Source organism: Malus sylvestris, chromosome 4 (genome assembly GCF_916048215.2).
Source record: "Malus sylvestris chromosome 4, drMalSylv7.2, whole genome shotgun sequence".
Lineage (NCBI taxonomy): Eukaryota > Viridiplantae > Streptophyta > Magnoliopsida > Rosales > Rosaceae > Malus > Malus sylvestris.
In genome coordinates, this window is record NC_062263.1 from 30,191,000 (window position 1) to 30,331,738 (window position 140,739).

General features: G+C 38.0%; 15 protein-coding genes and 1 pseudogene across 19 annotated transcripts in view; 12 read left to right on the forward strand and 4 right to left on the reverse strand.

Moving 5' to 3' along the window:
- LOC126618572 (GDSL esterase/lipase LTL1-like) overlaps positions 1 to 321 on the forward strand; it is a 1,982-nt gene extending 1,661 nt beyond the window's left edge. The window contains exon 5 of the mRNA XM_050286677.1: positions 1 to 321. This exon is cut by the window's left edge and continues 169 nt beyond it. Coding sequence (XP_050142634.1) covers positions 1 to 64 — 64 coding nt within the window. The 3' untranslated portion in view covers positions 65 to 321.
- LOC126618573 (GDSL esterase/lipase LTL1-like) overlaps positions 1 to 11,816 on the forward strand; it is a 13,557-nt gene extending 1,741 nt beyond the window's left edge. Inside the window, exons 2-6 of one of the 2 annotated variants that reach the window (XM_050286679.1) lie at positions 9,823 to 10,081; positions 10,188 to 10,315; positions 10,485 to 10,727; positions 10,846 to 11,098; positions 11,308 to 11,816. In XM_050286679.1, coding sequence (XP_050142636.1) covers positions 9,853 to 10,081; positions 10,188 to 10,315; positions 10,485 to 10,727; positions 10,846 to 11,098; positions 11,308 to 11,540 — 1,086 coding nt within the window. In that variant the 5' untranslated portion in view covers positions 9,823 to 9,852 and the 3' untranslated portion in view covers positions 11,541 to 11,816. Of the gene's footprint in view, positions 1 to 9,744; positions 10,082 to 10,187; positions 10,316 to 10,484; positions 10,728 to 10,845; positions 11,099 to 11,307 lie in introns of those variants that run through there. The other variant, XM_050286680.1, reaches the window with a different exon arrangement.
- Positions 11,817 to 23,435: 11,619 nt separating this feature from the next.
- On the forward strand, positions 23,436 to 25,749 carry LOC126618575 (GDSL esterase/lipase At5g18430-like). The gene is made up of 5 exons (XM_050286681.1): positions 23,436 to 23,732; positions 23,893 to 24,023; positions 24,174 to 24,416; positions 24,603 to 24,855; positions 25,341 to 25,749. The coding sequence occupies exons 1-5, from the start codon at positions 23,456 to 23,458 to the stop codon at positions 25,571 to 25,573; spliced, it is 1,137 nt and encodes a 378-aa protein (XP_050142638.1). The 5' UTR covers positions 23,436 to 23,455; the 3' UTR covers positions 25,574 to 25,749.
- Positions 25,750 to 27,449: 1,700 nt separating this feature from the next.
- LOC126618577 (uncharacterized) lies at positions 27,450 to 33,388 on the forward strand. Its single transcript, XM_050286683.1, has 13 exons — positions 27,450 to 27,932; positions 28,035 to 28,206; positions 28,551 to 28,768; positions 28,985 to 29,045; positions 29,334 to 29,406; positions 29,783 to 29,860; positions 30,000 to 30,157; positions 30,686 to 30,854; positions 31,092 to 31,557; positions 31,695 to 32,129; positions 32,478 to 32,681; positions 32,856 to 32,989; positions 33,119 to 33,388. Exons 1-13 carry the CDS (start codon positions 27,558 to 27,560, stop codon positions 33,264 to 33,266), a joined length of 2,691 nt encoding a protein of 896 aa, XP_050142640.1. The 5' UTR covers positions 27,450 to 27,557; the 3' UTR covers positions 33,267 to 33,388.
- Positions 33,389 to 37,773: 4,385 nt separating this feature from the next.
- On the forward strand, positions 37,774 to 42,080 carry LOC126618576 (probable leucine-rich repeat receptor-like protein kinase At5g63930). The gene is made up of 2 exons (XM_050286682.1): positions 37,774 to 41,316; positions 41,447 to 42,080. The coding sequence occupies exons 1-2, from the start codon at positions 38,388 to 38,390 to the stop codon at positions 41,830 to 41,832; spliced, it is 3,315 nt and encodes a 1,104-aa protein (XP_050142639.1). The 5' UTR covers positions 37,774 to 38,387; the 3' UTR covers positions 41,833 to 42,080.
- A 129-nt stretch (positions 42,081 to 42,209) lies between these two features.
- Positions 42,210 to 45,315, forward strand: LOC126618578 (uncharacterized). The gene has a single exon (XM_050286684.1). The coding sequence runs from the start codon at positions 44,020 to 44,022 to the stop codon at positions 45,229 to 45,231; it is 1,212 nt and encodes a 403-aa protein (XP_050142641.1). The 5' UTR covers positions 42,210 to 44,019; the 3' UTR covers positions 45,232 to 45,315.
- Positions 45,316 to 47,726: 2,411 nt separating this feature from the next.
- On the forward strand, positions 47,727 to 48,515 carry LOC126618322 (ankyrin repeat-containing protein BDA1-like). Its single transcript, XM_050286356.1, has one exon. It carries the CDS (start codon positions 47,727 to 47,729, stop codon positions 48,513 to 48,515), a length of 789 nt encoding a protein of 262 aa, XP_050142313.1.
- A 2,606-nt stretch (positions 48,516 to 51,121) lies between these two features.
- Positions 51,122 to 59,673, forward strand: LOC126618579 (probable UDP-N-acetylglucosamine--peptide N-acetylglucosaminyltransferase SEC). The gene is made up of 28 exons (XM_050286685.1): positions 51,122 to 51,506; positions 51,808 to 51,953; positions 52,068 to 52,166; positions 52,259 to 52,309; positions 52,566 to 52,682; positions 52,816 to 52,872; positions 53,374 to 53,493; positions 53,640 to 53,702; positions 53,798 to 53,876; positions 54,368 to 54,477; positions 54,572 to 54,625; positions 54,713 to 54,780; positions 54,875 to 54,977; positions 55,411 to 55,613; positions 55,775 to 55,871; positions 56,243 to 56,314; positions 56,441 to 56,517; positions 56,616 to 56,732; positions 56,826 to 56,910; positions 56,993 to 57,160; positions 57,435 to 57,545; positions 57,628 to 57,714; positions 57,823 to 57,950; positions 58,072 to 58,154; positions 58,377 to 58,482; positions 58,589 to 58,735; positions 58,952 to 59,072; positions 59,191 to 59,673. The coding sequence occupies exons 1-28, from the start codon at positions 51,350 to 51,352 to the stop codon at positions 59,302 to 59,304; spliced, it is 2,940 nt and encodes a 979-aa protein (XP_050142642.1). The 5' UTR covers positions 51,122 to 51,349; the 3' UTR covers positions 59,305 to 59,673.
- A 65-nt stretch (positions 59,674 to 59,738) lies between these two features.
- LOC126618581 (pentatricopeptide repeat-containing protein At5g18390, mitochondrial) lies at positions 59,739 to 61,525 on the reverse strand. Its single transcript, XM_050286691.1, has one exon. The coding sequence runs from the start codon at positions 61,491 to 61,493 to the stop codon at positions 60,120 to 60,122; it is 1,374 nt and encodes a 457-aa protein (XP_050142648.1). The 5' UTR covers positions 61,494 to 61,525; the 3' UTR covers positions 59,739 to 60,119.
- LOC126618580 (U11/U12 small nuclear ribonucleoprotein 48 kDa protein) lies at positions 61,523 to 67,524 on the forward strand. 3 transcript variants are annotated; one of them, XM_050286688.1, is made up of 6 exons: positions 61,523 to 61,824; positions 62,309 to 63,716; positions 64,137 to 64,251; positions 64,553 to 64,660; positions 65,246 to 65,981; positions 66,084 to 67,524. In XM_050286688.1, exons 2-5 carry the CDS (start codon positions 62,368 to 62,370, stop codon positions 65,960 to 65,962), a joined length of 2,289 nt encoding a protein of 762 aa, XP_050142645.1. In that variant the 5' UTR covers positions 61,523 to 61,824; positions 62,309 to 62,367; the 3' UTR covers positions 65,963 to 65,981; positions 66,084 to 67,524. The 3 variants fall into 3 exon arrangements, with proteins under 3 accessions (XP_050142645.1, XP_050142646.1, XP_050142647.1); XM_050286689.1 differs by having other exon boundaries at positions 67,137 to 67,524; XM_050286690.1 differs by having other exon boundaries at positions 62,321 to 63,716.
- A 531-nt stretch (positions 67,525 to 68,055) lies between these two features.
- On the forward strand, positions 68,056 to 70,948 carry LOC126618582 (U-box domain-containing protein 9-like). The gene is made up of 2 exons (XM_050286692.1): positions 68,056 to 68,624; positions 69,468 to 70,948. Exons 1-2 carry the CDS (start codon positions 68,289 to 68,291, stop codon positions 70,545 to 70,547), a joined length of 1,416 nt encoding a protein of 471 aa, XP_050142649.1. The 5' UTR covers positions 68,056 to 68,288; the 3' UTR covers positions 70,548 to 70,948.
- A 2,437-nt stretch (positions 70,949 to 73,385) lies between these two features.
- LOC126618586 (uncharacterized) lies at positions 73,386 to 76,290 on the reverse strand. Its single transcript, XM_050286696.1, has 4 exons — positions 75,737 to 76,290; positions 75,411 to 75,638; positions 74,220 to 74,507; positions 73,386 to 73,715 (listed from the first exon to the last, which is right to left on the reverse strand). Exons 1-4 carry the CDS (start codon positions 75,740 to 75,742, stop codon positions 73,665 to 73,667), a joined length of 573 nt encoding a protein of 190 aa, XP_050142653.1. The 5' UTR covers positions 75,743 to 76,290; the 3' UTR covers positions 73,386 to 73,664.
- A 25,352-nt stretch (positions 76,291 to 101,642) lies between these two features.
- LOC126618584 (transcription factor MYB1-like) lies at positions 101,643 to 104,074 on the forward strand. Of its 2 annotated transcripts, XM_050286695.1 has the most exons (4): positions 101,643 to 101,863; positions 103,196 to 103,325; positions 103,406 to 103,512; positions 103,603 to 104,074. In XM_050286695.1, exons 1-4 carry the CDS (start codon positions 101,764 to 101,766, stop codon positions 103,932 to 103,934), a joined length of 669 nt encoding a protein of 222 aa, XP_050142652.1. In that variant the 5' UTR covers positions 101,643 to 101,763; the 3' UTR covers positions 103,935 to 104,074. The 2 variants fall into 2 exon arrangements, with proteins under 2 accessions (XP_050142652.1, XP_050142651.1); XM_050286694.1 differs by having other exon boundaries at positions 101,645 to 101,863; positions 103,406 to 104,074.
- Positions 104,075 to 113,046: 8,972 nt separating this feature from the next.
- On the forward strand, positions 113,047 to 119,189 carry LOC126618587 (uncharacterized; annotated as a pseudogene).
- A 941-nt stretch (positions 119,190 to 120,130) lies between these two features.
- LOC126618583 (bidirectional sugar transporter NEC1-like) lies at positions 120,131 to 121,969 on the reverse strand. Its single transcript, XM_050286693.1, has 6 exons — positions 121,789 to 121,969; positions 121,536 to 121,572; positions 121,193 to 121,403; positions 120,901 to 121,062; positions 120,686 to 120,805; positions 120,131 to 120,590 (listed from the first exon to the last, which is right to left on the reverse strand). The coding sequence occupies exons 1-6, from the start codon at positions 121,835 to 121,837 to the stop codon at positions 120,366 to 120,368; spliced, it is 804 nt and encodes a 267-aa protein (XP_050142650.1). The 5' UTR covers positions 121,838 to 121,969; the 3' UTR covers positions 120,131 to 120,365.
- Positions 121,970 to 132,589: 10,620 nt separating this feature from the next.
- Positions 132,590 to 136,059, reverse strand: LOC126618324 (putative leucine-rich repeat receptor-like serine/threonine-protein kinase At2g19230). The gene is made up of 8 exons (XM_050286357.1): positions 135,957 to 136,059; positions 134,798 to 135,427; positions 134,649 to 134,672; positions 134,117 to 134,548; positions 133,895 to 134,010; positions 133,395 to 133,655; positions 133,109 to 133,309; positions 132,590 to 133,032 (listed from the first exon to the last, which is right to left on the reverse strand). The coding sequence occupies exons 1-8, from the start codon at positions 136,057 to 136,059 to the stop codon at positions 132,958 to 132,960; spliced, it is 1,842 nt and encodes a 613-aa protein (XP_050142314.1). The 3' UTR covers positions 132,590 to 132,957.
- Positions 136,060 to 140,739: the final 4,680 nt, after the last annotated feature.

Genomic DNA, 140,739 nt, shown 5'->3' on the forward strand with positions numbered 1-140,739 from the left:
GGATGAAAAGTACATGTACCCTATGAATCTCAGCACCATCTTGGCTTTGGATTCCAGGACCTAAGACATATTTCCATGTGAAACTAATATTTATGTGTACTATTTCCATTTGAAACTATATTTATGTGTACTAGATTATGATCTGTGTTGAATGCCAGTACTATCTGCCATTTATGTTTGTGCGTCGCTGGGATGTCTAGTGATTAAAAACTCATTGGCTTCCCAATTGCTTTCTAGTTTTTGTAATGGTTTGATTTGCAAGATTTCCCCCAAGGTGATAATGTAAAACTTACCAACTTAAGTACAATCATCTTTAATTTACACTCAGTCGTTTTGTTCACTGCTTGTGGAATTTATTATCACTTGCTTAATCTATCAGGTGTGAAGTTTTATTACAAAATGTCTTGTTATTAGATAGTGGGTAATCAAATTTATAATCTTCTTGGTATAATCCAAGTGGTAGTGTGGGTAATCAAACTTATATTCTTCTTGGTATAATCCAAGTGGTATTACGAACCTACCTGCCATTGGCTCTAATACCATATGAAATTTTCAGAGAGACAGGCCGAGGACCCTGCGTCCAATGATATTGTTCCCAATTTGATAATTATCACTCGTTCAATATAATTTAGAGTAATAGTTAAAGTAGAGTAATCATATGTAAACTTTATTTCTTCTTCCCTCTGGCTGATGTGGGATAGCCAACATTGCTTGATCAAATTTGCTGATGTTGGTTTATTTGTAGCTATTGAACATAACCTTTTGCCGCAACCATTTCTTCGTGTTACATGGGTGCGTGATTTGTCTAATCTCTTCCTAAACTATTCAAAAGTTCCTTTTTTGTAACCAAAAGGAGTTAATAGTAGTTATTTATGCGCTAGAAGTTTAGTGTTTGATCTCCCTTCTCCAATATTGCTTATACCAATGGCTTCCGGAAACCTGGATTACGCTGGCAGGCCTAGACCATAGAGACAAATCGAAACTAGACCTTACTAAGATGTAAAAAATTCGAAGGACACCTAGGTTCAAGCCAAAAATATTGGGAGCATGAATTTTTAAAATTTTTGGTAACATGAGACGAAGATTTTAATAAGAATCCAATGAGTATTGTCCAATATGTAAATTTACTCAAGCCAAAAAAAAAAAAAAAAAGGGCTGAAAATAGAGAAAAAAAGGGTCACAATGCGTGCTGGCTCATGATTGTAAGGGTATTTGAATGCATGCTAAGCTAGTAAGCTTCATACAAATAAGTGTGGGAATTTTGTGTTGAATTGAAACCAGTGCTGGTAATTTGGTATTGAAATAATGCAAGCTTACGAAGAAAGTTGGAGTTTCACCGTAAATTTAATTGGCAATATGAGAGTAGTTCAATCTCTCATAAGCACATGCAAGATCCCTCATTTCCCCAATGTGTGATTTACTCTCAACAAGCTCCCTCATATGTGGCGGATTTTCAAGCCTAACATGTGGATAACAAAAATCGAGTGACGTGGAGCATATGTTACCGTTAGGCTTCACATAGGATAACATGCTCTGATACCAATTGACAATATATAAAGTAGCCTAATCTTTTATAAACACATGCAAACTTCTCCAATGAGATTCGCTCAACAACAGCGTTACGTAAAAACAACTTCTGATGTGGGCACAAGTTTTAAATATACCAAATGTTGTATAACAGAAACAACTCTTGAATTATCTTTGTGTGTAGTGACCATGGTTGTCCCAAAATCTTTCAAGAAAAAAACAAAACAAAACAAACAAAACTGTAAATGAATTGATAGAAAAACAGTCTCTTTGGAAACAAAGTAAGAGTAATTAGTATGCAATCAATAGACATTCCCTCCTCGATTGTTGTAAAGTAGGGAGCCTTGTTGGCTTGAGTTTTCCCTCACTGCATGCATCTCCTTTGCATTGGAAACGCATACAACAGAGCAATCCTCTACCAATTCATTAGCAATATATTGTTCTTTTCTCTCAGGATTACTAGAAAGCCTTTAACTTCTGCAAATAGGGAATGCTCTATCGTCGGCGTCTCCGCTGCAAAAGAGATGAATTCAGTGAGGAAGATAAAAAAAATCAAAGAAAAAATGACACAGTTATGTCATATTAGTGCATGACATTGATAAGAAAACTTAAAATAGGAATAAGAAGCCGATTCAATCGGCGTTATAATTCTTAATTACAAAGAAGGGAGTGGATTCGACAAAGCAGAAGGAATAGTACTGGATCTCCGGTGCAAAGGGAAGGGGAAGGGGAGGATCGAAATTGTTCTCCACAATTGCCAATCTTTCTTAAGCCAGTCTCTTTTCCAACCTAAGATGTCCACAATTGCCAATCTTTCTCAGGTGCGGTTTATTTTTTCTTGAGTTATTTATAGGCATATGGCTTTTGAATAGTATCATTAAATTTCTTAATGATATTTTTCCATCCAAATTTACCAACATGACCAATTTTTCGATTTCCGGATAATGTTTCATCTACACAAGTCCTTATAAATGCCTCAACAGTTGCATTATCCCATATTGCCTTACTCTTCTTTTCGTTATCATCCCCGTGTTCAAATTCTGTGAACTTATTTTGTGTGGTCTCTGTGTAACATTTTATTATTGATTGATACATATTAAGTTTATGACAACAGAGTTAAGAAGTAAGTTTACAGATATATGTCAATCAATAATAAAAATCACAGAAAACCCACACACTAAATAAGTGTAGAAAATTTGAATTCATTATCCCCATATGCATCTTGTGAATCCTTAACTATATTCTTAGATATTTATATCCCGAGTAAGAGAAAGAGAAAAAAAAAGCATAGAACATAATAACAACATACAACACTGCATTATGAATTAATTATGTCCTCGTTTACTAGGCATAGACCCAAAATTACAAGCTTAAAATTTCAAAATAGGAGCAGTCATAGAAAGCTAGCAGACACAAAGAACAAATGAGAAGTATTTTTAGGCCTTATGACACGGTGACACCTCATCTGTCAATCATAAGTCTCAATTACTAACGTGGGTTTAGAGTTTTCAAGTCAAATTCAATCAATGCATGAAGTCTGGACCACTCCATTTACCAGTTACGGGCAATAGACATTTGAAATAAAACTGGCATTTACAAAATAGTTAAATTCAAATGTATGTGCATGAAGATGGAGAGAGGCTTGGGAAAGATGCCGCCCAAGAGGTGACTGCTTCAGTCTTCAGCACGATATGAAAACCTCGTGGGTTTTTTTTATGTAGCAGCGTTAAATCTAGAAAAAATTGGTAAATAGTACAATTTTGATATTTTCTTAAAGTCTAAAGGCATTTTAGACTGTCTAAATTAAAAATAGGAATAGTTTAGAAAGGTTTTTTTTACCCTACATTAAAATGTTGATATTTTCTTAAAGTCTAAAGGCATTTTAGACTGTCTATATTAGCATCCCATAAAATGTTGAATACACCCCACATTAAAAATTAATATTAAATGACTTATTTACCCTACTATATATGCAATGACAATTTTGACCTTATTAGGTTTTAAAAAAAATTATAAATACACCTCAAATCATATTTAGCGTATTATTTATCTTCTCAACTATCAAAACACTTCCACCCTCCATTGTTGAACAAAATTCTAACCAATGAAACTACAAACATGTTGATTGAGAAAAATTGCTTTTGACGAATGGTCTGTTGAAGACTCTCTGAGTCGATCCCGACTTGAAGAAGAAGAAAAAAAACAAGGGCTGTTAAAGACACTCTGAGTCAACTCCAACTTGAAGAAGAAAAAAAGGTTGTTGAAGACTCTCCGACTTTCGTCTACAAGTATAATTGCATTTTTTGTGGGACTCAGAAATGCGGCCATGATTATAATGTTTGTCCAGTCTGCTGTAATGGTCGCCACCCTCGTGGACTTTGCCCATACAGGAGGTTTGTCCCGAAAAAGTTTCATTGAAGGGAGTCAAATACTTCCCGTGTTTTCACCTGGCAGCACATTTAGGAGGAGGTGTTTCTTTAAACCCCACTCCAAGTGCTTCTATTTAACTAAAAACACAAGTAAATTTTTGGCCAAACAACCGTTTCCAAAATGAAAGCGTTTTTATAACTCATTTGTAAGTGTTTTTAAACTGACTGAAACCATTTTTAGAGAAAATGATTTTGTGTCTAAAAGCACTTCAAGTACTTTTACAAGATTCACTTGCATTTTTACCAAAGATTGACTCTAAAAACGTTTTTACGAAAATCGCTTTCAGCCAGCTAAAAAACATTTTAAAAAAAAATTGTAGTCATTAAAAAGCACTTATAAGTTTTAACCATCCAAAAGCACATGCCAGCAAACCCTACATTTTTAACCCCTATAGATTGACCAACTAGGGTAACTTCCCATCCTTTGGAAAAGGATGGGATCCCGTGATCTGACCGTTTATCGTATATCATGCGATCAGAAATCATTTAAAATTTAAAATTAAATATAAATAGTACTTAACTAAAACTGACTGCACGATATACGATGAACGATCATAATCACAAGATTCCCAGAATCTCCAGGAAAATGATCCTTTTGTCATCCCAATTGCCGCTTCACCCTTTTCACCCTCCCACATCGCTTCTTTCTCCTCACGGTCCCCGCAGTTTACTCTTGAGGTAATAAAATAATTATCCATTTTATTTTATTATTTATCCTCTTTCAACTCTTGTCGCACAAACCGCAGCACTAGAAGCAGCTCGTTAATAAAAAGTAAATTTAAATAATTAAATAAACACTAGTAGAAAAAGAAGCCCCGACCTTCTCTACTTTCTAGTTTCTAGAACCTTCTTTTGTTCGTGTGTTCTTTCCAGACCGTTAAACCCTAACCCTAGAGATATTTTAGGTTTCAGATCTAGGGTTTTTGAGGTTTGGTGGTGACTGGAGCTTGGATTTTAGTTTCATTTTTTCACTAATCCTTCTTCTTTTCTTTCTTTTTTTTTGTCAATGAACTGCCATTAACGATTTTATCCTGTTCTGTTTCAGATTCTTGACTTTTTTGGATGAACATGGCAAAGAGGTCATTTTTCTTCAAATTTAAATTTTCTTTTTTATTTTGTTTTATCATTGAATGTTTTTGTTTTAGTATATGATTGTTTTGAACTTGTGATGTTACTCTGCATTTTTTTTGCCATTTAAGTCAATGTGTTCTTTGAAAAAAAATAGTGGATTAGGCGAGATTAGTTTTCCAGTGTTAGTCTAAAAGACGTTGGAACTTCACGTATTAGATTATGATTGTCGTAAACTAGTGATGCTACTCTTTTTTTTTTTTTTGGTCCCTTTGAGTATATGCGTTCTTCGAAAATAGAAGATTAGGAAGGATTAGTTCTTCAGTGTTAGTCTAAAGGACGCCGGAGCGCCACGTTTTAATTATACGTGTTGTGAAACTTGAGATGCTACTTTGCATGTCATTTAAGTATATGCATTGTTTGAAAAATAGAGGATTAGGCGAGATTAGTTGTTAGAGTTAGAAATAAATGCTATTGGCCTTTAACTTCTGCTTTGGTTGGCTTGGGTCGCAGGGGCAGAAGGCTGACCGGCAAACCAGGGTATGTTCTTTGCCAGGTTTAGATGCAACTGGTTTTATTGTTGAATGCTATTGATTTAGATTATGAGTGTTGTGAACTCGCGATGTTCCTCTGGTTTTTTTGCCAACGAAGTATGTATTGTTCGAAAAAGTTTACGATTTGCATGTTTGTGTTCTTGTTTTCCCAAAGTAAATGAGGATTTGGTGAGGTTAGTTCTTTTGTGTTAGTCCAAAAGAATCCGGAACACACCACAGTTTTATATTCTCATTTAACTTGTGATGTTCCTCTGTTATAGCATATATTTGATGAGATTATGTTTTTAAGTAAATTTTATGTTCTTTACTAGGCTGTTTGGATGAAATTTGATTACATTTTCCGTTCGATCTGCAACTGATTTTCCTATGCCTATTGCAGCAATGATACCAACCCCATGGCGCTAGAGGCAGAGGAGAATGCAAGTCTGCAGCGCGAGATGAAGTTGTTTATGGCTATACACTAATTGCCATGGCAACCTTCTATGCTGGACTTTACCCTTCACACGCTCTTGTTAAGAACCAGTTCCTTTTCCAACTCTTTGAAGTCTTCAACGCCGCAGGGTTTTTCATCTCCATTTGGATAATGAAAATCCTCAGCAGGGGTTCCCCAATCGAGTTTACATTGAAGCCGCTCCTCTCTTTACTGTGCCTTTTTAACAAACTAGGCGTTGCGAATATGTTTTCTTGCCCCAGCTGCACCTGCAGGTTATGAATGTGATGATGTAATTCGGTCGGAAACATGGTAACTCTGTTGTCTAACTGGTGTTTTCGGTCACCCGAAGTTTATGAATGTGATGTAATTGTGTAGAAACGTGGTACCTTGTTGTGTAACTGGTGTTTTCAAACACCCGAAGTTTATGATGTTAATTAACTGGTGTTTTTGGGCACCTGAAGTTTATGTAGTGGATTTGCAAGATTTGTGACTACTTGTTTAACTGCTGTATTTGAATACAGTTTCATCAATAGCGCAGATGTGATTTAGTTCCTTTCGTGAATGAAAAGTTTTGATGTAACAGGTTTGATAGGGGGGATGCACATATATCCCTCCATTTACGAATAACATATCTTGATCATATAAATTAAATGATTGGGAAACATATTAGATAAATGAACGGTTTATTATGAATATGTTACTTGGTACTTACACCGTTGATTTATTTTATACATTTGAATGACTAAGTTGTGAACTTGTGATGCTACTCTTCTCTTTTTGTTTTTACCATTTAAGTATATGTGTTTTTCAAGAAATAGAGAATTTGGACAGATTAGTTCTTCAATGTTATTCTAAAGGACGCCGGAATGCCACATATTTAGATTATGATTGTTGTGAACTTGTGATGTTCTACTGCATTTTTGTTCCATTTGAGTATACGCATTATGCATTCTCTGAAGTATAGAGGATTAGGCGAGATTAGTTCTTCGGTGTTGGAATAAAAGGTCGTGGAACGCCACTAGGTTTATATTCTTATGATACCGTTGCCATGGCATTGGCATCTGAGACAAAATAGGCGGAAGCGCATTCAACTGAGCAAGTCGGGACGGTGAGCATTATGCAGCACTAATTGCCTCGGCAACCCTCTATGCTGCACTTCACTCCTTCAAAAACTCTTGTCGAGAACCAGTTCCTTTTCCGACTCTTTGAAGCGACCAACACCGTTGTGTTTTTCATCTCCATCTGATGAAGAAAACCCTCAATAAGGGTTTCTCGATCGAGCTTTGCATGAACCTGATCCTCTTTTTACTGTGCGTTATCTACATGTTAGGTCTTGCAATGGTGTTTTATTGCACCTGAAGTTTATGAATGTGATGTTGTAACTCTGTAGGAAGCATGGTGACTTTGTTGTGTAACTGGTGTTTTCTGGCACCTGAAGTTGGTTGAGAGAAAAAGAGTTGAATAAAACTTGCAACCCTCGGGAAAGCTAGGGCTTTTCTTTTTGTTAGTTGAACCGTTCCCAGCAAAGTTATTTCGTACGAAGATGTTGTGTAGTAGTTGGTATTATGAAGGCTCCCTCAGCTCTATTATTACTTCATGCATGTTACTCTAGACGTACTAATAATTTTGAGGAGTAAATTCTGGGGCCCCAAATGCAATTCTATTAAGTAGTAGAACGCGCTTGCGTTATAAAGTATCTTTTCACCAAGAGAAACTTGCATACATCGTGACATATGCATGACAAGATCGAGAAATATACATTGCTTCATGCAAGTTCTTCGCCTTCTCAACTCAACTAGATGCAGTGAAAGGCCAAACTCCTACATCAAGAAAGGACCAAGCCTTTTGAGGACATATAAGGAGTTTGACTACTCCCATATTATTAATAGTATTATAGTGGAACCTCAACTTCTTCCATGTATCTCAGAACAAGTTGGTCCATGTGTGAAGCTCAACAACACATGTGATCTACGTCCTTCAATTTGTGATGTTTACATGTTAGATTTGAACACTCGTTATACGTGAGAGGGTGTGTGGCAATATGAATAAATATCTTATATAAGAAGTTTACTAAAGCTTGTATGTCCTTATAGCTAGAGAGTTGGACTACTCTCAATCCCCATATTGCGAACTGATTTTATGGTAAAACTTCAATTTCATTCGTAGACAAATTTGTTAAGGCACATTTGAATTATCATTATATATAGCGATGTTGGTATGGTAATTGTCACAAGCAAAGTTTTAAGAAGAAATGTCATTCAAGAGCGTGGAAATTTCTTCACAAATAATTGACCACCACCTGTCCCGTTTACTTGCATGTGAAATTGCTGTCATATTAATTTGATGTTTTCTCATCGGTCAAACTAGAAATTTTGCAAGGGTTTATAAGAGGTTGAGTTATTCTTCATATTGCCAAATTGATTTTATGATGAAACCCCAACTTTCTTCCTAGTACTAGAGTAGGTTGGCCCACGTGTAAAGCCCAAAGACCACACTTGCTCCACGTCACTCAATTTGTGTTGCCAAGCATTTGGCTTGAAAATGTTGCCACATGCGAGGGAGCATGTGAGGATGCGGAGGTAAAAAAGTCTTACATCGGTAAAGGGAGAAACCTTGCAAGGGTTTACAAGAAGTTGAGCTACTCGCAACATTGCCAATTGGTTTAAGGTGAAACCCTATCTTTCCTTCGGGTATCAGAGCAGGTTGGTCCACGTGTGAAGCCTAACGGTCACACTTGCTCCACATCACCCAATTCCTGTTGTTCATGTGTTTGGCTTGAAAATTTGTTACACGTGAGAGGACGTGTGAGGATTTAAAGGTAAAAGAGTCTCACATTGGTGAAAGGAGAAACCTTGTAAGGAGTTATAAGAGGTTGAACTACTCCTCATATTTCCAATGAGTTTTATTATGGAACCCAACTTTCTTCATGGAATACTAGTGTTTTCAAATAAGAACAATTTCTCTGCAGCAGGTTAATTTGATCCCTTCCAACACTACTAGACCTTTAGCACACAAGGTTTGAAAAGCAAAAACTGTAAAAATGAGGTTGAAGGTGAGCTAGAGAACAAACTTGAACAGCGTATATGCAAGTTTAATTGAAGTTGTTTTAACTATTATACATCTGATAGATTTGATGCAAGCGTGCTCTAGCTTGTCTAGAAAATCTGTTGTGTCATTGGGTATATGGTCGTGTCGAAAACACTCGTCAGGCTATGGACATAATAGTGTGTATTTATCCTTAGTTGTAGGAGCATGACTTTTCTACACTAGCTACTGTGCAAGATTCTAAATCAATAACGCATTGTAGTGAATTTTTAACTTTCTATATGTACGCACCAATGCATTGATGGTTTTGAATATCTTTATAGTAACGGATCGTGCAGGTAGTCTCTCTCGGATTCGAGTACATACTTTGATGAGCCTGACCCAACTGACAATTACACCAAATTTTTCTCATTTCTGAGTTGACTTGGTAGTAGATTAACCTAAAGCCAAAATAATACTGACCAAATTTATGAAATCTTGGTCGAAAAGCCACTTCAATTGATCACTAGAACAGGAAGCAGAAATTTCAAACTTAGCTTTTATTTTTCTTTTGCATTGCCAACCATACAAGGTATTGCCATAAAAACAAACTACAATATAGCTTTGCTTTTGTACAAGTGGGCCTAAGATTTTGCTCCAATTGTCAAACACCCCTACCTCTATATAACCTCCCTCTCATCTATTCAAATTTCCTCACAAACACTGTGATCTTTGTCCGATCATAAGAAAAGATCTAGTCCAAACTCCTTTCTATTTTCTTCGTCAGGTTACTCCCAAGAAGTCAAAAGCCAATTCCATGGCTAGCTCATTGGCCATTTTTTGTGTGGTCATGGCGTTGGGAATGTTGAGTTGTGGTGCTGAGGCTCGTGCCTTTTTTGTGTTTGGAGACTCACTGGTCGACGCTGGCAACAACAACTACTTAGCCACCAGTGCTCGTGCCGACTCTCCTCCCTACGGCATTGACTATCCCACCCGTCGACCCACCGGTCGTTTCTCCAATGGCCTCACCATTCCTGACTATATCAGTTAGGTTTTCTTCCATTCTCTTTTTCTTTACGATTTTTCGAGTTATTTTCTTGTTATTCACATGTACTGAATTGACCTAATATGTTTGTGCGTGTGTGTATATAGGTCAGAAGCTTGGTGCAGAACCTACATTGCCATACTTGAGTCCACAGCTCACAGGGCAAAAGCTACTAGTTGGTGCAAACTTTGCCTCTGCTGGCATTGGAATTCTTAATGACACTGGGGTTCAATTTGTAAGTTTTCTTTTAAACCAAATAGAGGATCATGCGAGAGATTAGCTCTTTAGTGCCCGTCATGGGCACAAAAGTGCTACATGCTAGTAAATTAATTACCTTGGTAAAGTTGTCAACCAACAATTTTTTTTTTGAACTAGTAATGGATGGATATGTGTGAAATTTTCAGGCAAATATAATCAGAATGCCAGCGCAATTGCTAAACTTCCAACAATACCAGCGAAGGTTGTCTGCCCAAATCGGACCTCAACGGACCAAACAGCTTGTAAATCAAGCACTCGTCCTCCTCACCGTCGGCGGCAACGATTTTGTGAACAACTACTACCTAGTGCCTTTCTCCGCAAGATCTCGCCAGTTTGCTCTGCCAGACTATGTCAGATACCTCATTTCTGAGCTCCGAAAAATTCTCTTGGTAACCAACTCCTAATTTGGCTAAGTTCGAAAAGAACTTGCTAGCTAAGCGACAATGTAACTGTTAATGACTTACAATTATGTGTAGTTTGATCATTCTTTGTGTCATAACTTTACAGAAAATGTATGATCTCGGAGCACGAAGGGTTTTGGTGACGGGGACAGGACCGCTAGGCTGCGCGCCTGCTGAATTGGCCATGAGAAGCAGGAACGGAGAATGTGCAGCGGAGCTGCAACGAGCGGCGGCTCTGTACAACCCCCAACTCATTCAGATGCTGAGATCAGTCAACAGCCAACTCGGTTCTGATGTCTTCGTTGCTGCCAACGTACAGGAGACCCGCAATGACTTCATCAAGAACCCTCAAGCATTTGGTAAATTAATTATACAATATACATTTATATCAATTTTATGTTCATGACCTAATATTATGATCATGGATTAAGTTTTGTTCGAAAGATTAACCTATTCAGGAATCTCCTAATCTACGCTTATTTTCAACCCCACCAATCATTTTGTCGCTTACTATGCATTTTTGTTGTGTTGGTGACATAAAGTTGTTTGTTTAATTTTTGTTGTCCAGGATTTACTACATCAAAGGTTGCATGCTGTGGGCAAGGACCTTACCATGGCTTGGGGCTGTGCACAAGAGCTTCCAATTTGTGCCCAAACCGCGACCTATACGCTTTCTGGGATGCATTTCATCCGTCCGAAAAGGGGAACAGACTGATCGTTGAGAATATTATGACAGGGGATGAAAAGTACATGTACCCCATGAATCTCAGCACCATCTTGGCTTTGGATTCCAGGACCTAAGACATATTTCCATGTGAAACTAATATTTATGTGTACTATTTCCATTTGAAACTATATTTATGTGTACTAGATTATGATCTGTGTTGAATGCCAGTACTATCTGCCATTTATGTTTGTGCGTCGCTGGGATGTCTAGTGATTAAAAACTCATTGGCTTCCCAATTGCTTTCTAGTTTTTGTAATGGTTTGATTTGCAAGATTTCCCCCAGGGTGATAATGTCAAACTTACCAACTTAAGTACAATCATCTTTAATTTACATTCAGTCTTTTTGTTCATTGCTTGTGGAATTTATCATCACTTGCTCAATCCATTAGGTGGGGTTTTATTATAAAATGTCTCGTTATTAGATAGTGGGTAATCATATTTATACTCTTCTTGGTATTATCCAAGTGGTTGTACGAACTTACCTGCCCTAGGCTCTAATACCATGTGAAATTTTCAAAAATACAGACCGAGAACCCCTCTTCCAACAATACTATCCCCAATTTGGAAATTATCACTTGTCCAATATTATTTAGAGTAATGGTTAAAGTAGAGTAATCATATTTAAACTCTTATTTCTTCTTCCCTCTGGCCGATTTGGGACAGCCAACATTGCTTGATCATATTTGCTGATCTTGGTTTATTTGTAGCTATTGAACATACCACGACCATTTCTTCGTGTTACATGGGTGCGTGATTTGTCTAATCTCTTCCTAAACTATTCAAAAGTTCCTTTTTTTTTTGTAACCAAAAGGAGTTAATAGTAGTTATTTATGCGCTCGAAGTTTAGTGTTTAATCTCCCTTCTCCAATATTGCTTATATCAATAGCTTCCGGAACCCGGATTAGGCTGGCAGGCCTAGACCATAGAGACAAATAGAAACTAGACCTTACTAAGATGTAAAAAATTGGAAGGACACCTAGGTTCAAGCCGAAAATATTGGGAGCATGAATTTTTAAAATTTTTGGTAACATGAGACGAAAAGTTTAATAAGAATACTTAAGCCAAAAAAAAAGGCTGAAAATGATGGAAAAAAGGGTCACAATGCATGCTGGCTCATGATTGTAAGGGTATTTGAATGCATGCTAAGCTAGTAAGCTTCATACAATTATGTGTGGGAATTTTTTGTTGAATTGAAACCAGTGTTGGTAATTTGGTATTGAAATAAGGCAAGTTTATGAAGAAGATTGGAGTTTCATCATAAATTTAATTGGTAATATGGGAGTAGTTCAATCTCTCATAAGCATATGTAAGATCTATCATTTTCCCAATGTGGGATTCACTCTCAACACGCTCCCTCACATGTGACGGATTTTCAAGCCTAACATGTGGACAAAAATCGAGTGACGTGAAGCACGTGTGACCATTAGGTTTCATATAGGACAACATACTCTGATACCATGAAGAAGGTTGTAGTTCCACCACAAAATCAATTGACAATATATAAAGTAGTCCAATCTCTTATAAGCACATACAAACTCCCTCTTTTCTCCAATGAGATTCACTCAACATCAGCGTTAGGTAAAAACAGCTTTTGATGTGGGCACAAGTTTTAAATAGACCAAATGTTCTATAACAGAAAAACTAACAACTCTTGAATTATCTTTGTGTGTAGTGACCATGGTTGTCCCAAAGTCTTTCAAGAAGAAAAAAACAAAACTGCAAATGAATTGATAGAAAAACAGTCTCTTTGGAAACAAAGTAAGAGTAAGTCTGCAATCAATAGACATTCCCTCCTCGATTCTTGTAAAGCATGGAGTTTTGTTGGCTTGGGCTCGCCCTCACAACATGCATCTCCTTTGCGTTGAAAACGCAGACAATAGAGCAATCCTCTACCAATTCATTAGCAATATATTGTTCTTTTCCCTCAGGGTTACTAGAAAGGCCTTAACTTTTGCAAATAAGGAATGCTCTATCGTCAACGTGTCACATCCCGGCCCGGGGCGGATCACTTCCCAGGCCCGCTCCACCATCGTAGCATGATATTGTCCGCTTTGGGCCCCGACCACACCCTCACAGTTTTGTTTCTGGGAACTCACGTGCAACTTCTCAGTGGGTCACCCATCCTGGGAGTGCTCTGGCGTCCTTTTCGCTTAACTTCGGAGTTCCGATGGAACCCGAAGCCAGTGAGCTCCCAAAAGGCCTCATGCTAGGTAGGGATGGGAATATACATTTAAGGATCACTCCCCTGGGCGATGTGGAATGTTACAATCCACCCCCCTTAGGGGCCCGACGTCCTCGTCGGCACACCACGGCTAGGGTTAGGCTCTGATACCAATTGTCACATCCCGGCCCAGGGCGGATCACATCCCGGGCCCGCTCCACCACCGTAACATGATATTGTCCGCTTTGGGCCCCGACCACGCCCTCACGGTTTTGTTTCTGGGAACTCACGAGCAACTTCCCAGTAGGTCACCCATCTTGGGAGTGCTCTGGCCTCCTTCTCGCTTAACTTCGGAGTTCCGACAGAACCCGAAGCCAGTGAGCTCCCAAAAGGCCTCGTGCTAGGTAGGGATGAGAATATACATTTAAGGATCCCTCCCCTGGGCGATGTGGGATGTTACACGGCGTCTCCGTTGCAAAAGAGATGGATTCATTGAGGAAGATTAAAAAAATAAAAGAAGAATTGACACAATTATGTCATATTAGTGCATGATATTGATAAAAAAACTTAAAATAGGAATAAGAAGCCGATTGAATCGGTGTTATAATTCTTAATTAAAGGCGGTGTAGTCAAACTCGGATTTGGAAGGATTTTAAACTCTTTCAAAATCCTAGTATAGTCAACCAAATGATTTTAAAGGATTTTTAGAATCCATGCAAATCTAGGTTTGGATGAAGAGATTTATGATTACTAAGAAATTTTAAAATGACAGAAATTGAAATGATAGGATTTTATTTTCTATAATTTGTGAATTTTCTTGTTTGGTTAACCTAAAAGAACAATGGAATTGAATACGGAATTTGTTATTTTTAAACTCTAAATCATAGAAATTGGGAAATAACACTTATTTACATGGAATTTAAACTTGGGAATTGGAAATCCTAAATTCCAAGTTCTTTTTCCATGCAGAAATTCTAAATTTTTATGTTTATGAATCCAAACAAGAGAATTGATGTATGTCAATTTATAATTTCTTACTTTTATCTAAATTCCAAGTTTATTTTCCTCATCCAAACATAGTGTGCAGTCAATCAAGATTTTAATAGTCATTTTTAAAGCCCATCCAAATTCAGGTGTATTGAAAACTTAAAGATTTTGTAGGATTTCATTAAGTTGTGGATTTTGTGGGATTTGAGAGCAAGAAATATATATAATCAAAGACCAAATAGAATCCTACCTCACACCTTAGGATTTCAAATCCAAAAATCTCTCTCTTTTCCTCTCACACCTTGTCTTCTTCCTTCATCTTTGCAATTTTTCTACATTCTTTCTGCAATTTTGTGCAATTTTTTTTTCATGGCAGAGAAGGGGAATTAGAATTGGGTTATGAAGGAAGAGGAGTAAGAGAGAGTTGCGGAAAACAAGATTAGAGCAGTATTGACAAAAAAAAAAACAAAAATGAAGAAGATTAAAAGGAGAGAGGTTAGCTGGGACGGGAAAGAAAGAAGAATAAAGTGGGAGTGGGGGGAAATAGGATTGTAAGGGTGCAGCGGGAGACTTTCGAATAGTTGGGTTTATGTGATAATCTTGATTTTTTATTTCGGCTCAAAGGGATGCATCTTCAGAGCATGAATAAAATGTAGCTTCATTTTTTTAGATTTATGATCTAGATACATTTTTAACTATTTGATTTATTTGGCGGTTAAAATTCAACGCTTCAAAATCTATCAAAATCCACATAAATCTGTTATATGAATATTCTCAAATCTTCCAAAATCAATATGGATTCATAATCCTATAAAATTCATCACTTAACAAAATCTATTAAAATCCTTCCAAATCCTAAGTTGACTACACCTCCCTTAATTATAAAGAAGGGAGTGGATTCGACAAAGAAGAAGGAATAGATCCAAAATTACAAGCTTAAAAATAAAAAATAGGAGCAGTCATAGAAAGCTAGCAGACACAAAGAACAAATGAGAAAGAAGAGTATTTTTAGGCCTTATGACACCTCATCTGTCAATCATAAGTCTCAGTTACTAACGTGGGTTTAGAGTTTTCAAGTCAAATTCAATCAATGCATGAAGACTGGACCACTCAATTTACCAGTTGCGGGCAATAGACATTTGAAATAAAACTAGCATTTACAAAATAGTTAAATTCAAATGTATGTGCATGAAGATGGAGAGAGGCTTGGGGAAGATGCAGACCAAGAGACTGACTGCTTCAGTCTTCAGCACGATCTGAAAAACTCGGGTTTTTTATATGGCAGCGTTAAACCTAGAAAAAATTGGTAAAGACAATTTTGATATTTTCTTAAAGTCTAAAGGCATTTTAGACTGTCTAAATAAAAAAGAAATTGTTATTAGCACTCCAAAAATCTTATTTGGCACTCCAAATTATCTATAATTAGAAGAAAAAAATACACTTGTGAGGAATGTATAATGAGATTTTTAGAATGCTAATAACAATTCCCTATAGAAAAATAAAAATAGTTTAGAAATTGAAAAATTTTCATTAAAGGGAGCCAAATACTTCCCGTGTTTTCACCTGGTAGCACATTTAGGAGGAGGTGTTTCTTTAAAACCCACTCCAAGTGCTTCTATTTTTAACTAAAAACACTTGTAAAGTTTTGGCCAAACAACCGTTTTCCAAAATGAAAGCGCTTTTATGACTCATTTAAAGGTGTTCTTAAACTGACTGAAATCGCTTTTAGAGAAAATATTTTTGTATCCAAAAGCACTTGAAATGCTTTTACAAGATTCACTTGCATTTTTACCAAAGATTGATTCTAAAAACGTTTTTACGAAAATTGCTTTCAGCCAGCTAAAAAACACTTTAAAAAAAAGTCTTCAGTCATTAAAAAGCACTTTTAGGTTTGAACTATCCAAAGCGCATGCTAGCAAACCCTAAATTTTTAATCTGAGTTGTGATTAGGACCTGCTCCCAATTCTTAGCCGTGCTTTGGAGGTTGGGAGGAGTTTTCAATCATGCTCCTGGTTGTGGGTTCCACGGTCAGCAAATAGGGCGGCGGATTTCGTTGCCAGGAATATATCTTCAGAGATGTGCGGCTTCGGCTGGGTTGTAAGACCTCCATCTTCGCTCGTGGGTGTTTTGAATGAGGACGATCTTCCGTGTCCTCCAATGTAATGGGTGGGGGTTTTTTGCATGGGTAGATGGGATGATGCTGGGATCCTGTATGTTGGCGTCTCATTGTGTCCTGTTTATCTTGGTTTCTGCTCCCTGGGTTTGTGAGGATACTCTCTGCTTGTTGTTTGGCCTTGTGCCTTTCTGTTTCTATGAATAGTTCTTTCGACCCAAAAAAAAAAAAAAGATTGACCAACTAGGGTAACTTCCCATCCTTTGTCATCCCAATTGCCACTGCGCCCTTTTCACCCTCCTACATCGCTTCTTTCTCCTCACGGTTCCTGCAGTTTTTTATTTTATTATTTATCCTGTTTCAACTCTTGTCACACAAACCATAGCACTAGAAGCAGCTCGTTAATAAAAAGTAAATTTAAATAATTAAATAAACACTAGTAGAAAAAGAAGCCCTGACCTTCTCTACTTTCTAGTTTCTAGAACCTTCTTTTGTTCGTGTGTTCTTTCCAGACCGTTAAACCCTAACCCTAGAGATATTTTATGTTTCGGATCTAGGGTTTTTGAGGTTTGGTGGTGACTGGAGCTTGGATTTTAGTTTCATTTTTTTTACTAATCCTTTTTTTTTTTTTTTTTGTCAATGAATTGCCATTAACGATTTTAAACTTTTCTGTTTCAGATTCTTGACTTTTTTGGATGAACATGCCAAAGAGGTCATTTTTCTTCAAATTTAATTTTACTTTTTTATTTTGTTTTATCATTGAATGTTGTTGTTTTAGTATATGATTGTTTTGAGCTTGTGATGTCCAGTGTTAATCTAAAAAACGTTGGAACTTCACGTATGAGATTAGTTCTTCAGTGTTAGTATAAAGGATGCCGGAGCACCACATTTTGATTATACTTGTTGTGAAACTTGAGATGCTACTCTGCATGCCATTTAAGTATATGCATTGTTGGAAAAATAGAGGATTAGGCGAGATTAGTTCTTCAAAGTTAGAAGTAAATGCTATTGGCCTTAACTTCTGCTTTGGTTGGCTTGGGTCGCAGGGGTAGAAGGCTGACCGGCAAACCAGGGTATGTTCTTTGCCAGGTTTAGATGCAACTGGTTTTATTGTTGAATGCTATTGATTTAGATTATGAGTGTTGTGAACTCGCGATGTTCCTCTGGTTTTTTTTGCCATGTATTTTTCGAAAAAAGTTTACGATTTACAGGTTTGTATTCTTGTTTTCCCAAAGTAAATGAGGAATCGGTGAGGTTAATTCTTTTGTGTTAGTCGAAAAGAATCGGGAACACACCACAGTTTTATATTCTCATTTAACTTGTGATGTTCCTCTGTTATAGCATATATTTGTTGAGATTATGCTTTTAAGTAAATTTTCTGTTCTTTACTAGGCTGTTTGGATGCAATTTGATTACATTTTCCGAGATTTTCCTATGCCTATTGCCGCAATGATACCAACCCCTTGGCGCTGGAGGCAGAGGAGAATGCAAGTCTGCAACGCGAGATGAATTTGTTTATGGCTACACTAATTGCCGTGGCAACCTTCTATGCTGGACTTTACCCTTCACGCGCTCTTGTTAAGAACCAGCTCCTTTTCCAATTCTTTGAAGTCTTCAACGCCGCAGGGTTTTTCATCTTCATTTGGATGATGAAAATCCTCAGCAGGGGTTCCCCGTTCGAGTTTACATTGAAGCCGTTCCTCCCTTTACTGTGCCTTGTTTACATACTAGGCGTTGCGAAAATGTTTTCTTGCTCCTGCTGCACCTGGAGGTTATGAATGTGCTGATGTAATTCGATCAGAAACATGGTAACTCTGTTGTCTAACTGGTGTTTTCGTGAATGAAAAGTTTTGATGTAACAGGTTTGATAGGGGGGATGCACATATATCCCTCCATTTACGAATAACATATCTTGAGCATATAAATTAAATGATCGGGAAATGTATCAAGTAAATGAACGGTTTATTATGAATATGTTACTTGGTACTTTACACTGTTGATTTATTCTATACATTTGAATGACTAAGTTGTGAACTTGTGATGCTACTATTCTCTTTTTGTTTTTGCCATTTAAGTATATGTGTTTTTAAAGAAATAGAGAATTAGGACAAATTAGTTCTTCAATGTTAAGGACGCCGGAACGCCACATATTTAGATTATGATTGTTGTGAACTTGTGATGCTCTTCTGCATTTTTGTTCCATTTGAGTATATGCATTATGCATTCTTCGAAGTATAGAGGATTAGGCGAGATTAGTTGTTCGGTGTTAGAATAAAAGGACGCGGAACACCACTAGGTTTATTTTCTGATGATACCGTTGCCATGGCATTGGCACCTGAGACAAAAGAGGCTGAAGCGCATTCAACTGAGCAAGGCGGGACGGTGAGCATTATGCAGCACTAATTGCCTCGGCAACCCTATATGCTGGAATTCACTCCTTCAAAAACTCTTGTCGAGAAACAGTTCCTTTTCCGACTCTTTGAAGCGACCAACACCGTTGTGTTTTTCATCTCCATTTGGATGAAGAAAACCCTCAACAAGGGTTCCTCGATCGAGCTTTGCATGAACCTGATCCTCTTTTTACTGTGCGTTATCTGCATGTTAGGTCTTGCAATGGTGTTTTATTGCACCTGAAGTTTATGAATGTGATGTTGTAACTCTGTAGGAAGCATGGTGACTTTGTTGTGTAACTTGGTGTTTTCTGGCACCTGAAGTTTCTGAGTGAAGATGTACTTCTGTAGGAAGCATGTAACTGGTGTTTTCAGGCAGCCGAAGTTGATGAATGCGATGACGTAATTCTGTAGGAAGCATGGTGATTTTTGTTGTATAACTGGTGTTTTCGAGCACCCAAAGTTTAGGAATGTTAACTGGTGTTTTCTTGAACCGTAAGTATATGAGTGCTTGTTTAACTGCTATATTTGAACCAATTTTTTAAAAGACGCGACCCGAGGCGCGCCTAGACGGCTTTGGAGGAGGGGCGGGAGTGATAACACCTCTGCCCAGTGGGAGTGGGCGAAAACTCGTCGAGGCGTGGTCGAGGCGAGACTAGGCGGCTGAGGCGCGCCTAAAGGCGGTTGGAGGGCGTTCCCAGATCCATCCCCGACCCAAAATCGAAGTTGAATGCTCTGTTTTCAAGCTTTGCCATCTGGGTTTAGGGTTGCAGGTGTGCGGCGTCTTCACGAGGAAGACGACCGCGGAGAAGAAGGAGGGTTTTTTTTGTTTTTTAAAGACTTGGTCCAAAACGACGTCGTTTTGGCCAAGTCTTTAATTTTTTTTAAATGACTTGGCCCAAAACGACGTCGTTTTGGCCAAGTCTGTTACTCTTATATCTAAAACCCTGCTGTTTCCTCTGTTTTTCTCACCTCTTTCCTCTGTTTTTCTCAACAATTCCCTATTATTTAAGGTCCCGTAAGGCTTCGCCTCACGCCTAGGCTGGGCTATCCCTCAGACGCCTCGCCCACGCCTCACGCTTTTAATACATTGATTTGAATACAGTTTCCACCTGCTTTCTGTGAATTGGTATTTTATTTTATTTTTTTAGAGAGATTAATATTCTGTTTTGAATGTGTATCTCTTACAACTTTAGGGGAATAATTTCCCTTTTTTTTCCCTTTTCGGTTCTCTCTTTTGATCCTTCAATCAGAAAGCCAAGAATGAACATGAGGTTATAGAGTGAGAAAAATAAAAAATAGTGTGCGGAAATCTCTTCCTCAAATTCACTATGAGTCTCAAACTTTGTGCATAAGTGGAAAATACTTTCTTCTGATATGTTCAAGCGATATTCTAATTAGCGTAATCTAAATTATGAAAAAATGAGAAGCAAATTGTTGTCACTAATTTGAGTATTTGACTACGCAAAAGTATCCGTCGGTGAATAATTTTAGCAAGGTTACACTTTTTTCTCTTCCAAGTTGCAAGACTTTCTCAGTTTTCCCGAGAAATTTGTGCCTGCTTGCTGTAGCTAGCTGTTTTGGTCACGTTGCTCTATTTCCATCCAGTTTAAGAATGCATGTCACATACTTCTTGTTGGTGCGCCAAGTTTCGAGCGTTTCATATCTTTATTATATCCTATCTATATACAATAAAATACCCGAGCAAATTAACAATCCTCTTATAAATATAGATATTTTACAACAAAATTATGATGTTTGTGAATGCATTTTTATTATACATGGTCCATGAAATTGACCCTCACTTTTAAGATGGTTTCTAAAATTAAAAAGCAATCAATGTAGTCATTGAAAATAGGTGTTTTCTTAAACCTTAAGTATATATGAGTGCTTGTTTAACTGCTGTATTTGAATATAGTTTCCACCTGCTTTCTATGAATTGGTACTTTATTTTATTTTTTGAGAGAGATTAATATTCCGTCTTGAATGTGTATCTCTTACAACTTCAAGGGAATAATTTCCCTTTTTTTTTTCTTTTCGGTTCTCTTTTGATCCTTCAATTCGAAAGTCAAAAATGAACATGAGGTTATAGAGTGAGAATAATAAAAAATAGTGTGTGGAAATCACTTCCTCAAATTCATTACGAGTCTCAAACTTTGTGCATAAATGAAAAATACTTTTTTTCTGATATGTACAAGTGATATTCTAATTAACGTAATCTAAATTATGAAAAAATGAGGAGCAAATTGTTGTCACCAATTTGAGTAGTTGACTACGCAAAAGTATCCGTCGGTGAATAATTTTAGCAAGTTACACTTTTTTCTCTTCCAAGTTGCAAGGCTTTCTCAGTTTTCCCGAGAAATTTGTGCCTGCTTGCTGTAGCTAGCTGTTTTGGTCAAGTTACTCTATTTCCATCTAGTTTAATAATGCATGTCACATACTTCTTGTTGGTGCGCCAAGTTTCGAGCGTTTCATATCTTTATTATATCCTACCTATATACAATAAAATACCCGAGCAAATTAACAATCCTCTAATAAATATAGATAGTTTACAACAAAATTGTGATGTTTGTGAATACATTTTTATTATAAATGGTCCATGAAATTGACCTTTATTATTAAGATGGTTTCTAAAATTAAAAAGTAATCAATGTAGTCCTTGAAAATATGGTCGCAAATCAATGTGGTCATTCTGTCACAATTTTGTTAAAAATTCAATTAAGTACTGATGTGGCACATAAATGGGCCCCACAAGATTTACGGGTTTTTATCCCAAATAGTCCCTGAAATTGACCCACATCATCAAGATGGTCCCTGAAATTGAAAAACGATCAATGTAGTCCTTGAAAATAGGTGTCGCAAATCAATATGATTCTTCTGCTACAATTATGTAAAAAAATTATTATGTGCTAATATGGGCTTAATAATTAATTAAAAAATTGTCTAAAAGCGTTTTTGCACTATGGATTTTTTTTCTTCTTATAGTAGGGCATACTCCGAAGAGAGATCCCTTCCATAAATTCTAGGCACAAGGCTTAACCAAGGCCTAAGAGGGGGTGTGGAAATAGTTTTCAACCAACAATAGACGCACCTTGTTTGTAACCTCATTATCTCAAGGCAGACCTCGTCGTTCTTTGCATTACCAGACCACCCGGGAACCGCCGAACAACCTCTCCAAGATTAAGGTTGTGAGGATGTTGATCACCTAAATGTTAATGGTGATGTCCCATAAGTCGTGACCAATCGGCCAAGCCATCACCAAAGGTGATCTCGATCCAAGTTCAATTCAGTGAAGGGTGTCGAATGTATAAAGATGGGTGTATTGAGATTTTTTTTAGAGACTAGAGAGTGAATGAGGTAGAGAAATGTGGACTGTGATCGGAGGTGATTGTAGGACTGGGTTTTTGGGTTGACAATTTTTTTTATTAACTATTAAACTATTAAGCCTATTTATAATTTTTTTAAATTTAATTAGACTTGTGTGACCCATTTATGTGTCAGATCAACACATAACAGAATTTTTGACAGAATTGTGACGGAATGACTACATTGATTTGAGACTTTACTTGCGGAACTACATTGATCAATCTTCAATTTCAGAGACTATTTTGATGTCGCAAGTCAATTTCCGGGACCATTTTGATGTCGCGAGTCATTAATTTCAAAGATCATTTGTGAGAAAAATAACTCATAGGGCCCATTTATGTAACACATCAACACTTAACAAAATTGTGACGAAAGAACCACATTGATTTGCGACATCTATTTTCAGGGAATACATTGATTGATTTTCAATTTCATGGACTATCTTGATGGTGAGGGTCAATTTCACGGACCATCTTTTAAGCAGAACTATCAAGTGATTTATAAAGACTAGAGTATATTTCTAATGTTTGTGCCTACATTTCTCTTCTAGGTTGGAAGAACGATATCGATCGACCTACAGTACTATTCTCAATTTCTTCGACGTCAAGGCACCTCCTTCACAGAGGATAAACTTCGATATTGATGATGATGTCTTTCATGTAATACGCCTCTCTAAACTCCTTAATTAGTTTCTCTCTACATCCCTCATTACGTGAGAAATGGTGTGACAAGATACTTATTTCCCCTCCTCGACGTCACCACGTACCTCCCCCTTAAACCTAACCACTACAAAGACGCTCAAGGGTTAATACAATTCTTGCTAACAATATTAACTCCATGCACGTACTACGCGTGCCCTACATAGTTTGCTTTATATGAATTCTCAGCTGTCAATTCATTACTTCCAACCAACCCAATCTTTACACTGCAATATATATCGATCCTGACCAAACCACAGAGTTAAGCGTATCAATGGCTGCAGCCTCTTCATCGTCGATGATTTTTACATGCCGACTGATGATTTACTTGATTGTTATTGTTAGTAATTACAGTATTGGTCCTCAAATGGTTCAAGTAGCAGAGGGTAGTCGAGCATTCTTTGTTTTCGGCGATTCACTGGTCGACAATGGCAACAACAACTATCTGATATCGATTGCTCGAGCCGACTCTTACCCTTATGGAATCGATTTTCCAACTCACCGTCCCACCGGCCGTTTCTCTAATGGCCTCATCATCCCGGACCTTATCAGTTAAGTATATACAGTTATTAACTCTGCATGCATGCAGATATGTATGCTTAATTTGGCCTCAATTAATTTATGTGTACGTACCATGTTAACGTGATCACTTAATTCATCTATTATTTTTTAATTAACAGCTAATTAGTTAACATGATCATGATAATTAAGGTCAGAAAATTGGCTCAAGAGAACCCCCAATGCCATACTTGAGTCCACAGCTTAACGGACGAAGGCTACTTGTTGGTGCAAACTTCGCTTCCGCGGGAGTTGGAATTCTCAATGAAACTGGCGCTCAGTTTGTAAGTCACTACACACTAATAGTAGTATTAACTCGTACTATAACATATGAACTAGTTATGTCATGTAGCCCTATTACAGTACCGCAAAATAACTACTCAAAAATGATAAGCTCATTGAGATAATTTGATTGCTCTGCACTGCCCATGCAGCTAGATATACTCAGAATGTTTAGGCAACTGAACTACTTCAAAGAATACCAGCAAAGAGTGCAAGCCCTGGTCGGAAAGCAGCAGACCAGAAGACTCATAAGCCAATCACTTGTCCTCATCACCGTCGGCGGCAACGATTTCGTCAACAACTACTACTCAGCCTCTTCCATTTCTCAATCTCGCAACCTCCCCCTCCCTACTTACGTCAAGCTTCTCATCTCTGAGTACCGAAAAATTCTCATGGTAATTAATATTAATCATTGCACCAATACACGATAAATTTGTTTGTGTGACTGTTGTACTGTCACATAATCTTATTAATGCTTGTATTATAATATACGGATGCATTGACGTAACACCACACGACTAGTGACAATCACACAGAAAAATTACTCAATATAAGAGAAGTTTAATTAGTTAACTTGGCAGAATTTATATCAACTCGGAGCACGTAGAGTTCTGGTTACTGGTACAGGACCGATGGGGTGTGCTCCGGCAGAGTTGGCGGCTAGAAGCACGAATGGAGGATGCTCGGCTGAACTTCTACGAGCTGCTGCCCTGTACAACCCACAACTCACTCAAATGTTGGCCGGACTCAACAAGAAACTTGGCAAAGATGTATTCATATCTGCCAACACTAGGCAAATGCATGCAGATTTCATCAATAACCCCCAAGCATTTGGTACCAATTCATGAATTTAATTGGTTTTCGTCTTTAAATTATGATATATTGACTGCTTTTGAAATGACTAGAAGTACCTTATGATAACTAAAAGCACGTCTGACTGCAAAAGTTGAAAATGCTCATGGAGAAACACATGTCAGGTGCTTCTTTATGAAGCATGTGCCAGATGTTTCTTAAGGAAGCACTTTTGAAGTTCTTTTTTTAGGCAACACTAGGATTTTAACAAAAATATCAACATGTTTCTAATAAAGCACTTCTAGCAAAAGAACTTTTGCGCATAAATGAATTTCTACATAAGCAATCTCACATGAAAAAAGCAAGCTCAAACAAGTGCTTAATAAAAAGCAACAGTAGAGACTGATACTAACCTAGTCATATTATTCCACATATATCTATTTATAACTACAAGCCTCCTTACATTCGAGGCATATTAATTATGTCATTCACTCATATTATAACGCACGGTTGTGTGCTCACCGCAGGCTTTACCATATCGAAGGTAGCATGTTGTGGGCAAGGACCCTACAATGGACAAGGTCTCTGCACATTTCTGTCCAATTTGTGCCCAAACAGAAACCTGTATGTGTTTTGGGATGCCTTTCATCCATCTGAAAAGGCTAATAGAATGTATGCAGAGATGATCACCACAGGCTCAACTGACTATATGAGCCCCATGAACCTCAGTACTATCCTGGCCTTGGACTCCACCACCTGACCTGAAAGAATTAATATGTTTTTCTAATTTTCTTTGGACAATTTAAGTCATTGTTTAGTTTAATAATTATACTTACAATAATTCAGGTTGCTTTGTTCTCTTTGGTCAAATGTCTCAATTTCAATATTTCGTAATAATTCAGATGGTGCCCTACATACAAGAAGTTCAATTTAGAATCGTTCATTTGTACATTTTACAATTTAATCCGATTCGTTAGGATCAAATTGTAAGACCATGTTGGGAAGAACTTAGAGTACACAACTCTAACACAAGTGTTGGAGAGACAACACAAGTAAACAAATTACTTATATTACACACACAAAATATTACAACATTCACAAGCTATCAAGGACACACTTGAGAAGCTATGACACTCACTCACTTTCTAGAGACACACTCTAGACCACTCACACTCTTACAAGACTACTCTTACCTCTCACTCTCACTTGGTTGCCTACTACTTCTTGGTTTGTTGGTTACTTGGTTGATACAAATGGTGTGGATGCCTTCTCCTTTTATAGGCATGGATGGAACCTTGGAGAAGCATGGAAACATCATGCTAGAGTTATCTAGATAATTCTACTAACTTCCCAAGCTAGAATTATCTACACTAATCTTGCATGTTGGTGGAAACCTCACCATTCTTCTAGAATCTTCCACCAACTTAAGGAACAACCTTCTTTGCTAGAGTTTTCTAGCATATTCCCATTATAGAATCTTCTTGAGAAAACCATGCATGTTTGAACTAGACCAATCTAGTTCCTTTGTACCGACTGATCTTAATGGGCTGGTGTTGATCTTTAACAGACCAATGAAGGAATTTTGCTTCCATCAAACCCAATCCAGTGATAAATTTTGGTAGAAATGAATGTAATACCGCAATGAAAAGATTTAAAATAAGCAAATCAGAGTTATGTCAATTAATTAAAATAATGTGCCTTTCTTTTGCATGTTGCATGCATTTGAGTTATAATCTCTCTTCCTTGTTTTAGAACAGTTAACTTGGGTTTGGGACATAAAGATTTAGAACATAGAAGATTAGAAAATATATCAAACAAATTCAAATGATTTTTGTTGTTTGAACAAGTGTTTGTCTCCACTTGAATGTGGTCTAATAATTTGGGTTCAAAATTCATCCTCTCCTAAATTATTGTAAAATTTCTAACCCTCATCTTATCCTTCTTAATAATAATAATAATATATGATTATCTTTGCTAAATTGATATAATTAAATTGATCTAAAAAATAGAAAGGATGTCAAATTATAATGCTATCCACAAACTTCTTTTTACCTTCCACACACTTTCTTAATTTTTGACTTCTGAATCGAATAAATGGAAGATGATCAAATAACAGGGTCAACAGAAGTGGTGTGAAAGGTAAGAATAAGTGTATGATAGCACCACATATTATAAATGTTCGACATATAATAACACAATTCGTAGACCTTATTTAGATTTGTAATTGTAAATTAAGTCAATTGGTGAAGATAGTGTACCCATCTCTTTCTTTTTTCCTTTTTTTTTTTTTAAAGGGGGACACTTCGTGACAAACCACGGTTATCCACTCATTTTGGGGACCGTAAAGACTCACCTATTTCTGACCACAAGTTTGACTTCCACACCATCTGCAGGTTTTGAACTCGAAATCTCTAATTTTTAGTTTGAATAAAGTTTCGCAATCCATCATTTACTACTAAATCACCAGTTCGTGATTAGTGTACCCATTTCATTCGAATTCCCGTTTCGTTAACTAAAGTCTAGAATAAAAAACTTTAGCAAGAAAAATAAAATAAAAAGAGCTGATAAAAAAATAGAAAATAAAATTCGAAGGACAAAAAACTAGAAAACAGTTAAACCCCTGGAAAAAAGGAAATAAAAAAACAGTTAAACCCCTCCCGCTCAGCCGCTCGTCACTCCCTCACTAAGTGTCAGAAACAAAAGCACCCGCCTTTACATCTTATCCACTGCCGTATGCCCTCCAAATGTCCGCCTTCCTCCTCCCCTCCTCCGTCACTTCCTTCCCCGCCTTCCCCCGCAACTTCAAATGCCCCAACGACGCCGTTTCCCTCGTCGTACGCGCCTCGGCGGTCTCCGCCCCCGAGAAGCGAGTTAGAAGGAAGCGGAGGCAGACCAAGGGCGACGACGACTCCTCTTCTCCTTCCCCTTCCTCCTCCGCCGCCGAGAAGAACCTCCGCTTCGCTTTCATGGAGGAGCTCATGGTCCGGGCTCGCAATCGCGACGCCAATGGAGTCTCTGATGTCATTTACGACATGGTCGCCGCCGGCCTCTCCCCCGGCCCTCGCTCCTTCCACGGCTTGATCGTAGCTCACGCTCTCAACGGAGACGCCGAGGGGGCGGTATGTACATTACTTGTTCTTCAAAATTTGATTTTTCAATTTTAATTTCCATTACTTTGTTGAGATAATGTTGTTTCCATTGTCGCTTGATGTGAATTTTAGATGCAATCACTGAGAAGGGAATTGAGTACGGGGCTTCGGCCTCTCCATGAAACGTTCATTGCGCTGATTCGTCTGTTTGGATCAAAAGGTCGAGCTATAAGGGGATTAGAAATTCTTGCTGCCATGGAGAAATTGCAATACGACATTCGCCAAGCTTGGCTTCTTCTTGTTGGTAAACTAATGAATTGCACATTATTTAGGGGTTGGGATTGCTTCTGGAAGGGATAAAAGTGCTTTGTGATAATTAAAAACGCTTTTGAGTCTCTGAATACGTTTGGTTAGAAAACTTTTGGGTCGTAGAAGCACTTTCTGAGGAAGCTTGTGGTTTAGAAAGTACTTCTTCAAAAGCACTTCCAAGTGTTTTCCACAGAGCACGTAAATTTTTAATAAGAATTTCTACACTTTTATCATAAAATCACTTCTAGCAGAAGCGCTTATGACCAGAAGCAGTCCCGAAGAGGCCGTTAATATCTGTTCCTTAAAATGTGGAGATTTCTTATCTATGTATGTGAACAGAGGAGCTCGTTCGGACCCGCCATTTAGAAGATGCCAACAAAGTGTTCTTGAAGGGTGCCAAAGGTGGGCTCAGAGCAACTGATGAGGTCTACGATCTTCTTATTGTGGAGGATTGTAAAGCTGGGGATCATTCTAATGCATTGGATATTGCCTATGAAATGGAGGCTGCAGGGCGGATGGCAACAACCTTTCATTTCAATTGTCTTCTTAGTGTGCAGGTGACTTTTTTTTCTGGATTGTGTTATCTTCGGTGTTGTATTTCTACGTTATACAGTTCCAGGCAAGATTTGAAATTACAATAGGGATAGCAGTTGATTAAAGTGTCCACATTTTGCTAGTGAATTACTGCGAGCATCTTATGACCTATTTGTTTATAATTATAGTTCCTTTTCCAGTCTTATTCATGTAATTTTTTTCCTTTTGAATGTATATAGGCTACTTGCGGAATTCCTGAAATAGCGTTTGCTACGTTTGAGAACATGGAGTATGGAGATGGTTTGTTTCTTTATGTTTTGAAATCTCTTGTTTGTGATTTATGAATCTTGCTTTTGATTTTGGTAATACCTTATGGCCTTTCTCGAATCGGTGATCACTTCAGCTAAATGTCTTTTAGTATTTCTGGTTTCAGCGGAACATGTGGTTTAATATATTTGTGGATTGTGAAATTGAGTTGTACATTTCTGGACGCAGAGTTATAATTGTTTGTTCAAGTTTAATACTTCTCGGAAGCCTTTGTTTTTCGGTTTTTCAGGGTTTAATCTTATAGTTTTCTTTACAAAACAGAACACATGAAACCTGATACAGAGACATATAATTGGGTGATTCAAGCATATACCAGAGCTGAATCTTATGACAGGTAGCGTCTGTAGCCATAATAATTCCTGCTACGTTTCTTTAAGAATTATGAATATTTTTTGCCTAGCTTATGTAGTGAACGTAAAAAAACTTTAGATATGATGAATATGAATATGATAAGTATAAGAACGAGCTCGGCCCTCTTTACTATGTATTAGTGCTTAGATGTCAATGTGCTGATTCATAGCATATAGTTCTCTATGCGAAGTGCATTATTTGAGAGATTTAATTTTTACTTTTAAAATCAATTCTATGTTTTTATAATACTTTTATATAATTTTATGGAATTTTGACAACTTTGGAGCTCAAGGTTTTAATTCAATATGTTCTTTACAATGGTATTCGTCATTACCTTGGGGTTTTAATATGATATGTAGAGTACAAGATGTTGCTGAGTTACTTGGCATGATGGTTGAAGACCACAAGCGTTTGCAGCCTAATATGAAAACCCATGCGTAAGCATTTTCTTTTTGAAGTATATTGTTATGCCTTGATGGTCAGATTAAACCAGCATCTTATGTTTACATTGAATCTTACTTCTATCATTTTTGCTTTCTTTTCTTTCGAAATGTATTTTTGTACCTTGATGTTCAGGTTGTTAGTTGAGTGCTTTACAAAGTATTGTGTGGTTCGAGAGGCAATACGGCATTTTCGTGCCCTCATAAGATTTGAAGGAGGAACAAAAGCTTTACATAATGAAGGAAACTTTGGGGACCCCCTGTCTTTGTATCTTCGAGCTTTATGTCGAGAAGGTATACCTATTTTTCATTTTGTAGTCTGAACAAGAGTAATCTCATTTCTTCTCGCTCTGTGTACCTAATACTTAGAGATATAAGTCACTGCAACCATTTATCACTGTATTCACTGTATACTTAGAGATACTTAGAGATATAGTTTCTTTTCAGCTCTTTCGTTTGTATATCAAACAAGTTAAGGGCAATATATTAACAGAAGCAATCAATTTCTTTATGGTTCATGTGACGTTAAGGAATTGCGGAAGTACAAGAATTATGAAAGCTGAAGCTTTTACTCCGAATATTGGATTCTATATTTTCTGAAATTTAGGCAAACAAATAAATAATGAAGCTTTTCTGAGATTCACTCTCTTGACTTGCGGTGTCAGTAACCTATCATATATTGTAGCATGTTGGCATTGACGTCTTGGTCCACCTGTTAGGTTCTATCAACATTTTGTAATTTTTTGGAACACTGTATGGATCTTTCATTATTAGTATTGAATATAACTTATTGCCTTGATTGATGATTCTGTTTGTCTTCAGGAAGAATGGTCGAGTTGCTAGAAGCTTTAGAAGCCATGGCCGCGGACGACCAAACAATTCCACCACGAGCTATGATTTTGAGTAGAAAGTACCGGACACTGGTGAGCTCATGGATTGAACCTTTGCAAGAGGAAGCTGAACTTGGACATGAGATAGATTACATGGCCAGGTTGGTGGCTCCATATGTGTTAATAGTTACAATGGTTGTTATGTGCAAGATTAATTTAGTTTTGCACTTTACAAGTTAACGCATAAATAAACAATAAAGATGGATACGGCCCCCTTTTTATACGAGAATCGGGAGCTACAACCAAGCTTGACTTATACCAGACTCCCAAAGCTTAAATTCTTGGGCATGTATATCAAGTTAACAAACACATCACATGATGTTAAATTGTTGTATCAGGTACATTGCAGAGGGTGGGCTTACCGGTGAGCGCAAGCGATGGGTGCCTCGAAGAGGGAAAACTCCACTAGATCCTGATGTTGATGGGTTTATATATTCAAACCCTATTGAAACCTCATTCAAGCAAAGATGTCTTGAGGAGTGGAAGATACACCACAGAAAGCTTTTGAGAACGCTACGAAATGAAGGAGTTGCAGCTTTAGGAGATGACGCCTCTGAGTCAGATTATGTTAGAGTTGAGATGAGGTTAAGGAAAATTATAAAGGGCCCTGACACGAATGTTTTAAAGCCCAAAGCTGCTAGTAAGATGGTTGTATCTGAATTGAAAGAAGAACTAGAAGCACAAGGTCTGCCAACTGATGGTACCAGAAATGTTCTCTACCAGCGTGTCCAAAAAGCAAGGAGAATAAACCGCTCTCGTGGTCGACCCCTCTGGGTTCCTCCTGTGGAGGAGGAAGAAGAAGAGGTCTAACTAATTTTTTATTCTTCTTGCTTCTTATGTTGGGGGGTTGCATACTCTGAAAGCAATGCTTCCCCATTTTGGCTGCACTTGAAACTTCACTCTATACTGATCAAATCTGAATGTGTTTCATCATCTTACAGGTTGATGAAGAGCTTGATGAACTAATCTCACGTATCAAGCTAGAAGAAGGAAATACAGAGTTCTGGAAGCGCCGTTTCATGGGAGAAGGCTTGGGTACTGATCAAGAAAAGGCTCTAGATGTTTCGGATAGTGCCACTGTTGATGATGTTGCAAAAGATGTGGAGAATGACGAAGCTGACGATGATGATGACGAAGACGATGATAATGAGGATGATGATGATGATGACGACGATGAGGAGGAGGAGGAAGAAGAGGAGGTAGAGGCAGAGGTAGAGGTAGAACAAGCTGAGAGACAGGATGTAGAAAGAGTTAAGGAAAAAGAAATTGAAGCCAAGAAACCTCTTCAAATGATTGGAGTGCAGTTGTTGAAAGATTCTGATCAAACAAGTACGACATCTAAAAAAGCAAGGAGAAGATCTCGAATGTCAGCTGAGGTACGACATTGTAGTTTTACTTGTGTTTCACATAATTTTGTCATCGGGATATGAAGGATATGGGCAACTCATCAACTTATTTTTTCTAAATCTTTGAATTTCCTTTTGGTTTTTGATACGAAAATGGAAAGTTTAATGACTGTTCTGGACTATCAGTTCATTTTGCATTTACAATATCAGTTTTAGTCAGCCCTCACGTAATATACATACGATGCACATTGCTTATGGACGTGTATGCAAGTATAAAATATCTGACGAGTGCACCATAATTTAATTTTAGGGCTCAAAGTTCTACCTTAGAAAGGTAATCTAAAGATATATCTAAACACGTTTTGTGTACGGATGCAGGATGATAATGACGATGACTGGTTTCCTGAGGACATATTCGAGGCATTTAAGGAGCTGAGGAAAAGGAAAGTTTTTGACGAATCTGACATGTACACGCTAGCTGATGCTTGGGGTTGGACGTGGGAAAAAGAATTGAAGAACAGAGCTCCTAGAAGATGGTCACAGGAATGGGAAGTTGAGCTGGCGATTAAAATTATGATGAAGGCAAGTTCTTATATTCATACTCCACTCTTCACCTGCAATGCTGTTTTTCGTTTTCTCCCAACGTTCTCATTAACTGTCACTCGATCCCCTCATAACACTTATAACTTAAGCAAAAGCATAAACAGGCGGTTATTTCCTTCTGCTATCTGAAATAGGTACTGCATTTCATTTCAGGTGATGGAATTGGGTGGAACACCCACCATTGGTGATTGTGCCATGATTTTGCGTGCAGCGGTAAGGGCTCCTTTGCCGTCAGCTTTCTTGAAGATCTTACAGACGACGCATAGTCTTGGTTACGTATTCGGCAGGTAAGACCATGTATCGTAATTTGAGTAAGACACATCCATCTGCACAAATGGTAGCTTTGTCAAAGCTGATTTGATCTCATGTATTCGAGCTTTCGTGTTTACATCATGTTTTCTTCTCTTCCATGGCAGTCCTCTTTACGATGAAATCATCTCGCTGTGTCTTGATCTCGGGGAGCTAGATGCAGCCGTTGCAATTGTTGCAGACATGGAGACGACCGGAATCACAGTCCCAGACGAGACATTGGACAGGGTGATTTCTGCTAAGCGGACAACCTGATAGCACTGTCAACGGTAGTTGCAATGCAAGGGTTAAAATTTGTCAACAGTTCTCCCTTGCTGTGTAACTAGAACTAAATTTTGCCCTTGTTTAAATGTTTTTAAAAGCAGCTTCTTACAAAAGTTGGGGCCCCACTTGTGTTTGGTAAATGAAAAAAAAAAAAAAAAACGCTGTTTTTCAAAATCATGGGTTCAAAACAGCAAAAAGTAGAAACAGCTCAACACATGTTTCTAAAAAAAAACGTTTTTTTTTTAAATTGGAGGCAAGAAAACAATACCAATTAATAAAACATTCTTTAATCGCATAAAATCATACATTCTCTGATTTGTATGAGGCACCCTTTGGTGGTGTATCCATGTCGGGTGCCTTGCTCCCAAGTTCCAAGTTCGAATCTCTATTCTAATAGGGAGGAGGATTATCTACTCTCCTATTCTCATTCTTTCATCTCACATATTACTTTTTATCTCATTATCTCTGTAAAAAAAATAATATAAAATGTTGATATGGTTTAACAGTGACCCTTCAAATAGAAGGGGATGAAAGGATAGAGAGATTAGGAGGGTAGAGAATTTTGATCTATTATAATAGATTATAATAGTTAAGAATATCGTATTGTTAAAAAAAATAGCAGAGTACTTTAAAAAAATGACAGACCCAAACCCCGTCCGACGGGTTCGGGCCGCCCCTCTTGGGGCTGAAGACCAAACGATGATCCCTAACAGACTCTACCATCACGCGACCCTCAAAAAATGTAACAGTTGGAAGCTGAGAGTATTCATACCTGATAAATTCTTGCGCACCATATGCGGCAATTTCCATACAAAATAATTTCAAACAGTAACGTGGGACAGTGTGAAGGGTGATCGTCAGCAATGACGTATATATATCGTGAGCTACTATGTCCAACTCATATAAACGGTCAAATGTGACGGTTTATTTTCAAAATTTTGCTACCTTTTTAATTTATTGTCTGCGAATCTCTATTAATTAATAAAATATTCATTATCAATCAAATCTTATGAAATTATCAGTTTAACATTCTAATTAAAATAGAACATGAATAAAAAATATGAGACATAAATGTAATTTCACACAACCAAATTTTGATGTTTTTTTTCTTAAAAACCTCACCTACGTGTAATCATAACATATCTATAATTATTTTCAACCCGCCTGCCTCTAACCCACCTACAAATTATGTAAAAAAATATAAAAAAAACTTCTCACTCCCACATTCTCTATCACTCTCTCCTTCTATTTCAAAAAAATATATATATATATTTCATACACTTTATGTGTGCCCATATACTAGTTCTTAATAAAATAAACCAAAATAATTAAAAAGAAAAGTCGGTGATCCAGCCAAGCCAAACCCAAATATAACTTGGATAGGCTTAAAAGTAAATACCTAATGTTAGGTAAAGATAGACATCACTGTTAAAGCCGTTACATAGAGAAGTGCTATGTTGTACTGTTGTTCTATTACTTGTACTATATTTTTTATTAAAGGTAAGGTCGCCAACGCATATAAGTTTCATCTTTATTAGAAAAATAGTACAAATAAATAGTAAGAATAATATTTTTACGTTATAAAAATTTTTTCTTAAACATTTTTTTTTACAAGTGGACTGTTGAAAAATCTCAACCATTCTTTTTCGTTCCTTGATGTGTAGCTACAATGTCTTCATGTTTTTTTTATTTTTTTATTTTTAGCTAAGTTAAAGTTAAAGAATAATTTTTTAGCATTGGTGAATCATACAATAGTGATCAGAAGAAGATTGAAAGTCTGTGCGAGCCTTTTTGGCATCCAGAAGGTTGGACTTCTGTGATCAATCCACCAATTAGTCCTTTTTTTATTTGTGAAAAAAAGGTTAAGAAGATTAATAGTTAAATAAACTTATTTATTAAATTTGAGAATAATTATCGTCGCATCGTGTTTATATTCTTCCTCCTTCACACTCATTTTATTCTTTACTTTTTTAGGGAGTCAACCCTAGATATACATATATGTATCGGTCCATCCATGTTATTGTTATTATTTTAAGAAATATAATTTTTAACCTAAACTAAAAATTACAAATAGGTGAATTCAAACTTTAATATAGAAGAGAGAGCAATTTCATAAATAGGTCCACCGTTACATAGCGTCACAATTCAATAACGAAGTCGTCTCTAAGATTTCAGGGTTGTCTAAATCATCACTTATCATTAAATTAGACGATGTATTGATGTTAGAAAATAATCTCTTAAATCAAAATAAACTTTAGCACTCACCGATTACAAGTTTACAAATGCCATTAATTATAAGTAAAAAAGCTACAAACATAACATTCACTAGATAATAAAAAAACAGTTCAATCTAAAACAACTAAACATGAAAAAAAAAAAAAAACCCTTCAAAACTCTAACTTTAAAGTTCACTTGAATGATAACCTTATTATATAATAAAATTGGAAAACTATCGTTTTTAGGGTGTTATTATTGACAATCAGAATATATCATTGCACTAGAAATTTTTATATTAAGTGATGCTAATTGTCACATCCCGGCCCGGGAGGGACCACTTCCCCAGCCCGCTCCACCACCGTAGCACGATATTGTCTGCTTTGGGCTTACCATTCCTTCACGGTTTTGTTTTTGGGAACTCACGAGCAACTTCCCAGTGGGTCACCCATCCTGGGAATGACCTGTCTTCCTTCTCGCTTAACTTCGGAGTTCCTACGGAACCCGAAGCCAGTGAGCTCTCAAAATGCCTCGTGCTAGGTAAGGATGCAAATATACATTTAAGGATTACTCCCCTCGGCGATGTAGGATGTCACAATCCACCCCCCTTAGGGGCCCGACGTCCTCGTCGGCACACTTCCGGCCAGGGATTGGCTCTAATACCATTTGTCACATCCCCGCCCGGGAGGGATCACTTCCCCGGCCCGCTCCACCATCGTAGCACGATATTATCCGCTTTGGGCTTACCATTCCCTCACGATTTTATTTTTGGGAACTCACGAGCAACTTCCCAATGGGTCACCCATCCTAGGAATGCTCTGGCTTCCTTCTCGCTTAACTTCGGAGTTCCTACGGAACCCGAAGCCAGTGAGCTCCTAAAAGGCCTCGTACTAGGTAAGGATGAGAATATACATTTAAGGATCACTCCCCTGGACGATGTGGGATGTCACACTAATGATACTAAATTTGTAGACACAATTTTGTAAATTAAATGACATGTCAGTTGATGATTGTATTATAACTTAAGCATTGATGAACGTGATCATTTCCTATTAGTGACTCATCATTAAGTTCACAAATTTAGTCTCCCTAACATTGCCCTTTTATATTTAAAAATGAAAAATTTTACTCTGATAAGGAATGCATAATAAGATTTTAAAGTACTAACAAAAACAAATTTCTAAATATATAACATTATTACATAACATTAGATGGCAAAAATTTTGAGGACCCCTTCAAATTTGGGGCCTGTGTGACAGTACATTTCACTCCCTCCCAACGCCCTCTGAGTCTCTGTCCAATATAACATCATATCATGATATTCTGTTAGTGGAGGACTCACTTCACGTTGACATCCGCAGTCTTGATGACTCATAGCAAAAGAAAAACAAACAAATTGCTTAATCATCTTCAAAAATATAAAAGCACATACACTTTCCAACCCAAAACAAGTACGGAAAAACTACGTGGTAGCCCAAACAAAAATACAGAAACAAAGCAAAAGTTATGGTGGAAAAGGCGTTCGAAGACCGAAAGGGGTAGTGCTGTATATGTTGAGGTGGCTCTCAATCATATCATCATATATATAATTAGAAGTTTAATTAGAGCTTAATTATCTTAAGCAAGCTATGAAGATGAGGTCAAGTTTGACTTGCTCAAAACTAGATCATGGCAACTAACCATTTACTAATAAGACTCAAGAGTCTCGTATGTTTTTTTTTTCAAATATATTGATTCTGGAAATGCTTTTATTAGAAGCACATTAATTTTTTTAATAAAGGATAAAGTGTTTATTAAAAGAAGCAAAAAAGAAGCATAATTTCCTAACTTATAACTCATTTGAAAGTGTTTTTAAAATAATTAAAATTGTTTTGAAAATGATTGAAAGTGCTTTTAGAAGGCACATAACTGATGATTCTCGCACGAAACACTTCAAGTGTTTTTGCAAGATGCACTTGCATTTTTACTAATGCTTAGCTCCAAAAATAGTTTCACAAAAAAACTTCCAATTATTTTTAAAACAATTTCTAAAAGCCATTATCCTGTTAAACGCTATCGAAAGCATCTTTAGTTATCTAATTAGGCAGCCCATTGTGTAGCTTAATTGAAGTTCCCTCTTCTAGTGTAAAAATATCGATGTACACAAAAAAAAAAAAAAAAAAAAAAAACAATTCATGTATTTTATGATAGTACAATAGCAGCAGAGAAATACAAAACTGAAACAATCTCAGTTGGCTTTCGTGAAGCACTAAAATATTATGGAAGAAGAGTGAGAGAGTAGAAAGCTTATGCATGCTTTGTCGGCCATTTCTGCATCTCACTCTCTCTCTCTTTCTCTCTTTATCTCTCTTCCGCATTCACACAAGTGGATCTTCTGAATCATTCTGTAGGGTGACAAAACGAATGAACACTTGGCTTTTTATCTTCTTTTAGATTATCTTTAGATAGAAAGTTGGCAATTCACTGCACCTGATTACTTATTATTTACTCAAAGAAAAATAGAGAAGTCAAGTTCAACCTTTCCAACCATACACATCCAATGAATTTTCCCAGAAAATTTTATTTTCTTGGGAAAGTGGAGAGCATTTCTTGCTGCTTTCTTGAGTTTTCATTGCTTCTCTTTGATGGGATTCCTTTTTTTTTTTCCTCTATTGGTCATCAACTCCAGGTATGTAAAATCATTGTCCCTATCTAGTTCCCTGCATGTTATCAAAACCCTTGTATCCTTCTCAAACCTGAATCCTTTCTTTTGTGATCACCCTTCATTTTTGTTGAGTTAACTTCTCGAATTCTAGTTTTCGTCGAAAAAAATCATGGAATTGTTGATAAGAAAGTGATGTTGTGAGTGCTGAAACCCTGCAAACTTAGGGTTATTGTTTTCAATTCCATTTGGTGGTGATGGTGAATATGTCATATGGTTTGTTGATTACTATAACTGTTCTTGTTGTTGCCCTTATGGTTTTCGAATCCGAGGGGATCAACGATGAGGGTCAATATCTTCTAGAAGTAAAGAGCAGATTAGTTGATCGGTTTGATCATCTTGGTAGCTGGAATCCCAATGATTTCACACCTTGTGGATGGAGAGGTGTGAATTGCAGCAACGGATACAATCCGGTGGTGGTGTCTCTTGACTTGAACTCCATGAATCTTTCAGGTTATTTGTCTCCGAGCATTGGTGGATTGGTTCACCTGAACTATCTTAATCTTTCTTTCAATGAACTGACTCGGACTTTACCTAAAGACATCGGAAATTGCTCGAGTTTGGAGGTTCTAGCTTTGAATAACAATAAGTTTATAGGTCAAATTCCGAAGGCAATAGCTAGACTTTCAAGTTTACGAGTACTGAATATCTGCAACAATAGATTATCAGGGCCTCTCCATGAAGAGATTGGAAATCTTTCATCCCTGTCCCAGCTGATTGCGTACTCTAACAATCTTAGCGGAATTCTGCCGCTCTCTCTTGGAAATCTCAAAAGATTGACGACTTTCAGGGCGGGGGAGAACTTGATATCCGGAAGCTTGCCTGCAGAGATAGGTGGATGTGCGAGCTTGCAGTATCTTGGTCTAGCGGAAAATCAGTTAACCGGAGAAATGCCTAAGGAGCTCGGGATGCTTGAGAAACTGAGAACATTAATTCTTTGGAGTAACCATCTTTCCGGGGTTATTCCAAAGGAGCTTGGCAATTGTACAAATTTGGAAATTCTTGCCCTGTATCAGAACAAGCTTGTGGGAGAGATTCCAAAGGAGCTTGGAAACATTGTGTATCTGGAGAAGTTGTATATTTACAGAAATATGTTGAATGGGACAGTTCCAAGAGAGATTGGCAATCTTTCTCTAGCAACAGAGATTGATTTTTCGGAGAACTTATTGTCAGGAGAGATCCCAGTTGAGCTCAGCAAGATAGAGGGATTGCAATTGCTTTATCTTTTCCAGAACCAATTCACAGGAGTTATTCCAGATGAGTTCACAGGTCTTACAAACCTGACTAAGCTCGACCTCTCTATTAATTTTTTAACAGGTTCAATTCCTACCGGATTCCAGTACTTGACTGAACTGATCATGCTGCAATTGTTCAACAATTCGCTGAGTGGCGTAATCCCTCAAGGCCTTGGAGTGTATAGCCGGCTTTGGGTGGTTGACTTATCCGAAAACTTCCTAACAGGGGAAGTTCCTCGTCATCTCTGCAGAAATTCTAACATGATATTGTTAAATTTGGGGTTTAACAGGCTCACTGGGAATATACCAAATGGAATCACAAGCTGCAAGTCATTGGTGCAGCTTCGTCTAGTTGGAAACAACCTCACGGGGACTTTTCCATCCGAAATGTGCAAACTGGTTAACCTTTCTACAGTGGAGTTGAATCAGAACAAGTTCAGCGGCGCCATTCCTCCGGAAATTGGTAACTGCAGAACTTTGCAAACGTTGCACCTTTCGGACAACTACTTCACATCAGAGTTGCCTAGAGAGATTGGTAGCCTCCCACAGTTGGTGATCTTTAATGTCTCATCAAATTCTCTTTCTGGAAGGATACCGCCCGAAATTTTCAATTGTAAAACACTTCAACGGCTTGATCTTAGAAATAACAACTTTTCAGATGCATTGCCAAGTGAGATAGGAACACTTTCTCAATTGGAGCTTCTCAAGCTTTCTGAAAACAATCTTTCTGGGAACATACCAGTTGCGCTGGGAAACCTCGTGCGTTTGACTGAGTTACAAATGGGTGGCAACTCATTTTCTGGTAGCATCCCAGCTGAGTTGGGTGCCCTTTCGAGCCTGCAGATTGCGTTAAATCTCAGTTTTAACAACCTCTCTGGCGAGATACCTCCTCAACTTGGGAATCTTATCTTACTGGAATTCCTTCTACTCAATAACAACAATTTGACCGGTGAAATTCCAGGTTCTTTCGAGAATCTTTTGAGTCTACTTGGCTGCAACTTGTCGTACAATGCCTTGACGGGGCCTATTCCTCTGTTACGGCTCTTTCAGAATACGACTGTTGACAGCTTTGTTGGGAATAAAGAACTCTGTGGCGGTCCTCTTGGTGAATGCAAAACACCACCATCTTCACTCTCTTTTACTCCGGATATGGTGAAGAAAAACCCCCGCTTGGGTAAAATCATCGCTATCATTGCAGCAGCTATTGGTGGTGTTTCTCTCATGTTGATTGCAATCCTTGTATATGTCATGAGGCGTCCCACAAGCGTAGTTGCTTCATTGCAAGAAAAATCACTCTCTTCGCCGGTTCTGGATATGTACTTTTGCCCAAAGGCTGCAGGGTTCACTTTCCAAGACTTGGTTGCAGCGACTGAAAATTTTGATGAGAGCTATGCAATTGGAAGAGGAGCTTGTGGGACCGTGTACAAAGCAGTCTTACCGAGGGGTCATATAGTTGCTGTTAAGAAGGTAGTATCCAACAGGGAGGGGAGCAATGTGGATAACAGTTTCCATGCTGAAATTTTAACTTTAGGAAAAATCAGGCATCGAAATATTGTAAAGCTATACGGCTTCTGCTACCACCAGGGTTCCAATCTTCTGCTTTACGAGTACATGGCAAGAGGCAGCTTGGGAGAATTGCTTCATGGAACATCTTGTAGTCTTGATTGGATAACGAGGTTCATGATTGCTCTTGGGGCTGCTCAGGGTCTCTCTTACTTGCATCATGATTGCAAACCGAAGATCTTTCACCGTGATATAAAGTCCAATAACATTCTTCTTGATGATAAGTTTGAAGCTCGTGTTGGGGATTTCGGGTTGGCAAAAGTGATCGACATGCCACACTCTGAGACTATGTCTGCAGTTGCAGGTTCTTATGGATATATTGCCCCTGGTAAGCTATCTTTTAACTAATCTTAATACAATACCGCTCAGAAGATCAATTGATATAACCCCCGAACGCTATCTGTTATAGTACGGATGATTAATGCTATAGATACTGATACATAATCTTTTGATTCCAGAGTATGCATACACTTTGAAAGTCACAGAAAAATGTGACATCTACAGCTACGGAGTAGTCCTTCTGGAGCTGCTGACTGGAAGAACGCCTGTTCAGTCGATAGAGGAAGGCGGTGACCTGGTAACGTGGGTAAGAAACTATTTTCTGCACCATTCTTTGTCTTCAGGAGTACTCGATGCTCGATTAGATTTACAAGATGAAGGTACTGTCTCTCACATGATTAATGTCTTGAAAATTGCTTTGATGTGCACAAGTACGTCCCCTTTCGACCGCCCGACCATGAGACAAGTTGTTTCCATGCTTATTGGGTCAAATGAGTGGGAAGGACACTTTGAAAGTGATTCATCAAATCATGATACCAATTCCATGGATAATACTGAACCTTAATTCCAATTAATCCTAAGTTTTCTGGTGATTTTGGTTTAGCCAGGGTGAGTTTTTCACTTTTAATTGCCAATTATATATCCCTGTATTATTTAAACAAATACAATAAGCTTCTCCCTGTGCATACACCCTATGGCTTCTCTTCTCGATCCATTTACGTGGATAACATGTTCCGTTTTTCATACAGGAAGCAGTCTATATCTGTTATGATCTATATTTGATGAACTTTATACAGTTTTTGATTCATTGTTTGCTCTGTTATTCAAGTACAATACATACTGTTTCTCCAACGCCCGAAAATGTCGTTGACAACTATCAAGCATCTCTTCTCTTGCTGGATCTAATAAACCCGCCTTGCAGCTCAGTGTACGGCAGTGCTCTGCCACTAACTCCCTCATATCTTGTTCCAATCCAGTAGTATCCTCCCTAAACCTTGACAATATCCCCACCTCGGATCAACAAGCGCTCTTTTGTCGAAATCAGGGTTCCATACTCCTTGACTCTGCCTAATACGCCTGTCATTAAGGTGATCGGAGGTGGTTTGATCATGATGAACATGCTTAGCATTGTCATCAGTGCCACTGTTCGTCGAAAAAACACAACTTTTGAGCCTATTTACTAGGCCTTTCATATTCGCATTCGCTTTGATCTGCATCCGCCTAATTGATCGGGATTGCATGATGTATATCCGAGGCTTAGCTGCCTTGATTGAAAGGGTTAATTTCTCTCTTCTACTACTAGCTAGATAGGGTTAAGATTTGTCTGAAACAATAGATAGCTAGGCTTCATGTATATATATTCCCAATTGATGACTAGCTTGGCGGCCAAGTTACTTCCTCTTTGGGGTACTTCTTTTTGCTCACTTGTCTTGATTAGCGGTTTTTGGTGGTTGATCTGGAGAGGATGTTCAGTGTGTCGGGAACACGGTCAGTACACCAAGTTTCATAATACAAGTAGTTGGATATTTGGAGAAAAAAAATATTCAACCACTTATATTGTAACACTTGGTACACCGGACCGTATTCCTGGCGTATTGAAAAATTTTCTCGTTGATTTGGTATTACTCACTTTAGTTTAATTTTACCATAATCATCATTACTAATTTACTACATCTAAAGATATTAATTAACTATTAATTATAGTTTAGTCTGATCATCATTAATTCATTATATCCAATATTAAGTGGTAGTTCTCAATTAATTGTTAATTTTACCATAATCATCATAACAAAAAATTGGAATAGACAAGAAGCACATTCAACAATAAGACAAAATATAAAAGGAAAATCATAACCCACCCTATCAAGCAGAATGCCGCCACCGCCGCAACCACTTCGTCAGCAGCTACAAGTGCAGCCGCCCTAAGAACACCAACTCTGTGTTGAATTCAACGAAGGTTTCATATCACAAAAGTCTTCAACCCACAACAAGAAAGTATCCCCGGCCCAACCATATTTCGCCACCAAAATCGTCACACAGGAGGGGAGAAGAGTCACTGGATCTGAACCACCATCACCTATCTCTGCAAATAAAACCAAAAGGAAAAAGAAAAGAAATAACTAAAGGAGCATCTAGAACACCATGGTTTTGGGCAAAGCCGCAGCACGCTCCAACTAGAACCAAATCCAGGATAATTGTTGCGCCAAGCATCTAAACCGTATATTAATTAAGGGAACTTTAATGAAAAACTACCGGTACTATTCACTTTAATAAAAAATCATATTTTTACACTAAAAAGTCAATCCTGATACTATTCACATTACCCTTTATTTTGTCCTTATCGTTAAAACTCAACGTTTTCAAGCCATTTTCATTAGTTTTCCTATTAATTAAAGGTAACAGACATTGCCAACATGTTTTAGGAAAAGAGAGTAGAAAATCCCAATTATCAAATTTTAAATGAATCCTTATCGGAGATTAGGAAGTTATTTTAATTAATTAATCCAGGTGAATTAAGGATCAAACTAAAATTAATATTGTCCTTGTAGGTTTAGGAAATAGTTGGAGCTTCTTCCTTGATCGATAAGGAAGGGGTCTTATTTCCTTTTAAAAACCCTAAACCACACTACTTCTGTTACTTGCGCCCCAAATATTCAAGTAGCATTCGTCTCTGCTATCTCCATTCCATCGTCTCTCACAAACCCTAATCCCAATTAAGAAGTGGTGATCTTTTGAGTTCCAAGAAACCGAAATGGCGACGAAGATTACGTTGGATTATGTGCGAAAGCTTCAAGTTGAGTCTTTTACAAAGATGTTGGCGGAGGTGAAAGCGGTTGCGAAAAACCGAGACGAAGAACTTTCTATGCTCGAACAGAAAGTTTTGCTTGATCTCTTTCAAAACAAAGGCAAGAAATCCACAGAATCGAAGAAGCGGAAAGCTGCTTCTGCTTCTAACAACCAGAAAATCAAGAAGCATAATTTCGGAAGCAGCAGCCGAAGCATGCAAGATGAGTACGTATATTATAAGGATTGTGATGAAGAAGATCATGAAAAGAAAGCGAGGACGAAGAAGCAGAAGACGGCCAAGAAAGCGGAGAACGTGAAACTATCAGCTCCTTCAATTCCTCTTCCACCGCCGGAGTTGCCTAAAGAATTCAAGGAAAAGATTGAAACAATGCATGGTTTCCAAGTGCAATTGATGATCCAGAAGCAACTTTTCAAGACTGATTTGAGCTATGGTCACGACCGTCTCTCGATGCCAAGGAATCAAGTGGTTAATAAGCACTTTCTCGGCGAACACGAGAAAAGATTGGAGAACGGCGGAGTGGTGGAAGTGAAAGTAATAGATTCAGGCTTAAAGGAGCGTAAATTATGGTTGGCCAAGTGGTTTACTCATACCCAAAGCAGCTTTTCGTATGTCCTAGGCAGGGGGTGGAGAACAATTTTGAAGGATGAGGAGGTTGGGCTTAATGAAAACGATGTAATTCAGGTGTGGTCGTTTAGATATATCGATCCCAATCCTGATATCAAAAAAGAAGGTCTCGGATTCGCACTTGTTAAGATTAGAGGTGATGTGAAAAAAGACTTCAATGCTAGTACTAGTATTGAGAGGCAGCAAGTAATTGAATCTGCAATTACCAAGAAAGATGTTAATGGTAGTACAAGTACTGATAGGCAGGAAGCTATCGTATCGCAAGTGATCAAGAGTGATGAGATGGAAACAGATGCCAATGTTAGTACGGGTACCGAGATGCCGGAACCGGTTGACTTGGCGATGATCAAGAAAGAAGAGAGGAAAAAAGATAGCATTTGCAGTACCGCCACTGAGGAGGCTATTGAATCATCTAAGGCCAATAACAAGAGTCTGCAGGCAGCGGTTAAAGCCATGAAGCATGTCAGCCTAAACCTCAAGTTTAGAAATGTAACTTTTAGACAAATTAAGACTTATGTTTCTGTTGTGTAAAACGATCCTTAGTCTTCATTGAGGGTTACTTTTGTTCATATTTTTATGGAAGAGATTAGATGGTTTATGTTATTATTCTTATGTATTTTTCCACAGTAAGTGATTCTTAACATTTGAAGAGTATATATGTTTCAATTACGGGCTAGTTTCATTTAAGGTCATGTTAACAGCAACTAAACCTCCTGTGCATATATTAATGTGTGCTGTAATGCAATCTTCGGAGACGGAAAAAAGAATGTAGCTAGGTTAGTAGGATCACTTGTATTCAAATGTACAATGACCTTTTCTCTAGTACTTGTATGGCCATCTACTCCATTGATTCTTGGCATCTCCCGAAAGCAGTGAGATCCTATATGCCGCGTGATCAAGTGATCAATAAGAACTTTCTGGGCCAAGACGATGAAAGGTTGAACAACAGAGTAATACATGTGAGAGTGGTAGATCCATGCTTAATGGTGCATGACGATTTATGGTTGACCAAGTGGGTTACTCAAACCAAAAGCAGCTTTAGCTTTGCCTTAAATAAGGGTTGGAACTCAATTTCTACGAATAAGAAGGTTTTTTTGAGTTAACAATCCCGATCTTGGCAACCAAGAATCTCTGGGCTTGGCAGTGGTTAAGCTTAAAAAAAATGTTAATGGTGGTGCTAGTACTACTGATATGCAAGAAGCTGCTGAATCGTCGATGATGAAGAAAGATGAGGAGGGGAAAAAAGATACAAACGGTTGTAGTAGTAGTCGTGGTGCTAGTGCCAGCGAGGAAGTAATCGAATCATCCACGACCAAGAAGTAGAAACGCAACACTTGTGAAAACTGAGACTGCTGTTTCAGTTTTGTAGATACTTTAACTTTTAATGAAGGAATTTTTTTTTTGTTCACATTTTTATAGAAGATTATATTTGACGGTTCAATATGTGATTCTTAAGTACTTTTTTGTTGTATGTTATATTCTCAATTTATTGATGGATAGATGATTTTCTGGATGTGTTTATGATGTAACGATGAATTTCATATTTTAAGGATTGATTTTGTATTAGTTTTTCTGTAGATTAAAACATACCATGTTGGTAAGTTCTTAGTCTCATGTTATTTTCATGGAGATCGATATCCATTTTCCAATATATGGATGGAAAATGAAAGCGTTTGATGGAAAATGAAAGCGTTTGACGTTAGCTCTCTACAAACCACAAAGTGAGCTCTCCTCTACCTCTAGTAGTCCCTGAAGTGGTGCTGCTGCTATGTCCATACATTATACTGCAATGATTCTTGGCTCGGCATGGCCGATAGCAGTTAGTTTCTGCCACTTCCTAGCGATTTCGACGGGCTTCTTTGCTCCGATTGTGAGTCGAGGGAATGTGGTAACTCTGGTTGTGAGACGATGGAATGTGGTGATTGTGTGCTTGCTATAGTTATGGCTATTGTTGGTTATGTATCCATAAAGGCTTGCTGTGGAGACACAATCAGCAGATTAAGGGATAATATTACATTAGGGGTGATATATCTTTTATTTTTCTGCTAATTAATGTGGATTTACACGTTAATCCTTGCTACTTTCATGGAGAACCATGTGAGCAGTTACTAGATCACTAGTTAATCAATAAGAACACTAAAATTAGATGAACGCTCTGTATTCAGGTTCACCAAAATGGATCCGTATGAGACGCGAATTTAGGGTGTTTTAACCAAAATACAAAACAATTAGTACAGTGTATTCTCAATCTCTATCTCAATTACAAAATCTAACTCACAGCAGTTTGGTTAATTACTTGGCAGTCAAGTTACTTGCTTTTTGGCTTCTCTTACTTGTTTGTGCTTAGATACTAATTAACATTGCTGTCAGTCAGTTAGTCAAAATTAACCGACTTCAAAATATTCACTCCTCCTAGTTGTAATAGGCAAGTAAAAATCCCACACCATTTAGGACATTGTGAACCACAAAGTAAAGATTAATTAAAATTACATCTAATTTATAATATACTAATTGGATATATGGATTTTGTTTATTTGAGAAATGGATCAACGCTTTGCATTCGGGTTCATCAAAAATTCAAAATGGACCCATGTGAGACTCAAAATGAAAATTTTCATTATCTTGCACGAGCAGATGACATGAGACGAATAATTATACCCAAGAATTTTATTTATTTATTTATTATGTGTAAGTATTTAACATAAAATCAGAAAATTGTATGGTGCATTCTACATCTTAGATGATCAACAGCACGTATATTAATCACTTGGAAGTCAAGTTACTATTTTTTTCCCCATCTCTCGTACTTGCTTTTGCTCAGTTACTAATTTACGTTGCAGTGAGTCAAAATTAAACTGACTCCAAAACACCCACTCCTTGAAGGAAAAGGACAGAAAAAATTTTGACTCCTCGTAGTTGCAATAGGACATGAAAAATCCGACACCATTTAGGAAATTACAGCCACCCCTTACATTACTTAATAGATGGTTCAGTTTTGTACACAATAATTTGGCAAGAATTTACCAATGGATCAAACACTGTACGAGGCTTCTCAAGCAGGAAACATGCTACTGCTCTTGCGCCGAAACACCAATGGCGGTGGCGGCCAGCGTGACGTTTGCTTCCTTAACAAGACCTGTTTCGCCGAATTAAGAAACCAGGGCGGCTTCACTCCGATGCACATAGCGTCTGCGAACGGATACTTGGACATTGTGAAGGAGAATCTTTGCCGCTTCGGAGCGACAGTCTGCCATCTCAGAGGAGGAAAACGTGACTTGACTCCTCTCCATTGCGCTGCCATCTGCGGCCGCGTTGAAATACTGAAAGAAATCATCTCCGCTTGTCCTGAGAGCCTTGAAGACGTAACCTTAAGCGGAGAGACCGCCTTTCACCTTGCTGCTAAAAACAACCGAGTCGAAGCGATTCATGTTTTGGTGGAACTGACGGTCGACTCACCAATGATCACGGTAGACATGAAGAGGAAGATCCTTAACATGAAGAACGTAACGGGGAATTCAGCTCTTCACGTTGCCATCACTGAACGGCGGCACGAGGTGGTGAGATGCTTGGTTGGGAGTGGAGTTACGGAATTAAATGATGTGAACGAGTGTGGTCTCACGGCTCTTGATCTGGTGCTGCGTCTCCCCAAGATTAGTAAATCATCGTACGCCGAGGATAAGAAAGCGGAGGGTGTTCTTCGCAGCGGCGGAGCTTTGAGAGGGCGAGACTTGGCGGCAGTTAACTGGCTTTACATGCCATCAAAGGCAGAGGCCCGCCGTTCCGGGCTGCGAAAAAGAGTGACACGGCTGGGTTAACTCTCGATCGTTTATTGATTAAGAATGCTAATGAGCTCGACTTGCTAATTGAACTAGTTTAAGGATATTATGATTTGTCTAATACACTACTGCTTTTTAATTAACTTATCCTTTTCATGATTAATGTAATGGGTAATGCTAGGGGAAAAAAATTTAAACTAAATTTGGTAAACCAAATGATGTGATTATTGATGATTAAATTGTTATTAAGTGTTGATTAACGTGTTTATTCTCTATTTGTGACATATTATTTGGTTCGCAAATTTGGTTTAGAAATCTGATCTTCCTATCATTATCCTAATGTAATTATTTAGAATATCCACATGGCAGCTGCACCCACTCAAATAAGTGACTAGATTTCTATGTGACGTTAGTCGTGGGGAGACAAGTATTATCCTAAGAAGATTTATAAATCTAGTCAAATAATTGACTAGATTTTGATGATCAAACGATCTCTGATTCAATTTTTTTATTTATATAGAAATGATTTTCAAATGAAGGTTTCTAAAGGGTAGTGTTATCCACACAACTTTTTTTTACCTCTCATACACCACATATTGATTTATGTCATTTGATTTTTTTCAATTCATTCGATCTGACGACCGTAAATTGAAATGAATGAATGGATCATCCGTTATAAATTGAACAATTCAGATTATGAAGTTTATATGGTGAAGATAAATTAATCAAAATGATAGAATATGTGGATTCCTCCAAGCCGGGAACACAAGTACTATCCTAAGAAGAAAATGATATAAAATTAGAGTTTATATGTATATGTGTGTATGAATAAATTAATAATACTTGTAACTACCGATCAAGTGGATGCACATAATCACCCCGTGCAAATAACGTATGATTTTCACAAATTTCATATAATTTTCATTTGAAAATCATTTATACAAGAAATTATCGAATATCGCTTAGTTATCCACATGTATAAAAAAATTGAGGGTGTATATGCCAAAAAACGTACTCATGCTTTTATTTGATATACATTTGGAAGCATATCTCCAATTCAAACTATTTTTTATAAAAATGATACTGAAATGATTAAGAAATTAAACAATCCATATTATGAAATTCGAACAATGAAAATCCTTTTGGTTTGCAAATGATGAGTGGATGCATTTACTAAAAAGAAACAGGACAATCATTGGCAACAAGAGTAACCAAAGCGCGTCCATGCAAACATCTTAACAATAGAATTAAGTGCAACTAGAGCGCCCTACCAAATAGGTACATTGTCATCTAGACGTTATGTGGCCCTTATACAATATAATGGGGAGAAAAATCGATGTATAACATTGTAACATTGGTACAAGACGCTACGATTGTAGTGTAGGGGTGGGGTAACGAGTCATTGGATTGCAGTTTACTAGGAGTTCCCTCCCTTCTGTTCCTAACTTGATAGATGTTGGGCCTGACCCGACTATACTTTGCTTGTTATTGGTCCAATAGACTCCGGCTGAATCGGATTCAAATGACCCAATGACTAATGTTGAAAAAGCCCAATGGAGGCTTGTCAGCAACTTTTTATTTCTCTCTCTTTTTTATGAGAAAAAAGGTTGATAAGAAGCCATTTTCCCGTGTGTTATAAAAATTTTCCATGTGATTCGCAAGTAAAAAATGTAAGAAGTCGGATGTGGTGTGGGTTACTTCAGGTCCATGCTCTGAAATTATCCGTTTAGGTACGGTTGATCATTGTTCCAATTATTATTGTATTTTTTTAAACAAACAATATTTTCTTTTAAACAAACGATATTATTTACACTAAGGGGTAGAGAGTGAGTTTAGTTTCATAATGAGCTAGTAATAATATGATTTAAATTTTTAAAAGTAAGAAATGAGGTTACTTTAGGTCACTACTCTACATAATATCTGCCTAGGCGCTAGACGATTGTTTACGACCTTAATTAATCATTGGACGTTTGAAAATTAAGAAATATCGTTTAAACCCTTTTAAGTTGCAACTCTCGCTTAAGACAAAAAATAGATAACTTTTATTTTTTTCTTTCAATAAATTGTAAAAGACTTGATGAATACTTGAATAAACACTCGTTATATTTTTAACCATAAATATACATTTATTCATTTTACTCTACTTGAATGGACGTTGTGTCTCTTCCATTTACAATAGTTAACCTTATTCAACTACATTAGCTTACCAAACGATGTCGATATGTTTTTATACAAAAGATATTATTTGAGAGAGTTCAAACACAAACCTTCGAATACATATAGTCTGAAGATAGAAATAACACATATTTTAGCATTCACTATTTCTTTAATGACTCGTGGTTTATTGCGGAATGTACTAAAAAATCTTTCGTTTCAGGTGAATCATTTAATCCCAAAGTAATTAAACGTACGCGCTTTTGCATTCATTAGTCAGCCTAAGATTACGTGCCCAAAACACGTTTTAAGTTTTTCTTCCTTTTTTGGGTGACAAACTCCGAATAAGTTAATTGAATCTTAAGAAAACCGACACGACATCCAAATTCCAATCCCAAATATCAGTCACTTCCCCCCATCCGACGGCCCAGATCGCTCGCGCCCTCGGCCCCACTTCTCCACCATTTATTTAAACTCCTCTCTGTCGTGTTGTCCTCTGTTCTCCGCACCAAAAAAGCACCGAAAAACAAAAAGCGCTTCCAACAAAAGCCGCTTCTTCCAATAGTACAAACGCAAATTTCAGAGCTCCAAAAAAAAAAAAAAAAAAAAAAATTCAGAAGCCAAGGGGAAGATCCGGACAGCTCGAGAGAGAGTTGTGGGCAGTCGGATCGCAGTTGGATGGTAGTGATCGGGGGCGGGTGAGGAGGAGGTTCGCCACGATGATCACGGTTAAGGGAGAGGCTCGTCAGCCGCCGGCGGTGGTCGGAGCTTCTAGGGCTCACTTCGGCGTCGCTCGCGATGACACCTTTGGGATCAAGCCGGAGCCGTCGTCGCTCAGCTTGGTCTCTTTCAAGCCTCATCACGAGGCTCGTGAAGGTTCAATTTTCTGATCCCAATTTTGTCTAATCTCATTTTTTTAATCGGAATATGAACTTCTAAATTGTTTTTTTAATCAAAGTTTGAAACTTCGGTTGCAATTTTGGGGGTGTTTTAATCGATGTTGCTTTGTAGGTGATTAATTTTTAGATAAGACTTTGACGGAAAAGCTAAATTTCGAATTTTAGGGTTAGGGTTTTCATCAATTATTCCAGGTTGGGTGGCGTCGGAGGTGCTCGTTTGGTAAATTATTTGAATTTCTGATAGTTGAGGCTAATTGATGAATTATTCGATTATGTAGTTGATGAAGACGCACATTTGACTGTTGCTCATCAAATGTACAAGGCTGGAAACTATAAGGAGGCACTAGAGCATAGCAAAATCGTGTATGAGAAAAACCCGATTCGCACCGACAATCTCCTGCTTTTGGGTGCAATCTATTATCAGGTTCAATTTTAATTCACCAAACTAATCTCTTTTTCTTTCACTGGTTTTTCTCCCTTCTATTGGTGTTGGGAACCTGAAATTAATTAATTTTATGTGTGCTTTATTCCGTTCCAGTTGCATGACTTTGATATGTGTATTGCCAAAAATGAAGAAGCCCTTCGAATTGAGCCCCATTTCGCTGAGTGTTATGGGAACATGGCTAATGCTTGGAAGGTAATGTTATGAATGCATAGTTGCCTACTTTCACCCATTTTTTCTTGTTGAATAATTGTCCATAATGTTGAGTTGGTTTGTTCTTTATGCAGGAAAAAGGAAATAATGACCTTGCTATTCGCTATTATTTGGTTGCCATTGAGGTTTGTATACTATTTTGTACTGTTTTCTGACTATACTTGCATTTCCTCAAACCTTAGAAAGGGATTAAAATGGATGTTGAGTTTTCTTTTAGTTTGTAATTTATAGGGTCAAATTACCCTGGTTTGGTTCTTAAACATTTTGGATGTCCTTTGTTTATAAAGTTCAAGTTGTTCTGCTTCAGTTTGAATGGTTTAGGTGTCCTTGTCTTCTCATACTCTTGTGTAGTTTGTTGATCTTAGTTTTTCTTGGCTGCAGCTTCGTCCCAACTTCTGTGATGCATGGTCAAACTTAGCTAGTGCATACATGCGGAAAGGAAGACATGAAGAAGCAGCACAGTGTTGTCGCCAGGCACTTGCATTAAATCCCCATTTGGTAGGCTTCTATCGTGTTTGTTTTTGACTTACAACAGGATGTTCTTGTTGTTGTTTTGTCCGATCCAAGGTTCCACGCTATTTTACTTTCAATGTTATCTGCAAGCTAACTACAGTGGGAAATTGGTATACAGGTTGATGCCCATAGTAATCTTGGAAATCTAATGAAGGCACGGGGATTGGTGCAAGAGGTAAGTCTTAGAAAATGAATGTATTACCTTGCATTATGTTTTAGTTAGCGTATATGTATTGGAAGCTAAAATGTAGATTGTGCTGTATAGGATTTAGGGCTGTTGTTTATTCTTTTCCCTAGCTTCCATACTGTTTGCCTAGACCTACCGTTGTATCACTTTCTGTTCTGATCCAATACAGAATGTGGTACTGAAAGTCTGAGCTACTGCTCTAGTTAATATCCACCTGGCCCAAACTTTTCCCCTGCCCAGATTTGTGGGGTTAAATAAATTTGGATTTCTCAACAGTCTACTGGAATGATAATTCTGTTCAACATTTAAATTCTGTAATGTATCTCAAAGTAAAGTCACTGATGGAATAATTCATGTGTGGAACTGTATGTGAATTCACAGTTAAAACAGATATGAAGTTGTTGTCCCCAGGCCAGGGCTCAGATGATGGTCTTGTTGTTACTCCCAACCCCAAGACTGCAAATAGTCAGACTCTAACCTTTTGTGCAGGCATACAGTTGCTACCTTGAGGCTATACGTATACAACCACACTTCGCTATTGCATGGTCTAATCTTGCTGGTCTTTTCATGGAGTCTGGTGATCTTAATAGAGCCCTGCAGTACTATAAGGTATCATAAATTTTGTGTTCACCCATTAATCATCTTCTGACTTTGTGATGTGATGATTCTTTTACATCTTAGTACAATACATGATTGCCCTATTTAGAATTGTTCTTAAATTGTGTTCTTTTTCCTTGTATACTTTTCTATCTCAGGAGGCTGTGAAACTCAAACCTGCTTTTCCAGATGCGTATCTCAACCTTGGGAATGTTTATAAGGTAAGCTGTCATGCCTAATGCCAGTAAGGTTGGGTAGGTGCAAGTGGCTGGACTTGTGTTGGAGAAAAACAAGCTATTTCTTTTGCCTTTTCCAGGCTTTGGGACTGCCTCAGGAGGCAATCGTGTGTTATCAGCGTGCTCTCCAGACAAGACCCAACTATGCAATGGCTTTCGGTGAGTAATATCTTACCATGTCTTAGCTTTTTCATCTTTTTATTTATTCTTGACTTATTAAATTACATGGTTCTTCCTTATGAGAAATCTTTGTTTTTTGTCCCTAGTAGTCTTTGTAGTAATATGGATATGGTTGACAGCTGCTTTTTGTCTCAACGCTTAACAGTCTACGTGCATAATAACTTGTAATCTGGCATTATGGATTTGAAACATTTCCTTTAAGTAGAAAGAGAATGGTATTTATTCCTAAAATTATTGCACATGGATGAGTCGGTTATGGCTAAATTCTTGTCTTAACTGACTACTTTTATGTATCTCAGTGTAATAAATATTTGTAACTTAAAAGCTTTTTTTTTTTTTTTTTTTTTTTTTAACTTGTTTTGAACTCTGTTGAGGAATCCTCGTTTCCTTTTCCATCTGTTCAGATATATTTTTATTGTGGTAGCAGTTTCATGGATTTTCTTTGACCTTTATTGAATTGTTTGGCGCAGGAAATTTAGCTAGTTCGTATTATGAGCAAGGTCAACTGGATCTGGCAATCCTACATTATAAGCAAGCCATTTCCTGTGATGCAAGATTTTTGGAGGCTTACAATAATTTGGTTGGTTCTAATATATTTAATTTTATAAATTATGATTTTCGGATTTGTAATTGCAACTTACACTGACTTAATTTTTTTTTCCCACCATTTGAAGGGCAATGCTCTGAAAGACGTTGGCAGAGTGGATGAAGCAATTCAATGCTACAACGTAGGTTCAACCTGTGGTGTTAGGTTTGTTTGAATTGCTTGCATATGATCTTCCATTTTACTTAACCTTTTGTATTGCTGCATGCAGCAATGCCTTACTTTACAACCTAACCATCCACAAGCGCTTACAAACCTTGGGAATATTTATATGGAATGGTATGCGATCTTGAAATACTTGTGAATTTTATTAATTTATTAATGTTGAAACAATTAGTTCGGGATTTTAACAATTAAAGTACTGTATATGCAGGAACATGGTGGCTGCTGCTGCTCAATATTATAAGGCCACATTGACCGTAACAACTGGATTGTCTGCTCCTTTTAATAATCTTGCCATCATCTATAAGCAACAGGTATTGCTTATGTGATACCATTCTTAGGTTGTTGCAAGTTTGTTTTTCCCCCCATGGGGTGTGGGTGTATCTTTCGAACAAAAAAAGAAAAACTGCCATTTTTTGGGTTGGGATAGAGGGGGGAGGATGGTACTACAAAAAATTGCTGCTTCAAAGCTTCTGGAAAATGTGGACCTGTTATTTTCCTCTTACTAAAATCCATGCAAACTTTATAAAGATGAAGATTCCGCACACCAAAAAGCTGTCATTTTAGGGGGAGGGCTGTAATAACCATTTTTTCAGGAATCATAGGCGAAACCCTCACAAGAAAGGATTGGTTTCTAAGGTTAAGAGTAGAAATAAAATCTAAAAGCATCAAAATAAGAATTGCTCTATTTTTTATTTATCATTTGTATTCTGCTCTAATTCTTTATTATGCATGCTTTCATCACAGGGGAACTATGCGGATGCAATTTCTTGCTACAATGAGGTTCTTCGCATTGATCCCTTGGCAGCTGATGGGCTTGTCAATAGGGGCAACACATACAAAGAGATTGGTAGAGTCAGTGAAGCAATTCAGGACTACATACATGCAATATCTGTCCGGCCAACCATGGCTGAAGCTCATGCAAACTTGGCTTCAGCTTACAAGGATAGGTATGGTACTCGTGTTTACATCAGGGAATTTCATCTTTGGGCTATAACAAACTCCAACCGAGTAAATTTTAGTGAAGTAGCTTGATGTTTCAGATGGATATGAAAACTATCACAGCCCTTGTGTGGAAGTGGAACTAACATGTCTTGAACTCATCTTGCAGTGGACATGTTGAGGCTGCTATTAAGAGCTATAGTCAGGCATTGCTTCTTCGAACTGATTTTCCAGAGGCAACTTGTAATCTTTTACATACATTACAGGTATTATCTTAATTTGATGGAAGTGAAGTGATTTTTTCGAACTTCTTAATGTTTAGTTTTTTTTTCTCAGAAATTTGAATGAATCTAAACTCTGCATGTTGGTTTGCTCTTGGACACTGACAAATGTGCACACACGTGCCTGTACACTTGAAAACTTTTGGAGTTACGTGGATGTATCGACGACCGTAGAATTGGTTTTATTCTTGTTGATGACTACACAAGTAGAAGTGAAACATGAAGGCATTTATGCGGTAATCAAAAGTAGATGAGCGTATCTATGTTTCACTTCTACTTGTATGCCTTGTGTTGTTTGCAATGCAGCTGAGATTTTGAAATCTTTACATGTAAATTAATATGATTGTATATTCCAGTGTGTATGCAATTGGGAGGATCGTGACAAAATGTTTTCTGAAGTGGAAGGCATAATCAGGAGGCAGATTAATGTCAGTCTTGATATATCCTCATTGTACTCTTTATTTTGTTAAACTGATCATTTTCATTTCTAGTCTTGTTTCTATCACTATTACTTTGCTCGGAGTTAACTGAATGATAATTGCTTATTATTTCAGATGTCTCTTCTGCCTAGTGTGCAACCTTTCCACGCAATAGCATATCCTATTGATCCAATTCTGGCACTTGAAATTAGGTATAGCTGTATGTTCAGTGTTTTAGGCTTTAAGAAGCAATAGCTACTAGCAGGAATTATTTTTCTTCTCATTCACAAGTTTGTTCTCTCTTTCAAAGTCGTAAATATGCTGCACACTGCTCCATAGTTGCATCCCGATTTGGACTTTCTCCTTTCAACCATCCTGCTCCTGTCCCCATAAGGCATAATGGAGGACCTCAGAGACTAAGGGTTGGGTATGTTTTGAGAGGATATGCTTAAGACTAATCGCTTTATTTGCCATTCCTTTACTTCTCCTTAAATGTGTGAGGACCTTTCTTGATTTGCAGATATGTAAGCAGTGACTTTGGTAATCACCCTTTGTCACATCTTATGGGATCTGTGTTTGGGATGCATAACAAGGACAATGTTGAGGTTTGTACTTTGTACAGTTGTACTCTCTTATTGGTTCTTTTTATGTTCATTACTGCCTGTTAAACTTAGCATTATTATATAGGTTTTCTGTTATGCCTTGAGTCCAAATGATGGAACGGAATGGAGACAACGCATCCAGTCTGAAGCAGAGCACTTTATCGATGTCTCTTCTTTGTCATCAGATATGATTGCCAAAATGATTAATGAAGATAAGATACAAGTGTTAATTAACCTCAATGGCTATACAAAGGTATACTTCTTCTGTTGATTTCTGTTTCTCGTCCTCAAATAATCTTTGATAAACCTTATAGCAAGCAATAAGTAGACCTAGAAAATGTGCCTATTTGTGTGATACATTTTGTTAATATTTTCTTATAACTATGATTGTACATTTTTCTTATGATTATGATCGTACCTCAACTAATTGTAGTTGTTTATTCTACACTCAGCTTCTAATGATTGCATTTGTAACATATATCTGTTGTTATTTGTTTGAATGACTTAATGACATATTCATCATGCAGGGGGCAAGAAATGAGATATTTGCTATGCAGCCAGCTCCCATTCAGGTTTCATACATGGGGTTCCCTGGTACCACGGGGGCAAATTACATCGATTATCTAGTCACTGATGAGGTTTGAATTGGGCCACCTTATGTCTTGGAGAGCACAATTTTGTTGGCTGTAGTTGTCTGATTTGCTCTTTCTTTGCTTTCAGTTCGTTTCACCTTTACGCTACGCACATATTTATTCTGAGAAAATTGTTCATCTCCCGCATTGCTACTTTGTGAATGATTATAAGCAGGTTGGTGTGAATAATCATATTACAGAAAGTTCTCTAGTCTGTTTTCTTATTTTATTAACTTGAGCAAAGCTACATGGCACCTGAATCACCATTCAATTTTGTGTTCAGAAAAATCAAGATGTATTGGATCCAAGCTGCCGCCACAAGCGATCGGATTATGGGCTGCCCGAGGATAAATTTATATTCGCATGCTTCAATCAGTTGTACAAAATGGATCCTGAAATTTTTAATACTTGGTAATATCTTCATATGCCTCCATGTTCATAGAAACAATTCCTATAGAACCAAAAATTATATTAGTGCATATTGTACATAATCATAATTCATCATCTCACGAGTTATTTCTATGTTTTCTAGGTGCAATATTCTTAAATGTGTACCCAACAGTGCACTTTGGCTCCTCAGATTCCCAGCTGCAGGCGAAACGAGACTTCGTAAATGTACGTGCAATGATTTACTAATTTATATTAATTGATCGCATTCCTTTAAACCTCATTTTTGCAACCATTTCAGAATACATAGTCCGAGTAAAAGAAATAACACAGCCTTTGATGTTTCAGTCTGAAGTTAAAACCATTTAATAATGGGCCATAAGCTCTGGTTTTCACCCAAAAAATTAAACCCGTTTGTGATATTTTTGTTATTTATTGGACTTTGTTCAGATGCTGTTGATCAAGGAGTCCAGCCAGACCAAATCATCTTCACGGATGTTGCTATGAAAGGTGAACATATCAGGCGGAGTGCATTGGCAGATTTATTCCTTGACACGTAATCTTCTTTTCCCTTGATTCCATTGAGAAATCTGAAGGCTCTCTTTCATTGTGTACTGGTCATAGTAAGCTAAAATATTGATTGTGGGAGTTTTTGTCTTTAGGCCTTTGTGCAATGCACATACGACAGGCACGGATATTCTATGGGCAGGTCTGCCGATGATGACCCTCCCCCTTGAAAAGATGGCTACCAGGGTTGCTGGATCACTGTGTCTCGCCACTGGACTGGGAGATGAGATGATTGTTAGCAGGTATGCCTTTTTTATGGGCAACCTTCAGACTCTCTAACGGCTATGCAAGTATTTCATAAAATGATGTCTTTACCATCCACCGTTTTCGAAGAGCCCTTGTCACTTTGCAAAATACTTGTTTCCGAAGGCTTTGTTTCTGTCCTTTCACCAGAGGCTTCTGTCACAAGTATGCATGAGTTTGTAACAATTTTCCTTTCCTGTTTTGACTTCCTATAGCATGAAAGAGTATGAAGAGAAGGCAGTGTCTCTGGCGTTGAATCCTCCGAAGCTCCGTGCTCTTGCCAACAAGCTCAAGGCAGCTCGACTGACTTGTCCTCTGTTCGACACTGCACGCTGGGTGAGTTAAAGCAGCATGTCCTGTGCATTTATCAGTTGTAATTTCAAATTGTTGTCGCATAAGACTAACCGTTGGAATTAAAGAATTGGTAATAATCTCTTGAAACAACCTGTTGCAGGTGAGGAATCTGGAGAGGAGTTACTTCAAAATGTGGAATCTGCATTGCTCGGGCCAGAAGCCGCAGCATTTCAAAGTCACCGAGAACGATTTAGAGTTCCCCTACGATAGATAGAAGGGCGAAGTTAGAGACGGGATTTGTAGATAGCTTAGGAGAAACAAAATAGGGAAAGTTGCTTCAATGGATCAGGAGATCCATATAATCATTACCCAAACTGGACATGTTTCGAGTCGAAGGAGAGAGTAGCAGTATTCAGCATGTCGCTCTTTCCACTTGCTCCCCTCCACACCATCCCCCTCCACACCATCCCCCTCCATCCACTATATAATCTTGTGATTTGTACGTTTCTTATGTAATGGAGATGGTATACTTGTGTGCTGATTTATGTCTCCCGCGTCAACCGTCGTATCATTAAGGGTGATGTATTGGTTCCGTCTGCTCGTTCTTTACATTTTCGATCGTAAACTACATCTTTCTGAGACATTTTCCGTTTTCTTTCGGCTTGAACCGAAGTTTTGCCCAAAAACTTGTCTCTCTTTGGCATTCAGTTTGCAAGCAAATTCTGTCCTACGTTTCTTATTTCACTGTTTATAAAAAATATGAACCAGAAGCATAATAATTTATCTTCTAAATTACACAAAGCTTTTGGGTCGTATCATAATCTCATACTTTATCTTACAAATTGTAGCAATGTTAAATCTCCGCGAGTCAATTTTTCTGTAGACTGTTGGCGTGCTACACGCTCGTTCATCGTGTACACCAATTGAGTACCAAAAGGCCATTGTTTCGTCCATGCACTCTGTTCATCGTACCCCGGGAAGCAGGGGCCTCATCCTTCTCCTCGAGCACAACCGGCAACGCACAATGCACATAGCCACTAGATCCTCAAAACTGCCAAATTCCGTCATCTTCAACGCTCTATCGACACATCACGCGCCGCGGAGAGAAACTTCCAATTGTTCGATCCTCTTAGCCATATCATGCTTCCCACAGTTCTTCAATCCATCAGTAACGAAATCAAAGCACCGCGAAATCGGCATCAACCCCATCTCAGTCATTTCCACCAAGTAATTCGCAGCCTCAACAAACCGCCCTCCGCGTCCAGCCATCGTTATCAACATGGTATACACCGGCCTGTTGGGAGGATGCCCCTTAACCTTCATCTCACTAAAGAAACAAAATGCATCATCAAACTGCCCCCTCCTGCACATTCCCTTAATTATAGAAGCATACAAGCTCGGAAACGGCTTATGCCCCTCTTCGATCGAGTTATGCAGAAGCCGAAACGCATCATCGATCCTCCCCACCTTCGAGACCGCCGGAATCAACACCTTGTAAGTGTTGATATCAGGACAGAGCCCCAAACCATTTGCTTCCCAATACAAATCAATGCAAAAATCAACCTCCCCACATTTACATATAGCCTCCATCAATGCATTGAAAGTAGAAACATCAGGCACAAATCCTTCCTTCACCATCTTCCTTACCATCCCTTTCGCAGCCTCGACGTAGCCAGCATTGAGCAGCCCTTCGACGAGAAGATCGCGGCCGCGAACCGGCGGATTGAACCCTTTGCTGCTCATCTCCTCCAAGAACAATTGGGCCTCCCGCATTTTCCCATTGGAGCACCAAGCATTCACCAGAATGGAATACGTCTTCTTATCCGGAACAACCCCTTTTCGGATCATCCTCCTCACCAGAGCATAAGCCCCATGAAAGAGCTTCCCTTCGCAGAGCGCGAACAGCAGAGCGTTGTAAACTCCGGCGGTTTGGGAGCACCGGAAGGTCTTCGGCGCCCGATTGAAAAGCTCCACCGCCTGATCCACCAGGCCGTGGCGGCCGTACTCTTCGATTACGAAGCAGAGGGTTTCTTCCGAGAGGGTTAATCCGTGGTGGGTCTGCATCGATTCGATAAGCTTCCACATCGATTCGTACTTTTTGGCGCGAGCGAGGATCTTGGCGAGTTCTTCGAGCTCTAGGGTCGTGGGGTGGTAGGTGGGGTGGTGGGTCCGGGCCCAGTTGAAGAATCGGAGCGACTCGGTGCCGTGGGCGGAGCAGGCGCGGAGGACGCGGTAGACGAGGTCCGAGTCGACGGCGATTCGGAGCTTGTTGAGTGTCCGCTCCAGGTAGTGGTCGCGACGGACGATGTTGGAGATGTGATGGATGGCTGAGAAGTAGTCATCTTTTGTCGGGACGACGCCGTTTGGAGGGGCGGCATTGAGGGCGGTGGTGAAGTGGCGGAGGAGGCGGCGGAGTGGTTGCGGTCTGTGGAGGACCGGTGAGTTTTTGGCGGCGCCCAACATACGTTTCTCTGCTTCCAAAGAGGTTGCAAAGTTGAGTGATTTTACTATAGAGCGGGAGTGAAGTGTGAATTTCCAATAATACCATTGCTAAATTCTGTATTTTGAAGGGTATAAGAGACATTATGTATTTAGTGCTATTCACGAAATTACCCCAATTGGTACCTTTTATAGTTGAGGAAACGACGTCGTGGCGTATTCTTCTTCTTCTGCTTCTTCGTCCTCAACCTTCTGAGCTTACATCTCGAAACGAAAGCAGAAAGCTTTCTCAGCTCTCGCTGCTTTCAGGCTGGAAAGAAGGAAGCAAACGACGTCGCTTTGGATTCAGCATCGGGTAACTCTCTCTCCCTCTCTCCGTCGAACTTGTAAAGCTAAACGTTGCCGTTTCGATGGCGATAAAACAAGCTAAGATTTGATTTGGTGGTTTAAAGATGGTTGTAGTAAATATTTACTGAGATTCTGGTTTTATTCATGAAATTATTTGGAATAAATAAATATATATATAATTATATATATATATATATATATATCTGCATGTATGTGTGTATATATATGTTTGTATTCATGTATTATTGTATATATATTTCTCTTAGTATGGTGTGATTTGCTCTTTTAAATGCTTAAATCTTCAAAATTATTTAGTTCAGTTCTTTATCTGGAGATTATTTCTGTTTATACCATACGAATTTCGACCCATATGATATATATATATATATATATACATACATACATACACGTGTGTGTGTGTTTGCGTGTATATGCATGCTTATATGGTGGGAACTTCTGGCAGCTGATTTTGTACCGTATCATTGTATCAGATAAAATTGCAGGTGGAAATTTTGTGAATTTTTGAGCTGGACATTGGTTAGAATCCGCCATGAACCGTCCTCCTGCTCAATTTTCCCACCCACCCTTCACTTTCCTTCCTTCAAGTCATAATCCTAACCCCGATTACTTCCACTCTGAGCCACAAAACACACCTCCCGGAATCCTCACTCATCCTCTGCCCCCTGATCTTTTGACCACAATCTCATCTCTCGATAGCCTCATTTGCGAGTCTAACCAGACCCTTGACTCACTCTCCGCTCTCCTCCCTCTCGAAAACTCAAGTTACCATAATTTACATAGTGGCCTTGTCGCCTGCCCTTTCAACCCCCACCACCGTGTGCACCCTGGCTCTCTTTTCTCCCACTCCCTCCACTGCCCTTCCCATCCTCACCCTCTCCAGCATGACACTCTCCCGCCTCGCAACTACACCAAAACCCTCAAATCCTCTGAGCAATCCCACACTGGAAAAAGTTTTCTTCAAACAGTTAATGGCTCAGAGGCTGACCTGTGCTTGTCATTGGAGCAATACTATGCGGATTTCGATTCCAATTTCTTCTACAATGATTGCCCTGGTGTCGTTAAGTTTTCTGCTCTGGATGGTGTCAACAGAATGTTCACACTTCCATTAATTTTGTCAGCTGAGTGTGCAAACTTTATTGGTCCAGGAGAGAGAGAGGTTATGGATTTTGACAACCAGTGGTGTAGAATTCTTCCATCTGAGTTGTGGGCTATTAAATCTGAAGTTGCGGGCTGGAATGAGTTTCCTTTTATGTACTCGTACTGTGTTCTTCGTGTCATTTTGGGGTTGGGTGTGGTTAGAGAATGTGATTTAGCCATATGGGTGATTGCAAATTCACCACAATTTGGAGTTGTGATTGATGTGGCTATGAGGGATCATATACTTGTACTTTTCCAGTTGTGCTTGAAGGCTATTTTAAGGGAAGCTTTAAGTAAGGTAAAGAAAGGAGATCCAAAGAGTAAAAGTTTTGAGTGTCCCACTCTGGTTCAAGCTTTGAGGTGGCTGGCCTCTCAGCTTTCCATACTGTATGGTGCACAAAATGGGAAAGTTTTTGTCATAAGCGTCCTTAAGAAATGCATATCAGATGCTGCAGTGGGCTCGTTAATTTTCCCATTGGAGCAACAGGTGATAGAGTCTCCTGCTTTTGAAGGGGGTTCATTGAATTTGGATGCCAATGGCAATGGTGTGAGGGATGCTGAAGTTATGAAACCACTAAACACAAATGATGAAGGGAATAGCATGATGAAGGAAAACATTATCGGTAGGGTGGTATTTGTGTCCCAGGTTGCAGCAGCCGTTGCAGCATTGCATGAAAGGTCCTTGCTAGAAGAAAAAATTAAAGCACAACGGGTTTCAAACACCCTTACTAGATATCAACGGTATGCACTATGCTCAATGTCATTTTTATGTTGAGCTTGCTTTCAGGTTTACTTTTAATATGTTGAAAATCTAGTTGAAGCATACCAGAGGGAGGTGAATAGAAACAAGTGCTAAACACGGGAGTTTGTTAGAAGAAATATTATTAGTAACTAAAAAGGCCAGGGATCTGCCAGTGCTTTGGATCTTCATAGAAACCTTTGTAAAATAGCCAATACTTTGTTTTTGTTATTATTGGCCATTTATGCTGTTTGGAGCAAACTGTCCTTTTGCTAACATTTATTCCAACTGGGTTGTTACACACATACAAGTCTTAGACTCTTATTCATATGGCTATTTGTCAGTTCCATATTTGACATATCTGTTGTTTTTGGGATTGATTATGAAATGCTAAGTTTTTCATGTACTGTCTTTCTTTGTAGGGTGGTTGATCATGACTATGTATCACAGAGAGCTCATGAGGAACGGAAACACCGAAGTCAGTATAAACCCATTATTGACCATGATGGGATTCATCAGGAGAAATCACGTGACCAGGTACCGGATAATATCATTGTTTCAAGATAACTTAGCAGACACATGATGCTTGTTTAAAGTGATTCAGCTTATCTCTCTGCCGGGAGTCTGGATTCTTTCTTGCCATTTTAGATTAAGTAAAAGGTTCTCAGAGAGATCAAAAATAATTTCAACAGTGTAGAGAGTATCCTATCATGATTAAAGATCTTGTCTTTTCTAGCGATTATTGCATTTTAAAGTATGGTTTTAATTAGATGAAGAATAAACCTAGTAATAGCCTGAAATTCCTGAATTTGGTTCTTCTTTGTTGGTTGAACTCAAGGAAACAAACAAGACTAAGACTAGAGAAGAGTTATTGGCGGAAGAACGAGACTACAAAAGACGAAGAATGTCATATCGTGGTAAAAAGGTGAAGGGAACACCTTTGCAGGTATGGCGCAGTTTATATTTGTGGAATGTTTATTTCTTGTTGCTTATTTTATACTACGCATATCATTTTAGTTATTCTGGCTAGTATTATTTGTGGCTTTCTTGAGTTCTTACAAAAGAAAAACAAACAAAATATTGAAAAGGAAAAGAATTTTATGGGTACTAGACTCTAAGAAAACCTCATCAGAAGCCCTTGATGTTTGAAATTAAACCTAGATACAAAGAATTGTCTTAAAAGGATACATTTCCACTTCTCTACCTGCTAATATATGACATTGACATTGATACTAAAGATACCACACAATAACGCAGGGAGGGTACTGAGGCGGGTAAAACATCAAGAACATTTCTTTTGAGTGTACTTATAGAAACAATGGTAATCCTTGAGTGATCTATGTTTCAAAGTCGGTCAGTGGAGCTAAAAATAATTGATTTTAATATGTTGTGATTTATTGGACTGATGGTAGGAAAATAGGAATAACTAAAGAAAATCATTTTTTTTTTCACTGTTGAAGCATTTACATCTGCAGTTTTTTGCTCTTTTTATTTTATTAGCATTTAATGTTTACTTCTAAACTTTCTGAAGAAAATGAGGGATATTATAGAGGTATACATGGAGGAAATGAAGAAAGCTGGTGGGATTGAGTGCTTTGAGAAAGGAACTGAAGGGAAAGGGAACATTCCATTGGAGCTACCATCAGCTCCTGACATCACCATGGATGCTGATAAGGCAACAAAAAGAAGTTATGAGTCAGCGGCAAGTACCCCGTATCATAGCAGTAAACAGTCTCATTCTAGTGATGCTATTCGTTCTGCAACAGCCAGGGATGCTTATACTAAGGATCACGAAAAACCAAAACGTAGTCTTGAGGGACGCCATGAATATCTAGAAGATCAGAGAAGTGTCAGTAGGGACAGGCGCGATACAGAAAATCATTCGAGAAGTCCAGAAAGTCGCCGGGATCATGGATGGTCACACGGACATACTCGCAATCGCAGGGAACGAGATGATCTGGACGTGACAAAGATGAAGCATTATGAAACCAAAATGTCATCTTCTGGCATATCCAAGTTTCAAGATAGATCATCTTCTCGGTCAAGTTCTCATCTGAAATCAAAAGTTCGAAGGGATAGATACACATTTGAGAATCACAGTTCAAACTCTATGGAACAAAATACGTTTGATGATAGATATGATCCTCTGGAGCCTCATGATATATATGAAGACGATCTCTCTACTAACAGAAAGTATGCTAGAGCAGGCAGACGTTCTGAAAAAGAGAAAATTCCCGACTACCATTAGAAATATGACTGCCATGTCGGTAAGTTATTCTTGATTTTTTTTTATGTACTTATAGTATGCTCTCACTTGAATTTGAAGGTGACATTTCTTTTGTGACATGGTTTACTGACCAAATTTGCAGCCCGAAGTCATCAGGCTTCAGCAATTTTAACTTCACCTGTATCCTCCTTTGTATCCTTGACTGTTTTTTTATGAGCTGTTAAGCATTTAGATATTTTCAGTTGTCCTTGTTTCTTCACTCATTCACGTTCTGAGTAGATGATAAGTTGATGGAATAGTTATATTCCCATATTCCTTATGATTTTTTACCCTCATTAGTCAAAATCATGTTATCAGTTGAGATTGTTATTTACTGCATTCCTCTTGTCTGTTTTTACGTCGGTTTCAATATGATAACCCTTGCAATTGTGATGTCTCGCATTTAGCAATTGTTAGTCTAGCTAAGTGAGACAAAACACCACCACCTTATTAACTCTTCTTACATGTCAATCCTGTTTCTTTACACGCTAACCTTGCTCTGAATTTTCTTTTGGGCCAGACCTCTCTCTGACCAAACCAAATTAAGTCGTCGTACCCAGTGCACAAGGCTCCCACTTTACGCAGGGTCTGGGAGAGGTGAATGTCGGCTAGCCTTACCCCCATTTATGGAGAGGCTGCTCCCAAACCAAACCAAATTAAGTACATTAATGATATCGATGAGCCAAGTTAATCCTGTTAACCTCTCTCTGAGAAATCTAGCTGATTGTCTCACCGATTACTTCCATGTTGCGCATGTATGTGCTGCATTTTTTGTCCAAGGGAATCCGATTACCCAAGTGATATATTTTCTCTATTTCTTTGCACTTAAAGCTTCATGCATTAAAAAAGAAAAGAAAAGTATACATAACATAAATCCTTTCAAAAGACCGGCTGGGTCATTGTCTGACAGAGGGCCATGGTATCAGATCCCAATCTGCAAATAAGGGTAAGCAGGTTTGTCGTTGGATTGCAAAGAATAGCATCATTGTAAATCTCGCGGCCCTTGTATTTTCGATTGGGGAAGCTTTCAACTCCTCCTCCTTCCCCCCCGGTTCCATTTTTTGTTACTTGCTTTCTACTCCGGTTTTGTAGTATACAGCATTACATGTGATGTCATGGTTGAATTTTCTGATACCCTTGTCTCTTTGCCTTGTAGATATGAAAAATGCCCCCAGCTTCTGCTAGCATGTAGAAGTTCGTGAAAGGAAGCGCGATGCTCCGAACGTCTCTGTTCTCTGGTTATGTCAACATGGAGAGTGATGACATAAGTGGATGAAGCATACTACTGGTGCCTTGACCTTCAGTTGTATGCAATGGTTTTGTTTTGCTCATGGAATGCAGTTCTCCGATGAATTGATTCAACGAGTTCTTACAAATCGGAAGCAGTGCAAGTCGGAAACCTGGCTTCTTCTTACCTTCATTGAAATATGTAGATGGAAGAAGAATGCTTGTTATGTACTCTGGGCTTTTTTTAATTTTGTAGAGATTATGTAAATTGCTATTTAATTATATGTTTATTAGTAAATTTGTTAAGTTTATCCAAATGGTACTTAAAATCATCTGTTCGGGCCATCTCAAGTGGTGGTAATGCTCATTATCTTACTTATTATTATTGGATAGCCACGTGTCTTGGACATTTGGGTTGAACTCCTCCAATTATACAGAGGCTTATTCTCCATGATATCGTCTGACCATCCAGTCTCAGTGAGAAAGAGACTTTTCAATGTGCTCGGAATACGGACGCATACGTTATATTTCATTATACAAGTAGATGAATACTTTAAAAAGACTTCTCCTTCACTCTTTTATATACTAATAATAATAATAATAATAATATATGGTGTATCGATCTGTTTTTTAGACATTAAAAAAATGATAATTTTAACGAAAAGCTTTCGGTACAGTTTATTTTAACGAAAAGCTTTCGGTACAGTTTATTACTATTCATTTTACTTCTCATTTTGTTCTTATTATTAAAATTCAAGTATTTTCATTAGTTTTCGTTAAAAAAATCTCTGAACAGTTCGTAATGTTGAGGTAGTTTAGACGTGCTAGTTGAAAGGGAATTTTGCGTGTCACACTCCTTCCTTCTCTCTCTCATTTCAGTCAGTCGCACACAGAAAACCAAGACAAAAAGAAATCCAGGAAAACAGAGCATCGCTCTCTGTCTTTCTCTCTCTCCTTCCTTTGACTGACGAGATGATGCAGCTGCAGCTGCGGTCCACAATTCTCGACGTCCCATTCATCTGAGACGAATAATCAGAGTAACAGCAACCACTGATCTCAATTTTTCTTCTTTCTTCCGCAAATGGCCAGGAAAGGTTTCGTCTCCGGCGAGGGAACTGTGACCGAAGCCGATGCGTCCACGGCGGCTGAGAAGGCGAAGGCCGTGGAGATAAAGAAGCAGCTGGAGAGGCTGGTGAAGGCCATTGTCGACGAAGATGACTACAGGGTCGAGACAGCCGACGAGGCCATCAGAACCTTGGCTTCTTTGAAAGACCTGAAGTCCCAAAAGTCGTTCTCTTTCAAACTCGCTGAAGGCGGTAGCCATGGCGGCGGTGTTCTTGCTGCCGTTCCTAAAGAATTCAGATGTCCCATTTCCGGAGAGCTCATGGCCGACCCTGTTGTCTTGGCCACTGGCGAGGTATCAGGTTCACAAATTTACCACTTTTCTTTTCTGTATCTGTGAAATTTTGAGGAATTCGTGACTAATTCGAATTTGCATGCAGGAATTTCGTGTTTTTAAGATTTGGGTTGTTCTTATATTGGGGATTTTCGTTTTTGCTTTCGCATCAAGATTGGTTCTTCATTTTTGGAGTTGGGATTTCAAGATTTTTTTTTGTTTTGTTTTCTGCGGTAATTTGTTGTGCAATTTCTTTGCAGTGAAACTGTTTGCTACTATGTGTTTGATATGAAGAACTGTCGGAGTTTTAATGGTCTTGTCAGTAATTTATGTTGTCATTCCTCCATTGTAATGGGAAAAGTCGAAAAATTGTTTGATCACGAGAGTAGTACTCCCAAAGGAAACTTCTGTAGTTTTTCTTTTGATATATGTGTTTGTATTGTATATATATACATATGCACACACACATATGTATGTTGTTCGTTTATCTCCGCGAATGCTACACACACATATGTATGCTGTGCGTTTATCTCCGCGAAATGCTGGTATTGATCGAATAGGGATTTACTGCTTCAACTGAACTTCTGAGATGAGCTGTGATTATAAAACCTCAATGAGTAATTTGTTCATTGCATATACAAAGTAGGTATAGAAACAGTTATTTACTTGCGTTTTGTAGCGTTTATGAATTATTTAGGATCAGATCACCGCTCCTGCAAATATGGTAGCATCGCTAGCATCCTCCTTGACCGTATGATCTTAGAATTCGTGTATCTGTCAGATGTTTTGAGTTCACGCCTTTGGTTGGTAGCACCTTGAATTCATGCAGTTTCTAATGTTTTACATATCTTTATTGGATTACAGACTTTTGATCGACCATTCATTCAGAGGTGGTTGAACGAAGGCCACAGAACGTGCCCTCAAACAAACCAAGTCATCTCTCATACTGTCCTTACCCCTAATCACCTGGTTCGAGAAATGATTTCACAATGGTGCAGGGAGCGTGAAATTGAGCTTCCGAAACCTGTTCAGGATATTGATGAGCAACTTGTCACCAATGCAGACCGAGGATATCTGAATTCACTGCTTGAGAAGATGTCATCATCTCTATCTGATCAGAAAGCAGCAGCAAAAGAGCTTCGACTGCTAACAAAGCGAAGTTCATCATTTCGGGCACTTTTTGGCGAGTCTACCGAGACCATTCCGCAATTGCTCAATCCACTTTCACTGGGACAGGTTGATGCTCATCCTGATCTTCAAGAAGATCTGATCACCACACTACTAAACCTCTCAATTCATGACAATAACAAAAGATTAGTTGCAGAGAACGCTTCAGTCATCTGTCTGCTTATTGAATCCTTAATATCTGGAACTGTTCAAACAAGAAGCAATGCTGCTGCAACTTTCTTCACACTATCAGCAATTGAATCCAACAAGATTACTATTGGAGCATCAGGTGCTATAAAGCCTTTGATTGACCTGTTAGATGAGGGGCATCCATTAGCAATGAAGGATGCTGCTTCGGCGGTATTCAGCCTGTGTACTGTCCTTGAAAATAAGGGAAGGGCCGTCAATGCTGGAGCAGTCAGGGTGATTCTGAAGAAGATTATGGATCGTGTTTTAGTTGCAGAGTTGTTAGCTATACTTGCAATGCTATCCAGCCATCACAGAGCTGTTCAGGAAATGTGTGAGCTTGGCGCTGTGCCTTGCTTGATTGGCATCACAAGGGAGAGCGACTGCGAGCGCAGCAAGGAGAACTGTGTCGCAATCCTTTACACAATCTGTTTTGCTGACCGGACCAAACTGAAGGAAATTAAGGAAGAGGAAATGCTTAATGGTACATTTTCTAGACTTGTACAAACCGGGACTTCGAGGGCGAAGAGAAAGGCCAGCGGAATTCTTGAAAGGCTGAATAGGACCGGTTCAATAACGCACACTGCTTGACAGAAATCGAACTTTTCTTCTCTTTTTTCTCCCCCAAGAAGGTATTACCCTATCACACCCCATGTAAATGTCGTATATTTCGTACTATACTCCACCTGTACACAGAAAAGAGCTCACAGATTTGTACACATTACTTGAAATTTTCCTAGGCAAAGTTTTGGTCCATAAGATTTTAGTCCATTTCTAGACATGTAAGGGCCATTGGAATTTCACCTCTCTTTGATGGCAAAAGAAATCACAACTAGTACATATCGTTTCTGTGTGTTTTCCGGCTCATTTTCCGATTCTCGGGTAGAACCGGTGGTATATCACAATGTTCGTATCTCTCTCGTCACGTGTTACATTGTCAGGTTTGTGCCTCTTTGAAATGCCATCATAAATATAATGTTTCTTTTGGATTTTGTGATTGAATGGTGATTAATTGTAGGGCCTCCATATTTTCTTCCACCCTAATATTTTAAGTGCGTCGGCAGGCTGCTTAATTTCCGACGTCTTTTCTTTTTTAATACAATACTTAAGCACTGGATTAAGTCGTTAAACCATAATTATGTTCGATAACGACATGTTTAGTGGGCACTAATAGGATTTACGAACTTTAATAATAAAAAATAAAAAAATAAAAAGGAAAGAAAAATGCAAACCACAGTTCACTACAAGCCATTATAAACCCTAGAGGACAACTCACATCATGCAGCATTTGATGGTGCCATTTTCTGGTCCTACTCCTATGTCCTATCCACAAACATTCCTATCCACAAACATTCGTCAAGAATCTCTCAATATTTTTGTACCAAAAAGATACCCATGATATTTGAAAGCCGTGGGTTTAGATTCGAAGGTGTTGTCTAATTAGGGTGGTACTCAGATCAAGTAAGATCGCATCGAGTTGAGTGTGACCAAACTATAGAGTTTTCTTCTTTTTGTAAAGTGCCCTACAGATAAGGTAGTCGAAAACCATCTACGAACTGTCAAAACATCATTTCTTTTTTCGTTTCTATTATTTTTTGCTTTCGGTTGAGTGAGGGAGTGTGGTCCTAAGGGCTAAAACCTTGAAGGAGGGGGGTGGTGGGGCGAGCAACTTTAGGGGTTTGACAAGTAATACCATAGATCCCTTATCTGGTGTCTTTTTTTGCCTCCAAAATATGGACTTTGGAAAATAACAAAAACCATGGACTCCTGCATGTCAAAAGTAAATGCGAAAACCATATCTCCGATTTCCAAACAAAGAAAAACAAGAAAATAGTGGTGCACGCAAAGAACCCTTTCAAATTACTTTCTTATCCAGCAAGTTTGCACGTATGCGCATGAGACGAGAAAATCTTGAACGTGACTGGAATTATATCATTGTTTGTGTATGTATTATGTGATTAGATTGCGATAAGTGAGATATTATATGAAAATATATTTCTAGTTAGAAGGTAGAACTTCTCGTGGAAGACATGACATCGTGATTTATATAGTAGTCTGTAGCTAAATTCGTATACAAAATAGACAATGGCATCTCAAAGTTTCTTCAATTGCTCAACTACCAACAAGCTTTCTGTAAAAAAGAAAAGTATTGCCTGCTAAATGAAATTCTTACATACAACGAGGAATATATTTTATGAGTGTACATCACTCATTGTGTAAGAAGATATATCCCCGGTAACACTAAAGAATCTCTACAGGTATTGTGTTCTTGAGAAAACAGGTTGAGTGAAGATTATTGTATACCAATAAGGATATATTATTGGTGACACGAGAGAATCTCTGTAGGCCTTGAGCCCTTAAGGACGGGCTTCTATAAGGATGCAACAGTTGAAGGGCTAAGCTCAGTACAATTCAATTGGGTAGAAAGGTATCTGGAACACAAAGCCGAAGACAAGAAAAAGGAAGCCCAAGTCTGTTTTGGGGCTCCATCTAAAGATTCTTCCATAGAATGCCCAAAAGTGGGCAGCCACAGAAACATCAGACCCACAGTGGAGATCTCCAGAAGTCTACAAAACAGCAGAAAGTGAAGAAAATATTCGTAATGTGAAAATGTGAGTTAGATTGGTTGATCACGATAATAGTATGATCGTCTACTTACACTCAATTTCAAATCCCTTTTTCTATTACAAAAATGGTTTAGAATATCTCTTTGTTAAGAGAAACTCTCAGGGACTGACATCTACCAGCTGGAAGTGGCAATGATCAATGAGGGCCATGCCACGACTAATGATTATAAATCGAAGGGTTAACTGCATTTACATCATAAGGTTTGAGTCATTTGCAAAATCAGCCACAAAGTTTCAATTTTTGCATTTTACACCTAGTGATTCCTGAATTGGACCAGTTTAACCTCTTCGTTAATTTCATTAATTAATTAGAGGTTAAGTGGCCTTTTAAGCACATGTTGACTGTCAATTTTATAAAAGGATTAAAAGAGTAAAGTAATAAACATTGAAATTAACAATCAATGAGTGCTTAAAATGTAGGTCAAGTATATGCTGTATCAGTACGTAACGTCTAGTTATACAATAAAACTATCGGATAGGTTAAATTAGCGCAATTTAAAATCCACATGGTGTAAAATGCAAAAATTAAAACCTGCGGCTTCTTTGACAAATGACCCTCAACCCTTGTGGTCTAAAACTCAGTTATCATATATCGGTAATTGTATTTATTTTCATTGTTTTATCAATTCAGTAATTGTATTTATTTTCATTGTTTTATGCCTTCTGCCAATTTGTATGTTGATATCATATATCGGTATTTTTGGTTGTCGAATCATTGTTTGTTAAATTCTTGGTCGCACATCCAACTCTTTAATACTTGTCATATGCCAAAGTACAGTAGAATGCATAAAAAACTAGTTGGTTTATAAACTCGGATATTTTGCAAATTTTCATTTCTTAACTACAAAACATATAGATAACAAAGTTACAAATGAGGGGAAGATTAAATAAGAAAGTCACAAATGTGGCACTAACATCTAATCTTCATCTCAATCATAAATTTGGTTCCATCTTAGTTAGATACAAGTACAACAACTAACACACGTTGAAGAAAACAACACACAAAAAAATAACCAAGGCACTGAGTTTTTCTTGTCTACTAGGCATTCTAATTCCTATGAGTTTTGAGACCCCTTTTGCTTCACGATGCACAAGCAGGCACCAAGCAAGCAAACATTCTCAGCATTTTCTTCTGCAAAAAAAATAAAAATAAAAATAAAAAAAATAAAAACTAAACTAAAAAAATTAATCGAACGGGTAAGTAAAACAGTAAAGGTGACCAGATATTGACGGTCATTTCAAGTGCCCCCAAAGTGTTAAAAATTAAAGTAGAAAGTCAAATCATTATGCATGATAGTTTGGAATTTAAGATCATTGGAGGTCATATTTTCCAACTGATCATGTGAAAATTGAATTTCAGTACCATGTTGAAAATTGAAACCCTACAATGTCCCCAAGTAAAACTGTCCTGCACAATGTTTCATGAAAATTCTAATGTGATTCGGTGTATAGAGTTTTATATCATTTTTGCGGTATAAAATGCTTTTGAAAAAAAAAATACTACGTTTCGGTGAATAGAAATCCATATCATGTTTTCATTTGTGAGTAAAAACTTTCATGCAAGTTTCACAAAAAAATTTCTATGGCCTAAATTAAAACAAAAACAAATAAAATGTGGAAATTTAGTTTATTGTACCCGCTTGGTAGTGTGGAGGAGCTCAGGGGGTATTTTGTAGAGATCTTCGTCGACAGGCTTGGGAGGTCTTCTTGGAACGGTGTCGTGGTGGTGGTGGTGGTGGTGAGTGCGATTGGGTTGTTGTTGGACATGGAGTTGATAGTGATAGGGTTTAGTTGGCGGTTCGGTCACGTCACAGACTTTTGCCACCTTCGATTGCTGCCTCTTTTGCTCCATAACATGCGCACGCTGCCCTCGCTTTTCCCTCCCTCCTCCACCTCCTCCTCCTCCACCAACTCCTCTTGTTGCCTGCACCAATAATATTCTATGTCTCACTCTCACATATTATATCATCAACTAGTTTTTTTCACTCATATTAAATGAGGCATATGCTGCCGTGTGACAATAACACAAATATACCAAGTCAAGTCTCTATGTGTGTTCAAAATAAATAAAAAAATTAGGAAGGACATTAAACTGACCAGAAATCGTATTTAATCAAGGGATTCGTGTTCAAATAAAATTAAATTTGGAATAAAATACAATCAAGTGGTAAAACAGGAGGGATTGTTCAGTAGAAACGAAACACCGTCAAATTATGTTACGATTTCACTCAACTTATAACACTATTTTATTTTTGGGGTGTGATATCCACACCCCATTTTACTTCTTATACATTTTTTTTTTATTTTCGACCGTCGAATCGGATGAATTGAAGAAAATCAAACAGAGATAAATTATCAAGGATGTGTGAGAAGTAAAATAGGATGTATGGATATCACATCCCTTATTTTTATACTAATATGTTGTAACTTGTAATAAGTGGGATAAATCAACCACGTTGTCTCCTAAAAATTATATAACATGTAAAAAAAATACACCAAATAACATGTTCCATGTAAACATAAAAATTTATACTAAACAAGCATCATGCTTTTGGAAATGAGCTGCCACACCTCAGCTGGCTAGCTTATCATAATTAGCTCATAGGTGTAAATAATTAGATTCTAAATTCCTAGGCCAAAAATAATTGCATCACACATAAAGATTTAGCCACTCCAAGACATTAAATAATCCAAAAATCCGGTGCATCACTAAAAATGCGAAGGGAATGAAAAACAAAAGCAAAAATGCTCAAATGAAAGAAAAAGCAAAATATTTACAAAAATGAAGATGTAAGGGGGGGGGGGGGGGTGGAATTTAAGTTAGAACCTTTCGAGAAGGAGCAACATTGCGAGAAGGCTTCTTGAAGTGATCGACAGGAACAGCATACAAGTCAGGACGCAGATTGTAGGGATGATCAGCACTTTCACCAGAAGAAGAGCTGAATCTGATCAAACCGGCTTGTCTCGCACACTCGAAATACTGAGTGATAGGCAGATCGTTTGCATAATCCCAGTCTCCAAACGCTGGAATCTGCCCACTCCTCTTGTAATAGTCCTGAATCACCATCCAAACACAGATTAAAACACACACACACACACAAACAATAACTAGAAGAAACAGATCACTGATCGAGAAATGGGTGAGGAACTTACATCCATTGTGTTTGTGGGTTAGTTGCAGAAACTGGTTTGTTGCCGAAAAGAGCAGGAACCCAATAGAAAAGATCGGATTTTGATTTGAAAGAACAAGAACCCAATTGAAAGATTGGATTTTGAATGCAAAGGTGAAAGCAAGGTAGCAAATTTAAAGAGGTGTGGAGATTGGGTGTGAAGAACCTAGGAGTTAAAAGGAGGGGGTGGGGGGGGGGGGGGGGAGCAAAAAGGTGAAAGAAGCTATGGAGAATCCTAAGGAAAAGTCAGAGGATATAAATTATGGTCAGTGTTAAAGAGAGAGAGATGATCTCAAAGCTGCTTTTTTTTACTAGATTTATAGCATACAGAAGCAAAGGCTCTGAGCAAGTCTGAGCAGGAAAGACAGCTTATTTGGGTAGGCAATGGCAGTCCTCAGGGCCTTGTTTTAGGGGGATGGCTGCTGCTGCTTCTGCTTCTGCTTCTGCTTCTGCTTCTGTTCTGCATCATATATGTTTACAGTTGCACTACACACTGTACACACTTAAGAGAGAGAAAAACAAGAGAGAGAGTTGGTGGTGGTGGTTGACAATTTTATCCAATCCTGAATCTAGTAATGCCACGTTGCAACCGTGCCCGATTAAAAGATTGGTTTCTTCCCTCCTCGGTTCACGCGGTTAGCAGAAATTCTAGGTTTTCTACTTACAAACCCAAAAAACTTTAACAAAAATATTTCGGTAGAAATTTTTAGTTGTGATGGGAATACAAATAGTATTCTACATGTTTTAATAGGAGTAGTAGGAAGTTTTATTTTTTAAGTTATTAATTTTTTAGCGCACATATCTCACCATTTATATAGTGACATGTAAGGTACCATCTCGTGTACTAGTCACACTGAAAAATCTCTAAAAAACTATTCATTTTAAAGAAAAACCATATTTTTATACTAAAAAGTCAATCATAGTATTATTTACTTTACCCTTTATTTTGTCCTTATCTTTAAAACTCAAAGTTTTCAAACAATTTTCATTAGTTTTCTCAAAAATAAAAAATCTCTAAGAAATGTGAATTCTTTCTTTCCTTTCAACTGTTTGCAATGCAGGAGAAGACTAGCTGGTGTAGTGGGTGCGGCTGTGTGACCAAATGTATGGCCCAAAGTTGAAAAAGGCTTTGAATTTTTTGAAAAAGTGCTTATCAGCTTATGAATAAAACATGTAGGTAGGTCCACTGCCAAACTTTGCTAATTGCTTCTACTGTGGGAGGAGAGGATTATTGTGGTGGATTTAGTAGTAAAAAGTGACTTTGGGAAGAAGCAATTTTTCGAGAAGTCACCCCCACCATTTTGGGATCCTTGTCCGTTTCCAGCACGAATCCAGCAACTAGACTTCAACAGGACCTGTCATGTGGATTGTGAACAGCAATATAACATGATGAACCCTAAAAATACCAAAGGAATACATATGGTGTTGCATATGCATACAGATCACTATGCCTCTAGCAATGAGATCTATTTATGAATACATGTATTACATCCGTATGTGAATAATAATTAGAATACGCATTATCCACTCAAATAAACCAACTAGGAATTCAAGATCACTTTTAGCACATTTTCGTTGATATTCTTAAGGATAGAACCATGTTTTAGCAATGTTTTTAGCCCAACTACTAGTTTTTCCACTTATTGATTAGTTTTTCGGCTTAAATATTATATAAAAAAAATTCACAAAAATACGTGGATTAACGCAGTGACGGAGCCAGGATTTTTTGTGAGGATGGGCCTCTTACAAAGGTTCTTAAAAAACGATGCATCAAAGGTAATTAAAATTCCAAAATATATATGCATCGATAATATTTCATTCACAAAAATTTTATGAACGATCTTAACTCTCTTGTAAGTGTAGAATAGAGAGGAAACAATAGAGAATTAAAGAAATTTGAGACTTATTTGTTGACGACATTTCGGATTTGGATGATAAAATGTATGAGATTTCAAAAAGAAAGGGGAATAGTTTTGGAGTCTAGCTGCATTGTAAAAGAGGACTGTTTCTTAATTTTTATGACTAAAACTGAACTATTACTCTTCAAAGAAAGGTGAATTGTTGCTTTGATTTTAAATGCTATTAATTTGTATTAGGGAGATAGATAAAATATTAAATTCAATTGTGAAATGGACCGATGGGGTTATGTTTGGAATTTGAAAAGCAGGGCTTCAAGCAAATGAAAGATGCATAATTTCCAAATGCATAAAAGTCAGGATAGGCCTCGGCCATCCCTAGTCTCATGGTGCCTCCGCCAGTGGATTAACGCTTAGGATTTTTTGTCGGTTATACAATTTTGTACAAAGTTCACTACAAAATCCATTTGCTTTCACATCCGTCTCACCATAAGGTTTTGAGTATTCATATAAGGATTTTCGTTGATATTGTTAAGGATAGAACCCCATTTTGGCAATGTTTTGGGGCCCACTACAATTTTTATCACATGTTGATTAGTTTTCGATTAAATATTCTACGAAAAGTCAATAAATGGAAAATACATTTGTTTTCCACGTAAATATTCTATGAAAAATACATTTGTAGCTCAATAAATGGTAAAATCAATTTCAAATGCCTTGTCCTTAACACTTACGGAAAATATCTCATGAAAATAAAAAAATTGCGAATTTCACAAAAAATGTGGGTTAACAATATGATTTTTTTATCAGTTTCGCAATTTTGTACCAAATTCATTATAAAATTTATTTCTTTCACCTCAACTTCACCGTGAGATTTGAGAATTCATGTAAGATTTTTCATTGATATTCTCAAGGATAGAACCCCGTTTTGGCAATGTTTTGGGCCCACTACTATTTTTCCACTTATTGATTAGTTCTCGACTTAAATGTTTATATAATATGTGGCTCAATAAATGGTAAAACAAATTCTAAATATCTTATAAAGTTTTCCTTCACGCTTACAAAAAGTATTTCTTGAAAATAAACATTTTTCGTCTTTCACAAAAAAGTGGGTTAACACTAATGGGTTTTTGTCAGTATTACAAATTTGTACAAAGTTCTTTATAAAATTCCTTTGCCTTCACCTCTGACTCACCGTGAGGTCTTGAGAATTCATGTAAGTTTTTCATAAATATTCTTATGGATAGAACCCCGTTTTGTCAGTGTTTTTGGTCCACAACAATTTTTCCACTTATTGATTAGTTTTCGGCTTTAGTATTTTATGAAAAATACATTTCTGGCTCAATAAATGGTAAAACCAATTCCAAATGCCTTATAAAATTTTTCTTAACTCCTTCAGAAAATATCTTGCGAAAACAAAAAAAATTTCATTTTTCACAAAAGAAAAACGTGGGCGTTAGCACTCACCGGTTTTAATCGGTTTTACAATTTTGTACAAAATTCATTATAAATTCCATTTACTTTACCCTCCACCTCATTGTTAGGTTTTGAGAATTCATGTAAGAATTTTCGTTGATATTCTTAAGGATAGAACCTCTGTTTTGACAATGTGTTGGGCTCACTACAATTTTTTTTTTCCACTTATTGATTAGTTTTCGGCCTAAATATTCTATGAAAAATACATTTGTGGCTCAGTAATGGTAAAACCAAGTCCAAATGGCTTACGATTTTTCCTTAACGCTTATTGTCACAGCCCGTCCCGAATTATTTTTATCGGTGGTGTGAAAAGACTAAAGTACCCTTAAACGTTTGTGGCGTTGTGTGGTTTAGGTTTTGGTTGTGGACCAATTAAAATTTTTCCTAAGTGTTTGGACCCAATTAGAAATGAGATTTTTGTTTGTGTTGATTGGTAGCCCAAACTGGACCATACACACACACACCCCAAACTCCCGTTGACCTTTCTTTCTCATTCCCTCTTGGTTTTTCTCCATTTTCTGTATGACCGTACGAACAACTCCTACCCTAGCTATCCATTCACGGATCGGGGTTTTGGAAGTTGTTTTCATGCTCCTTGCAACCTTAGGAGTTGATCTTTAGCATTGGTTGGACGTGAAGACTTCATTTTCCTGAGAACCAGAGAACCTAGTTTTGGGTTACTGTTCATGCAGTCGTGATCATGGAAGTTTTAGCGAATTTTAAGGTTCTAGGAAGCTTTAGGACGTCTTCACGAAGCTCGGAGAAGAAAGTTGGAGTGTTTTGGATGTCGAGAAGCTTAGTTTGACGAACTTCAATTTTGGTCGGATTATCGAGGCTTCTCCGGTGAGATTCCGTGGATTTTAGGGCTTAAAACTGGTAAGGTTTTGTTCCACTCGTTGTAAGCTTCATTTTGGTACAAATTTCATGAATTTTGGTTGAGAAATGAAGAAGATATTAAATTTCTAAAATTTTTCCAGTTTCCAGCAATCGCAACGGCACCGGCGTCGGACTCTGGCGAACCAAGGAAGAAGGAGGAGAATATTCTGTCAAAGTTGACGGAATATTCTAACGTCGTCAGGTAATTCTAACGGTATATGTTGTTTTTAACGGAATATTCCCTAACGCCATTAGGGAATCTGTTTGGTGTGCCAGGCACGTGCCTGCGCGTCTGGCCGTGCCTTGGCAGGCGTGTAAGGGCACGTGGGTGCTCGGAATTTTTTTCTAAAAATATGGGGTTGTTCCTGAGGTTGACTAGGTCATGATGGTATAATCAAATACCCCATTTGAGCAATGTATGAGAAGTTATTTCCTAGTTTTGTGTATGTGCTTTAAATAACGTTTATTTAGTTATTTCGCATATAGGTGAGACCTATTCGGAGGACAAGCGCCATCAATCGAGGCTCGGAGCCTACGACCCTTCGACATACCAGTGAGTGGGCTTTTGGTTTTCCGTATATACCTATATATACTTGAGATTTTTCCCAGAAAATAAAATTGAATGATTATACGTTTTGAAATGTCATGCAAAGTATCTGCCTATTTTATTTATGCATTAGTAGTTGCATATATTTATGATTGGTGCTGCGAATGCACAGGTAAGTGCTAGGTAAGTTTGTAAATTAAAGATATGAGAGTACTTCAGTTATGCGAGATATGATGTGATGTATTGAGAGCTTATAAACCTGCACCTCGGTGTTAGTGCTCCCGCCTAGAGTTAGGGCACAGTTTTTCACGTGATGTTCACCTCCCGTATCATATGCTCACCTTGGATCCAAGTTAGGTGCACATGCTTGTCGTACAGACCACTTTAGGTGGTTCCTACTCGTAGGTGACCCGCGATCATTCGCATAGCCTTCACGTGATCGTAGCACTAGAACATATTTATTTTACACCTAGTCTTGTCGTACAGACCATTTTAGGTGGTTCCGACTCGTGTGCAGGATTTGATATGGTTGAGATTGGTTATGAGCTATAGACTCAGTCGTACAAATTAAGTTAGGGGAATCCGACTGATATGATATCTGACATTGATATATTTTAACTAGATTACTTATGGCATTTCATTGAGATACTTTGGCATGGTATATTTCTATGGATTTTCATCCTGAGCATGATTTATGATATAGCATATATTAATTTCTAGGAAATTATACAGGTTTTACAGCGAGGGGTTAGAACTTTTGAGAAATGAAATGATTTTGAAAAACTTTGTTTTTGCCCACTCACACTTTTTGTTTTGCGCCCCTCCAGGTTTTAGGTATAAGTGCTTTGGTGGCTCACAGGGATTTCGACAGTGGTTCTGACAGAGAATCACAAATGTAGGATCACCTTTGGGTGTTATATAACTAGTACTTGTCCAGTCGGACTGCACTTAGTCTAATTATGCTCTAATGGTGTATTTCACACTTAATCTCGCACTTGCACCTTATCTTATCCAGTACTCTAGTCGATTTGGTTTTTGTTTATTCGCATTTCCTTATATCTTTTTTGCTTCTGCACTGTGCACATGGCTACGTCATCCTCACGTGACGGCCAGCATGCCTCAATTCAGGTCGGGATGTGTCACTTATGGTAAAATATATCATCAAAATAAAAAAAAATTGTGTATTTAACAAGAAAATTGTGAGTATTATTTATTGGTTTTACAATTTTGTACGCAATTCATTATAAAATCAATTTTTTTCTCCTCCACCTCGCCGTGTGGTTTTGAGAATTCATGTGTTATTATACACTCAAATAAACTAACTAGGAATCCAAGAACTTTTAGCCCAAGTTTTACATGTGTATATGTATAAATACACATATTATACACATATAAATATAAAGAAATATATTTGTTTTTCATACAATTCTCAAGCTTCAAGAATATCCATTTAAAAAAAAACACAAATGTTTTTGTCAACACGGAAAATTCCTGAAACGAAAGAGACAAGAACAACGTGCACAAACAAATATTTGTATTTGAAAATTCTGGGTTACAATCTCTCTCTAATTTGATCCTCTGATTCGATCTCCGTAAGGTGTGTATTTGTGGATGTGTGATTGATCCAAGGGCCGTTGAGGCTTGATCTTGGATGAACTGTTGGAAGTTTCTTCAAGGGGCCGTGGGCTTGATCTTTGAAGGTGGATTTGAGCGGATCTTCAAGGAGCCGTTGGGGCTTGATCTTGAGTAACGGTGATGAACAGATCTTCAAGGGCTTTTGGGCTTGATCTTGAAGAAACAATGATGAATAGATCTTCAAGGGCTTTTGGGCTTAATCGTGAAGAACGGTTGGATGTGTGTGGATTTGTCGACGTTTGTTGATCCAAAGGGCTGTTGGGGCTTGATCTTGGATGAACGGATGATGAACGATGGTGCTTTCTTCAAGGGCCGTCGGGGCTTGATCTTGAAAGAGCGATGAACGAAGAACGAAGAATGAAGAACACTTTCTTCAAGGGCCGTCGGGGCTTGATCTTGAATTGGTGGATGATTGTTGATCCAAAGGGCCATTGGGGTTTGATCTTGGATGAACGATGAACGAAGAACACTTTCTTCAAGGGCCGTCGGGGCTTGATCTTGAATTGGTGGATGATTGTTGATCCAAAGGGCCGTTGGGGCTTGATCTTGGATGAACGATGAACGAAGAACGAAGAACACTTTCTTCAAGGGCCGTCGGGGCTTGATCTTGAATTGGTGGATGATTGTTGATCCAAAGGGCCGTTGGGGCTTGATCTTAGGATGAACGATGAACGAAGAACGCTTTCTTGATTCTTCGGGAACCTGGATGCTTGAGAGCTTCGGAGTTTCAGAGCTTCAGAGCTTCAAGAGTTTTGCCTAATGATTTTGGTTCCTCCCACAAATGAATGAAATGGGCTTGTATTTATAGAATTTTCCAAGGCCTAATTTTGAATATAATATTCCAGATGAAATAAGTCATTTCTGCGAGGTGTTGACATGTGTCCTATTTGATGACTTTTCCAACTCATTTCAATTTTCATTGAGTCACACGCTACGTGTAAAATTTATGTAATACATGAGCGTTGACACTTTGATTTATCGATTAACATTTATTTACCGAAATTTCGATGTCTACAAATGCCCCCACTTCAAGGCACGTCGTATACATGTGCTTGTCACGTGTAGGAGATGCGTTTTGAAGTCCCTTATTGTAGATGTCGATCCAAGGGCCGTCGAGGCTTGATCTTGAATTGGGCTGGAGATTTCTTCAAGGGCCGTTGAGGCTTGAGATTTCTTCAAGGGCCGTTGAGGCTTGATCTTGAATTGGGCTTGAGATTTCTTCAAGGACCGTTGAGGCTTGTTCTTGAACTTTTGTTTGAAATTTCTTCAAGGGCCGTCGAGGCTTGATCTTGAAGGTTGAAATTGGACCACAAGGAGCTTCATGTGGTAGATGATCTTTGGCTTTGGTAGTGGGTGAATCGGCACGTATTTTGTTGCGCTTGTTGACTTTTCACAACTTTGATCTTGAACTGGGTTGGAGGATTTTCTGGCTTCTTCCTATTGTTTGAACTTACTCTTTATGTGGAGTTTGATTTGATTTAAGGGTGATGGACACTTGATCTTGAATCGTACTTGTGATTTCTTCAAGGGCCGTAGAGGCTTGATCTTGAACTTTGGCTGGAAGCTTCTTCAAGGGCCGTTTGAGGCTTGATTCTTGAAGGTTGACTCGAACACATGGCAAGCAGGCACGAGGTGAAGGTGACGACTTATTGCTTTGTTCAATCTTTCCAATTCACACCTGAGCAGTTTGGTCAGCGGTATGATCTTCAAGATTGATGAGCTCTTCTTCCAGTTGGTGACTTGATCTTTAAGGATTTGATTCAAGGGTGGTGAATCGACACGTGCAGCCCGTAACGCCTAGTAAGTCGACCCAAGAATTTGAGGGTCAAAACGAGTTCACCGTCCAGAGTGATTGCAACTTTGATGATATGAGATACTTTTGATTTTGAAGAAGTAGCGGATGAATCGGCACGTGCTTTGTGCTTGTCTCCACATGCTTCAATGTATCATTTCCCTTGCCTTATCTATTCTTCTGGCAAAATGTGGCATATGCTCGAGTTCCTCAGTTCGGACTCCTTCTGCTGAGTTGACTGTGCATGCTGCATTCTTCTCTGCTTGTTTCTTCAGGCAGATGTGTCAGCTTCTCGAGTTCTTCAGCTCGGACTCCTTCTGCTGAGTTGACTGTGCCGACCGCATTCTTCTCTGCTTGTTCCTTCTGCACGTTGTCTCCACATGCTGCAAGGTATCATTTTCACTTGCCTTATCTGTTCTCCAGGTAGATGTGACAGCTTCTTTGGAAGTACAGCAGCAGTGGGAGACGAGTACTCGAGAGAAGTGCTAGGTAGGCAATCAGGGAAGGGTTCCAAGCAGTCGGTTCCTTACCCGAGTTTGAGTGGAGGTTCCGGCATATTGTTTTCTTTATCCTTGTCTTTGTAGGTAAGAACAAGGACAAAGGAAAGGATAGAGAGAACGCATGATATGAGATACTCTTGCTTTCTACCCTAGTGATATGAGATACTTTTGCTTTGGAGTCATTGGCTTGCAGAGGTACCCCAAGGAATAAGGAACACTGAATGACTCGAGAGGTTTCGTTGGGAAAGCATTTTTGGAGATGAAGAAATGCTCTGTATGTCTGCCTTGCTATGGAAGGTGAAGGTGTACAGTTATAGGAGGTCCATTAATACCTGTAGAGGTACTATTCTTTCACTCGTGTCGGCAACTAACGTGTGATTGAACAGTAAACTTCACGTGTTTTCTCCTTCACCGAAAATCTTCGACAAATTACCCGTGATTTGCGCAAAGTTGAGTGTGCATATGACAGGTGTTGACGAGGCTGAAAAAGACTGGCGCCTCTTCGATATCTGGGATCGGCGCTTCGACAAATTGCCCGTGATTTCCGCAAAGCTGAGTTTGCGCGTGATGGGTGCTGACGAGGCTGAAAAAGACTGGTGCCTCTTTGATATCTAGGATTGGCGCTTTAACAAATTGCCCGTGATTTCCGCAAAGCTGAGTTTGCGTGTGACGGGTGCTAACGCGTCTGGAAAAGCAAGATGCTTCTCCGATTTCTGAGCTTGCCTCTTCGATTTTTGAATTGGCCTCTTCGAATTCTGAGCTCGCTTCTTCAATCTCTGAACTCCCGTCGAGTGTTGATTTTTATAGAGGCACGCAGTTCGTTTCAAAGCACACTTGAATTTTTTGCTTGTAGAAAACTCCCTTCTTGCACTTCTAAGATCTTGATTTGTCCGACCTCTTCTTTCTTCAACACCTTTGAAAATGTCTGGACCCTCCAACCGTCGTTTTGACTTAAATCTTGGTGAAGAGGCAGTCCCGCTTCCCCAGACAACATATGGCGCCCATCATTCATATCCCCTACTGGTCCTCTTACCGTTGGGGATTCGGTGGTGAAGAATGATATGACTGCTGCGGTGGTGGCCCGAAACCTTGTCACTCCCAGAGATAACAGACTACTTTCCAAACGGTCTGATGAGTTGGCTGTTAAGGATTCTCTGGCTCTCAGTGTGTAGTGTGCAGGTTCTGTGTCTAATATGGCCCAACGCCTATTTGCTCGAACCCGTCAAGTTGAATCATTGGCAGCTGAGGTGATATATCTCAAACAGGAGATTAGAGGGCTCAAGCAAGAGAATAAACAGTTGCATAAGCTCGCACATAGCTATGCGACAAACATGAAGAGGAAGATTGACCAGATGCAGGAATCTGATGGTCAGATTTTACTTGATCATCGGAGGTTTATGGGTTTGTTCCAGCAGCATTTGCCTTTGTCTTCTGGGGCTGTACCGCGTAATGAAGCTTCAAATGATCAACCTTCGGTGCCTTCTCCTTCTGGGGTTCCATCGAGTGATGATGCTCTGAATAATCACCCTCTGGTGCCTCTCCGATCTGGGGCTCCGCCGAGTACTGAGGCGCCACCTGATCAATGAAGGCTTTTGTTTGTTTGCAATTTTTTATTTTTATTTTTATTTTTTTGGTATGTAAATGTTCCGTCTGTAATTTTTCCAGAGAAATCAATGAAATTGACTTTATTTCTCTCAATGCATTTGTTTTTTTTTCTTCTTCATGTGGTGCAATCCGCAACATCCTTTATTTTATTTTATTTATTTATTTTTTTTTAATTTATATATTTATTTTTTATTTATTTATTTTTTTTCTTTTCAGATGGTGCAATACGCACCATCCTTTTATTTATTTATTTTTTTTTTAAATTTATATATTTATTTATTTATTTATTTTATTTTATTTTATTTTTTTTATTTTCTTGGTATTTTCTTTTGGTGCCGTTTGCAGTTTCAACTCGTGCAGGTAAGGAGAATTTGGTGCCGTTTGCAGTTTCAACTCGTGCAGGCAAGGAGCATGTTGTGTCGCCTTTTAAACTCGTGCAAACCAGGAGTGTTGATGTTGCCTTTTATGCTCGTGCAGACCAGGAGCGTTGTGCCATGCAGTTTAGGCTCGTGTAGGCGAGGAGCCTCGTGTCCTACAGTTTAGGCTCATGCGGACAAGGAGCTTTGTGTCCTACAGTTTAGACTCGTGCGGACAAGGAGCTTTGGTTCGTGCAGTTTAGGCTCGTGCGAACAAGGAGCATTGCGAATTTGTCAAACGATCCTGAAGAGGTTTTCCTTGCAATTTTCATAGCAATGAGTCTTGACCGAGTGATTGAAGAAGTCTTCAGGAAAGAAATCACGCATCGTGATGGGGATGGACGATCTATGTGTCGAAATTTCATCATCTTCAACATGTTCACGTTGCTTTGAAGGTTGACAAGAGCTGTTTGGCCCCCTTTCCGATTGGCGGACTTGTGGAGGAGACGTATGCTTCTTGTGCAATTTCTTAGGAGTGACTTGAGTCCATCCTTCAACTTTGCTTGTCTTGGAGGATGCCCCCAGCGGTTGAAGTGAAAACTTTGAGTCGGAAGAGCCAAAAGTGATGGTGGTATAGTTTGACTTCACCACATCGTCAAGATCTAGCTCGATGATTCATTTCTGAGCCAGCTTCATGATGAGATCCTTCAGCACGAATCACTTTTCTGTCGGATGATTGATGAAACGGTGGAATTTATAGTACCTTGGACTGTCGGTACGATTCATCTCTTCCGGCCGTCTGCACTTAGGCAAACTGATCACCTTCTTGTCCAACAGGTCATCCAGCATGGCAACCACATCAGAGTCGGGGAATGGATAGGTCTTCTCCTCAAGCTCCTTCAAAGTGCGTTTACGCATCTCTTGATCACGAAAAGTTTCAGTTTGAATCGCCTTGCCTCGTGTGGAGATTTTGACTGGAGCTGTGTTAACCGTCATTGTCTCTTTGGTGGGTTTCCACGCAGTCTTCTCTTCTTTTGGCCCAACAACTTTGTCGTTCTTGTAGTCGACGATCGGTTCTTTCTTCCCATGATGGGCGATGCTCAACTCCATGTCATGGGCACGAGTGGCCAATTCCTCGAAGGTCCGTGGTTTAATGCCTTGAATGATGTATTGCAAACCCCATTGCATGCCTTGGATGCACATCTCGATTGAAGAGGTTTCCGAAAGCCTGTCTTTACAGTCGAGGCTTAGAGTGCGCCATCTGTTGATGTAGTCAATGACTGGCTCGTCATTCCACTGCTTTGTGCTTGTTAGCTCTAGCATGCTCACAGTGCGGCGGGTGCTGTAGAAGCGGTTGAGGAATTCCCTTTCCAACTGTTCCCAGCTGTTGATGGACTCAGGCTCTAGGTCCGTGTACCACTCAAAGGCGTTTCCTTTCAGCAAGCGCACAAACTGCTTGGCGAGGTAGTCTCCCTCCGTCCCCGCGTTGTTGCAAGTTTCGACGAAATGTGCAACGTGCTGCTTTGGGTTTCCTTTTCCATCAAACTGCATGAACTTTGGTGGTTGATATCCCCTCGGCATCTTTAGGGCATCAATCTTCTTTGAATAAGGCTTTGAGTACAACCCGGAGGTATTTGAGCTCCCTTCGTACTGTGCCTTGACGGTGCTGGCAATCATCTCTTGCAACTGCTGGATAGAAAGAGATCCCATGAGTGTCGCTTCTTGGTCTGGCTCCGGCTTCACATCGATTCTCTCCACCGTAGGCTCATCTTCTGGGTTAGGGTTCTCGTCGTCCTATGGCTCCAGTCGACTGACGAGTGCAGCGATTTGCAAGTCTTTTTCTTCCACAGTTAGGGTTAGCCTTGCGATTGCTTCATTCATTTGAGCAAGTTGTTCTTCGATGGAGGTAACGCCGATGGTCATGACTTGTACAACCAATAGACGTGACTTTCCTTTAGACATCCAAGATGCTGACGAAGAACGTCGTTGGTTGTTTTGGGATGTCATCTTGTGTGCCTTAGCAGCATGCTTCGGTGCCCCCAGCGAGGTCAGGTTGATGACAGACTCACACCTTTGATGCTCCCTTTGCTCTTTTAGCGGCACCAACTTTGAAGTGGCATATTGAGGAGCGGTTGTGGAGCCAATGGATTGTCCATTTGCGGCAGAAGTGCTTATGATCCTTCCCTCAGTGATTGCGAGAACGGCTTGTCCCTTGCTTGATGCCATTAACTTTGAGGTGTGTTTGGATTCCTTGAATGGAGAAAGAGATGAGAGGTAGAGATTGTCCCACTGGGCGTGCCAATTTGTGAACACGGAAAATTCCTGAAACGAAAGAGACAAGAACAACGTGCACAAACAAATATTTGTATTTGAAAATTCTGGGTTACAATCTCTCTCTAATTTGATCCTCTGATTCGATCTCCGTAAGGTGTGTATTTGTGGATGTGTGATTGATCCAAAGGCCGTTGAGGCTTGATCTTGGATGAACTGTTGGAAGTTTCTTCAAGGGGCCGTGGGCTTAATCTTTGAAGGTGGATTTGAGCGGATCTTCAAGGAGCCGTTGGGGCTTGATCTTGAGTAACGGTGATGAACAGATCTTCAAGGGCTTTTGGGCTTGATCTTGAAGAAACAGTGATGAACAGATCTTCAAGGGCTTTTGGGCTTAATCTTGAAGAACGGTTGGATGTGTGTGGATTTGTCGACGTTTGTTGATCCAAAGGGCCGTTGGGGCTTGATCTTGGATGAACGGATGATGAACGATGGTGCTTTCTTCAAGGGCCGTCGGGGCTTGATCTTGAAAGAGCGATGAACGAAGAACGAAGAACGAAGAACGAAGAACACTTTCTTCAAGGGCCGTCGGGGCTTGATCTTGAATTGGTGGATGATTGTTGATCCAAAGGGCCATTGGGGTTTGATCTTGGATGAACGATGAACGAAGAACACTTTCTTCAAGGGCCGTCGGGGCTTGATCTTGAATTGGTGGATGATTGTTGATCCAAAGGGCCGTTGGGGCTTGATCTTGGATGAACGATGAACGAAGAACGAAGAACACTTTCTTCAAGGGCCGTCGGGGCTTGATCTTGAATTGGTGGATGATTGTTGATCCAAAGGGCCGTTGGGGCTTGATCTTAGGATGAACGATGAACGAAGAACGCTTTCTTGATTCTTCGGGAACCTGGATGCTTGAGAGCTTCGGAGTTTCAGAGCTTCAGAGCTTCAAGAGTTTTGCCTAATGATTTTGGTTCCTCCCACAAATGAATGAAATGGGCTTGTATTTATAGAATTTTCCAATGCCTAATTTTGAATATAATATTCCAGATGAAATAAGTCGTTTCTGCGAGGTGTTGACATGTGTCCTATTTGATGACTTTTCCAACTCATTTCAATTTTCATTGAGTCACACGCTACGTGTAAAATTTATGTAATACATGAGCGTTGACACTTTGATTTATCGATCAACATTTATTTACCGAAATTTCGATGTCTACAGTTTTATACACATGTTCGCACGCCTCAAGTTTAGAATCAGTCTCGTATTTCACTAGCTATTATAAGTGAGTATTGATATTTGATATACAATGTTTTATAAACATGTACGCATGCATTAAGTTTGGAGTTTTAAAATTTTTCACAATACTATATCAGTCACGTATTTCACCAACAATGTTATAGTCAAACTTCAAGTGAGAAAGAATATTAAGTAAACAAATGTTTTATACACATGTACGCATACATCAAGTTTAAGATTTAAGATTTTTTACACATTGTTCCACTTGCTAACTTTGTTTTAGTCAAATCATAAGTGAGAATTAATATTGGATATGCAGATGCGGTGACATATATTTCAACATATTATACAAGTCATGATCCTTGGAGAATATTGTTTTCAATTAATTAACAAACTCTGCTTAATTAGCACCAGCAGCAACAGTTAAAACGGGAAATTAATTAACATAAAAACGTATGGGTCAAAATCCCAGAAGATCGAATCACGTGAACAAATCCAATAAAAAAAAAAACCGACTTACAGCACCAAATGCCAGAAAATTCATGTGAACATGCCTTTGAATCTGCATGTGTGATTACAAAAACATCCTCAAACGCCATTGCCATTTGCCAGAGTTTTCTTTTTTAAAGTCAACCGCGGCAGGAGAACGCAAGGGGCTCCAAGAATCGTTGCCATCGAGGAGCCTAAAAGTTTTGACTCTTTTTTTCCTTTGTTAAACTATTAGTATAATTAGGGTTTCAATGTTGGAAAAAGCCTTGCTGTTGTAGACAACTTTGACTCCAAGGCACCACTTGGGGTTTGCGCAAATATATATGCACATTACAAACATATATATTGAGAGAATAATAGCAAGGTTATTCTAATTTTATTAATTTACTTTTTCACCACTCGTTTTTACTTTCTAATAACACTCAATATTCAAATTGTCTGTATTTTAGGTCATTTACTTTTTTTGCAAAAACAATGCTAGAATGATGTTACTTAGAAACATTGAAATTTTGGTAATGTTAATCAAACGGTTAAACAATTTATGATTTAGCTAATTGCATGTAGAGTTAATCTTATGATACTTAGTAAGTTGTTCGAATCATCAAGTAATATTGCATATTTAAAAGAAGAACCGAGACTCGAGTGAGAAGATTTGGTAGCATCCGCATATTATATATCATACGTGCATGTGTACTGTGTAGGGCTTGTAGCAACACAGGTCAGGAAGCAGGGGAAGGGATCCGGACCAAGATCATAAATTCGGACTTTTGAAATTTGATCAAACTGTCAAAATTATTAGAACTTTTAAAATAAGTCTCTATTTGTAATCGTTTGATCAAATTTAAAAGTTAGAATTTATAACCTTCTTGAACTTGATGAAAGGGATCCCAGGAAGCAGCAGCAGGATGCCAGACCTACGTACACGGCTTACACAGTGGAATATATGATATATGTACTGTTGACTTTAACCCACCCCTTCGTCTTCTCCCTCCCGTGGCCCCCCACAAGCTCCCCCTGCCTACATTGCTCTGTATATACTGTATACCATGGTCAAGACTCGAGACTCTTAGCTGAGCACTTCTGCTATCCACAGTATGTTAGCTGACCTGACACACACATGATATTTGTCCTCAGTGCATTTTCTTGCTAAACGACATTAGCAACCGACCAAAGAGTAAATAAATAGGCCAATACAGAAGAATGGACCAAACAGTTTCTTCTAAAAGCCTCAAATTCATCCATATATTAAGGATGAAAAACTTGGGTAAAGTGTCGAGATCAACTTACATAAAATGAAGTCTATCGTTACGGATGTTTTAATCTTATAATGCAAGTCAAACACATTATGTGAGGCGTTTATTACAAGATCACGTTATTTGCGAAGTACTAATTCTTATGAAGTACTTCTTTCCATAGAGTTACTCTAACTAAACAACTCAATAAATAGCAACTAAACAACTCAATTGATAGCCTAACACAAAAATGCTACACGATCACATACAAATTAAAGTGTGGTCTACAATGAGAGAGAGAGACTTACATGCATCCTTCAGAATGCTACCGTCCTGAGCCAATAAAACAATGTCATGTGTGAAAACATTTCAACAAGTAAAATACCCAATATAGTCCTCCTATAATAGGATTCTTTGGTGAAAAAATGGGTCTCACTTTTCTTCAAATTTTAATCTATAGTATAGTCATAATTAAATTTATTAAGAGAAGAACAATGTAAGTGAGATGTATTAGGTTCGAATTTTGTGAATGACGAATTTGGTATAATGTATAATAAATTAAAAAATTAAAAGAGCCATGTATAAATACTCACATTATAGCTAACAAGATGTGCACCCTTTTTTTTCTCTGTCTTTCACGTGAGAATAGAGATGGAAAAATATGGTACGCACCTTGTTGCAGATAAGTTTCTCTTTTAAGGAGAATCCTATAGCTGCAAATAGCAAACCACTTACAAAACTTGGGCTAGAGACCTATAGCTGCTACTGGCGACCCACTAAGGAAAAAGGCTGTTTTGAGCTTTTTTTATTTTATTAGAAAGTCTTATTTTCATTTGGGTTTGGATTGGGCTTGGAACATGTGTGCAGTGGTTGGGTCAATCTGATAACTGTTTCGTTGTTGGTTTTCGGTTAGGAAATATATGGAATACTTGCAGAGCCAGTATGGGCTCACAATGGTTATCTGATCCTTGTGTAGTTCTCATGCTTCTCATTAGCATAATATATATTATATAATAAAAGTTTGTTCATAAGTGATTTTAAAATGATTGAAAGTCTAGAAGTACTTTTGGGTTCCAAAAGCTTAGCGTAAGCATTTTTTGGTTTAAAAAAAACTTGAAGTGGTACTTCTTGCAGGAAATACTGTTTTTTTAGGATTCATTTGTATTTTTACTAAAGATTAGTTATAAATACACTCTCATCAAAAGTGCTTATAATCATTTTAAAAACATGGTTATATTTATCGAGAAAGATAGCCAGACAATATTATAATGATGTGATTATGAAAAAATTTCAGACTATTAAAAAGCGTCAAGGACGACAATTGTAATTTTATTAGAATGTTTTATGAAACATTCTAAGGATTTTTATTTTTATATGAGTTTTTCTTATTATCTTTTTAATCTTATAGTTATTTAAGATTGATCCAACTTCAAATATTTTTGCCTGCGCTACTGATATGGAAGAATTGAGAGATGAAGAATAGTATTGTAGAAAGGGGAAGAAATAGAGAAGAATGACTGAAAACAAAATCTTGGAAGTGAAAACAACAACAACAACAACAACAACAAAGCCTTTTCCCACTAAGTGGGGTCGGCTATATGAATCCTAGAACGCCATTGCGCTCGGTTTTGTGTCATGTCCTCCGTTAGATCCAAGTACTCAAGTCTTTTCTTAGGGTCTTTTCCAAAGTTTTCCTAGGTCTTCCTCTACCCCTTCAGCCCTGAACCTCTGTCCCGTAGTCACATTTTCGAACCGGAGCATCAGTAGGCCTTCTTTGCACATGTCCAAACCACCGGAACCGATTTTCTCTCATATTTCCTTCAATTTTGGCTACTCCTACTTTACCTCGGATATCCTCATTCCCAATCTTATCCTTTATCGTGTGCCCATACATCCCACGAAGCATCCTCATCTCCGCTACACCCATTTTGTGTACGTGTTGATGCTTCACCGCCCAACATTCTGTGCCATACAACATCGCTGGCCTTATTGCCGTTCTATAAAATTTTCCCTTGAGCTTCAGTGGCCTACGACGGTCACACAACACGCCGGATGCACTCTTACACTTCATCCATCCAGCTTGTATTCTATGGTTGAGATCTCCATCTAATTCTCCGTTCTCTTGCAAGATAGATCCTAGGTAGCGAAAACGGTCACTTTTTGTGATCTTCGCTAGATTGCTCCGGTCATTAGTGTGGATAAGTATATAAATGGATAGAGATAGGAAAGCAAACACAAGATGTACGTGGTTCACCCAGATTGGCTACGTCCACGGAATAGAGGAGTTCTCATTAATTGTGAAGGGTTTACACAAGTACATAGGTTCAAGCTCTCCTTTAGTGAGTACAAGTGAATGATTTAGTACAAATGACATTAGGAAATATTGTGGGAGAATGATCTCGTAACCACGAAACTTCTAAGTACCGGAGTGTGGTATCGTCTTGACTTGCCTTATCTGTCTCATAGGTAGATGTGGCATCTTCTCTGGAAGTACTCTTCCTCCATCCAGGGATGGTATCTGTAACTGGTGGAGATGCACAAGGTAATGTATCAATTTCACTTGAAGCTTACTTGTAGTTTCAGGCTTGGTCAAGCGCGATACAAACCATGTAGTAGGAGTCCCCCAAGTCGCCGGGCTAGGGTATCTGCTGAAAGAGGTGACAAACAACGTAAGCAATCAGAGCTCCGGCTGATTGTTCACATTCTCCCTATCTTGCAGGCAGCATGAAGGATAAAGAGAAGAAAAATGAGAAGAGATGATATGGGATACTTTTGCTTTTGAAGAAGTAACTTTCCACAGGCTTATTCTTGAACCGGGCTGGAGGGTTTTCTGGTTTCCTCCAGAGTATAAGGCCGACTGAAGAATTTGAGGGTCAAAACAAGTCCATCAAATCTAGAGTACGTTCGACCCTGCTGATATGGGATACTTTTGCTTTTGACAGAGTAGTGGATGTATCGGCACGTGTGCTGTTACGCTTGTCTCCACATGCTTCCTTGTATCCTTCTCACTTGCCCTATCTGTTCCTCAGGCAGATGCGGTATCTTCCTTAGAAGCATAAGATGTTGAAGATGAGTACTCGAGAGCAATGCCAGGTAAGTAATCAGGTAAGGGGTTCCAGGCAGTCAGTTCCTGGCTGGAAGCTTGGTTCCAAGTGCTGACTGATTGCTCTCTTTCTCCTTGTCTTGCAGGTAAGAACAAGGCCAAAGGAAAAAGCATGATATGGGATACTCTTGCTTTTAACCCTGATGATATGAGATATTCTTGCTCTAGTATAGCTTGTTTACAGAGGTATTATCGGGGGGAAAGAAAGCTGAATATTTCGAAAGGCTTCGTTGGGAGTGCCCTCTCAGATAAGAGAAAGGGTTGAGCATTTTTGCAGGTCTGCCTGTCCGTTAGGGATGGAGGTCGACATATATAGGAGTCTCCCTAACATCAAGTAATAATGCTATTCCTTTACCCTGCTTGGTCATAACACGGTAGTGGGAGCTGCCAGCTTCACATGTTTTAACTCTGTCAAAGCACTTTGAAAAAGTGGTATGTGGTATCTGGAAAGCTGATGTTGCGTGTGAAGATTACAGACAAGCTTTATCCAAGGAGATCCAGCTCTTGAAGTTGGGAAAGTGGTGCCTCTTCGGTTTTCGAACAAGCAATCCTGTCGGGGATCTGGCTCTCGAGATTCGGAGAACGATGCCTCTTCAATTTTTAAGAAAGCAATCCTGCTGGGGGTCTGGCTCTCGAGATTCGGAGAGCGGTGTCTCTTCGATTTTTGAGAAAGTAATCATGTTGGGAGTCTGGCTCTCGAGATTCGGAGGGCGGTGCCTCTTCGATTTTGGAGCAAGCAATCTTGTTGGGAGTGTTTTCTCGAATGTGAGTAAAGGTTGGGCATGTTTGCTAGTCTACCTTGCCACGAAGCACAGAGGTTGACACACAGGGACTTTCCAATTATCCAGCAGTGGTACTGTTCCTTTACCTTCTCTTCGATTTTTGAGAAAGTAATCATGTTGGGAGTCTGGCTCTCGAGATTCGGAGGGCGGTGCCTCTTTGATTTTGGAGCAAGCAATCTTATTGGGAGTGTTTTCTCGAATGTGAGTAAAGGTTGGGCATGTTTGCTAGTCTACCTTGCCACGAAGCACAAAGGTTGACACACAGGGACTTTCCAATTATCCAGCAGTGGTACTGTTCCTTTACCTTCTCTTCGATTTTTGAGAAAGTAATCATGTTGGGAGTCTGGCTCTCGAGATTCGGAGGGCGGTGCCTCTTCGATTTTGGAGCAAGCAATCCTGTTGGGAGTGTTTTCTCGAATGTGAGTAAAGGTTGGCATGTTTGCTAGTCTACCTTGCCACGAAGCACAGAAGTTGACACACTGGGACTTTCCAATTATCCAGCAGTGGTACTGTTTCTGTACCATTGTGGGTAATAATATGGTAGCTAAACCTTCAAAATTTATGTGTCTAAACTTTGTTAGTGTTGTTTCTTTGCAATTCTTTTACCCTTTTTGGTCAGAGCGATGTAGCGGGAGCTGCAAACTTCATGTGTCTCAACTTTGTCAGAGAACTTTGGCAAAGTTATCTGTGGTACCCATGAGTTACTGTTGCGTATGGGAAGTGGGTGATTGAACAGTACGATTCATGTGCTTTCTACTTCGCCAGAAATCTTCGACAGAATGCCCATAATTTCCGCAAAGCTGAGTGTGCGTGTGACAGGTGCTGACAAGGCTGGAAAAGTAGGTGCCTCTTCGATTGCTGAGATCGGCCTTCGTGGTCTCTTAGCAGCCCAGCTTTTGAGAAAGCAAGCCTCTTCGATTTCTGAAATCGGCCTTCGTGGTCTTTGAGCAGCCCAGCTTTTGAGAAAGCAAACGCCTCTTTGATTTCTGAGATCGACCCTCGTGGTCTCTGAGCAGCCCAGCTTTTGAGAAAGCAAACGCCTCTTCGATTTCTGAGCAGACGCCTCTTCGATTTCTGAAGCTTCGTCGAGTGCAGATTTTTATAGGGGCTGACATTAAGTTCCAAAGCACACTTGAATATCCACCAGTAGAAGCTCCATTCTTGCACTTCTAAGATCTTGATTTGTCCGACCTCTTCTCTCTTCAACACCTTTGAAAATGTCTGGCCCCTCCGACCGTCGTTTTGACTTGAACCTTGTTGAAGAGGCAGCCCCACCTTCTCCAGACAACATATGGCGCCCATCCTTCGTCTCCCCTACTGGTCCTCTTACCGTTGGGGATTCCGTGATGAAGAATGATATGACCGCTGCGGTAGTGGCCAGGAACCTTCTCACTCCCAAAGATAACAGACTACTTTCCAAACGGTCTGATGAGTTGGCTGTTAAGGATTCTCTGGCTCTCAGTGTTCAATGTGCAGGTTCTGTGTCTAATATGGCCCAACGCCTATTTGCTCGAACCCGCCAAGTTGAATCATTGGCGGCTGAAGTGATGAGTCTCAAACAGGAGATTAGAGGGCTCAAGCATGAGAATAAACAGTTGCACCGGCTCGCACATGACTATGCTACAAACATGAAGAGGAAGCTTGACCAGATGAAGGAATCTGATGGTCAGGTTTTACTTGATCATCAGAGATTTGTGGGTTTGTTCCAAAGTCATTTATTACCTTCGTCTTCTGGGGCTGTACCGCGTAATGAAGCTCCAAATGATCAACCTCTGATGCCTCATCCTTCTAGGTTTTGTCCAATACTAAGGCTCCGAATGATCCCCCTCCGGTGCCTTCTCTTTTTGGGGCTCTACCGACTGCTGAGACTTCTCCTAAGCAACCTTTGTGAATGCTTCCTCTTGTTTGTTTATTTTGACTCAAGTATATGTACATATTTGTAACTTATCGGGGATATCAATAAATAAGCTTTCCTTCATTTCAAAGTATTGTGTTAAATACACCAAAGCCTTCTTCGCTAAGTTCTTTGAATTTTATTTTGTTGAAGCTTGTATGTTGAAGCTTTGTGAGTGGAGCATGTAGGTTGAGGTAGTGTTTCCTTAATTTCCCGAGTGAGGAAAACTTTTCGGTTGGAGACTTGGAAAATCCAAGTCATTGAGTGGGATCGGCTATATGAATCTTAGAACGCCATTGTGTTCTGTCCTGTGTCATGTCCTCCGTTAGATCCAAGTACTCTAAGTCTTTTCTTAGGGTCTCTTCCAAAGTTTTCCTAGGTCTTCCTCTACCCCTTCGGCCCTGAAATAGATTTCCTTTTACATTTCTTCATCTCTCCCATCTTCATTCCTCATTTTTCTTGTGCATTTTCCTTCTACCACTAACATAAAAATGAAACAATAAATGGAAATGGAAGTCTTTAAACAAACCCTAAGGTGGCTCATAAGCTAATTTTTTTGATACTTCTAGAAAACTATGAAACAATTGAGCCTAGATGATTGCCTATAATTTTAACACAATATGATAGTTCAATTTATTCCTCTTCACTTTAATATTTCTTTGGTCTATTGAGATTTTGATACTATATATATGAATCACACATCAGAAACGTAAAGCTTTGCATATGAGTTAAATAGTTTTAGCCCTCTTCCCTCATAGTTAACAAACTAATTAATGGTGCAATTTGTTATATGATTCTTTGTTATTAATTATGTTCTAATTAAGCTGTATAATATATTAGAATGTTTGCATGTGGGTTGTAGTTCTCACACGACATTGCATATGGTTCTCAATGTCACCAGCCAAAGCTTCCCAGATTCAAATCCAGTGAGACAATAGAGATGAAAATTGCAGGGACTATTAAATATGCGTGTATTTATGTCATAGCCATCAAGGTGGCAAGTTATACAGTTTGAATAAAAGGGCTGCTATTAGCATTTTAAAAATATATTTTATACTCCTTACAAGTATATATAATTTTCTTTTTAATTATAGAAATTTTAAAGTTAAAAAATGAGAATTTTAAGTGTCAATAACAATTCTACGTGAGAATTTATTCAAACAATAAATCATATTGCTGACTACGGTTCAGGGCCATGCCATTTTATATAGTTTTTTTTTTTGGTCGAAAAGGCCATTTTATATGGTTTACGCAGTAAATATGTATATGCATACAAATTGCATAAGGTCCAATATCCTTTTCATGCCTTTCAGGTTTGAAATTTTCCCTCTTATAAATTATTGTAATAATTTCGAATTCCCTCCTCTTCTCTTAATAAATAACTAGCAGAGAGCACACACTTTTTGTGTGTGAACAATTTCTCTTAATAAGTGCATATTTTTTTTTAATATTACATAATTACTGTTTTGTCCTCCTTATTTAAATATTGTGCATCAAAAGTGAGGGTAAAATTGGAAAAATAAGTATATGATTGTCATTTTATGAAAAATAGTAAAATAGGAAAAATAGGGATATGATTGTCATTTTGTCAAAAGGTAAAAAATTACTATTTTGCCCTCTTTTTTGTCAATAGTGTGAATCAAAAGTGAGGGCAAAATAGAAAAAAAATGAGAAAAAAGTTGACAAGGAGGGTTCTCTGGTATTGTTTGGTATGCGAACGGGACGAGACGGGATGGAACGGAATGGGACGGGACGAGATGGGATGAAACGGAGAAGGAGCAAAGATGCCCTTGGATGGAAATAAGGAAGAAGAAGAAGGAGACGGAGATGTTATAATTTTGTGTTCCATGGATGTGGAACGAGTCATTCCAGGGGGTGATATGGAACGAAAATTCACCTAAAATTCGTCCCGTGGAACAGCGCGTTCCACCCGTTTTAGGCACACCAAACGTGGAACAGAACCCCTCGTCCCACTTCGTTCCGTCCCGTCCCACGTACCAAACGGTACCTTAATAATATAGATAGATTAAATTAAAAAAAAATGTATATACGTGCAAATTTAATGCAAATGCATGGTCCTTACGCCTTTACTTCTTTTCGTGGACCGCATGCAGATGTACATTATACACACATGACATTGGAGCAGTTTCTTAACAGGACTCCCTTTTACAGAAGCCAAATTAAACGTGGTAGAAGTCATGTATTCACCATATAGCCATGAACTTATATTTCACTGTGTACTCAATTTTGTTGCTCTACAACGAGGATCCTACACGGTAAAGACATGGTATCTACGGAGGCCCTATCATCCCCTCTTTTTTCTATAATAAAACATAATCCCTGTATTGGTGCCATACCTCCCATTGCGAGTACTGTTTGAGAACTCTGTGTCAGCTTAAGCTTGTTAAGGGTGCCTTGGGAGGCCTTCAGGCTATCTCAAATGAGATTTGTTATTTCAAATGCGCAATGTTGGCCAAAACTAACAGATTGATTGATTGTTTGTTATTATTTAGGTTATTTGCTTGCGTCACAAGTAAATCGAACTTCGTTATCAAAGGACTGTGCAATAGAGATATTAAATTTATTTTAAGTTCTTTTCTATACCTTGTTGCCATGGGCTTTATTCTTTGTGTTGGTGCCAAATAAAAGACAACCACAAATTGATCGAAACTGGCTCCAAGTCAGTTTGCAATTCTCATGTAAACGTAAAGATAGAAAATAAGACCATTTAGCTGGAAAAAAGAAAAGACTGAAAGTAAAGTTAATGAAAGACTTGAGAGTGCTTGTTAAATGTTTACAACATATAAATAACTTGAACAAAAAGATAAGTATTTGAAGGTACAAGATAATAAGGTAGAGGGGAATGCGAAACACAAGCATTCAGGAAAGCTTGAACCTGTTCGGGCAAGTCCACAAGCCGTTCGGGCTAATTCATAACACTTAAATGAGTGTTTTTATTGAATTTCAATACAGAAAATTGATACTCCATGAAATATAGCAAAGCTATAAAGGTATAGAGGGTGCTGAATTTATTGAAAAATACTTATAAGATAAAAAAAAAAAAAATCTGACTGCGAAGAGCAAAGTTTTTTTATTTTTGATTAGAGTGTCCATATCTTCAACCTCTTTTCTGCTTTTAATAGAGAGAGCTTGTCTTTGATTTGAAGTTCTTTTCGGATCAAATCCCCTTGAGTCAAGTTGATGACATGATTGGAATCAGAGAAGAAGACGTTTATCTTTTCAACTTGGTCTTTCATTCTTCCAAAACTCCCCAGAATGCCACTGTAAAGTAGTTTTTCTCTTGTGAATGTCGACTAAAGTCCTCTTACCGTGAACGGTTGTTCACCGACTCTAATGTCACATAAAAGCACTTTTGTATTTGTTTGGGCTAGCACCCCGGCCTTCTGGTTTATGAAAATGAATAGTCCATTTAGAAAAAAGAAATAGTTTGAGCCTAAAACAAGCCTAATGCTTATTTCCAGTTCAAACACCCTGCTAAAAGGGTCTCTCATGCGCAAACCACACGTATATATATGTTCCCTCTCTTTGGCTCTGATCTGTCGCATGTGCCATATATATAATAACAAGAGACGTATCAGAAAGACATAATAATGTTGCCTCAGTATAAGTACGTATATAGTTATGATCACGCAAACAAATCGAGCATGAGAGACTTTAATTAAAGCAGGGCATAAATAAATAAATAAAATATTAATGGAGTTGTCCAACTTCTATTTAGCTAGGCCAAATTTTGAAAAAGATGTATCAGGAAGACATAATAATGCTGCCTCATTATAAACATGTATATAGCCATACTCTCGTAGAAAGAATATGGACCATTCACCATGTAATTCTAGTTTCATGTGAACGAGAGCATGTGAACGAGAGATTTTTCAGTGTGTTCGAAACATATGGAGCTATACGCCATATGTCATTATACAAGTGGAGAAAAAAAATTTCAAGTGTCCCTCCAATTGTATAAGAACATGTGGTATATCCTCCCATATTCCGAGCACATTGAAAAATCTCTCCAAGTGAACATATTTCATCGTTTTTCTATAATGCATTAAATTAAGGATAGTGTTATCCACACACACCTTTTTATCTCCCACACACATTTCTTAACTTTCGGTCTTCAGATCGAATGAATTGAAAGTAGATCAAAGGATAGAAATTAGCAAGAGGTATGTGAGAGGTCAAAATGAATGTGTGGATAGCACCATCCTCAATTAAAGTGACAAAAATGAAGAGCAAAAGTACAATATTATTGTAATTGAGTGGATATATATAAGTCGCTGGCTGCAATGAAATTAGATTCATCAGAGAGTAGTGTAAGAGTGTAAAGGATCAGGAGGAGAGATGGGTGGCATTCCATGGACTAAGGAAGAGGATCAATTGCTCAGGAAATGCATAGAGCAGCATGGAGAAGGCAAATGGCATCGTCTTCCTCTCTTGGCTGGTATTTGCTTGCTTAACTTCATAACTTTTGACATCAACTGAAGGCTCCTTCTATATTAAAGACTTTTTAAAAAGCACTTTGATTATATGTAAGTCGATTTTTTTTTTTTTTAAATTCAAGTGTTGTTTGGAAAAGTACTTGTAAGTAATTCTTGAAGAAACGCTAAGGAACAATAAAGAAATATTGTAAAATGCTTTTAAGTTTTTATGCAAAACATACCAAAAAAAAGGTTTTTATGCAATTTCAAATGGACCCTTAGATTCCTTAACTATTTTTCAATGGCATCTTATGAGCGATTAATTTCTTTTTTGACATGAAAATAGTACCCCTGTGGCATGTACAACACTACTGTATAAAAGGTTGAATATATTTATATTTAATATATTGAAAAAGTTGAGCTTTTATCATAAACCAAATTGACTGTATTGAAAGTAGTTCAACTTTTTATAATTTCATGTACGTTCTTTTCTTTCATCAATATGAAATTCATTCTCAGTATATATTTAGTATTGTTCTCAACTTTCTTATCATGAATAGAACTTGTTAGGATATTGATTTTCACTCTCAATTTCTCCTTCTGCCCTTTTTCTTTTGATTTATATAACTCTAAGGAGAGATAGAACACATGAAGAGGAAAAAAAATAATGCGAAAATCATATCCTCCCGCTATCAATTAACACTAGTTTAAACACTAAATTTCCCTATAAAAAAAACACTAAATTTTATAGTAAAGAAGGAGATGGGACCAAAGTGGGGATTAAAAGGGTGGGTCATATCACTTCACTTCCATATCATTTCAGACGTGCTATTGAAATTCTTCCCCATATATAGGTTAGGTTAGGAGACAAAGATTGTTCATTTTTGGTTACCAATCTCATGTATGCATTTCAACTTTAGACTAGGCATCTCGTTGGGTTCTTGATGAAATTAGTCTACCTGCATATATATGATTATTGGATATACATATATATACATATATATATATATATATATATATATATATATATATATATATATATGTATAAACACACATACATACATATATGGATGGTGTTCCTAGTGATGATCTGGTTTGGGGATACTACTAATGAAGCATTTATGTTTATAAGTGTTTTTACTACAATCTTTTAGTAGAAATACCTTAAAATTTTAATGGCTTCATAAAAGAAGAAAAATGGAAATGCTTCATAAAGAAGCATTCTACCTAAAAATTCTGTTGATTAGAATTAAACAACCTATCTTAATTTCTAAAAAATAAATAAATTATGGCTACTTTCAGTGTCAAAAAGCATGTTAATCTCTCAAACTTGGATATTATTGCTGTGAATTAAGGTCTAAACAGGTGCCGAAAGAGCTGTAGGCTGAGGTGGTTAAACTACCTCCGCCCAAACATCAAAAGAGGAAACTTTGAAGAAGAGGAAGTTGATCTCATCATCAAGCTCCACAGGCTCCTGGGAAACAGGTAAGTTCTAGTTAATAATCACCCACAAACCACACATATCTACTTGCGCATAAACCCTGATAATCGATTTTTTTTGTCAGGTGGTCATCGGTTGCAGCCAGACTTCCGGGAAGGACCGGTAACGATGTGAAGAACTACTGGAATTGTCACTTGAGCAAAAGGCTAAACGCTCAGCAAGATCATCAAAGTGAATATCATATTAAGAACAAGCATGATGCAGTTAGGAACATTAATAATGGTGTAAAAGTCATAAGATCCCAAGCTTCAAACTCTGCAGGTACAAGCAGCTCAAAGAGGCCGTCATATGCACCAACTCCTCATCAACCAGTTAATGTATTTGTACAAGAGGAAGGTAGCAGCACAGGGCCAAAGCCAAAGCTATGCAATTTTAATGGAAATGGTCAGAATAATAATCAGATATTTGAGAATAATAATAATAATAATAGTACTGGGATTAATGCGAGTGACTATCCAATGGATGATGACCTTCCACCATTTGATCAACAAGTTAAAGAATATCATCAAGGTGGCGATGATGGAGATCAGGTCAACAGAAAATGGGAGTGGGACGACTCCATCTTTGCCGACATGGACCTCTGGACTGATTAATTTAGGAACTTATTATGAGAGGGATTTGCTAAACTATTAATTAGGTGTTCGTCATTATTAGTATGATATAATTTTAATTTATGCATCAACATGTACTACCGAATGTTAATGAATTAAGAGGTGATGTGAATAATGACCCATATAGGTAAACATTTGTCCTTTCAGTTCGACTTAGGTTAACCTAATTAAGAAATATTCTATCGAGAGACTGAGATTAGTTTGATTTAAATCAATAAACATGAGAAAATGGAATTTCTTGTGGTATAAAGAACAGTGTTTTAACCTTCTTTAGTTTCTTTTTGCCTTGCTACGATTTTAATTTTAGGCACAAGTTTTGGTGTAATGGCTTACGTCCCGCCCCACAAGAAGCACATAAAGGAAAAGGAGAGGCCAGTTACCAACGCTTGCTCCCCAGTTCAAGAAAAATTTAAAATATGTGAAGCCATCTAAGTACAGTTTTGATCCAAGATTTCTTTATGCATATGCAAACCATGCTACATCGAGATTTTCTAATTTTCTACCATTGGTTTGAATGATCAGAACCAGTTTCCATCTACCGCGCGTTAAACTTGTGCCCATTTCCTAGGAATCTACAGAAAGGAATAATGAAGAAAAAACTCTAGCTCTGATAAACACTTGTCTAGATAATGGTAGCTAGTATAACATTTTGTTAATTAGTACATTGATTTATATCTTGTAAGTTTGTTACTTGGATTCTATAAGGAAATTGCCAAAGAGTCCTTGGGATCTATGTTGGGGCTTAAAAAGACTTCTCTACTTTGGAGACGTTTATCTCACAAAGAAGAATGTAATGCAGCGGAATTGGTAGGCAAGAGAAAGAAAGAACACTCAAAGTTTTTACACAATTTTTTTTATTCACTCATAAACTAGTACAAGAGGAAACACTCAAACACTCTTACACTTCTTCGCTCTTTTCTCACTTCTTGCTCTCTTGGTTGTTTCAAATGGTGTGGATGCCTTCTCCTTTTATAGGCATGGATGGAACCTTGGAGAAATATGGAATCATCATGCTAGAGATATCTAGATAATTCCACTACCTTCCTAAGCTAGAATTATCTACATTAATCTTGTATGTTAGTGGAATCCTCACCATTCTTCTAGACTCTTCCACCAACTTGAACTTTGCTGGAATTCTCTAGCATGTGCATGGATATTTCTTTGTGTATGGGCCGAATCAATTGTCTTGGGACAACACAAGATTACATTTCAACATCCCCCCTTAATCTTGTCTTGTGACACCGATTGATTTCCTCAATCTAACAAAGTCTTCTTGTTTGAGTGGCTTGGTGAATATGTCGGCGACTTGGTCTTGAGACTTCACGTATTCCACTTGCACATCCTTTCTTGCAATACACTCTCTTATGTAATGATAGTGGGTATCTATGTGTTTGCTCCTATCATGGAATACTGGATTCTTTGCTAGAGCTATTGCAGACTTCTAGTCGACATAGATCTCTGTTGGCTCTTCTTGTGGCATGCTTAATTCTTTTAGCAAGTTTCTCAGCCAGATTGCATAACAGACACATGAGGTAGCAGCTACGTATTCAGCTTCGCATGTAGAGAGAGTAACAATCGGTTGCTTCTTCGACATCCATGTGAATGCAATGTCTCCTATGAAGAACACAAATCCAGTAGTGTTTTTTCTATTGTCGGAATCTCCTGCCCAATCACTGTCGCTATATCCAACAAGTTTGTAGTTATTAGAGCTTGAATAGAACAAGCCAAAGTTAACAGTACCTTTAAGGTATCGAAGAATTCTTTTGACGGTCTTCAAATGTGTAGTTGTGGGATTCTCCATGTAGCGACTGACTAATCTGACGGCATAGAGAATATCTGGTCTTGTGCAAGTCAAGTAGCGCAAGCTTCCAACTAAACTCTTGAAAAATGTTAGATCTACACTTTCTCATTCGTCATGCTTGGTTAGTTTAACTCCGCACTCCACTAGTGTGCTTATGGGCTTGCAGTCATCCATTTTGAACTTTTTCAGTATCTCCTTTATGTAGCTTTCTTGGGAGATGAAAATGCCTTCTTCGTTCTGCTTGGCTTCAATGCCTAAGTAGTATGCCATCAGCCCGATGTTGGTCATCTCGAATTCTTTGGTCATCACTCTTTTGAACTCTTCATACATGCTTGGATTACTTCCAGTGAAGATTAGATCATCCACATATAAGCACACAATCAGAATATCTTCATCTTTGACTTCGACGTAGAGAACATGTTCATGAGGGCACTTGATGAAGTTGTTTTCTTAGAAGTACTTGTCGATGCGACTATTCCATGCTCGTGACACTTGTTTTAACCCATATAGGGCTTTCTTCAGCTTCAGAACTTTGTCTTCATGCCATTTGATTTCATAGCCTGACGGTTGCTGAATGTAGACTTCTTCTTTTGGACTTCATTTAGGAAAACAGACTTTACATCAAATTGTTGAATCTTCCATTTGTTTTGAGCTGCCAAAGAAATTAGTAATTGTATAGTTTCTAACCGAGCAACGGGTGCAAATACCTCATCATAGTCGATTCCTGCTCTTTGACTATAGCCCTTCGCCACTAATCTCGCATTGTATCTTTCGACCTCTCCGTTGGCATTCTTCTTTGTCTTATACACCCACTTGACTCCGATGGCTTTATGTCATTTCAGAAGAATGGCGAGTTCCCATGTATCGTTCTTCTGGATTGCTTCAATTTCTTCATCCATTGCTTTTCTCCATTTAGTATCTTGCATTGCTTCTTGGAAGTCAACTGGTTCATAATCAGCAAAGAGATAGAAAAGTGTAGGATTATCGAGTCTTTCAGCCACCTCATAGAGATTTCGTAGACTTCTTGTGCGTTTCATTTAGACTCCCACTTGATGATGTTGATGCTGGTGAAATACCATGATTGGTTGATGTTGGTAAAGCAGGTGGAGTAATGGATTCTTGTTGAACCTCTCTTGCTTGCTCCATCATCCCTTGTTCATTCTCTTCTTCAAACTGAGGAAAGAAGTGAAGATCACCTGCATGAGAGCCAAAATCCCATTCTCTTTCTTCATCGAACGTCACGTCTCGACTGATCACCATCTTCCTATTGTTTGGATTATATAGCTTATAGCCTTTTGAATTTGAGTCATAGCCGATGAAGATGAACTTCTCACTTTTGTCGTCGAGTTTGGTTCTCCTCTCGTCTGGTACATGTACATGGGCTATGCTTCCAAAAACTCTTAGATGGGAAATACCTAGTTTTCTTCCACTCTATGCTTCTTGCAGAGTCTTTCCGCACGCACTTCTTGTTGGAGATCGATTGGATAGGTAGACAACACATGCTACAGCTTCTGCCCACAACTCCTTAGGCAATCTCTTGCTTTTGAGCATGCTTCGAGCCATGTCGAGGATGGTTCGATTTTTTCTTTCCACCACACCATTTTGTTGAGGGGATCTTGGAACTGTCAAAGGTCGACGAATTCCATTAGCTTCACAGAATTCTTGAAATTCCTTTAAAGTGAATTCTTCTCCTTGATCAGATCTCATGGTTTTGATCTTGGAACCACTCTCCTTTTCTACAGCGGTTTTGAATTTCTTGAATACTCCAAAGACTTCTGATTTTTGCTTCAATAAGTATACCCAGGTTTTTCTTGAAAAATCATCAACGAAGAGAAGGAAATAATTATTTTTACCCAAAGAGCCTGGTTTTATTGGACCGCACACATCAATGTGAATGAGCTCGAGTGGCTTCTGGGCTCTTGTGGTCGACTCCTTTGGAAAGCTTTTCCTGAACTGTTTCCCAAGTAAACATCATTCGCAAGCTTGATCAGGGAGACTGATGCACAGTAAGCCTCTCACCATCTCCTTCTTGGATAATAACTCCAGCCCCCAAAGTTAAGATGCCCAAAACGAACATGCCAAAGCCATGATGTGTCTTTGTAACATGTTTTGAGGCACTTTGCAACATCATTTTGAATATTCATAGGAAACATTCTATTCTTTGACAATTTCACCCTGGCAATTAATCTTCCTTTGTCATCTCTAAGAAAAAGGTTATAATTTTTCATGTGAATATAATAACATTTTTCTAAGAGTTGTCCCAAGCTCAAAATGTTGATTTTCATATTAGGCACGTAGTAGACATTTGAAATTAATTGGTGACCGCCATTTTTCAGGGGAATTAGGATGTTACCTTTTCCTTTGATAGGTATTTTGGATTCATCTCCAAAAGAAACGTTGCCACTCACCGATTCATTGAGCTCTACGAACATGTTTCTTCTTCTGTACATGTGGTTGCTGGGCTGGTGTCAAGATACCATGTACAGTCTTGGTCTCCATCATTGTTCTGGCATGCTAGTAGCACAATGCCATTATCTTCATTATCTTCTTTCACATAATGGACCTTCTCATCAGGCCTGTTGCTTGGAGCTCTACATTCCCAAGCATAATACCCAAACTTTTGACAATTGTAGCATTGAACTTGAGATTTTTCATACCTCAAGTTTGAGTGTCCTTTTCCACGACCATTTGTTAAGCTTCCTCCTTTTTCGTAGTTGTTATGATTGTTGAAGTTCCAACCACGTCCACGTCTATGTCCATGTCTGCGACCTCGACCACGACTTCTTTCGTACTGGCTTTTCTCATTATCGAAGCTTTCTTCTTTCTTCTTTGGCTGAACATGCGTCTTGAGGAGCTGCTCATCATTCCCTTGCCTCTTCTTATGTTTCTTTTCATATGCTTGTAGCGAACCCATTAATTGATCTATACTAATTTCTTCCAAGTTTTTAGTTTCTTCAATCGTCACAACAATGTGCTCGAACTTGGGGTCCAACGAGCGTAGTATCTTCTCCATAATTCTAACATCATCTAACTTTTCTCCGTTTCTTTTTAATTGATTGGAAATGGCTAGGACTCTTGAGAAATAATCAGAGATTGATTCAGACCTTTTCATTTGTAGAGATTCGAACTCACCTCTTAATACTTGAAGATGAACCTTTTTCACTTGTTCGGCTCCTTTGTAAGAGGTTTGTAGCTTCTCCTATACTTGCTTGGCAGAGGTTGCACTCGAGACCTTCTCAAAGCCATTGTCATCTAATGCTTGGTAGATGAGGTAGAGAGCCTTCTTGTCTCTCTTTCTTGAATCTTTCAAACTCTCCTTCTGGGGTTGGGACATAGTAGCTTCATCTTCTGGCTCAATGTAGCATTTCTTCACGACTTCCCATACATCGTGTGCTCCTAAAAGGGCATTCATTTTGATACTCCAATTATCGAAGTTGTTGTTGTCGAGCACTGGAACTTGGAAGGTTGTCATAGCGTTGCTAGCCATAGCTCTGGTACCACTTTGTTGGGGCTTAAAAAGACTTCTCTACTTTGGAGACGTTTATCTCACAAAGAAGAATGTAATGCAGCGGAATTGGTATGCAAGAGAAAGAAAGAACACTCAAAGTTTTTACACAATTTTTTTTTTATTCACTCACAAACTAGTACAAGAGGAAACACTCAAACACTCTTACACTTCTTCACTCTTTTCTCACTTCTTGCTCTCTTGGTTGTTTCAAATGGTGTGGATGCCTTCTCCTTTTATAGGCATGGATGGAACCTTGGAGAAGCATGGAAGCATCATGCTAGAGATATCTAGATAATTCCACTACCTTCCTAAGCTAGAATTATCTACATTAATCTTGTATGTTGGTGGAATCCTCACCATTCTTCTAGACTTTTCCACCAACTTGAACTTTGCTAGAATTCTCTAGCATGTGCATAGATCTTTCTTTGTGTATGGGCCGGATCAATTGTCTTGGGCCAACACAAGATTACATTTCAACAACAGAATGTGCTTGAGGACCTTGTTTCTTCATTTAAAAATGCAAGGAATGAAGTTGAGAGTAGTGTGGAAATTAGCTCGAAGAATTTTGTCCGAATTTGGTTGCTAGTGGTGGGAAAATTTCTATTTCATATGTTTGGTTTCCTTCGTTTATTAGTAAGCTCATTGATTTGCCATGCATATAACTTAAACATTGAAGTGTTGAACAATGTAAAAGTCCCACATGGGAAACTTGACAGAATTAAGCTTATAATGGATGGCTCTACAGTTAATTGTATCGAAGTCTTTTGTATAAAATTTCCGACGTATTAGATTGCACAGTTGAAACTTCGATAGAAAGCATGTGCTATATTTTTTTAGGTTTGATTTCTTTCTTTGTAACTCTCAGGACCCCTTGAATGAACCTGGAATCCATAAGTGAAACTTTGGATTCTGGAATCTTTAGACAATGGAAGACGTCATTTTTCACAAACGTTCTGGTGTCATATAAGGAATACACTGTAAAGGAAGTTTTCCCGAAGATTGGACTGGAGTTGAAATTAAGGGGAGGAACAATTGTACCATGAAATGTTGAAGTCGGCTCGATTTCTGATATGCTGCAGGAAAATGTGAAGTTGAAATGGGACAACTTCTTGTGCTGTAAACCTTTTTCTAACATGAAACGAAATTACTGCATGCAAGCTGCAAGCCTTTCACTATTGAAATAACGAACCGTTTTCCGCTTCGTTGTAAACCTATGTAGTATTAGTTAAGTGCTTATTGTGAGAGTGATTTGCTTTGCTTAATTTTATAATATCAGGATATCAACTTTTGCTTGAGTATGTACCATTTAAGATTCTACCCTAACTTCTAATAAGCTAATGCAAGGTCTTTTAATTTTTTGATGACGAACAACACTCAATATCACATGTTAAAAATCCAAATTTTTATACGTTATTTTTGTCCTCTAGTTTGATTCTTAAACTATGAGAGGGCTCGTACTCGTACAATTTATATATGGCTAGTTAAGGACAATTTCCATTTCCAGGTTTATTCTCCTCCCTCAATTGCATTTTCCCTTACACTATAATTCATTTGCTGAGAGTTTGTACCTCGAATGGTTAACAATATAATGTTTACTCTTTCACTCGAAGTTATATAAACAATTCTCCCTTTCTTGCACAAAGCTAATTTTATTCGTTATCAAAACCCTCCAGCGAGGTTAATTAGCAAAATGGTAAAAAGTCCAGAGAAAAGGAAAAGGATCATTGCCGGATTCTTTTCCTAGAGATCCTAGGGATCCCTCGACCATGACTGTTCATCGGACATCATCAGTCAATTTTCGTTAGGTACTATTTATATTTAATTTTAAATTTTAAAATTTGAAATGATTTCTGACCGCACAATGTATGATGAACGGTCACGATCACGGGATCTTTAGGATCCCTAACAAAAGAATCCGGCGAGGATCCTTTTCCTAAAGAAAAAAACCCTCCGGCAAGGTTTGTCACCAAAAGAAAAATAAAAATTATATAACCCTCCAGCAAGGTGTCTCTAAAATGAAAAAGGAAATGGAAAAACGCCCTCCAGCAAGTTGCCATTTTATAAAAAGAAACTAATGAAAATGACTTTAAAATTTTGAGTTTTACCAGGATTGACTTTTTAATGTAAAAGTGTGGTTTTTCGTTAAAGTAAACAGTACCTCGGTTTTTTTTGTTAAAACTCCCTTTTATAAAACCTCAAAAGGCAATGCAGAGAGTAAAAATTAGGGGTGGGCACTTGAACCCAAAAACCGAAACCAAAACACGAACCAAATCGAACTGCACTGAATGGTTTGGTTTTGCAGTTTCAAAATGGTTTCAGTTTGAAACCGAACTGAATGAAGGAAAAACGGTTTGGTTGCGGTTCTGGCCATCTAAAACCGAACCAAAATCGAAACCACATAAAATGTTAAATTCTAATTCGTTATTTTATTGAGTCCATACATTTAGTATGAATGCAACCACATCATAACATGACCACATAATCTCTTTCTTTTCTTTCTTCTAGTTGTAGTCTATAGACTCCGTACTCTTTCCTTCTTATTTGCTGCTCTCGGTCTCCCAATACTCTCTCCCACTCTCTTTTATTTTGGGTCAGTGATGATGTTAATGTTTTTGCTCTTGTTGTGTTCAAATTGGCTGACAGCTTTGAGCTTCACGTTCATGCTTTTTGTTTGTGTGCTTTGGAAAATGGTAGCTTGAGGAGAAACTATACGAAACGATAAAATGATAGCTTGAGAAGCAACTATACAAAATGTTATAGTTCAAAAAGATCAATGATTTCTCATCCATTGGTTTTATATTTACAACGTGTAAGGTTTTCCTCAAGTATCAGCTTCTCAAGTCCGTTCACAAGTTCAAAGACTTTCTAAACATTCGGCTAGTAAGTGTGTATAAGAAAAGGGAAAGACAAATGTTTGAAACTTGAATGATGCAAAATAAGTTGAAACACTAGAACTTTTTTATTGAATTGAATGAATGCTATATTGAAGCCTGCTTGATTGAATTTTAATATTGTATGCATCCTTGAACAATCAGTAATAGAAGTGTATATCAAAGGAAAATGAAATAAGATACAATTAGGTAACCATGATAGTTTTTTCAAATAATGAAACCAAACGAAAACCGTTTAAAACCAAACCGAACCGAATCAAATGGTTTGGTTTCATTTCGATTTAGCCTCAAAACCGCACCAAATCAAACCATAAAAACTTGCGATTTTGATTTTGGTTTCACTCGCACCAAACCAATCCGCGCCAACCTAGTAAAAATATATAGTGAAAGAACTGCCGATTGATCACCCCAATTCTTCATCTTCATCCATTTCTGTTCTATAAAGATTTCAACTTTCTATCTGCCTCTGTGTATTGATTACTGGGTAAGCTCCCCTTTCTTCTCTTTCCTCTCTCTCTCTCTCTACTTATAAATTGTTTGACTTATATATATGTTTTGCTCCAAGAAAGTGGTAAATAATGATTACCCAGTTGATCAATTTCTTAGCAAAGAACCCTAACATGATCAGATTCTCACTTTATTAGCTCAACCCTTCTTTTAATTTTTGTAATTGTTTCCGAATACAAATGAAAGGTTTCAATTTTCTCAGAAACCAATTGAAGCAAATGGAATTAATTTAACCAAGAAACTTAGAGATAAGTCTGATATTCTTCAATAAACATGAGAAAGAACACTTCTTGCTACATAAATATGCGTACTCTGTTTTAAATTCTTTTTTTTCTTCGGTTGGCCTCATTTCGATCTTTCTTTTTAGGCATAAGTGCTTGTTCTACAATGGCTTAGGTTCCACCACACAAGCGGCACTCGAAGGAACCGGGGAGGCCATTGCTGACTCCAGAGCTGCTTGCTCCTCCATTCAAGAAAAACTTAAACGTCAAGCCATATAATAAGTCTAATGTGGAATGGACTGTAAAAATAGTTTATGCAGATCATTCTACATCGAGATGGCTCACCATTGGTTTGGATGACGAGAACCAATTTCTGCCTTCTGTTAATCTTATGCCCATTTACTTGGAGTCCACTGAGCCAAAAGTTGGAGAAAACCGTCTAGCTTTAATCAATACTAGTCTAGATAATGGTTGGTACTCTAATATTTCTTTTTAGTGCATTAATCTTGTATGTTGTTACTTGGGTTGTGGATATGTATGGTTTTTTTTTTTTCATGATTGATATGTGACAGAAGGTGATGAGGTGAAATGGAATTTGCCAAGGAGTCCTGGGGTATCTATAACAGAAAATGTGCTGGAAGACTTGGTTTCTTCTTTTAAACAAGTGAAGAATGAAATGAAGTGCGCAAAGCTCAAAGAAGTAAATCCTACTTTGATTGCTAGAGTTGGGAAAGTACTTTTGCGTAGGTTAGATTTCTTCCTTATATGATTCATTGGTTGGCTATTGAGCCTATTGTGCCATTCATTTAGTGATTGTTTAATCCGATTATCCTTTTTACCTTTATGTTGTTCTTTTATCCGCCTCAGAATACTGGTTGAAGTAGAACAAATAATAGTCCATACTATGATAAAATGTTACATTTGGCATTTTAGTTAAGAAGGTAGGATGCCAAGTTGGACAGTGAAGCAGGATTCTAAAACTCTGCCCTTGGTTTGCGATACCTGATACAATATTATTTGGTATTGATGCTTATTTTGGTATTATTTCGATACTTCTACACAGACAGATGTATAACAATTTTTGTTGAAATCTTTGAATCAGGAGCCCTTCAATTGACATGGAATCCATCAGAAAAAATTTGTGTCCTGAAATCTTGAAACAATTGAGGAAATCATTTTATACAAACATTCCTGTTTCATATAAGGAAAATATTGTGAACGAAGTTGTCCCGAAAATTGGAGTTGATTTCGAAGAGGAGAAAGATACATTCCAAATAAAGGTATTTGATTCCGAAAATTGGAGTTGATTTCGAAGAGGAGAAAGTCACCTTACTGAGTTCTGAGTATATGCTTTCCACAATTCTGTCTTTGGCTATTGAATCACTCATCTATGTCCTTCTCGTATAGTTGTCTGATTCCACCAGACCAGATGCAACTCTCTCCTGCAAATGCTGTGTAATGAAAGAACATGTAAAGCTACAACTCTACAAGGCAAGTTTTTCTATTCCTGCCAACTAAATTGGATGAAATGGTATATAATGATTCAGTTTCATGATTGAGTTGTCATGATACTGATTAAGTATAATCTACTGTGCTTCTAAATATTAGGGTTTTATAACAAAAGTAAACGTTAAACGGGTGAATGTGATTAAGCTTTCCAATTTTTGGAACAATGTGTGAACAGCATTTCCACATCATTAATAGTTCCTTAACTCTTCCCTCTTCCCTGTTGCTTGGCGTAGAGTATGTTTGCTAAGACTTACATTGCAATGCCAAATTTCTTTATTTTAGGTTGAACTGAATCAACTGCGTAACATGGTCATGGACATTTCATGCACTACTAAGAGTCTGGTCCTGAGACTAATGCTATGCACGAAGAGACTCGTAACAGATCTGACTGTAAGCTGCTTCACCCAGTACCTTTTGGAAATTTACATTTCTATTCCTTCTTGTTTCAGCAAAGCAATTAGTTATAACCTATTTATCATGGAGCCACAATCAAAACAAAGAATATAAAATTTTCTGTAAATGTAACCGGACGATGAGGTTTAACCATGGATCAACTGCTGAACTTATGCAGCTTGGAATGTGGTTCTGTAATCATATGAATCGTTGCTATTTCAGGATGATGAGATGCAAAGCATTAGGGATCTGATTAATTCGGCAATTCTCGATCCATATGTGAAGGGTGGGTTGAGGTGGCCTCTGGGAAAGGAATCTTCCGGAGATAAATATAAAGTTGTTGGGGTTTGGCACGTAATAGCTAATACGTATAAAAATTCATCACTGAGACTGAAAGTAAGACATGCTGATCGATTCGATTTTAGAACCTTAACTGGGGAAGCTACTTGGGAGACAAGTCTGATGCTGAAAAAGGTCATGTCAATGTTGCAGGTTGTTGATGCACAAAACCCGAGGTCTTGGAACAACGTAAATCCGACCGTGAATCTGCATGAAATGTAAATAACACAAGATATATTGTGGTTCACCCCAAGGTTTGGGCTACGTCCACACTGATTATGTATTTATCTGAGGGAGAGAGAGCTCTGAGAGTGAGAGCTTTGAGAGGGAGGAGAGGGCCTAGGAATTGGCCTCTCCCAATTGTGAGAGTGAGGGGTCCTTTTATAGAATAAAGACTCATCACTTATTACATATTTGCCCCTTCCTTTATTACATAATTACATTTAAGTCCCCCTCGTATTTAGGCCATAAATATGATATAAACAGTAGTCCCCTAAGTTTTCAGTCAAGAGAGTCTTTTGGTTGAAGATTTGAAATTCAGTCCATGTGTGGGCCGAAGTAACTAGATGTTGTCTTGAACTGATGCTCGATATGAGGCGGTGCTCAATCTGAAATGATGCTAAACTAGAAGTAGCACATGCTGCGAGGCTGCTCGGCTCGTGGCTTATGTTGTCTTGGTTGGCTCGACTTGTGGCGTATGAAGGTGAGGGAGTCTTTTTTATAGAATAAGGGCTCGCTCCTCAATACATAAATGATGGGCTAGAGTTGATGCTCGCGGCGATGCGGTTGCTCAGTAGGCGGCGATGCTCTCTAATGGTGATGAGGGGGTCTCTTTTATAGAATAAGGGCTCGCTCCTCAATACATAAGTGATGGGTTAGGAGTGATGCTCGCGGCGAGGCGGTTGCTCAATTGGCGGCGTTGCTCTCTAATGAAGGTGAAGGAGTCCACTTTATAAAATAAGGGATTGCTCCTCAATACATAAGTGATGGGCTAGAGCGATGCTGGCGGCGAGGCAGTTGCTCAGCTGGCGGCGTTGCTCTCTAATGAAGGTGAGGGAGTCCCTTTTATAAAATAAGGGTTCGCTCCTCAATATATGAATAATGGGTGCTCTCTAATGAAAGTGAGGGAGTCCATTTTATAGAATAAGGGCTCGCTCCTTAATACATAAATAATGGACTAAATCCCCCAAGTATTTTTCATGAGGCCTAGTTGAGGCCCAATATATGGTACATAATGTAGTCCCCCAAATCTTCGGTCAATAGAGTCTGTTGTCTGGAGACTTTAAATTGAATCCATGTATAGGCCGAAGTGGCGGTTGTTCGGAGGCGGTATTTGTATACCCTGCACTGAAGCTTTGTAGGTGAAGCTTTGCAAGTGAAGTTTTGAAGCTTGAGCTCTGTAAATGAAGATTTTGAAGTTTGAGCTTTTGTAAATGAAGCTTTTGAAGCTAGAGCTCTGTAAATGAAGCTTTTGAAGCTAATTGACATGAGTGATGCTCATGAATGTTTATGTTGATTGACATGAGTGATGCTCATGGATGTTGTCATGAGTGATGCTCATGAATGTTAACATGAGTGATGCTCATGAATGTTGACATGAATGATTGTCATGAATGTTTATGTATGATTGTCATGAGTGATGCTCATGAATGTTTATATATGAATGACATGAGTAATGCTCATGTATAATTTGGGGTACTGGGCGTATTTCTGATCACCTGTTGGTGGCATGAAGGGGAGTACAGGTTGTACATTTTATCACCTGGTTAGTGGCATGAAGATGAGTTCATTCTTCACCTGGTTGGTGGTATGAGTGGCAAGTTGCCAAATAATCGTGGAGTACTGGGCGTACTTTTGGTCACCTGGTTGGTGGTAATAGCGGCGGGTTGCCGAATAATTGTGGAGTACTGGGCGTACTTTTGATAAGGGCTTATGGGCCTTCGCTCTCTACAACATGCCAACCTACTTATTTTGGGCTTTGCCGTTTTTTTTTAACCCTCTAATGAGGTTTTTACAGATGTCTCCGAAAGATAAAATAAATTACATCATTCAGAAATAACAAAAATAAATCACATTATTCTGATGGGATGTTTATTCCTCACTTTTGCTTTCTACTTTTACTTTTCTCTTTTGCTTTTGCTTTCTGCAATTATCTCAGTGGGTAGTCATGCTTTCTGTTTTTTCTCCTTTTTTTCTGTTTTCTGCTTTTGTTTCCCATTCCATTTCCAGACATCCTTTTGCTTTATTCTTTTTTCTTTTCTGCTACACCTCTCTCTGTCTCTTCACCTAGCAGACAAAATGAATCATGATGGAAATAATAATAAGCAGCTTAGCTTTTTAGAGTGGGCATCCACGAACGAAATCTGCCCCTTCACAGTATGGGTCGTACAGGGTGTTGAAGAAAAATGCAGTTGATGGAGACAGAAGGTTCTTGATATGCTGCTCAAGAGCATTGATGTCTTTGCCAGAAGGATCCTCAGCAACAAAGCAATCATCGTCGATGGTGAAGATGTACTTTTTCTTGGAGACCATGTAGCTGAAGCATCTGCAAGCAGGGTCCTTGAACGAGATGCAAGACGCCTTGGGACCCAGAATCCGGTTGATGTCGTTGCGGTTGTAGAGCTCGTAATCAAAGCCTTCCGGGACCTTGATTTCCTTCGACGGGTCGCCGTCTTGGACGATGATGAGGTGGTACTGCTGGAAGAAAGGCCTCCAGATCTCGAGGAAATCAAGGTTTCGGATGGTGGGGATAACGATGTCGAGCTTGTCTTTTAGCAGAGGGGTCGGGGCGACCTTGCTGTACTCCGCCATGGCTGCAGCTGCTTTTCAGTTACGGAGGGAAAGAGGGAGAGATGGGTTGGAGTTCAGAGAGAGCGTTGGTTGGGAGTGTCGGCTCTAGTGGCGTCGGAGACGACGCGGTGGATCTCGGCGCCGGCGAACTGGGCCTGGGCCAGGCCTTCTTGGGTGCTGAAGGAGAGCTTTGATCCTCGGGTTGACGTGGCCAAACTTTGAACTTGAAGTGGCATCTCCCCAATTGAGTGCAGAGCGCTGCAGCCCTTGCTAATGGTGAATTCAAATTAACGTATGTGTGCAGATCAATCAAGTTGGACTTGACTATTGGAGGACTTCAAATCCTGCTTGTTTTGTTTCCTGGTGAAAGCCAGCTAGCTGCTTCATCTGCATCTGACTATGTAATCAGTGAGATGGATCCACCAAGACTACATAAAAAACACCTTATAACTTGTACTCTTGGCTTTTGCAGATTCACGACGGAGGTGAAAAAATGAAAGAGAACCGACACAACTTTTCGTATCGTTTCTCACAAACGGCGCCAAATGTTGATGCACAAAATCGGAGGTCTTGGAACAACGTAAATTCGACCGTGAATCTGCATGAAATGTAAATAACACAAGATATATCGTAGTTCACCCCAAGGTTTGGGCTACGTCCACATTGATTATGTATTTATCTGAGGGAGAGAGAGCTTTGAGAGTGAGAGCTTTGAGAGGGGGAGAGGCCAATTGTGAGGGTGAGGGGTCCTTTTATAGAATAAGGACTCCTCACTTATTACATATTTGCCCCTTCCTTTATTACATAATTACATTTAAATCTCCCGAGTATTTATACGAGGTCTAAACATGAGTCCCTAAATATGGTATAAACACAGGTAAGAGTTTCCTTTTCTCTGGGACAATTTTTTTTATTTCATGTACTGAAAGAAAAGATTTATTTGAGAAGGTCTGTCGTGTGCTGATATCTCCCTGTCTTTCAATTTTCAGGAAGAGAATGTTGAAGTCAGCTCAATTTCTGAGGTACTCAAGGAAGATGTGCAGCTGATATGGGATAACTTCTTGAGCTCTGAACGTTTTCTAACAAGAAATTGCATGTTGTAAATCAATGATCACTTTCTATGCGACGTGTACATATCTGTCTACATCCTGAGTTTTACGTTCAACTTTCGGCATTGTTTGATGAATAATTAGTAACTGTTCTAATGATTTCTTGCAATCCTGCTAGCTATGTGTATCTTGGATAGTTGATGGTTAATGAAATTTTTGCGATTTTACATTTTGATGACTTCATTGCCAGTTAATGCTTCGGTTCAGGTGCTTTCTTACAACACAAGACATTTATATAAAAGAACTAATCTGCTTTTTGCTATATGATTGTTCTGGATTGCACACTGTTGAAAATATATACAAATAGACAGGGAATTCGTTTAGGTTAAACTATCGGAATTGACGAATTTCGGACCACTGTCTCGCCTTGCTAGAATGGAACTTGTAGGGAGAGATTTGTGCGGGGAAATTCCACCAAGGAATTTCGGCTAGGGAAACAAAGGAATGGCTGCTCTATTTCTCTACCCCTAACCCTCCCCATATGGCCTCTATTATAGTGGTCATGTAAGGCTTAGGCTGTAGAAGAATATGCTTGCTCACCAAGCCAAATCCCACCATCCTTGGCATATTCAAAGGGAGAATATCTCTTGGTTATCAATGATATTTCCTTAGAAATATTATTCCAATCCACCTACTAATTTGGGTGGATATTTATTTAATTAATATTAAATAACTCTAACACACACAAGACACAACCAATTCTTCACTTACACCTACACAGCAAGGCTTCTATTCCTAAAGTTATTGTTGAATTGTAATCTTATCTTGGCCCAAGATAATTGATCCGGCCCATATACAAAGAAAGATCCATGCAGATGCTAGAGAGTTATAGCAAATTTAAATTGGTGGAATTCATGCATAAATATCTAAGGTTTTTTGTAGAAATATCTAGAATCTTGTACAATTGTGTGGTTGTTAAGCATTAACTAGAAAGTTCTAGCAACGTCAAAGTTGGCAAACCTTGCCTATAAATAGGTGAGGTGCTAAGCTATGTGATGTAACAACCAAGAGAGCAAGTAGTGAGAAGTGAGAGTGCCAAGTGAGAAGTGAGAAGAAGCAACAAAGCTTCTAAGAATGTTTGAGTGTTTCCTCTTGTACTAAGTTTGTGAGTGAATAAAAATCTTGTGTAATACTTTGAGTATTCTTTCTTTCTCTTGCCTATCAATTCCGCTGCATTACATTCTTCTTTGTGAGATAAACATCTCCAAAGTAGTGAAGCCTTTTTAAGCCCCAACAGTTATTACCATCTACTGTTTACATATGAGATATGCACTATGGATAAACAGAAAATTAAGGCTAGAATTATATGAAATCTTCAATCTTTCTTGAGCTGAAACAGTGGGAACTATACGTGTTCATCGTTTGATTCATAGACATCCGTAGTCTGCTTAAGTTCATCTGACCTTGAATTTTTGTTCACACTGCCCGTCAAATTTGGACGGTTGGTGGAGCTCAACTTCTTCATCTCCATAGTACTCTTTTTCACTTCGACATCTTTCCCTGAATTCTTGTATGTCATGTATAGGATCATCTGGGCGATGCCAAATAGAAACCCTAACACGTTTGGTAACTGCGCTCATCCGATAAATGTTCGTGTCAGATTTCGAAAATTAGGGTTAGCAAGCCTCAAAATTCCAAGAAATGAAATTGGAAATTGGTACTTACTGCAATGTAGTAATCCTTTGTGAATAGTCCGTAGAAGAACCACATGGTGGCACAAAGTGTCAGGAAAAGGGACAAAGAAAATGGCATGAATTCCACACTTTTGGTTCTTATTACTTGCCTCTGCCGGAATGTAAACATGTCAAATGACAGTGATTGCCATAATTCTAAATTTAAAGAAAAAAAGAGATTTATCATTTAACTAGTTAATTAAGTACCATAATGCTTAGAGGAGCAGCAAATACAGCAATGTTAAACACGGCACAAATCCATCCAACAGCGCAAACGCGCGCTGTCCCTCCAAGGAGGAAGACGGTGACTGCCAGCACCAACCCGAAAGCGGCTACATTTACTAGCAGGATCAAACTCAGTGTAGTAATCTGCGAGCCATGATCAAAGTATAAGCATTTATCCAATTTAAATAGCATACATATCTGCATATCTGTTTTCTTCAGTATTCCCTAACAAACAATAAAACAAAAAGAGACATGCATAATGTATGCCTCTGACCTTGTCCTTCTTGGATGCGTATACAATGTAGAGGATGAGGTAAGTAACTTCGATAACGATTCCGATGGCGTTGATGCTGACGATCAAATAAGCATTTGTCTTGAGGACTCCATAATACAACAATAGAGTTGCACTGAGTAGGGCAACCACGTAAGGTATGGATTGGAACCCTTTCGATGATTTCTTCTTGTATATTGTGTAAAACGTTGGTCTGCACACAGAGAGAGAGAGAGAGAGAGAGAGAGAGAGAGAGAGAGAGAGAGTTACGCTAATGCAACTTATTCATAAAGATGTGAATTAGGGTTTAAGTACGTGGTTATTTGTTTAAAGTAAAGGGTCTTACATTGGCGCCAAAAATACCATGAATGATACAATGTTACCTGTGAAACCATGACAATATTCCAAAGCTTGTGTTAGAATTAGATAACAGGAATAATATCGTAAAACAACTTGAAAATTTTAGATTTTTAAAGAACTTTTTTAGAAGAATGAAGTTTGAGTGAGCATTTTAATTAATTACCTACTTAATTGTATATAACCATATCTGAATAGAAGAGAGAAAGAAAATTGATATACACAATTATATATTTGCATACCTAAGAGACCGAATACGAAAGCCAGTTGTTCGGTATTCAAGAACTGCATTCTGCTGCTGATGATTGACGAATATTTATGTTTTAAATTTGTAGTTTTTTCCCTTCTTTTTCTTGTGAAGCTTTTTTCAGCACCTTTGTTTGCAGTAGTTAATTCGACACTGCAAAAAAGCTTAAGGATTCCATTTTTCAGGTACCCTTTTATAGCAAGGTATAAGTTAAAAAGTTAGGCAACTCATCAACTACGTGACAAACTGAGACTGAAATGAAACTTCCATCTTCGTTCACAGCTTATCTATGATGATAAGTAACTAATTATATGTGATTGAAGTACCTAACTGGGAGTCCTAAACCATGTAATAGGTGGCTTGGTTATTTTGCATGGCATCCATGAGTTGCCCAGATATTGATGTTGCATATGGGAAATGAAAATACTCACTTATCATACCGTATTCAATTAACTAACTGCTAGCCTAACTCAATTAGAAGTAACATAACTTAATATAAAAAAAAAAATTATTGACCAAAAAAAAAAAAACTTAATATAAAATTATAATTTACTTTTGTCAAGTATCCGATATGTGACTCCTTACATTCTTCAAAAATGAAAGCTTAGAAAGATTAAATAGTAAATACCATCTTAATTACGGTGTTGCTCCATTTTTTTTTTTTTTACTTTTGGTCCTTATGTTTTTAGTTTGGATAAACTTTATCATTATGCTATCTTTTAACAATCTTGGTCTCTTTTGCTTAGCTACGCCTCTGCGTGCTATGCGCGTGTAAAATAACACTTAAAGTTAGACAAAAAGAAAAAAAAACAAAATAGTTAAGGAATTAAAACATAATGACTAAATTGGCTAAATAAAGAATTTCAAGTAAAACGCAGAGATTTAAAAGATATTTAATTCAAATTAAGAATAACATTTTGTCCACTATGCACATAAATGGCTCGTATGTGAAGTTCTTTTAAATGACTGAAAGTGATATTATATAAAATAATTTTAAAAACAATCCTTAGTAAAAATGCAATTTAATCCTAAAAAAGCACTTAAAGTGCTTCCTGTAATTAAGAAGCACATAATTGGTGTTTCTTGCAGAATGCACTCAAATACTTTTAGAATCCAAAAATATTTTCTCTAAAAGTGCTTTTAGTCATTTAAAAACACTTAATAAATGAGCTAAAAGTGTTCAACAACACCATTCTCTCTAAAATTATATTTAAATATCTTTAAATTTTAATGATTAGGGAAGTGTGATCTGCCATTTTAGAGGACACTCTTCTGCATATTTTATTAAAAGGGATGTGATATCCACATACATATTTTTACTTCTCACAAACTCTTCTAATTTTTAATCGTCAGATTGAATAAACTGAAGAATATCAAATAATAACAATTAAAAAAAGTATGAAAGAAGTAAAAAAACAGCGTGCTAAATTAGGAACTTCAGCTTTAAACAAAGATGGGAACATCCCAATTTCGACGCAAATATTGGATCCTAGCTAGCTAGAAAATACCCATTTATGATGTGACAGTTGGAAGACTACCAAATTTTAACAATCAACTACTACGGGTCGAGGCTTCTTAATTGTTTGGTCTGCCCTACAATTATCTTTTATATGCACGACGTTGATTGAAGAAAGTTGAGGTAATATCGAAAATAGTTTAGCTTATTTATGAGTTTATGTAAGGTCCATTTTTTAGTAATGTGTGATTTATTCTCAACACGTTTCTTTATGTTTGGTGAATTTCAAGTTTAACATGAGGACAACATAAATAGAGTGACGTAGAGTATGTGTGGCCGTTAGATTTCATATATGGGACAACCTGCTCTAATACCAAGAAGAAAGTCAAGGTTTTATTGTAAAAGTAATAGCCAATATGGAAGTAGCATAATTTACTTATAAGCTCATGCAATGTCTCTCCTCCTATCAATCTGAATTCACTCTCAACACACCCCCTCATGTATAGTGTGTTGAGTGTATGAATCTCACCTCGGGTAAATTAAGGACATTTTATGTGCTTATAAATAATTAAGCTACTTCTCATATTGCCAATTGATTTTATGATGAAACTTCAACTTCTTCATAATATCAGAGCAAGTTGTCTCACATGTAAGCCCTAACAACCATAACTTTATGTCAACCCGATTTGTATTATCCACGTGCTAGGCTTGAAAATTAGCCACAGTTAGAAGACGTGTTGAGAATAAATTCTACATTAATAAAAAAATGAACCTTACATGTGTTTATAAATAATTGAATTACTTCGTATAAAGCTAATTATTTTATGGTGAAATTCTAACTTTCATCACTGATGGAACAGTTCGAGGCTTCTAGCCAAGAGAAATACCATCAAACGACATTTCAAATTAGGCCAAAAGTCAAATTTGTACTTGTAGTTTAGGTTTTATGGTTTCAATTTTGTTAACTTTATCAGTAATGAAGCCACAGTATACTTAAAGATAAAATTGGTACAAAAAATAAATGTACCGCAATCAAGTTCTTCAAAGATAAATTTACAGAAATGAAAAGTACTCAAGAAGAAACAATCATCATATTAATGAGGGAATTGGTATTTTAAAATTCTCACTATGCACTTTAAACTTTCTGCAAGAACTGCAAAATAAAATTTTTCGAATGCCAATAAAATTTTCCATTAATTAGGCCGTCCATGATGTTTATCTTAGAAGCTACATTATATACACCTAGATGATCACTCAATATCCATTTCCATTTAAACACAGAGACGGCTTTTACAACACTTTCTATAACTGGGTTGTTTGCTTGCCCTCAACCTTTCCGTAATTTAGTAACATAGCGTGGAATTTTAAGCACCACACACACTCATGCATCTATATATTAACTAGGTTTCATCCCAAATAAGGGGTTAATATTTGCGGAGGATAAAATTCGGTCTCGACAAGGACCCATCGCGAGTTGTCCAAATGGATGGATCATGGAAGGTCACTATAAGGTTCTTTGGCATAAGTCCAAGAGCGGTAGGCTAAACCAAAAGACAAGTGATTAGTGGCCCACCAATATCATTAGTCCATTCTCACACTCCGTGCAATGAGAGATTTTTCAGTGTGACTGTCACACGAGGTGGTACACCACATGTCTCTATATAATGGGTTATGTGTGTTAAAAGGTTAATAACTTAAAAATTAACATTTTCCACCACTTGCATAAAAACACTTGATGTATCATCCGTATTCCCGTTACAACTAAAAATTTCTCCTGTGGAAGACTTGGAGGGACAAACAATTAACCCACGTGCACCATCATGTTGGTGACGGAGGCATATTCTCTGCCCTCTCACTTCCCGTGTCATCCTGTTTGTGTGATCACGGTTAAGCTATATCAATATTTTATATTATTTTTTTGGGTAAATTACATAGTAGCCCCTCAGGTTTGAGGTCTATTGCAATCTTATACAACATCTTTAAAACATTTCACTTTCATACCTCAAATACTATTTTATTTCAATTTCATACAACCGTTACATTTTCCATCCATGGATCTGTTAAATGCTGACGTGGTTGCCACATATATGCCACGTGGCTGCCAAATGTTTGTCATGTGGCAAATAAAAATAATTTTTTAATTTCGGGACAATTTTTATTTTTATTTTATTTTTCCTTCTCTTTCTACTTCTTCTTCCTCCTTCTTCTGGGTTCGGTTTTTTTTTTCTTTCTTCTTCTTCTTCTTCTTCTGCTCTTCTTCTTCTTCCTCCTTCTTCTTCTGGGTTGCAGGGGGTTCGGTCCCTTTTTTTTATTTTTTTCTTCTTCCTCCTCCTCCTCCTCTTTCTTCTTCTCTTCTTCTTCTTCCTTCTTCTTCTCTTCTGCTTCTTCCCCCCAGCGACCCACATCCCTGAAGAACCCAAAAACTTGCAAGAAAGAAGAAGAAAAAAAAATTTTCAGGTTTTTAAAAAAAAAATTAAAAATTTATTTTATTTGCCACGTGGTAGACCTTTGGCAGCCACATGACATATATGTGGCAGCCACGTCAGCATTTAACAGATCCATGGATGGAAAATGTAACGGTTGTATGAAATTGAAATAAAATAGTACTTGAGGTATGAAAGTGAAATGTTTTAAAGATGTTGTATAAGATTGCAATAGACCTCAAACCTGAGGGGTTACTATGTAATTTACCCTATTTTTTTTATAGATATAATAAGACAAAAAAGAATAGTAATATATGTAAACCAATTTACAAATATATCAGATAAGAAGAAGATTGATAGGAAGAGAGAGATGAGATAGAAAGAATACTTGGAGAGCAATAGATATCTGAATTGTATTGTATATTTCTTATTCATTTCACAACTGTTTCATTACAAAGGATATTTATACTATCTTAGATAGCTTCCTAACTAAGCTATCTTATAACAACCTTATAACTGCAATACTAATCTCTTGACATTTGGCAACATCTTAGCTATTCATATAATACTCCTAACATCCCCCCCTCAAGCTCAGGAGCAGAGAAACTGAGCCTGAGATTGTTGCAATGGCGCTGAAACAAAGGTGCAGACAACCCCCTTGTGAAAATATCTGCAAATTGCTCACCAGAGGATACAAAATGCACTTGCAGAAGTTGTTTGGCAACCCTTTCTCTCACAAAATGTATGTCAACCTCTATATGTTTTGTCCGTTGATGTTGAACATGATTCAATGTTAAGGCTATAACTGAAAGATTATCACAATACAAAGTTGGTGTATCAAATACTGAAACCTACAGAAATGCCAACAACTGTTTAATCCAATCAATCTTAGCTGTTGTAGAAGATAAGGCCCTATACTCGGCCTCTATGGATGACCGAGATACAGTTTGTTGTTTCTTGGAGGACCAGGATATCAGAATCGAGCCGAGGAAAACAACCAAACCAATGGTGGATCGCCTATCATTAGGATCCCCTGCCCAATCTGCATCACTAAAAGCTTTAACATCCAAACCGCCCTTAACATATCGAAGACCACATCCCTGTGTTGCCCGAAGGTATCTAAGAACTCTCTTGACGGCCAGAAAATGAGATTCCATGGGTGCTTGCATAAATTGACTCACTTGATGAACTGCAAAGGCAATATCGGGCTGTGTAAAAGTGAGATACTGAAAAGCACCCATAAGACTTCTATACAATGCTGGATTGTTATATGGTTTCCTATCATCTTTCAATAACTGATTGTAAGGTAAATAGGGAGTGGCACAGGGCTTGGAAGACAACATTTCTGACTTGGTGAGAAGATTTGTTACATACTTATCTTGAGACAAAAAAATCCCATTTGATTGCTGCACAATCTGTATACCTAGAAAGTAATGCAATGGTCCTAAGTCCTTAATATCAAACTCATGTGCCAAGGCATGAATAACATCAGTAACACATTGACTTGCACTACCTGTGATGATTATATCATCAACATACAATAAAAGAATCACAATATAATCACCAGCATGCTTGACAAATAGTGAAGAATCAGAATAAGTGGACTGAAATCCCAATGAAGTTAGAAACTTGGTAAATCTGTCATTCCATGCCCTAGGGGCCTGTTTCAAACCATATAAGGACTTATGGAGCTTGCAAACATAATCCTCATGTTTAGAATCATGGAAACCAGGAGGTTGAGACATATATACCTCTTCTTGAAGAATGCCATGTAAAAAGGCATTTTTCACATCTAATTGTCTTAAACACCAGCCATAGTGTGCAGCCAGAGTAATAACTAGTATCACAGTGGTTGGTTTAACCACATACCTGAAAGTCTCCCCATAATCGATACCTTCTTCTTGATTAAACCCCTTGGCAACTAATCTGGCCTTATATCTCCCTATAGATCCATCAACATTCTTCTTTATTTTGAACACCCATTTACAGCCTACTAAATTTTTGTGAGGAGGAAGAGGTACCAAGGACCAAGTACCTTGATTATGTAGGGCTGAGAGTTCTTCTTTCATAGCTTCACACCACACAGAAGATGTCAAAGCAGATTTATAGGTAGCAGGTTCTACTTTAGTGAGATCAACCCCTCCATGTTCATGTATCACAGACATGAATGCAGTCTTCGTAGAAATACCACTCTTCGATCTAGTTTGCATTGGATGCCAATTGAATGATGGAACATAAATGACTACTTGGAGTTGGTCAGGCTGGAATTCAGGTACCACAGGAACAGAAGAGGATAAGGATTGATCTGCAGTGCTACTAATGGGTGCAGCTTCATTGAGATCACCAGTGAGAGTATGGTGACTTGATGTTGCATATGGCATAGACAGACTAGATCCATTTGACAAACTATTGGTAGTGATAGGGTGACTCCTAGTGTCTAATGAATTATTTGGAGCAGACTGTGAGGAATGAGACTGCATCAAACTAGGAGAAGAAGCAGATGACATAACCATCACATTATCATTGTTTGGTACCAAAACAGGGTGAGAACCATGTGAGGAAAGTACTGGAGAAATGACTGGTTTATAAAAAGACACGAGGTTGGAATAAGGAAATTCAAATTCATCAAAAATTACATGTCTTGATATATAAACCCGTTTCTTAGCCACCTCAAAACATATGTACCCTTTAAACTTAGAAGCATACCCCAAGAAGACACACTTTGTAGTTCTAGGTTGAAGTTTGGTACTGTTATAAGGTTTCAGTAGTGGGTAACAAGAGCAACCAAAAACCCTAAGGTGTTGAATTTCTGGAATGTCATGAAAGAGGAGCTCAAATGGGGATTTGTTATCCAATGTAGAAGATGGCATCCTATTGATAAGATAAACAGAAGTTTGAACCGCATAGGACCAAAAAAGAGGTGGTAGGGAAGCTGTTTGTAACAGTGTGATGGAAGTCTCAATTATATGTCTATGTTTACGCTCGGCTAAGCCATTTTGCTCATGGGTATAGGGACAGGACATATGGTGAAGAATCCTTTTATTCAAAAGAAAAGCTTGAAAAGATTTCCCTATATACACCCATCCCCCGTCGGTTTGTAATGTTTTCACAGAGACATCAAATTGATTTGTAATGTATTGATAAAAAGAAACAGAAGTAGGGTAAACATCACTTTTATTGCTTATTGGAAAAATCCAAGTATAACATGTACACTCATCAATGAAGGTTACATAATACTTGAACCCTTCAATGGACAAACAAGGAGCGGGACCCCACACATCACTATGAACTATCTCAAAAGGTTTTACAGACTTGAACTAAGACACAGGAAAAGGAAGTTTTGTAAATTTTCCTTCCAAACAGGTAGAACACAACATAGGCAAGGAATCAAGACTACAAGACAATCTGGACTTTCTTAAAATTTGAGATATTATAGGATTAGAAGGATGACCTAGTCTGTTATGCCATAATCTTGAATTGATTTGTTGTCCAAGGTAAGCAGCAGCATAGGCACGTTTTGAAGAAGCACTGGATGTTGGTGAGATAATCGGATACACCCCATTACTGCACAGTCCTTTGTAGAGTATCTTCCCTGTGGTTTTGTCCTGAATCCAGAAACACAATGCATCAAATATTAACCAACAATTATTGTCCAAGCAGATTCTATGAACTAATAGCAGATTCTGTGTTAATTTCGGGACATATAAAACAGAATTTAATTTCAAAGAATGTAATGGAGTTTGAAGAGTGGTGGAGCCAATATGAGATATGGCTAAACCTTCACCATTAGCAGCTTGTATAGTCTCATTGGATGGATAAGGAGTTGCAAAAGATAGATTCTGCAACTCAGTTGTCATGTGGTTTGTCGCTCACGAGTTAGTGAGCTAAACTTGCTGAGATGGAACAGAAGATTGGGAAGAAGTAGACTGAGGACCAGAGTTGGTGTGAGCATACATGGCAGTCATTGAAACATTATAATTCTTTTGGAAGAAAAAATCAACACTATGGTTAGAATTCCCACAGATTTGACAGCCTGAATTAACTCCAGTATTTCGAAACCGACAAGAATTAGCAAAATGATTATGTTTCCCACAGATTTGGCAACCTGGAGAAGCAGGAGCATTTCTAAAGCGACAAGTGTCTGCAAGATGATTATGCTTGCCACAGATTTGACATGTCATCAACGGAGAATAACCAAGCTGTTGTAGAGAGTTTCCCAAGATTCCAAGGCCAGGATTGGAGAAGAATTGCTTGTTGGTTCCAAACCTGTTATTAGAATTAAAACGATCCCTGCCTTTATTCTTGTTATTGAAACCTCGAGAACTATGATACTGATAGTTTGAGTTAGGATGCTGAGATGTAAAACCACCAGAATTCTTCGAAGGAAAACCAAACTGTTGAGCAACCAAAGCAGTAAGCATAGAGGCATCATTCATATTTTCAAGCATTGCTTCTTCAGCAAGGAGTTGAGAACGAAGATCTTTTAATGAAATAACAGTATCTCGACCCCTAATGACTGACCGAATGGTATTGAACTCAGAAGGTAAACCAGTCAACGTAAGAATTACAATATCATCATCTTCAAAATAGACACCAGCAGCAGACAAATAATCTCGAGCTTCCTTAATCCTTTGAAGATACAAAGTGACGGAATCATTACCTTTCTTGATAGTTTGTAGCTCAGATTTCATTTGGAAAATGCTGGTTCGAGAAACTGTGGAAAATTGTTCTTTCAGACGAGTCCATAAATCCAAAGAACTGATACTCCCTATTGCATAAGAAATTGCAGAAGCCGAAAGAGTTGCAAAAATGAGCTGCATCAACGCTTTGTCATGCATTTTCCAAATCTTGTATGCATCAGATTCAACTTGTGTAGTAGAACAACCAGAAACAACTTTAGAATCCCTAGAAATCACATCAGAAAATCGAGGAGGACAAGGAGTAGACCCATCAACAAACCCCATAATGCCATAGCCTTCCAACAGAAGCTGCATCTGAAAATGCCAAGTCAAGTAATTGGTATCATCCAACTTCATGGTTACGGACGTAGAAACAGAGGAAATAAGAGATGTAATAGGCGATTGCAAGATTTACAACTGAGAGACGGTCACCATTTTGATGGAATTGCTTCACCGAGATTGACAGAGAACAAACGTCAAACACTTGGTGTGCAGAAAACCAAACACAAATTGAAGAGCCCTAATTCGATCAGAAAAGCCCCAAATCAAGAAGTAATAGACAGAAGAGAAAAGCACATATATGTGCGGAAGCATATACAGAAATCCCAGATCGATACACCGTAAAGCTTTATACTTTTTCCAGTGAAGATACCATGTAAACCAATCTACACATATATCAGATAAGAAGAAGATTGATAGGAAGAGAGAGATGAGATAGAAAGAATACTTGCAAGATATATCTGAATTGTATTGTATATTTCTTATTCATTTCACAACTGTTTCATTACAAAGGATATTTATACTATCTTAGACAGCTTCCTAACTAAGCTATCTTATAACAACCTTATAACTGCAATACTAATCTCTTGACATTTGGCAACATCTTAGCTATTCATATAATACTCCTAACAATATAAAATGTTGACGTGGCTTAACCGTGATCACACAAAACAGGAAAGCACAGGAAGTGGGAGGGCAGAGAATCTGCCTCCGTTGGTGACTCCTCACTCGCTCACGAGAGGAAGGAGGGGTAGAGCGAGATGAGCAATGAACTCCACTACTAGAGAGGGAGCGAGAATCAAAGGAGTGGTACTTGCTCCTCAACCACTGAGTTCTGCAAAAGGAGAGATTTTTTTAGTGTGGCTGGAATACGTAGTGGTATACCACGTGTCACTATATCAATGATAAAATACGTGTCACTATATCAATGGTAGAATACATGGTGTATCATCCATATTTTTGTCACAATGAAAAATTTCTCCTGTAAAAACCCTAGAGTCCCAACAAGATGGAAGGAGGATGGAAGTATGAGACTGGCGACCGCTTTATAATGAACTATAGTCATCTTGAATAAAGATATTGATTTGAGTGTCGAAGTACCTTTTGCAAGTACACCCCCGTCACCCCCCCCCCAAAAAAAAACCATTTAATAAGCTTAGGAGTAGACGTTCGAAGACGCATCTCGAGGAGAGATTCAACCAATGTGCGGATCACAATCAACAAACCTGTGGAGGTGTTTCTTCTTATGAGAATTTCGCTCCAACAAAGATAAATGTACCGTAATCAAATCCCACGAAGATAAACTTATAGAAACGAAACCACAGTACTTTAAAAAATTACCATAATAAATTAATGGCCGTCCACGATGCTTTTTCTTAGAAGCAACATTGAATAGACCTAGATGTTTAATCTGTCCATTTTCCATTTAAGCACAGAGACGGCTTTTACAACACTTTCTATAACTGGGTTATTTGCTCTCAATCTTTCTGTCATTTGGTAACATAGCGTGGAATTCTAGGCACCACACACACTAATGCATCTACGTACTAACTAGGTTTCATCCTAAATGAGGATTAATATTCATGCTAGACTCTCAATGGGGCAAACATGGCTAGACTCTCATTGGGGCAAACATGGCTAGACTCTCATTGGGGCAAACTTGCCAGCTATTTGTAGTGCACTACATTGCTCGACTCTCAATTTCGACCACACATTCAAACAAGAAATCGCATTGATGATATTATTATATTCACAGTCTAATAACATATTACCATGGACGCGTTTTGTCGGAATACAAGATTAGAGATGATGCAAGTACTTTTTTGGTCATAATTAAAAATCCGGCTGAAAGTTGCCTAATTACTTAACAATAGCTCATATGTTGCCAAAGTTTAAGGAGTTCTCTTTGATCAGCTTGGAAATCTTTCTTCTTTCTATTTGTGAAAAGGCATATTCTATATATCTTTCTTGCTTATGACAAGCAATGATCAACGGATGAAAATATGTACACAGTGATTTGTAGGATAGCGACAACTACTAGTCTACTACGCAAGTGGTAGTGGTACACCTTAGATTATATTACATCTTTATTTCCTAATAATCAAGATAAATATGCCCAAATGAAACCGTATACAAACTTTTAATTAAAAAGAAACTCAACACGATAGACAAAAAAATACCATATATGAACCACATTTTAATGTCCCTCTAGTTCTATTTGTGCATATTTTTCAATAATTGAACACCAATTTTTTCTAGGCCGAACAAACGCAGAAAAGACCCAAAATTAACACCAAGCCAAAACCTTTGTTGATCATGATTGCAAGTCAGACTGAAAACACATCGGAAGATGTAGACACTGGTGTTGCTGATGAACCTATCCCTTTATTAAGCCTTGCCTTCTGCAATCAAAGAAAAGAAGAGGAGTTACCAATACAGCACATCCCCAAATGAGCTATAAATTTTGAGGGTCCTAACCATGTCAGCAAGAGTGTTCTTCCAAGCCTTGTCCATCTCTTCGAAGACAAGATCGATCGTAGGCCGGCCTTTGCTTGATTTGGCAACACAAAGTACTGCAACTTGCAGGATCGATTCAAAGTCTGCCTTGTTGACATTTCCATTCATTCTTGGGTCCTCAAGATCCTCAGGTGGGCGTTTGTTCATACTTATATCCTTCGCCTGCAAAAAAGTAACTAGAATTGTAAATCTATTTTCTCTTTCCCTAGCTCTCGGCGCAAATGAACTGGTGTGTATACTACTATACCTTTCTCGTTAGTTGGTCTCTAGCATCAAGATCTAGCTCAAATACTTTTTGCCCAGATAGCAGTTGCAGAGCAACAATACCGAAACTGTAGACATCACTTGCGCAGGTTAACTTGGCATTGGTCATGTACTCTGGATCCATGTACCCTATGGTTCCTCTAACATCTGTAAATACTTTGCTTTCCTCCATACCCAACATCTTTGCTAGACCGAAATCAGATAGCTTGGGTTCCAAGTTATTGGTCAAAAGGATGTTGGTGAGCTACAAATTTAGCAAACAAGCATCAACATCAATATACTCAAGAGGAATTAATTGTGAATTGGAGAACCATATCAAAGTTAAAAGGAAATGATTTCCGCATCCTTCTGCATACCTTCCTTTTTTTGTTATCTTGGTCTTTAGGTTGAATAAATCAAAAGAGAATTAAGGGACAAAAATAAAGAGATGTGCCAATAAAGAAAAAGGGTGTGCGGGAATCTGTTCTACACGGTTAATTTTACCTTAATATCTCTATGAACAATGCAGCCATCAATATAATGGTGGAGATATCTCAAAGCAAGTGCACAATCTCTTAGAATCTTAACTCTTCTTTCCCATGTTAAGACAGGATCGTTTCCTGATTTCAATAAATGTTCATTCATGTTAGCCTTAAAGAAAATGCATTTCCAAGATGATTAACTTGCTAAATACGTTTAGAAATTGATAAGAATCAGAGGAATTACTTAGGAGGTGTTGAGCTAGATTCCCTTTAGCACAATATTCATAAACAAGATATTGTTCACCATCTTCGACGCAGCAACCAAAGAGGCAAACCAAGTTTGGATGTCGAACCCTCGAAAGGCCTTCCACTTCTCTAGTAAAAGAATCGGATTTGTTGCTCTTGTTTATGTGCTTAATGGCCACAACTTGCCCGCTCGGAAGAACCCCTTTATAAACTTGACCTGCGCTTCCTCGTCCTAGATCCTTTCTTTCTGTATTGATGGCATTCTCAATCTCGGCCTTGGAGAACCTGTACAGGCCAGACCATGTAGTAATCGGTCCTGAGAGAACCGGTTTTTGAGGCTTCTTCTTGGTCACAAAATGTATCAGCAGGATGATCAGCGTCACTGTGGTGATGCCTATTAAGATTGAAAGTATCGCTTCTGCCAAAGAATCTGATAGGTTAAATGATTAATTTCTTTGAGTATGCATGAAACTTTTGTTGTCAATTTTCACCCAATAGAGTAGATTGAATAGTAATACAGCTTTACTTACATTTGAGTTTGACGTAGCCTGGATCTGCATATGGACCGAAAGTGAATACACACGAAACAGAAAATTAATTAAGCAGATAGAATCATAGAAAAAATTTGGGCAAATTGGAAGTTGATTGAGCAAGCATGAGGCAGAAGCAGTTTTCATACCGAAGGCATCTAACAAAGACATACACCACATGTAGTCATTGTCGATCAAAAAGGTATTGTTCATCTTCTCTTCTAAAACAGAAATAACCGCTGCTATACCACATATGCCCGTCTCAGTTGCGTTCCCGTCCTTCACTCCATATGCTTTCAGCAAAGAGTCCCTCAAGCCTAACACCGCCTTGCTGCAATTTCCGCAAACATCGTCAAATGCATTGCTGAGGTTTGCGCATTTCCTTATTGCGTTTTGGAAAGCCTGCTCTGTCTTGATGGATGCAAGAGTTGTGTTCGAGCACGTGCTGCTGCCGTAGTAAAGGTCACCAAAATGACAATTTTCAGCAGACACGCTTCGCTCCTTCTGAAAAGGGCCGCTGCAATTTTTCCAATCTTGTTGTGAAAGAAAGACGGGGGCGCTGCCCTGCGTCTTGACTGCGTGAATGGCTAAGGCTTTGGACATGGTGGTGAGGACATTTCGACAGCACGGGCTCGTGAGGTAGCTCCCCCACACGTTTATTTTCTGTTTTACGTGATTGAGGCACTCCCCAGTTGGTTGGAATGGATTGGATGTGAAGTTTAACACACAGCCTCCTGCAAAAAGGCATGTATAAGCATCTGGTTTCAAAGTTTTTGCATCTACAGTTCAAACAATCATAAATCTTCCGAAGTAGACACAAACGCTGCAAAGTAGTAGATAACCATCTAATGTTAAACGAACACTTGGCTCTTTACGTGAAAGAGTTGTACCTCGTTACTTGCTAAAATCACATCACTGACGCATACATAAAAATAACTCATTAAAATCACAAAAAAAAAAAAAATGTTGTTGCATGTAAGAAACCAAACAATTTCCATTTCAACCACATATATATTTCGATTAATTTATCTAGCTATCAGTCTTTAAATCATTATCCCAGTTCATGTTTCATGTCATTAGAAAATGTTGGCAAGCAAAAGAAGAAAAAAAAAAAAAAACTAAAATTTAATAAACTAGAAGACACTGCGCCTCCCTAGAGGACTAATTTACTAAAAATAAGCACAGGGTCCTTTGGTTTTATGGAACCAAGTCTACTTTGTTGGATGATGTACGGGTTCAACTCTCTCATACAGTTATTAAAAATTAATAAATAAATAAATAATTACTAAAAGTAAAAGATAAAAGGACCTGAGGGATCTTCTGGTGAAGGTAAATCATCTGCAGAAATTAAGATAAAATAAGTGACAAGGAGTAAGATGGCAAGCTTGGAAGAAAACTTTCTTGGTGTCATATTTTTTACAAGTTCTATACAAATCCGAGAAACTAAGCAACGAAAAGTTATGTTTTGTGAAAGATTAACAATGAACCCGAAAGTTTTCGAAGGCAACAGTGGAACTGAATACTTATAGAAACCCTAGCATTCCTCGTCGACGTCGAAAAACGAATAGGGATATTCTTTGTTTCTTCTGGTTTTGGTTCTGAGAGAGCCAGCTGCTCTTACAACCTTGATATTTCCGGTGGCTTTGATCATGTACACAAACCATAACTAAGGGATACTAATTAAGTGGTAATTAAAATAACAACAACTTGGAAAGTGGCTCCAAAAGCATATGCTTATTAAGATTTGAACCAATCATCCAATCTTCATTCACATCGCCGCATATGTCTCTGTGTAAAACTACAAACTAATATCTCCTTATACAACATCATCTTATTTTATAACAAAAGCTTATGGGGTTTGCTATCTACACGTACACCTATTTTGACTTCATACACACTCTCTTAATTTGCAGCCATTGGATCGACTGAATTAAAGAAGATCAAATGACAGAAATTAACAAGGGGTGAGAAATAAAAAGCCTAAGCTTATCTGTTATTTGGCAAAATTTTTGGTGCTTATTATGCCTAAATTCCCAACAGTGCTAAAATACTATTTTTCTTACACATGCGATTACAATATTTTACACTTAATTCATTTAAATTACAGAAGAAATATTTTACACTAAATTCATATAAATTACGGTGGGAGAAACTTGAGTGCAGAGAGGAATCACATTATTCTAACAAACTTTGCTAAACCAGAGTCTGCCATTACAAGATATGATGCTAATTTTTGTATGGGAGATTATATTCACACACCCCAAATTACTATCCCCACACCCTTTTAATTTTTTAATATTTTTCTATCAAGTGTTAGTGGTGTGTGGAAAATATTAAAAAAAAAATTAAAAGGGTGTGAGGGAAGTAATTTGGGATGTGTGAATATAATCTTTATTTTTTGACACAAACAATATTTTACAACTATGAAAAAGGTATTCAAACTTAAGTAGAAAAAAAAGTACAATACTCTAACCAATTTGATTAAACCTAAATTTCTCACTACTAGGTATTATTCTTCTTCTTTAAACTAATCAATTTTTCTTTCTTCATAATCTAATTTCTAAGAAGTACACTAAGAAATTATATAAGGGATATAATGGATAATTATTTGGACACATAATTAAACTACTTATTTACACCATCTGCGCTTCACTAGATTTCTCTCCATCTTTATTTGGTGCTTATTATGGGTTAATTATACTAACACCTCCCCTAAGATTTATTGTGTTTTTACAAAATCGCTTCACGTTTGAAACATTACACTAACACTCTCTGAGTTTTTAATTCACTTCCGCATGACCCTTTAGGGCTGACATCTATTTTCTTAAAGACAAATTTGCCCTCATTATTAATTACTTTATCAGGGATGCCGCTCTCTGGAACGCAATGATCGGGAGCACGCCAAGCTAGATGACCTCGACAGTGCCTGCCATGTGTCTGAACTTATGCTTCACTGCATTCGGAACGTGATTTCTTGGACTGCCCTCATTGCCGGATACGCCGAGACGAACCGCCCCCACGAGGCCTTCACCGTCTTCCGGAGAATGAAAGTTGAGAGTGTTGAGCCTGATGAGATAGCAATGTTAGCCGCAGAGTCTCTGCGTGTGCCGATTAGGGTGCCCTCGACTTGGGGGAGTGGATCCATAACTACATTGACAAGCATGGATTTCGTGAGCTGGCTTAACAATACCAAATGCAAAACTAGTTTGTAGCAAAATTTTAAGAGAACTTTAACGAAAAACTTCTGGTACTGTTCACTTTAACGAAAACTCATATTTTTACACTAAAAAGTCAATCATAGTACTATTCATTTTATCCTTTATTTTGTCTTTATCGTTAAATCTCAAAGTTTTCAAACCTTTTTCATTAGTTTTCCTAAATTTTAACTCCTAAATTCAATAATGCCAATTTTTATTAAAACTTTCAAATATAACAAAAATTCACATCAATTAACCAATGTACCCTCAAAGTTAAAAACACCATATTTCACAAAAAAAAAAAACACCATATGCAGATGAGATTTTTTATGTTCTTTCTTTCTTCCATGTTCTTTCATTTTTAGGGTTTTGATTATTCCCATATCCCAATCTAATAAGTTGAAAGAAAATTGTCTAATTCATTTATTAATTAACGAACACCTACAACTGAAGTGCATATTCTTGCATAAAATTAATTGATATTCTGGAAATTTCATAACATACAACTTCTGCATACTTTCAAAATGAATTTTGCAAGTCTTTGTTTGGATGGAAATCTCTATTACACGGTTTCATGGCATTTTGTGTGTGTGTATATATATATGTATATGTATATATATTTATAATTTTAATTTGGGGCACACACACTTTTGGATTGATCTAATGGTTGTTTCAATAGCTCCCTATCAATACCAAAAAATCGACTTATACTTCGATTTTTATACTTAAAATACATTTCACTTTCACAATAGTGCAACAGATATATTCATGGTGTTTTTCTTGTTCGATGCCTGCAATTATGCCACTCCCCTCCTAATGAACAATGATGAATAAGATTTAAAAAGCAGTTGGCTTTTAGTTGTAATTGGGTTTTAATTTTGAGGGCAATATAGTACATCTAAATGAAATTTTGACTACATTTGAAATTGTCTATAAAAACTAATATTTATGAATTCAAGACTTAAATTTTGGCTAATAATGATAAAACTTGTAACATGGACGACATGATTGCTCGACTGGCACTGCATGGTCCTGCAAGAGAAGACCCTTAAATGTTTTCTCAATTTGAAAGGGCTCAAATCATGCCTAACCATATCACTTTCGTCGCCATCCTTTATACTTGGTAGCCACGGCCGATTGGTTGAACTTGGCCATGAGTATGTTAACATTATGATCTCCAAGTAGGGGATTGAACCCAAAATTGTTCACTATGGAACGCAGTGATCGGCATCCCACATTTTAAAAAACACATTACCTGTCGTTTTCATCGATTTCTCGTCAAGGTTGGTGTCGGTTTGGGTGAGCAAGGAGCGAAGGCGATTGATGAAAGAGACAAAGGTGGGGATCTGAAGACAAGACGACGAAAAAAATTGAAAGGAATATCCGAAGATCCATAGGTGGCTTTCAATTTTCTGTTTTTTTTTTTTAAATGTTTAATGTATCTATTTTAATTGGTTATTATTGTATTTACTTCTAAAAGCTTTTAAAGTTTTTAAAGTAATTAATAATGAGGCTTTTTTTATTTTTATTTTAAAGTGATATCAGCTCTAAAAGGATTATATGAAAGTGAATTAAAAACTCAGGAAGCATTAGTGTGTGAAGAGTTTTGTAAAAATACGATAAATCTAGTATTAATGTAATTAACGCAAAAAATTTAATCAGTTTTGTAATCAAAATATGGCCCAATGATAATCGTGGGCCTTATTTGCCATATTGTGAAGCATTTTCTTGGGTGTTTAATTGCAAAGATTGGGAATTTGATTTTGGAGGGGAATGAGCGTCTCTTTGGATCATCCAATCACGTCGTTCATTGTACATCATGCGATCAGTTTTCGTTAGGTATTGTTTATATTCAATTTTAAAGAAAAAAATTTACAATAATTTATGACCGTACGATGTACGATGAACGGACGTGATTAGAGGATTTTTGGAATTCTCAAAAAGAGAATCAGGAGAGGATCCTCATTCTTTGGTGGGTTTAAAAACGCTTTTCTCATTGTATTTGACCAAAAAAAATTAGAAGTGATTATAGCTCAATGAAGCGTTTTCTGAAAAAGCAAATCCAAACGATAGGTGATCTTCTTCAGCTTTCTAATATACTTGTTATTTTATTTTATTAATACGAAAATAAAATCGCTTTTTTTTTTAATTTAGAATTTCATTTGTTATTTTTCTTTTAGAAAACTTCGACAGTACGAGAGAAATTTTATTGATAACGAAAAAAAAGGTACACCTAGTTAGGGGGGACATAAACATAACTCCTCATAATACAAGAAATAAGGATAAAAAATATATATGCAAAAGAAGGGGTGGGGAGGACATAAACCTAACCCCTCTAGAAACAAAAACAACAAAGATACAAGGAAGAGAGGGGAAATGGGGTGGGACATGAAACCTAAACACTCTAAAATTGAACCTAAAGGTCTAAACTTGCAAAATAAAGCAAATCACATCACAAGGTTAAGAAATAAATCATAAAATGAGACCAACCCTTATGCCAAGATGCACATTAAGTTGATAAGTGGAACCTAAGAAAGCCAAAATAGTATGAAAACAAAGCAGCTTGAATTGCCGACAAATCATGCCATACCAAAGTTGGAGAAGCCAAGCCCATGTTAGCAAAATAATGTGCTAACACATTGCCTTCGCGATATATATATATATATATATATATATATATATGTATATATATGAGAGGCGTAAAAAGTCATCTTCCTAATGCGGTCCAAACAAATAGACCTTGCATACAAAGAGGCCAAGGAGGATCAAAATCAATCGATTTGAGACTAGAAATAACACTAGAAGAGTCACTTTCCAGCCAAAGACAATGCCAACCCAGCTGATATATAAACTCTACACCAGTAATAAACTGCTAATAATTATGCAAAAAACGA

Bases quoted from the DNA above. Each gene is read 5' to 3' on its own strand.
- LOC126618322 (XM_050286356.1), top strand. From the start codon at position 47,727: ATGGATCAAACACTGTACGAGGCTTCTCAAGCAGGAAACATGCTACTG.
- LOC126618580 (XM_050286688.1), top strand. From the start codon at position 62,368: ATGAACCGTCCTCCTGCTCAATTTTCCCACCCACCCTTCACTTTCCTT. The intron at 63,717-64,136 runs GTATGCACTATG...CTTTCTTTGTAG, and splicing joins ACCCTTACTAGATATCAACG to GGTGGTTGATCATGACTATG. The intron at 64,661-65,245 runs GTATGGCGCAGT...AACTTTCTGAAG, and splicing joins TGAAGGGAACACCTTTGCAG to AAAATGAGGGATATTATAGA.
- LOC126618586 (XM_050286696.1), bottom strand. The intron at 74,508-75,410 runs GTTCTAACTTAA...TTATTGGTGCAG, and splicing joins ATGTTGCTCCTTCTCGAAAG to GCAACAAGAGGAGTTGGTGG. The intron at 73,716-74,219 runs GTACAATAAACT...TTTTTTTTGCAG, and splicing joins TCCTCCACACTACCAAGCGG to AAGAAAATGCTGAGAATGTT.
- LOC126618576 (XM_050286682.1), top strand. From the start codon at position 38,388: ATGGTGAATATGTCATATGGTTTGTTGATTACTATAACTGTTCTTGTT. The intron at 41,317-41,446 runs GTAAGCTATCTT...TTTTGATTCCAG, and splicing joins TTATGGATATATTGCCCCTG to AGTATGCATACACTTTGAAA.
- LOC126618579 (XM_050286685.1), top strand. From the start codon at position 51,350: ATGATCACGGTTAAGGGAGAGGCTCGTCAGCCGCCGGCGGTGGTCGGA. The intron at 52,683-52,815 runs GTAGGCTTCTAT...ATTGGTATACAG, and splicing joins TTGCATTAAATCCCCATTTG to GTTGATGCCCATAGTAATCT. The intron at 53,703-53,797 runs GTAAGCTGTCAT...TGCCTTTTCCAG, and splicing joins ACCTTGGGAATGTTTATAAG to GCTTTGGGACTGCCTCAGGA.
- LOC126618583 (XM_050286693.1), bottom strand. From the start codon at position 121,837: ATGCAGTTCTTGAATACCGAACAACTGGCTTTCGTATTCGGTCTCTTA. The intron at 121,404-121,535 runs GTAAGACCCTTT...CTCTGTGTGCAG, and splicing joins ATGGTATTTTTGGCGCCAAT to ACCAACGTTTTACACAATAT. The intron at 120,591-120,685 runs GTAAGTACCAAT...GGATGAGCGCAG, and splicing joins CAAAGGATTACTACATTGCA to TTACCAAACGTGTTAGGGTT.
- LOC126618324 (XM_050286357.1), bottom strand. From the start codon at position 136,059: ATGACACCAAGAAAGTTTTCTTCCAAGCTTGCCATCTTACTCCTTGTC. The intron at 134,549-134,648 runs GTAAGTAAAGCT...TTAACCTATCAG, and splicing joins AGGCTACGTCAAACTCAAAT to ATTCTTTGGCAGAAGCGATA. The intron at 134,011-134,116 runs GTAATTCCTCTG...TATTGAAATCAG, and splicing joins TCTAGCTCAACACCTCCTAA to GAAACGATCCTGTCTTAACA.
- LOC126618584 (XM_050286694.1), top strand. From the start codon at position 101,764: ATGGGTGGCATTCCATGGACTAAGGAAGAGGATCAATTGCTCAGGAAA. The intron at 101,864-103,195 runs GTATTTGCTTGC...CTGTGAATTAAG, and splicing joins TCGTCTTCCTCTCTTGGCTG to GTCTAAACAGGTGCCGAAAG. The intron at 103,326-103,405 runs GTAAGTTCTAGT...TTTTTTTGTCAG, and splicing joins CACAGGCTCCTGGGAAACAG to GTGGTCATCGGTTGCAGCCA.
- LOC126618578 (XM_050286684.1), top strand. From the start codon at position 44,020: ATGGCGACGAAGATTACGTTGGATTATGTGCGAAAGCTTCAAGTTGAG.
- LOC126618582 (XM_050286692.1), top strand. From the start codon at position 68,289: ATGGCCAGGAAAGGTTTCGTCTCCGGCGAGGGAACTGTGACCGAAGCC. The intron at 68,625-69,467 runs GTATCAGGTTCA...ATTGGATTACAG, and splicing joins TTGTCTTGGCCACTGGCGAG to ACTTTTGATCGACCATTCAT.
- LOC126618581 (XM_050286691.1), bottom strand. From the start codon at position 61,493: ATGTTGGGCGCCGCCAAAAACTCACCGGTCCTCCACAGACCGCAACCA.
- LOC126618577 (XM_050286683.1), top strand. From the start codon at position 27,558: ATGTCCGCCTTCCTCCTCCCCTCCTCCGTCACTTCCTTCCCCGCCTTC. The intron at 27,933-28,034 runs GTATGTACATTA...TGTGAATTTTAG, and splicing joins ACGGAGACGCCGAGGGGGCG to ATGCAATCACTGAGAAGGGA. The intron at 29,046-29,333 runs GTTTGTTTCTTT...TTTACAAAACAG, and splicing joins GAACATGGAGTATGGAGATG to AACACATGAAACCTGATACA.
- LOC126618575 (XM_050286681.1), top strand. From the start codon at position 23,456: ATGGCTGCAGCCTCTTCATCGTCGATGATTTTTACATGCCGACTGATG. The intron at 24,024-24,173 runs GTAAGTCACTAC...CTGCCCATGCAG, and splicing joins ATGAAACTGGCGCTCAGTTT to CTAGATATACTCAGAATGTT. The intron at 24,417-24,602 runs GTAATTAATATT...TTAACTTGGCAG, and splicing joins AGTACCGAAAAATTCTCATG to AATTTATATCAACTCGGAGC.